At 56.0% G+C, this 141,043-nt stretch overlaps 1 protein-coding gene across 3 annotated transcripts; it reads right to left on the bottom strand.

The window, feature by feature from the left end:
• Positions 1-30,244: 30,244 nt before the first annotated feature.
• On the bottom strand, positions 30,245-131,162 carry PAX7 (paired box 7). Of its 3 annotated transcripts, XM_042952363.1 has the most exons (10): positions 131,078-131,162; positions 128,225-128,460; positions 127,508-127,634; positions 126,432-126,560; positions 124,854-124,859; positions 79,014-79,213; positions 72,680-72,845; positions 71,115-71,311; positions 42,909-43,155; positions 30,245-34,217 (listed from the first exon to the last, which is right to left on the bottom strand). In XM_042952363.1, exons 1-10 carry the CDS (start codon positions 131,160-131,162, stop codon positions 34,102-34,104), a joined length of 1,509 nt encoding a protein of 502 aa, XP_042808297.1. In that variant the 3' UTR covers positions 30,245-34,101. The 3 variants fall into 3 exon arrangements, with proteins under 3 accessions (XP_042808297.1, XP_042808294.1, XP_042808295.1); XM_042952360.1 differs by lacking the exon at positions 124,854-124,859 and having other exon boundaries at positions 126,432-126,566; positions 127,508-127,637; XM_042952361.1 differs by lacking the exon at positions 124,854-124,859 and having other exon boundaries at positions 127,508-127,637.
• Positions 131,163-141,043: the final 9,881 nt, after the last annotated feature.

Below are 141,043 nucleotides of genomic sequence, written 5' to 3'. Positions count from 1 at the left end.
GTCCTCACCTGCACCACCCTCAAGGTCACCCCCCACCCCCATCATTGTATTCTCTGTCCAGTCCCCAGGAAGCATAGACCTGGGACCCGATGCAGGGGCCTGGAATACCTACAGCCCCATCTGGCCGAGGCCATGGCCCATGCCTGCCTTGGATGTGCCGACCCCACTCCATGCCACCAGGAATGTCGAGCTGTGCGGGACTCAGGCTGGCTGGGGTCACCCACAGAGTTACATGCTCAATGGGGTCAGTCCCCAGGCGCTAACCTGATGATTATTGAACACCTACCATGTGCCAAGTCCCGGGGCTAAGTACTTGGCATTTATTGCCTCATGTAATGCTTGCAAAAACCCTGAGAGGAAGGCCTCATTAGTCCTGATAATATAGGCGAGGAAACTGGGGCCCAGAGAAGATAAGTAATTTGTCCAAGGTCACACAGCAGGTAGGAGGAGAGCCTGGACCCAAACCTGGGTCTGTCTGACCCCAAAGCCCATGATCTTAACCCCTGCCTTCCCTCCACCCGCCCACCACTGCCTCCTGCTTCTGGACTTCCACTGCAGCCAGGAAGCCTTCCGAGATTGAAGGACAGAGGAGGAATGAATGTTCCTTGTCCAGTGGTTTGTGGTCCAAGGCCTGTCTTACATAGACGAGGTGCAAGGCTTATCCAGAGCCAACCCCTCTCGGGGATGTGCCTGGAGGGCGGGTGGGAGCTGAGTGTCAGCGCCTCCGTGTCCAGCCCCGCCCCCTGAGGCGCCAGCACCCTTGGCCTAGAACTCACCACCCCTGGCTTTGCAGTCTGCACGGCGTGCTTTGGGGGAAGAGGCGTGATCCAGGGAAAGTGCACCCTTGAGGGAACAAAAAGGCCCTGATCCCAGCCCCCGCTCGGCCGCTTATTAGCTCTGCGACCTTCTGCGACTCGGTTTCCTCGTTTGTGAAATGGGCGTAATAATGCTGTTTCCCGTGCTCAAAACCGTGCCGGACCCTGGAAAGTTCTCAGGAAGCATCAAGCTGGAAGTCTAATAAGGCTGATGGCATTCCCTTCTCCTCACGCCGTTGTCGGTCCTGTAGTCCATTCCCTCTGGGCCCTGCCAATATCGTCCTTGCTGCCTGCCTCGCTGTGTGTGCCCTTTTGTCTCTCTAGCCCGTTTGATGAGAGCCGCCCCGACGTTTCCTCTGATGGCACATCTCTGATCGTGTCGATGCTATCCCCAGGGACCTTCAATAGCTCCCTACTGCCTCCCAGACAAAGACCGAACCACTTGCCCTGGCATTCGAAGCCCTTCACAAACAGTCCTCAACCTCCCTGTGCGGTCTGGTTGGTCCGTGGCCCTCCCCGCAAACCCTCCGCTCCCCTGCAGGCCCCCACGCCCACACGAGGGTGGGCCTGCCTGCTGGGTTTGCCCTTGCTTCTCCCCTGCCTGGAGTGCCCTCTCGACCTTTCTCAGCCTCACTTGTCTTCTAGTGTGAGTTTTGTCTCCTCCAGGAAGCGGGCCCTTTGTCTTCCCTCTCTGAGCCTCCGTTTCCTCATCTGTTTAGTGGACATTCACTGTGTCAGCTTTGTGGAGCCTCCAGGAGAAAAGAATGTTCTCCGAGCACTTACGGGGGTCACCGTGGGATCTCTGCTCTCGGCCCGGCCCTCCCCCAATGCCCCGGCACACAGCAGGGTCTGCCGGCAGTGACGCCCCCGTGCGGAGAACCCCCACCCATGCCCTGCACAACCCCACCGGCCTCGCTGTTGAATTTGGCACTCGGCCCTCACCTGGGCTGCCGTGACCGGCCTGGAATTTCAAGCTGAATTTGATTTGACCTGTTCCGCGGGGCTGGCCCCTAAACCAAACCATATTCCCCGCCGAGCCCTCGGTGCCCAGTATCCCCCTGAGACGAGGGGACGGAGCCTGGCTGGGCCACCGCCTGGGGCCACCTTCGCCAACCCCTGGCCAGCGCTGCCTCCTGAACTAATTCCCTAATCCCGCCTCCTGCCTGGCCCCCCCGGCGGCTCAGGAAGGGTTCTCAGGCCTGCTCTGATCCCACCTTCCTGCTGAGCGGGGACCTGCAGCCCCTCGGCCCCTCACCTCACCCCCCCCCCCCCACGCCAGGGCCCTGCTGAGGCTCTGAAACTCATTTAGGCCCTGTGCTGGGCTGCCTCGGCACCCCCCGCCCCCAGACCCCCAGCTAGGCCGTGTAACAGCATCCAGATGTTCCGTCCCTTGTCCCCAGGCGCCCTGGGATAATCCGTGACAGTTGGGGGGCCAGAGGGAGCAAAAGAGCTACAGGCACTGTGGGGGTAGAGGACGGGGAAGGGGCACGAGGCCCGGCGTCCAGGGTCAGTGGAGGGACGCCCGAACACGCTCCGGGGCGGGCTTCCCTGTCCGGGCAGCTCCATCCTCCCCCAGAGAGTCTCCCCAGGTGAGGGTGGCAGTTCCCGGGCCTGCTGGCTGTGTGACCTTGGGTGGACTGCGGGCCTCTCTGTGCTCATCTTCCTCCCCCGCTGAATCAGCTATAACCCCCTGGCATTTGCTCCAAGGCCACGTAGGTGAAGGGCCGATTTGGCACAGGAGCCCGGCACGTAGTAGGAGTTCACCAAAGAGTCTTGGATGAGTCATCCCATCCCCTGGACCGACCAAATGGGGATAGGAGAGCCTACCTTTCAGGGTTTCAGGGAGAAGGGGCACATAGTAGGAGTTCAACTCCTGGCAGGTGCTTTTCTCCTGCCTTCCAGCGTCTCTGCCTGCACTTATGTGGCCGAAGGAGGGGTGATGAGCCTCCCGGACGGAGCGTGCTTTGGAAGGCCTGGACTGGCTCAGGGAGCCCCTCAGCCCCTGGGGAACTCAGGACAGACACCGGGTGCACATCTAGGCCCGTCCCTTCTGCTGCTGGGCACCAGGTTTCAGTCTGAAACGTAAATCTCTTCCAACCCGAAACACAGTGGATGCTCAATAAATACCTGCTAAATGACACTCAGAGAGCCACCCCCCCTCCTGCCACCGTCTTCTTCCTTCCTCCCTTCCACTTCACTGGCCTCCTCCTTCCCCTTGCTCCTCCCCTGGTGCTCCTCCCCCCACCCCAGATGGCGGAGGGCCCCTTGGGCTGACTCCTTCTCTCACGGGCACCCCCTTCAGTGCCGACACTCGGCAGAGGAGGGACTGAGGACCAGGTGATGGCAGGAGGGAGGCCCCAAAAGAGCCGCCTGGCCTCCTGGGGGCCCTGCAGGTGTCGCTGGGGACACAGTGGAAGATGGTGAGCCTTGGTGTGGTGGGGGTCTCAAAAAGTCACCCAGCCTCTCTGCGTCTTAAATTCCTCCCTGGAAATAGGCTGAGTAGCTACCAAGTGCTGGAAGCTTCACGGGGCATCAGGCTCCGGGTTAAGGTCTTTACTACAGCTTTCCTCCCTTAACCCCATCAGGGAATCTCAAAGCGGTCCCCGGGCGGCAGCTTGTTAGAAATGCAAATTATCCTGCTCCATCCGGGCCCTGCTGAAGCCGAAACTCTGGGGTCTGGGTCCAGGGTCTGCGTGGCCAGCCCTCCTGGTGATGTTGGGAACTCGAGCGTGAGAACCACAGATCCTCATCCTCTTGACCCCAGGCCGCCGGAGACGGGCCCTGAGTGGGTCCCTTCCCCTCCCCCACGGGCCCCAGGGGGCTCCCCACCCCCACCCCCCGCCGCTTCCCAGTGTCCCCTTCCCTGGTCTGGAAGCAGCAGCTTTCTGCCAAACACCTGTGATGCCTGCCTGTCCCCTAGCTCGTCACCGGGCCACGTGGACCCCAGTCCCTGTGACGCGTCAGGTGCCAGCCCAGCTCCTTCGTAAGTGGAGGAGCGCCTGGCAGCCATCCAGGACACTGTCCCGTGCCACCCTCTACTTAGTGACTGGGCGAAATGAGGTGACTTCAAGCACTGATAGCCTGGGTTCGAGTCCTGAGTCTTCTACTTCCTGGCTGTGTGCCCTCAGATACGTTTCTTAACCTCTCTGTGCCTGTTTCTCATCTTTAGCACAGAGATAATAATTCTGTTCTGCACACAAATACTCCGATCCGTCCCCCAAGCCTTCAGTCTCGGGGTGCTCAAATGCCCGGTTGGACGTCTGCCTCCTCTCCGAGGGTGTAAGCTCCCTGAAAGCAGGGTCTGACTCTTATCTCCGTATCTTGGGTCTGGCTTTTGGTGGGTGCTTAGTAAAGGTTCACAGAGTTGAAATGAGGAGTGGATTATAAAAAACAAAGGAATTAAAGCGACAGGGGCTGACAAAGATCTAGATACAGTGAGTAAAGCTTCGAAATGGCAGGAAAAATACACACGGTATGGTCCCAGGTACTCACCTCCCGTAAACTGCATCTCTGTATACGTGTTGAACACGTGGAAAGGAGTCTGGACGTGTAAATGGCAAAGTGCTAGCAGGCATGGTCTTGGGTGGGGAGACTAATTTCAGTGGTAGCTGAGGACAGCCCTGTCACCTCGTTGAATTCTTACAAAGAGAGTGAATCGAAGCGTTAGCTGTGTGTTAAAAACAAGTAAAATGGTTCTCGTCCTCCTGTTAAAGGTTTGATGTGGAACCCTTTCCTCCCTTCTCCAGACTCACATAGAAAGTGTGTGTCCACCACAGGGCCTTTGCACTGACTGTTCTCCGTGTCCGAGTGCACAGAATTCCCCAGTTTCTAGGTGGCTGCTTCCTCCGCACCGTTCAGGTTTCTACGTCAAGATAGCCTCCCGGAGGCACCTAACTTCAGCGCCATCACCCCGTGGCAGAGCCTCACTCCTGCTTAGCCCAACTGCCTTATTATTTTCAGTCTTTCTTTGTTCAGTTGCTTGCTCTGTCTCCCCTTCCCAGAGTGAGAGCACTCTGAGGTCAGGAACTGTGGCCATGTGGTTCCCTGCTGCACCCCAGTGCCCAACACAGCTCCGGGATCAGTAAGTGCTCATGTAATATTTGTTGAATGAATAAATTCCTATTTAACAGCCTTTTTTCCTTGTTCTTTTTTGGCCCAGTGTTCCTGAGCTTCTCTCTCTCTCTTTCTCTCTTTAGCTTCTCTAGTTTAAATCTTAAAAAAAATTTTTTTTTTAATGTTTATTTATTTTTTGAGAGAGAGAGAGAGCACGAGCAGGGGAGAAACAGAGAGAGAGAGGGAGACACAGAATCGGAAGCAGGCTCCAGGCTCCCAGCCGTCAGCACAGAGCCCGACGCGGGGCTCGAACTCCCAGACCGTGAGATCATGACCTGAGCCGAAGTCGGACGTTCAACCGACCGAGCCCCCCGGGGCTCTCCTGTAGTTTAGATCTTAGCCATCAAATACACCCCTGCCCTTGGAACCCTGTAGCTCTCCCTAACCCAGGCTCCCTTAAAAGAATTGTCTGATGGTGCAAAAGAGCTTCTCAGACAACGACAGACAAGAAATGCAAGTCAAACCCTGTGAAACCCAAAAGCTACTCAGGAGAGGTGGCTCGGAGCTCGTGGCTGGGGATGGCCGCCTGCCTGCGCATGCTTTCAAGAGCAGTGTGTTCTTTGTTTTCCCTTACATTTCAAAAGATGCAAAGTTTTATTTATTTAACATCATAATCCATGTGATTCAGAATTCCAAGGACAAAGGCGGCTCTCTCTGCCCCGCTCTCCGGAGGTAACCAATGTAACCGGCTTCTCATACAGTCTGCAAAGGTTTTTCATGCCTGGACAAGCAAATGCACGGCGTGTATCTTTTCCTCTTTAATACACAAATGTGGCCCACCATGCCCACAGTTCTGCACTTTATTGCTATTTGTGTCACCTCCCTGGATATCTTGGAGATCTTTCTATGCTTTCTTTCCGCGCTTTCTTCCATGGAGTGCCTAGTGAGCTGTCCTTGGTGGTGGTGAAGGTCAGAGAAACCCAGGCTTGGATCCCCGGTTCCGCACTGGCCCCCGAGGGAGCCACTTAACCGGAAGAACCTCAGAGTGCACGCCTCCAAAGGGGGACAGTCCCAGCCCCTGCCTCGTGAGCTGTCGCCAGGGTTAAATAACGTGACGCATGTAGGAGTCTCAGCTCTTTACATATGAGGCGCTCGATAAATGGTGGCCGCCATGGCGAGTATTATAAATGATAAAAATAGGCATTATCGCTCAGTCCCTATGGCTCAGCCAGGTGAGGGTTGTGGGAGGCTATGACGCTAAATGTCCCGTTGACACTGGACCCTCTGTTTAGAATTAGCGGTAGTGATGGCTCGTCAATGGTGGGCTTGGCACGTTTGTGCAGAGAGGGGTAGGGGAGGCGGGGGTCGCCGAATGAGCCCATGCACCCTCCCTGCGCACCGTGGGGACAGACGCAGGGAGAGCTTTCCTCTGCTGTGTGTGTCACTAGCTCTTAGTCACTGGGCGCACTCAGGCTCGAAGCTTTGGGGATTTTGTTAAATTCCTCGCGTCCCTTTCCTTTCTCTGGCCTGGGGCCATTTCCGCTTTCCTTGGACAGCCGTCATTAATAGAGGTGACGGCCAGCCCTGGCCATTTTCCGTCTCGTCTTCCTGCTCACGCTTATTCCTTGTCTGCCTCTACTGCCTGTGTTGGTTTTATGAATGGCTACTTATCGGAGTAATAGAGGGTCCTCTTGGAGCCTTAAAGGAGAGTCGGGACAATGCCCTTCTCAATGGTGGGCCCTTGAACGTTCACCCTGCCCCTTCCCAGCTACCTTCTGGGAATGCTAACGCGCTTGAGATCATATCACAAAGTCAGTTTTCCGTCCTAAGTTATTCGGGTCATTACTGGAGTATCAGCCTTCCCCTAGGTACTGAAAGATGTTGTAAATGTCCATTAAAACGGCTGCAAAGCAGCTTATCAAGTGGAGATAATATGTTCTCCTTGACCATCCCTCTGTCGTTGGACTTTGACTTGTTCTCATTTTATCTCACTCTCTGGGCATCCTCGTGGAGAGAGCTCTGCCCCCGTCAGAGGCTTTTCCCCTGAGGCTTGGATTCCTCGGACTAGAGAGCCTTGGCCAACAACTATGAAGAAGATGTTTAAGGATCTCTATCCCCGCCACCTGCCCCCATCACCTCCACTCAGCTTTGTTTTAATATGTGGCTTAGCAAATCTCCCCCTTCTGACAGCGTTCTGACACAATTTCATTAAAAAAAAATTTTTTTTAACATTTATTCAGTCCTGAGAGACAGAGAGAGACAGGGCATGAGCAGGGGAGGGGCGGAGAGAGAGAGGGAGACACAGAATCCGAAGCAGGCTCCAGGCTCTGAGGTGTCAGCACAGAGTCTGACGTGGGGCTCGAACTCACAAACCGTGAGATCGTGACCTGAGCCGAAGTCGGCTGCTCAACCGACTGTGCCACCCAAGCGCCCCTGACACAAATTTCACATTCCCCCTCCCCACCCCCCAAAGCATCTCTGAGGTTCCTGAAACCAAGGCCATCAGGACCTGGAACGAGTGACTTTCCAAGGCATCCAGGGTGGCCCTGCGAGGCTGTTGAAACGGCACCGCGGAGCCCGGAGAACCCTGCCACGTGCCACAGACCTGCTCTCAGCCGTTCCCATCCACCACTCTGTCCCTGTCGCTTTGTAGCTCTGTGACCTTTCAGAATATCTTAGGTGCTCTGAGCATCGGTGAGCTTTAAAAATAGGGCTAACCCTGCACTCATCTGAATGTTGGCTGATGGTTTCCGAAGCCTGGGACAGTAGACTATCCATTCACTCCCTCGTTTACAATAAGCATTTAATTAACGCAGTGTCCGGCTCTGGGTCCGATTCTTCCCTCTCTGTGGTTCCATCCATACTCACTAGTGCAACAGAGCGAAGAGCTGGGGCCAGACAGTCATGGGCTAGAGCCCTGCCTCTCTCAGTCACGAGCAGTGGGAACTGGGCACGTCCCTTGGGGATGTCAGCACATCTATCCGAGCCTCTGTTTTCTCTTCTGTAGTTTAGGAACACGAACAGCAGCCCATAGGGTACTTTGTGAAGCTTGAACCACATGCTGCACGTAGAATACTTAGTAAGCACTCAGCAAATGTTAGCTGTAATAATAATTCCATTACCTACAACGTCTTTATTTTTTTAAATTGTTTTTAACCTTTATTTATTTTTAAGAGTGAGAGAGTCACAGTGCAAGCAGGGGAGGGGCAGAGAGAGAGGGAGACACAGAATCGGAAGCAGGCTCCAGGCTCCGAGCTGTCAGCACAGACCCCCCCCGACACGGGGCTCCGACCCACGAACCACGAGATCATGACCTGAGCCCGAGTTGGATGCTTAACCGACTGAGCCCCCCAGGCGCCCCACATTACATACGACTTCTAAGAGGATCATTTTGCCCCCACTACCAGGATGACCAAATACGTTCATTGCATTAAATTGCAACGGCTGTGAAGGTAGGGGACAGGCTGATCTGCGTGCCTGCAGGAAGTTTCACGGGGCCCACTTGCGCTCCCAGGGGCAAGGAGGCCACCGGGGTCTGAGCACCTTTCTGCCCATGACTCAGAACCAGACAGTGGGAACAGATGAACCGAACACTCGTGGTCCTCGAATGTTGGAGCGAGGCAGTGCCCAAGCGTTAGGATAATGTCATAATCAAGAGTGACGATGTCATACCGTTATGATGTTAAAATGATTCAGTGTTGGAATGTCTGGCTATTATAATAATAGAATGTGATACCAGAAGAACTTTGGCTTTGGGAGGGCAATTAAAGAGGATGTGGTCTTGTGCTGAATTGGCAGGCATGCAAGGCCACGGGAACAAAAACGCAGTAGAACATTCCTGGGGGTTGGCGATGGTGGTTTTCGATAGGATTCTAAGAGGGAAGATTCAGAGCCGAGCTGGCACCATTTTTATAAATCTATAAATATGTTACAGATATGTAAATAGGTATATATTATGTAATTATGGTTTTTATAGGATAGCATGCACTTGGGAGCAGAATGTAAATTTAGGACGCATTTTGGAGACAAGGCGACGAAAGTCTGACGGTTTCAACAAATGTTGGTTTGGGGTGGGCCATTTGGGGTCATTTGCCCACCCCGAGAGCCCCTGGGCATCGGCTCTCACAGGCCCCTTTGTCCTTCCTTGGGAGCCTCGTGGAAACATGTGCAGACTTCTGATTTCAGATAAGTCCCTTCATTCGATAGGTGAAGATGCTCAGGCCGGGGACAGCAAGTGATCTAACCAAGCCACGTGGGGGGCGTTGCGGAACCATGAGTGGGATCAGACCTCCTGACTATGCCTTCCCCATCCCCTCTCCCACTAGAATCCATCAGTGAGTTCTGTTTGGGAGTAAAGCTAATTGTGTGCACATCATACTCAACCCATTAGCCATTGACACGCCTTTGGTTCCAAGGTTCTAGCTTATTTATGTCTTTTCACTGAGAAAATAAATAGTTGGGGGCAACCGAGTGGCTCAGTCGGTTGAGCATCTGACTTCAGCTCAGGCCATGATCTCACGGTTCCTGAGTTCAAGCCCCGACTCAGGCTCCCTGCTGTTAGCACGGAGCCCACTTTGGATCCTCTGTCGCCTCCTTCTCTCTGTTCCTCCCCTGCCCACTCTCTCCCCAAAATAAATAAACATTAAAAAAGAAAAGAAAAGAAATACTTAGGAAAAGGTGGTCCTCTGGTCTGCCTTGGACACTTAGCACAGTTTTTAAGGGCCAAGAAGCTTGGGTTCAAATCCCAGCTGTGTGATCTTGGGCCAATGACATAACTTCTCTGTGACTGGGTTCTTCCATTTGTTAAGGGGGGTTAATAGTAACCTCGTAATATTGTTGTGGAGATTACATGAGATAAAGACCCTTAGCACAATGCCTGTAACTGAGTAGGTGCTCATCAACATGATGTTTACAAGAGTACTTACTCTGTAGCAATAAACTCTGCCTTCCTGCCTCCACTCCACTCTCTCCCTGGTTCCTCACACACGAATCTTTCAATACCCTGGGGTCTATGCCAGGCACAAAACTTGACTCACCCCCAAGTACCAACGATTTTCTTTTTTCCTTCTTTTTTTTTTTTTTTTAACATTTATTCATTTATTTTTGAGAAAGAGGGGGGTGGGGGAAAGAAACCCAAGCAGACTCCATATTGTCAGCACAGAGCCTGATGTGGGCTCAAACTCACAAACTTTGAGATCAAGACCTGAGCCAAAATCACGAGCCAGGCACTGGGGCACCTGGGTGGCTCAGTCAGTTAAGCGTCCGACTTTGGCTCAGGTCCTGATCTCACGGTTTGTGGGTTCGAGACGCACGTCGGGGTCTGTGCTGATGGCTCAGAGCCTGGAGCCTGCTTTGGATTCTGTGTCTCCTTCTCTCTCTGCCCCTCCGCCAACTTGTGCTCTGTCTCTCTCTGTCTCTCAAAAATAAAAGTAGAAAAAAAATTTTTTTAATTAAAAAAAAAAAAAAAGAATCAGACGCTTAACCAACTGAGCCACCCAGGCCCCCCGCAACGATTTCCTAAGTGGTAGACATTTTGGAGCTTGGATTTTCTTGATGAACTAGAAAGATTTTTTTTTTTAATATCTCAAAATCCCTTAGCAAGTTGGAGCCACAGCACAAGAGGGGGAAGTTCATAGCTGCTGAAGGCCTGCCCTGTGCTCTCAAAGTTAACTCTCACGGCTTCCATGCAGAAGCATCCGTATTTCCATCTTCCAGATGAGAAATGAAGGCAGAGTCCAATCAGATTGGCCAAGGTCAGAGAACAAAAAGGGCGGAGATGAGATTCTGCAACACCAAATGGTTGATCTTAAAACCCATTCTCTTTCCACCAATGCATCCTGTTTTGCTTTCTGAGCTGAAGAATGACCCAGTCTTCACCTGGCCCTGCGGTCAGGAAGGGGGTGGGAGGGTAGCGCATAGGGTAGGAGTGGTTCAAGTCCACAAAGCCCCGTGAAGCACCTTCCGCTGGGTCTGGAATTGCTATGATGATGCCTTGCGTTGGTCTGGAATATCTGGTCACTTCCTCTGTAGAATGTTGAGTTTCTCCCTGGAGAGGGAGGTCCTCCGCCCAAGGCAGCAGCAAGATGGGACTGAGCCAAAGCAGGTGGGAATGCTTCGACCCAAAAGCCCACGGGCAAAGTATAAAGCAAGGGGCTCTGCGCTCTGCTTCTTATCATATATTTTCTCCTTAGGCTTGGGAACATCTCAGAAAGAGAGTTGGGAGGGTGATCCTGCCGAACGGAAGAGGGACCTCTCAGCTAACCCAGGCTGGGCTGAGGGAGAGAAGTGGGACCACACAACAGAGTGGAACCAAGTCCCAAGGGTGGCAGTTGGGGAGGGCGTGGGGTAGGGGCCGGGAGAGGTAAAACCCGCCCAGGAAGCTCAGAATCAAGACCAAGAACCAAGAGAGAGGTCAAAGCTGCTTTTAGGTGGTCTGGATGTAGATTTAATGGCTCAAGAGGTCCACCCAAAGCTCAGAGCAAAGGGACGGGTCATTCATGATGGCGGGCTTACAGACCCAGGGAAGAGACAGATTAGTCTAGGAATGACCTTCATCAAAGTCACCCAGCTCGGGCAGTGGGCAGAGACCCCCGCCCCGGGAGCTGAGACCCGCTGGCCGCCTCCCCGGTCCATTCCTGCCGAACCTCAAAGTTTCTTATCCAGCCCACGGGGCCGGAGCGGGCCCCAGGCAACGCCTGCTCATCCTTCCATCTCCAGCCATAAAGAGACAACAGAATGGAAAAATAATTAAAAAATAAGAGTGGAGGTGGGGGGGGGGGGCGCGTGTTGGTAGGGGGAGAGCTGGGGGCTGGGGAAGCGATTTCCAGAGAAGAGACGGGTGGAGGGTTGGAGTGGCTGCCGTTGAGATAACCAACAGATGTGATTCTTCAGATAAGCGTAGCAATTTAGATAAATCTCGGGCTTTGGAGCTGGTCGCCTGCGTCCCTCTCCTCCGTCTGCCTTTTTTCAATTTTATCTCTGAGCCAAGGGAGGGGGTGGGGGAGGGCAGGGAGCTCCTAGGGGTGAGGAGATGGGAGGAGGGGAGGGCAGGGAGGGGGGCCAACTTCATCTTCGGAGACTTTGGCTTTTCTTTTTAATGTGTTTTTCCCAGAAGGTGGGAAATGCCAACACACACTCGGAGACCTAGAAGGCGGCCTATGTTTTTTAAAAAGCGGCGGACAAAAATCAAAATATTTGAAAATGTATTTCATGGTAATTATGTCATATTTCATGGGCTGGTGCCACTACTGAAAGAGAGGCTGAATGCCTTAATTTGTATAGAAATTGTAATCATTTGTTCATTTCAAGGTGAAAATTGCATTTTTTAATTTAAATTGTATCCTGCATGATAGTCTATTATCTAGTAAAATTGTCTCCATGTCTGAATGCCTTATATGCAGCTGCAATGCTTGTTACAAATCCACTTATATTCATAAAAGCAGGTGGACATCTCAGGAAATGGAAGCCGTTGTGTGTGCGTGCGTGTGCGTGCGTGTGGATGCGATGACCCCCTCTTACTCCCGCCTGCCGCCCCCCGCCTCTGACTCTCATGTCAGCGTTCCAGACGTACTTAACAAATGATAATTAGTTGGAAGAAATGAGGAAGCTGTACAATGTGGAAGAGGAAGCCCCGGACTGGGTCCGGGGTCCGGGGTCCTGGGTCCGGGGTTCTGGGTCTGGGGTCCGGGGTCCTGGGTCCGGGGTCCGGGGTCCTGGGTCCTGGGTCCGGGGTTCTGGGTCCAGGGTCCGGGGTCCAGGGTCCGGGGTCCTGGGTCCTGGGTCCGGGGTCCGGGGTCCGGGGTCCTGGGTCCTGGGTCCGGGGTTCTGGGTCCGGGGTCTGGGGTCCTGGGTCCTGGGTCCTGGGTCCTGGGTCCGGGGTCTGGGGTCCGGGCAGGGCCGTGCCTCCCCCTTGCTGGGTGTCCTTTCGTGGACAGCTCGCCGCCTCCATCGCTACTGCTCGACTCTGAATCCTGGTTCTGCCCCTGCCTAGCTGTGGGACCTTACACAGATCCCTAAACTGCTCTGGGACTTGATTTCTTCATCTTTAAAACGGGGTAGCGACACAATCCACTTCTGGTTATCGTCAGCAAGCCACGGCCGGCGGGCCATATCCACCTGCCACTGTCTAAACAGTCTGCCGGCTGAGAGTGGCTTTTGCGTTTTTTAATGGTTGAAATATAAATCAAAAGAAATTGTATGAGGGGCGCCTGGGAGGCTCCGTCGGTTGAGCGGCCGACTTTGGCTCAGGTCGTGACCTCGAGGTTCGTGGGTTCGAGCCCCGCGTCGGGCTCTGTGCTGACGGCTCGGAGCCTGGAGCCTTCCTCGGATTCTGTGTGTCCCCCTCTCTCTGCTCCTCCCCTGCTCGTGCTCTGTCTCTCTCTGTCTCTCAAAAAATGAATAAACGTTAAAGAAAAAAGAAATTATATGAAATCACATGAAATTCAAATTTCAGTGTTTACAAATAAAGTTTTAGTGGAAGAGACAAGCTCGTGTCTGTATACGTGTCTGCTCTCACACCACATCAGAGCTGAGTAGTTGTGGCAGAGACCCTATGGCCCGCAAAGCAAAAAATGTGTCTTTATAGACAAAGTTTGCCCATTCTCAAAACAACGTAAGCGCTTAGCCCAGTGTCTGGCGTGCCATAGACCTTCATCCTCTTTAGCAGTCGCTGCAGGCGGGGGACTTCAGGACGTTGGAGCGTCCAGAAGAAAAGCATCCAAGGAGGGTTTGTGCGGCAACAGCTACTATCTGCCCAGCTTATACCTGTTATGTGCTGGTCACACATACAGAGTTTCTCCTTGCGGCAAAAACTAGAAATGGCGACCTTGCTTTTGCAGAGGAATTTCATCCAGAGTTTTCTCAAAACCTCGGTGACTTTTTAAAATTTTTATTTTTTTAACGTGTATTTATTTTTGAGAGAGAGAGACAGAGCGAGAGCAGGGGAGGGGCAGAGAGAAGGGGAGACACAGAATCCGAAGTGGGCTCCAGGCCCTGAGCCGTCAGCACAGAGCCCGAGGTGGGGCTCGAACTCACGGACCGCGAGATCGTGACCTGAGCCGAGTCAGACACTTAACCGACTGAGCCACCCAGGTGCCCCTCTATGGCTCTTCTTAAACCCTGGGGTGTCAGAAGGGGTTCTGGACCAACAGTTAGATACTCTATCCATCCACCTACTCTCGGGCTTAGTTTCTTCCCTGTAAAATGGGTCCCTTCCAGCGAAAGGGCCAGCTCTAAGCGACTCACGCCAGATGTAAAGGCCTAGCGTGTTCTTGGCTTATGGCAGCTGCCTGGATGATTCATTTCTTCCTCTCCTTTCACTGGGGTAGATTCCATAGTCCCTGCAGGACCCTGTTCAGGAGCACTGACTACACATGTTTTAGTCCGTCCGTCCATCCATCCATCCATCCATCTCTCTCGCTCTCAATTGCAGGCTCCCTAGGGCAAAGGAAAAAGGAAATCTGCCTTTAAACACAAGCTGGGTGTCATTTGGTGAGTGACTTCATCTCTGAGCCTCATTTCCCCAGTCAGAAAGTAGTTGCCCTCTACATCACAGGGGCATGGGGGAGTGTTCAGAGAGGGTGTCAGTCAAAATACCTCGGAAGCCGTAGAGAGCCATGCAGTTGTTACTTAACGATTTACCTTCCCCAGGAATCAGGTCGGGGACGACTTGCCCAAGGCCACACTGGAGAAGAAGGAACCCAGTTGAGTTGAAGGCCAGTGCTTGGTGTTACAGATCGTTTATGTCCTGCCCAGCCTCCCCCCCCCCCCCAGTTCTTATGTTGAAGCCCTAACCCCACTGTGATGGTATTTGGAGATGGAGACTTTGGGAGGTAATCGGGGTTAGATGGGGTTGTTAAGGGTGGGTCCCTCGTGATGGGATTAGTGCCCTTATAAGAAGTGAAAAGACACTGCCGAGTCCTCTGGCTCTCTCCATGCACACACTCCAGGGAAAGGCCACGTGAGCACAGAGCAGGAAATAGCCATCATCTGCAAGCCAGGCCAAGGTGTTTGCACCAGAACCCCAGCGGGCTGCCACCCCGATCTCGGTCTTCCAGCCTCCAGGACTGGGAGACAGAATCATTTATGCTTTAAGGTAAAATCTGTTACAGAGCCCAAGCTGACTAAGATGCCCAGGTTCTTAGCCACCCGTCTATTCCCTCCCAGGATGTATTTTACGAAGGGAAGAGAATGCCAGCCTTGTGGTAGCCCGGAGGAATCTGGGGTAGGAGAGAGTCAGGAATGAGGCTCTGGGGCCTCAGTTTCCCCACTGGTTGTCAATACCAGTTGTGTGACAGAATCAACCGGGGAGCTAAAATAATGTGACAATAAACGTGCCTGATGCCCTTCTCAGAGGTTCTCCTCTACGGGTCTGGGAGGGGCCTGGACCTCAGTGTGTTTAGTCCCGTGAGCCTGAGACCATCCCAGCCCTGCCTGTGAGCCCAAGGGTAGCGGACGGGAAGGGTTCACATGGTGTGTCCGCCCCTGCCTCATCCCCCGCCAGAATTCCTGCAGGGCTCCCAACGTTCTACGTCAGCTCCGGAGAGAGTCTGAGAACATGGGGCTCATTCAGCCGGAATGGATCCTGGGGCTGGGGAGCTGGAACCCCCGGGGCCCCGAGTTTACAGGTCTTCCCTAGGAGCATTTGCACTGTTCCAGAACAGTCTGCAGGTGGGGAGCTTTCCTGGCAACCTTCCAGGCACGGTTCAGCCTTCATAGTGACATTTACCACTTTCCGTGGACCTACTATGTTCTAGACGCTTGCTTCTGTCCCCTCACTGTCCCACCAGCCCCCACCCCACCCCCCCAGTCGCTCCCTCTTCCTGGCTTCCAGTGCTTGCCCAAGGCCACACTGGAGAAGAAGGAACCCAGTTGAGTTGAAGGCCGGTGCTTGTTCCCTCCTGACTTCCGGTGCCATGTTCCCTGCTTTCCTCTCGTCCCCTCCACTCCTTTGCATGTTCCTTCACTGGGTTCCCTTTAAACTCTGAAGCCCGGAGTGCCTGCGTGGCCCAGTCCTGGCTTGCTTTTTTTCTTCTGTCTCTACCTCACTTGCTCCCTAAGTGGTCCTCTCCTCCACGCTCCTCGGTCTCCAGGCGGTGCAGTCTCCACACGGGGCCCCGAGGGAGTTCTCAGCTCCCACATGGCTGAACACACCTGCAGAACCCCTGCCCTGCCCTTGACTGGCTCCCCCCCGCCCAGCCTCCCCATCTCCTACCCCAAATGAATGACTGATTGGCTGCCTGAATGAGAAAACGGATGAATGAATATCCTGAGAAGAACCTGGGCCGAGCACTGAGAGGCATGAACACAAGCCACGGGTTCCTTCTGGAACTTTGGACAGTTCCCCCTGTCCTCTCTGGGCCTCGCTCTCAATATTTGTTGCAATAAATTCTGCGAAGTGGGGTCTGTTACACCCATTTCATAGATGGAAAAGAGGGGTCTTGGAGGGGTTCAGTCCCACGCCACGGTCACCCGCTGGTAACTGAGAGGGGTAGGATTGGAACATGGGTCCCTGTGGTTCCAAAGCCCACACGCCTCCCGCTGTGCTTCTGCTGATTGTGTCCATCGTCGCCCCCCGCCCCCGGCAGACTCCTCCCCTTGTCTCCAGGTTGGGGCCAGAGCCACGTCCTGCTGCTGCTGGCCCTGCATTCTGCCTGGGCAGGGGAGCCCCTCACTGGGCACAACCGTGCATCCCCCAGGACCTGGCCACTCCCAGGCCTGCTGCACAGGCGCGGAGAGGACACTTCATAAACCACATCCAGCTGTCTTCTGGAAAGACCAGCTCAACTGCGACTCTGGTGAAGGTGAAAAAAGTCCTGCTAACTTGGCGAGTCTGGACGCAGCGGAGGCTGGCCGAGGCCTCTGTGCAACGGAGCTGAGCCCTCCTGATTATTTTCCAACCCAGAGTCGACCTCGGCACTGTTGACATTTCGGGTCAGATACCTCTTCGTCGGGGGCGGCCCTGTGCACTGTAGGAGTTTAGCAGCATCCCTGGCCCCTACTCACTAGGTGCCCGGAGCCAGCCACTCATCCAGTTGTGACAACCACAGCGATCGCCAGCCTGCCAAACCTCCTGGGGCACCAAACCGCCCCTGGTAGGGAAACACCGCTCTAATCTTAGACGTAGCCTGGCCCGTCTCTGTGCCGGCTTGCAGGATAGTACCCATTATCCTGGCTGGTACTTTGCCACGCGGCAGGCGTTTCACGCTGAGTGACTCATATCGAGCCCCTGCTCAGTGCCAGGCGTGAAACACCAACACAGACGAACTCACTTACCCCTCACGGCAGCCCTCTGGGGTAAATGCTATTATGATCCCATTTTACAGATGAAGAGCCGTAGGCACAGAGACACTGGCTGAGTCACCGACCGAGCTCTGATCCTGCAGACGGCGGGGGCCCACAACCACGTTCTCGCTCCATCCTGGCGCCCTGGCGACTCACGGTGTTTCTGTCGCTCAAATTCCAGAGGAGAAAACCACAGGTCGTGTGGCTGCGCCCCACGAGCTCACCTGGCGCCCCACAGCCATGGCATTTGGCTGAGTCGGAGCTTGGCCCCCAACCTTATGGTAAAGCCCACTGTCTTCCCACGGCTCCTGGCTGCCTTCTAGACTCCTAAACGTGCTTCCAGCTTGACAGGCGCTGGGAGATCGTTCATTTATTCAACAGATACTTATTTGTTCCTTTTTTAAAATAGCTTATTTATTTATTTCGAGAGAGGGAGAAAGAGCGCGAGCATGACGGAGGGAGGGGGAGAGAGAGAGTGGGAGAGAGAGAATCCCAAGAAGGCTCTCTGCTGTCCGCACAGAGTCCAACACGGGGCTTGAACCCACGAACCGTGAGATCGTGACCTGAGCTGAAATCAAGAGTCGGACACTCACTGGACTGAGCCAGCCAGACGCCCCTCAACGTGTATTGACATTGACTCCACACCAGGCCCGGTGGCTAAGAATGTGGGTTCTTCCTTATCCTTTAGAGACACGTGCTGAAATTGCTAAGGATGAAATGATGTGGATCTGGAATTTTCTCCAAAGTAGCCCAGGATGTGCTGGGGAGGTTGCTGAGGGTATGGATGAAATGAGCTGGGCGGGGAGCTGATGATTACTGCAGTGGGGGATGGCCGTGTCTTGTGATCGGCTCTCATGGAATTTTCCATCCTATAATGCCTTTGGCAGTGTGGACGCTGATTCCTTCTTTGGGTTCAAATCCCAGTCTCACTACCTATGGGATAATCTTGGGTAATTCTTTTTGCCTCTCAAGACCTCGGTTTCCTCACCTGTGAAGCGAGGGGACAATAATTTGGGGCTTGCAGGGTCTTGGTGAGGATTTTAAATGAGGTAACACAGGGGTGCCCGGGTGGCTCAGTTGGTTAAGCATCTGACTCTTGATTTCGGCTCAGGTCATGATCTCACAGTTCGTGGGATCGAGCCCTGAGTTGGGCTCCATGCTGACAGCATGGAACCTGCTTGGGGTTCTCTCTCTCCCTCTCTCTCTCTTCCCCTCCCCAGATCACGCTCTAAATAAATAAACATTAAAAAAACCCCAAACCCACGAGGTAACACAGAGCCTGCCTGCCAGCTTCTGCCTTGAGCAGGGACCTAGTCAATAGCAGGGATCCCTGGGAGCCCCCCACTCACTGTCTTCAAGGGGACAGTGGAGAGCCAGTCCCATCACAGAGCTCATCCTAGTGGTGTCCTTGTCCCCCCGCCAGCCTGGGTCACCAGGGAAGCCCCAAGCTCTGTGATGGCCCTGGAAGGACCGTACCCCCAGAGTTACCCAGAGAGTGAGGCAAAGACAAAGCTCCTAATCCCCTTGAAGAACGCTGACTCTGTGTAAGTCTGTCTCCTTTGGTCCCAGCACGAGGAAGCCTCATCTGGAATTCTGGCTGGGGCTGGGGCACGGGCAGGCACACCACGTGAATTGCTCCCCTCGGGGCCCGCCTGCCTCCCCTGCGGCCGGCCCATGCTTGTGGCGCTGCTGCTTGGGAAACGAGGCCCTCACCCAGCAAGTATTCCATGAATTGCCTTACGTTTCCCAGAAGGCCTTGCACTAGTAAGTTGGAGCCCTGTGGCCAATTCCGTGCGAGAAAATGACAGTGCAACCTCTGTTTTTTTTAAGTGTCTTTTTTTTTAAGTGTTTATTTATTTATTTTGAGAGATGTGGGGAGAGGCAGAGAGAGAGGAGCGAGAGAATCCAGAGCAGCCTCTTGCTGTCAGCGTGGAGTCGATGTGGGGCTCAAACCCACCAACTGTGAGATCGTGACCTGAGCCGAAATCAAGAGTCGGACGCTTAACCGACTGAACCACTCAGGCGCCCCTATTTTTTAATTTTAGAAAACTTTTTATTTATTTAAAAAAGCTTATTTATTTATTTGTGAGAGAGAGGGAGCAAGGGAGGGGATAAGAGAGAGGAGAGAGAGAATCCCAAGCAGGCTCTGCACTGTCAGCGCAGAGCCTGATGCGGGGCTCGATCTCGTGAAATCCAAGATTATGACCTGAGCCGAAATCAAGAGTGGGATGCTTAACCAATGGAGTCACCCAGGTGCCCCGGAAATGACCGTGTGACTTCTGAGCCCAGGCAGCTAAGACCAGTGTGCCCCAGCCACCCTTCTCTTCCCCAGCCATGCATTCCAAATCGTGTAGGAGCACAAAGGAGAAACCAAAACTTTACTGTGCCAGCCCACCGAGATTCGGGGTTTGTCTGTCTCTGCAGTAGAGCCAAACCTCACCTAACACAACAGGGCCTTTAAAAGGGTCAGCGTCAGGGGCACCTGGGTGGGTCAGTCTGTTGAGCGTCCAATTTCAGCTCAGGTCACGATCTCACAGTTCGTGGTTTCAAGCACAACATCGGGCCCTGTGCTGACAGCTCAGAGGCTGGAGCCTGATTCCAATTCTGTGTCTTCCTCTCTCTCTCTGCCCTTCCCCCTGCTTGCGGCCTGCCTCTCTCTCTCTCTCTCTCTCTTTCAAAAATAAATAAATATTAAAAAAAATTTAAAGGGGTCAGACCCACCTCCAGAGACTAAAAGTGAGCCACGTGGACAACTGGACATGTCTCCCCAATAAAATCTGTGCACACCGAGGTTCAGATGAGCTTTTCTGGCCAGCGATATTCTGTGTGCATTGGCACACCTCGTTGCCAACAGGAGTTATCGCTGGCTTTGACGCCACAGGGCCAGGAGCTCTGTGTTTGGAGCCTCCCAAGATTCTGCCATACATGTCTTCCCGGGGTGGATTTCCTTCTGCCTCTTTGTGCTGCCCTAAACCATTGCCCTGGGTATGACAGCTTTCAGTGAGCTCTGTGAGTCCTTCTAGCAAAGCAGCAGACCTGAGGGTAATCTTGGGGACTGCCCCTCCCCCCCCCCCGACGTCACACTGCCTTTGCCTTCTTCTGTCATCAAAGAACTACACCCGAATGTGGCACCAGGCAAATGGACCTGTGTACCCCGGAGACGTGATTCACGGGCCAGTCTGTCTTCTGGGGACACAATCACAGATGAGGAAAGTGGTGATGGGGGTCACCCCTCGGGAGCATGGTGTCATCCACCAGGGCCTGATGCCCTCACCGATGTCCCGCCCGTTATGGGAGTGGAGACAGAGGCGACATCTGATGGAATGGTACATGGCGCACAGAGGTGATGCTCAAATATAGTCACATGGAGGAAGTTCAGCGCCACCTGAACACGAGAAGGAGCAGAAGCAAATCTACAGCACCAAGCTTTTTATGGAAGTTCATCGTGCGCACAGAGGTATTTTTCAGGAATCTGAGGATGTACGTTCAACATGGAGGATGCTAATAGATAAAGATGATACACAAAGTAAGACCATGACAATTGCATTTTATTAGAGGTTACAGAGCTGTGGGAGGGCATCAGAGATTATAAAATTACTCGCAGAACTGGGCCCCCCTTGTCTTGTCTCTTTTGGGAGGCCTTTGCCTCGTGCTGTCCCCTTTTCTGGCCTTCACTTGGAGACAGTTTACCTGCCAGCATTGATTTTGATGAACTTCCTTTTGTTTCTTGTGCCTCATGTCTCCCACCTGCCTTCAGTACCCCACAAGCCCAGGCGGATGGGCAGATAGATCTTGACGCCTCCTTCCAGAGAGCCCAGGAGTCTCAGCCCTCATTGCAGCTTAGAATCACTTGGGATGCTTAAAAGATTACCCACACCCCCTGCGCCATGATGCTGGTTCCGTCAGCCGGGGTGGGGTCTGGCGTTGGCCTTTTAAGTGGCCCCGGATTGCGCCCATGGATAGGAACCACTGGGGCGGATGTCCCTCGTGCAAGCTTCCCTCTGTCCGAGCCTGCTCACGTGCCACTGACATCATCCGCCTGACTCTTCCCAACTCAGCTCTTTCTAAAATACCTCGAACAGGACTGGGCACAGACTGGCCTCTCAGGAGAATGTTTCTTTGAGATGAAGTGGTTTCAAACTGTTCAAACAGATGAGTCACACACGTCTTATTCCGTTCAGCCTGGTGCTGCAATCATAGGATGTTTTTCAGCTGCTCCTCGGTTCAGCCCCTAATTCCTACCTGGATCCTAGAACTCTCACAGAGGAAAACATGGTCTTCTTTTTTTTTACTTTTAAAGTTTTAAACAGCTGGGATCACCCCTTCCCAGTGGGCTCACTGCTTTGGAGCCCATGGGTTTGAGGCAGGAAGCCCAGCAAGTAAGGACAGGCTCTGGGGTCATTTGGGCCTGGGCTTGGTGCTGATCTACTATTCCCCTGGCGTGAGATCCAGAGCAGGATACCAACTGCTCGTCATAAAATGGGCTGACTTGAGAGTGGAGAGAGATTGTATATGCAGAATGCTTAGTGCACTGCCTAGCACCCATAAGATGTATCATTAATAGAAAACTATTCTTAGCATTTGCTTTGGGTGATGTTAGACACCTCTAAGCATTAAGGCCACCTGCAGAACCAGGGGCCCAAGAAGTCACAGAAGCTTGGGGCCAGTAGGCAGAGAGTTTATGGGTAACTTCAAGAGCCAGTGGTCATATGGAACCCATTTACCTGCCGGTGGGACAGATCCAAAACCTTGTCTTTCTGGCGACAGGATCAGGGGGAAAGGTTCCTGTGAGCCAGAGAGTGTCGGAAATCTCTGGGATTTTAAAAATTGCTTTTTTAACCTCTGCCCTGCCCCCCAAGACCAAGCACTATGGTGGAGCTGCACTGAGATGATGGCACTGGTGGTCACCGGGCATCTAGGAACCAGAGAAAAAACCTGTCCATCTGGATAGAAGAAGGGGCCCCATGCTTTGAAGAGTGTGGAAGAAGTTCCACAGTTGTTGTTTTTTTTAAAATATTTATTTCCTATGTCTTCTCCCTGAAGGCGGGTCCAGTCACATGCAGCTGTGACAGTCTGGGAACCTAAACACTAATAGAACCTTATCTTTCTGGTCAGAAGGACCAGAAGCAGGGGCCCCTGGGAGCCAGGGGATATAGGGGAAATCTCCAAGAGGAAAGAGAGGGAGAAGAGGAATCCCTAGTTCTTTCTTTGAATGGACACAAGTACTTATCTTCAGCCTGCGAGGCACAGAACACACATTAAAACACAGAATAAGACGTAGCAAAGGTTTTGAGGGCTGAAAGATACTCTAAACCACTGCCCGAGTCCCAGACCAACACTTAAGTGGCAGATGAGTGCCACAGACCCAAACACCAGAGCAAAGTCTTTGAAAACTGGACTGAAGTTGAAATTCTTGTTCCCGAAGGCAAGACAGACCTTGAGATCTGAACTCAAATGGGTTGATTGTCTGCTAAATTTAAACAACAGCAGAATAAACAAAACCCCATTCTCCAAAGGATTTTAACAGGATCCAGAGTCTAACAACATGATGTTTTAAAAGCCCCAAGTTACTTGGTGTATCGAGAACAAGCAAACTCAACCAATTCTCAAGGGAAAAAGCAATCAATAGATGCTAACCCTGAAATGACCCCTGTATTGGAATTACTAAAGATTTTAATGTGGCTTTTAGAACTAGACTCCATGAGGTAGGTTGAACAGCCTTGAGATAAATGGAATTATACATTCACGACAGTGAAATAGAAACTACAAAAAAGAACTAAATAAACATTTTATAAGTGAAGCATACAGTATCAGAAAAATTATAAACATCATGGGTGTGTTTAATAGCAAGATGGGGATAACAGAGAAAATAGTCATTGAATTTGAGAACAGAGCAATAAAAATTATTCAATTTGAAGAACAGAGAAAAAAAAGATTGAAAAAACATGAACAGAGCTTCAGAGACTGTGGGACAATAATAAAAGATCTAACATTTCTATCATTGAAATCCCTGAATAAGGGGAGTAAGAGATAGATACATGAAAAAAACATTAAATAAAAAATGATGGCTGAAGATGTCCCACATGTAAGTGAAGAAAACCATAAATGAACAGATTCAAGAGGTCAGTGAGTCCCAAAGAGGATAAGCTCAAAGAAAACTATGCCTAAACGTAATCTAGTCAAACTTCTGCAAATAAAAGATAAAGAAAAGGCTTTAAAGCAGTCAGATAGAAACTACATGTACACAAAAGAGAGCAACAGTTCAAGTAACTGTGGACGTTTCATCAGCAACCTTTGGGGCCAGAAGACACTGAAAACGTCTCTTGTGGAAGAAAATAAACCATAGACTCAGAATTCCATACCTAGCAAAAAAAAAAAAAAAAAATCCTTTGGAAGGCTAAGAGAATTCTTAACCAGCAGACATCTCTAAAAGAAAGGGTAAACGAAGTTCTGGCTGAAGGTATCAGCTCTGAACTGATACCAGAGGCAACTTTGGAAGTTCAGGAATAGAGAAAAGGCAACAGAAGTGAGAGATATCTGGGAAAATATAATAGATGATTTTTCTCCCCTTAAGATCTTTAAAATATATGATTGTTCAAAGGAAAAAATATAATATTATTTGGGACTGTTCAATGTATGTACATGTATACATATGTCAGCTATAATATCAAGGTTTTTAAGCTTTTTATATTTTATTTGAAACTGTAAAATATGAACTTACGTAGAATGGTAGGTATATAATAATCTCTAGACCAATCACAGAAAAATAATATAAAAATATATGCCAAAAGGCCAACAGATAAACTAGAATGAAATAGATTAAAACAATCCAAAAGAAGGCAACAAGAAAGAAAAGAGAAATTTAAAAAGGAGGTTACAAAGAAATAATGATACAGTAGACCTAAATCCAATTACATCAATCATTATATTAAATGTAAAAGGTCTAAACATAGATCTTAAGGACAGAGATTGTCAGACTCTCACAATGCCATCTATAAGAAACGTGATTCAGCATCTATATAATCATACTCTGAAAATTCTCCAGGATGTTTATTGCCCAGTTATTTTCCATTTAATATTTATCAAAAGTTCCATTGGGAAAAAAGTCATGTGAAGTGTGATTTTTTTTTGATAGGCTTACTCTTCCTCTTTAGATATTCCAAAAATGATCCTTGGATCAAGTGCAGTCATCAGGGAACCCAGTATCTAGATCATACCCTGTTCTTATCTCTCCCCACCTCCCACCAGGGTTATTTTTACTGAATTACTAACAACCTGTATTGAAGAACTTTATAAGAATTATCTCTTGCAGCACATCTTTATATATTTCAGGAGTTTATTCTTGAGTTTGTATATATTACATCATATGGTCCTATTCAGGAAGACACCAGGGAGAACCATCCTTTAGCAAGTTTCTTATTTTCTCATTGACATAAGTACTCGGTAACTCATTGGTTTTCTTATTTTCCATTGGCTGCTAGGAAACTCCAGGCATCTCTCTATAATGTTAATAAGGATTCTTACAACAAAAGACCTGGGGCACCTAGGTGGCTATGTCAGTTAAGTGTCCAACTCTTGATTTAGGCTTTGGTCATGATCTCATGATTCATGGGATTGAGCCCTGCATAAGGCTTTGTGCTGATAGCATGGAGCCTGCTTGAGATTCTCTCTCTCCCTCTCTCTCTCTCAAAACAAATAAACTTAAAAAAATTAAAAAAAAATAGCTCCCACTCCCCCAAATTATTCCCTGCTTAAAAAAATCCAATAGTCACATAAGTTTGTGAAACAGGGCTAAAGAAAGTGACATTGGTTTCTTTATTATGTGATCTCATGCAATCTTCACAATTGCCTTGGAGGTTGGTACTATCATTATGCCAGTTTTATAGATGATGAGAAAACTGGGTCCTCAGAGACTACTTGCCCAAGGTTAGCTAGTAGTGGTGTTAGGATTGGAACATAGGCTGTTTGACTTCAATATGCTCTCTTAAAACCATAGACAAGTCATAAAATACTTGGCACCAAGGACGTGTGCATCCCTATGACATGGGCAGCTAATGGGCTGGCCTTAATGGCTAGCTTCACAAGCAGATGGAGTTCTGTAGGGTCAGGTGGGTGTGATCCAGCTCAAAGAATCAAGGAATCCTGCTACCCATACCACAATGCTTACCTAAGCCCATCTGCCTGGGAGTGGTCCTGTTCATGTCAGTTTTACTGAAAGCTCCTCCTGTAACCCACAAACCTCACAGTGGTACCTGCTCTTCACCCTGACTTCTGGTTCCCACTTTCCTCTCTTAGAAGCCTACTCTCTATGGATCAATTTGACAGGGCTAGGGAAGGGGGTTTCATGGACTTCAAATATACCATGGAGGTAAATGCTTATTGGTCAGCTGTGTACTGATGGGCATGGAGGGAGGTAGAACCAGATGGAGGTTTGTTTGTTTTTTGCTAAATTTCCTGAGTAATGTATCCTAATTCTTAAACTCCCCTGTAACAGACATCCAAAATTTTTCCATGCTTCAAGGTGGGTGGAATGGACTTCCTTATACCTTGATCTTGGGCTTGACCATGAGACTTGCCTTGGCCAATGGGATGTTAGTGGATCTGACAAGACAAGAAACTTGAAATGGGGCTTGAAATGGAAAATGCCCTTTGAACACTGGTGATCTGTACTCATGGTCCTGTAGCTGCCTTCTTCATAGACCCCCCCCACCCCCCGGAATAAATATCATCAGACCTAGAGACTGAAGTCTTCCTGCCCATCTGTATTAGTTTTCTATTGCTGCATAACCATTTACTACAAACTTGGTGGCTTAACACAACCCCCCTCCCTTTATTATCTCACAGTTTCTGTAGGTCAAGAGTCTGGACACAGCATAACTGAGCCTTCTGCTCAGGATTTCATCAGGCTGAAATCAAGGTGTCAGCAAGGGCTGTGATCTCATCAGAAGGCTCAACTGTGGAAGAATCTATTCCCAAACCCATTTAGAGTGTTGGTAGAATTCAGTTCCTTGGGTAGGACTGAAGTCTCCACTTTTTTGCTGGCTGTTGCATAGATTACTCTCAGCTCCTGAAGGGTGGCCTAATCTCCTAGCAATAGCCTTCTCATGACATAGCAGCTGACTTCTTAAAAACCACAGGAGAACCTCACTCCAGTCTGCTGTGATGGAGCCTTGTGTAATGTAATGTAATCACAAGAGTGACTGTATTCCCACCTTTGCCAGACAGTGTAACCATGTTGAGGTTGTGACCATCCCACCATATTCACAGACCCCTCCCACACTCAAGAACATGTATACCAGGTGGCCTGGTATACCAGGTATACATCTTGGTGGCCATCCTACAAGTGGTCTGCCTACCATACTTTAACCCAAGCCTAGATTAGCCAAACCAGAGAAACCATGCGTGACCTACAAACCTGGTTAAGTGAGAATTCATATTTGTTGTAAGCCAGAGCTTTCATGTGGCTTATTATGCAGCATTACTCTGGCAACAACTGACTGATACACTCCAAAACGCATTGTCCTCCTAGTTCACGCAATGTCCTATCTGCACTTAGGGAGCAGCCTGCTATGATGGACAGGACACTGGGACGAGTCATGGGTTTGAATCTCTACTCTTCCACCTTGTGGTTGGGGGCCTGGAACCAGCTGCCTCACTTCTCTGGGTCCATTTCCTCATCTGTATACGAGGGCCTGCAATGCTTGCCATATGCAAATGTTGGGAGCGTTAACTAAAACAATGGATGGGGATCACCTGGCACATAGTAGGAAGCATACATGCTAGGGTCTATTCTGTCTAAAGCTCATATTTCTATCCAACATGCCCTTGTCTTCCAAGAATGAATGTGGTACGAATTCTGGGAGGGGTCACTGCAGTGCTGATACCTGTGGACTATCTGATGGTATCTCCTCATCAGATGATGGCAGTGACCTATAGGGCTCTCTGCCCCTGAGCCAGACTGTGGAAGACAGCCATGCTTGGTCTCTATGGGGTAGAGACCATCGGCATCCACCCTCAGACAAGGCCCCTCCTCCACGTCTCTGGCGCTCCAATATTGGAACGTGACACTGAAGTCTTCTTTTAAAAAAAAAATTTTTTTTAACGTTTATTTATTTTTGAGACAGAGACAGAGCATGAACGGGGGAGGGGCAGAGAGAGAGAGACACAGAATCGGAAGCAGGCTCCAGGCTCCGAGCCGTCAGCCCAGAGCCCGACGCGGGGCTCGAACTCGCGGGCCGCGAGATTGCGACCTGAGCTGAAGTCGGACGCTTAACCGACTGAGCCACCCAGGCGCCCCAAGGAAGTCTTCTTTTGAAGAGCTCAGTCCCTATCAGTAACTAGCCGTGTGAGAGCGGGCAAGTGACTCTAACTTTCTGACTCTTGGCTTCCTTTCCTATATATTGATGGTGAAATTCCCACCTCACAATGTTGTTATGCGCATAAGACAAAAAGTGCACGCATGGGCACATTGCAGGAGCCTCGTAGTTAGTGTTGCCTCTCCCTCAGAGAAGAGACCATCTTTGTGGTTCTTTTAGTGTCACTCCCTGCCCAGCCTCACCTCCCACGGCAGGGCCCACCATGGCAGGGAGCATAGAGCAGGTCCTTAAAGAGATGCTTGCTTTCACATCAGTTTTTCTCACTTGGTCCTCATGAAATTCCCTTGCATAGGTGGGTGTGGCAGCCCCAAGTGCTGTTCCCGATAGCCCAGCCTCCCATCTCCCAGGCACAAATGGATTATGTTTCCTTTGAAGGTCAGTGTGGCCATATGAATTGCTTTGGCCACTGGAACCTGAGCAGAAATGTCCCACACCAGCCACTTCAGGTGGATGCTTTAAGAACCAGTGTGCAATTTACATCTCTCTTTCCTTCTGGTACCAGCGGCCAGCAGTGCTCGAGATGATGCCCATTCTCTATCAAGATGACCATGATGGGCCGCAGTCACAAATATGAGCAAGAAAAAAATTAAACCTTTCGTGTTTTAAGCCAGGAGATTTGAAGTTGTTGGTTATTGTTTTCCAGCCTGATATAATGGGACAGACTTTATTCTCATTTGAAGGATTGGGGGAAGTGGCTTTTCTACAGTCACACAGAGGGTACCTGGGACCAAATACAAGGCTTGACATGAGGGAGCATTTTGATTCTTTCCAGGGGAGAGAGCAGAGGTGCCTGGAGCCCTGAACGTACCCTCCCTGGTGCCTCTGAGAAGTGAGTCCCTGATCCTTGCAACAGGTATTTACATCATTAGAGCCAGGAGAATGAATTCTCTGCTCAGAGCAAGTCAGTGGCAATCTGGGGAAGGGAAGGAGTGGGGTTCTAGAAACTGTGCTCTCAGGAGGACCAGGTATTCATAGACTCAACTCCACAACGGATGAAATTATACAGAAGCCTCATCTCTCTGTCCTGTGTGTCCCTCCCCATCTCGGGGCTCTTGTGTCTTCTTTCCTTCACTAGTAAATTTTACTCCAGGAAAGATTGTGAAACTTATTCATATGAGATGTGCATGAGCAATGAAACCAGAAAAAGAGGCTACTATGTTACAAAGCATTATGGTGGCAAAAGCTGACTGATACACTCTTCCATCCAATAGCCATTCTTCCTTTTTCCTTTAGACAGAAACCTGGTTTCATTCTGGGCAGTAGTGTGCCTGGGCAGAAGATTAAATTTCTCAGCTTTCCTTGGTCTGTAAACAAAGATTGTTGGATGGGACTCTTAGGAAAGCTCCCTTAGAGGGGGTCAGAGAGCTCTCTGAGGGCCCCCAAGGGCAGATCTGTGTCTGGGAGCAGCTTGGCATCACTCAGCACCCAGCACTGAGTGTTGCTTTCTCAGCACTGGTAGCGGACAGCTCTGAGCCATCGGGGCACTCTCTGGGCCACCTTCCAGAAGAGCTACTGGCTCAGTTTATTGTCAGGGTAACCTAGAAGATTCTTAGGGATTATCTAGGCTGCTTTTTAAAGAATATATAGAAATAGGGTCTGAGAAGGGAAGAAAATTATCTCAGGACCCACACAGAGTCACATGCGAAGCTAAGAGCAGAACTTGACCAGTTCTTGATTCTCCCCCATGTCTTCCTGACTTACTGAACACTAAGCGGGGGAGGGAAGATCCAATCTCCTGTAGTCCTAACCTGGAACACTTGGCTGGGTTAGATGGGCTCAGGTCCATAAAACACCTTACCGATCCTCCATATACAGTATCTCTCAGCAACCCCTTCATCTCGCCCCCCTCCTGTGCAGATCATCCCAGTAAACCCATACACTGGAATGACACAGGTAACCCAATTTAGAGCCAGGGGAACATATGTGGAGTAGAAGCTGCTGTTCCTTGCCCAGATCCCTTTCACTGAGCCAGTGCCCCTGTACCCTAACGGACGTGTTGTCGCTGCTATGGGTGCATCCTTGCACCTTTCTCTGGAGAACTGCCCCCAGCCCACAGGACGCACTTGGGCCAGAGTTGTTTGGGTACATTAGCCTTTACCCACATATCCACATACCCACATTCCCTAGGAACAGCCAGCAGCCAATGAATGACTGACAGTTTAGCACAAGAGGCCAGTCTTCTAGTCTCAAGATGAGACTAGCTCTGTGCTACTCGTGCTCGAGAGTCCCCGGCACTGTCAGGTTGAAACTAGACTCCGGTTAAAAGCTCCATCTGCTTAGCTCCCTCCCTGTCCTGTGTTGCTTCCTTCACTCGTTTATGCATTTCTCTTGAGGGCTCCCCCTCCATAAATCCACCTGCCCATGAATCCCCATATCAGGTTCTGCTCCTTAAGGAAACATGGACGTTTCTGAGCTCTCTCCTACCTTCCAAATTCTATGTCCTAGGAAAGGGACACTGAGGGCTCTAAGCTTAGCAGCAGGAAGTCTGTCCTGGTGAAGAGAACTGAAATTTCATCAGAGAGATGCTTAAAACAACAGCATTCCATTGGTCAAATACTGATTAAGCATCCACTACCTGTCTAACAGCTGCTTGGCACTGAGGGGCCCGGTGGTCCTATTCTGACCCTCTAAATTAGGTCAAAGAGCTTCTCAGTCACCCCTCGGTCCCTTTTAGGGCAGCTGCCTAATGACAGTCAATTAAGGACACAGAACCTTGGAAATGCTTTAATTTCTTTTAATGTATAACAGTTACGCCTGAGTTACAGAGGAAGCGCTCACAAGCAGGTAGTTAAAGCAAATGCCAGTTTCTCTTTCTAATCTACTACTCCATATAGCTGAATAAATTATGGTGCGATTATATTTAAACACACACCCTTGCACCCACAAGCCCACTCACACGCCCCACTCACACTCTCATGCACACACACTCACTTCCACATGGAGGCATATGGCTGTGAGTCAAACACGAAAGCAACCGAGTTGCAATTACTAGGAAGAGGGAATGATCTAGAGTGCTATGTGGATACGTCCCAGGTGGGGGATTGGCCGTGTTAGAGCTGACAGAAAGAGTCCCCAGTACACAGCTGCCTCTGAGCATTTCAAGATGGCGGCCGGAGTACCCCCATTTTGGTCTCGGTTCGGTGCCTTTGCAGGAGAGAGCGGACAACCTCAAGAAGCATCTAGTAGTGAAGGGAACATCGGGAGCTGGGCGAGAACATCAACCTGAGAGAGGCCCCAGAGAATGTCTTTTTCGGGCAATCATGGAATTTCACCAAGTTCCAGGATCCAAATCTCAGCATGCTTCACCAGCCCCATCTGAAACAACGTTGGATCTCCGTGGAGTCGGGGCCAAGTCTCGGACCTGCTCTGCTCTCAAGCCATAGTCAGATTGGAAATCTGACCTTCTCATTTGTCTTCTGGGCAAACCCCCCTCTTCATCCTTCTTTCCTTCTGTCTCATTCCTCTATCTCTCTTCTTCATGTTCTTCTGGCAAAAGAATGGCAAAGGTAAATCAAGTAAAAAATAAGAGTATGAAGCATAGCTTGGTTCTTACACATCACTTCTTTCTTTTTTCATAGCAAGAGAGAAACAGCAAATGAAAAAAACAAAGCAATAAAAATGAAAGAACCCAACAGAGCCTGGAATGTATAATTTGAAACACACAATATGCAAATATATCCCTACAGATGGTCTCTGCCCACTAGCACAACACACACTGTGGGGGTTTTCTTTCCTTTTTTAGTATATATATATATATATATTTATATAAAAGTCGACTTCCTATAAACGAACAGCACATCACCACATTTCCAACTAATGTACAATGCGCTCAGAAGAGGGACCTCCCCCCCATAGGTAGGACCAACAGCTACTTGTGGTAAGTTGGAGGAAACATCTCTTATTTGGCTATGGATTCTATTTACAGGAATGGATGGGGATTGCTTCTGGGCTGACCTGGCCACGGGGATTCAGGCCTTCTTTCTTAGGCTGTGGTCAACCCTCAAGAGTTTGAAGCCTTGTACCTCTTGTCCCACATCATCTCTCCGGTGAGGTTGTGAGCTGCCAGCCCAAGATGGAGTTTTATGGACTGAGTTGGCTAGACACATTAATACACAGGATTTTAGGGAAATTTTGCCAGGTGGGGGTGGGGCTCCAGGGAGAATAAGTCCCATTTTCTACCAAGATGGTGGCTTGGGAGAACTCCAGAGAAATTGGACATAAAGAGAAATCACTTGGTTTATTCCCATTTCATCACGGTGGGGGGGAGGGGGGGCGGGGGGAGATTTGAGATTGGTCCTAGCATGGGAATGTCACCTCCTGGGAGTGAGGCTGGGTGGTTTTGATGTCACCTGCCTGAGAGCTCTGCTCCTGGGTATGTAAGGGGACTCAAGATGATTTCTGAGCCAGGCCTCCAGGGGGGAGGACTGACCATTCAAGGAATGTGGATGAAGACTGTGGTTGACCTTAAGAGCTGCTTCCTGGCTGTGATGGTTACAAACACGGGGACTGGGTCACCAAGGGACAACACAGTCTTCCTTTCTGTCCAGAGCTTGAAGAACCAAAAGTCTCCCGCAGTAGATGCCCCAGTTGAAAACTGGGCTGATCTCCATGGGCCACACATGTCCAGGTATCTGCTGCTACCAAAGAGTCTGTTTCTCTCCGTGTATCCATAGGTTCCTCTAAACCAGAGATACGAGCCACCCTGGCCGTGGTCCAGGACAGGCTTGATGTTACCAAGTCTAAAGACGAGAAAACAGGTGAGCATTTGTCACAGAAGCGGCATCCACGCAGGAAAGTGTCCTAGCATCTTGCCAGCCCAGTTCCCCAGGAGGGAGGTACTCGGGTTCAGTGAATCCCAAAGCAGCAGCCCTTCCCTCTGGGAATGTCTTGTTGGCTGAGAGCAAGCGGCATGGGTTGAGCAAAGAGGTGGCCTCACGTGCCCAGCTGTCACAAGTGCCTCTAACCTAGCAGCACTTGATAAAGGTGATCCAAGTATAGATGATAACAATGGTGACGGTGGAGACGAATATAATTTTGATAAATAGGTGAAGGTAGTAAAAAGTTCCAAGGGAGGCAAAGTGAGGGGCTTGAACCATTCCCCAAAGATTTCAACTTTTAAAGAGAAGGGATATGAAGAAGCCACTGGCGTGGCCAAGGAAGGTGCCTTTCCCCTAGTCTCTGGAACCTTGGACATCCCCCACCTGTCTAGGAGCGGTGGCCTGAACACTGGCCACATCTGCCCCCACCTAGCTGTGCTGGATGAGTAGACAGGGCCCTCTCGACCTAGAGTGGATCAACACTGAAAGGTGCCACTGTCAGTGGGCCAATGACATGCCCCCTCCACTGCCCCCCCCCCGCCCCCCGCCACCAAATGTTAAGGGGAGTCTGTGGTTTTGCCTGTGGACAAGCAGTCCCTGCTGGTCCCATAACCCTCCTCCAGAGCTCCAAGGGAAGCCCTCTGCTCCCCAGCAGCTTAAAGGGCAGATGAAGGTGCCCTTACCAGAGGGTCAGGCATGGAGGGGACAGGCTCAGGTCTCCAAGGGAGGCTCTGTGAGAAATCGCAGCTCCAGGGGTCGTGGGCTTGAAGGCACAGCACTAAAGCCTCTGGCAACAAAGGGCTGCTGTCCACAAGCATAGGAACCCCAGCTAAGCAACGCCCTTCTGAGCCTGCCCTCTGCCCTCTGCCTCTCGACACACGACTTGCTCCCTTCCCCCTCCCGCCTGATTCAGAGAATGGGAAACTGAAGAGCCCGTGGGCTCCCTAGGCCCTGCACGGGGTGAGAAAGGCTGGAACCCGGACTTCCGTCTAGGAGCCTGCTGCCTTGGGGTGCCTGGGTTGGGTCTTTGGCTGCTGGCCGCCCACTGCTGATGAGCCCCTCTCCCTGGGTAAGCCTCTGCCTGGTCCTTCTGGAGCCCCCACCTGGGCTAGATTCCCACCCCCTACACCCAGCAGAGGTGTGTGGGGAGGGTCCTGAAGTCCTCAGAATTCCTGGGTGATTCCCCTGGGAAGACCCCAGGACTAGGGTCCCCTCTCTGCTGGCGTCCCAGCATCCAGAGGAGGAATGGGCTGTGGCTCGGGCCCTGGGCCAGAGATCCACCTGGGAGGAGAGGGCTGGCTCCCAGCACTTCCAGCTGGGAGGGACCCTGTGAGCTCCACCCCCACCTCTGGCCGGGGTACTCACTGGAGTGGGGTCCAAAGGGCTCCAGTACCTCATCCCAGATACCATCCTCCTTTGGGTGCCCAGGTTGCTCTATTCAGGGTGAGCTTCCACCTCTGTGCCTGAGACAGCACAGAGGCCACGACAGGATTTGACTGGGGGAATGGTTGCAGGCTGACAGAAACCCTCCTGGAGAGAGAGTGGAGGGGCAGACTCCAAGGGGGTTGCTCTGGGTTCCTAAACATAGGTGAACGGTAGACTGGCTGCACATCTCCAGAGGGCTGGCTATGAGAAGGGAATGGGCTCCTTTCCTGGCCTCCTGAGACCCCAGGGTAATGAAAGGGCTGAGGCTGGGAGGCTCAGGGATCAGTAAGGATTGGGCTGGGACTTGGTCTGGGGCAAGTCGCCCCAGGGTCCCTAGTAGGCCTGGCCAGTTTCCACAGGCAGGAGTCCCAGCACAGCAGAATGTTCCCCAAGCTTCATGCGACGCTGTGTGGAGAGGCTCACGTTTTTGGCCAGGTAATCAACAGCAGCTGGAAAAAAAAAGAGAAGCTCCTAGAAATTAAGGTCCTTTTGCCTATTCTTCCATCTGCCCCATATCCATCATCCATCCATCCATCCATCCACACTTCTGTCCATCTATCCACCTGTTCTTCCATCCAACCAACCATCCATCCATCCATCCATCCATCCAACCAACCACACTTCTGTCCATCTATCCACCTGTTCTTCCATCCATCCATCCATCCATCCATCCATCCATCCATCCATCCGTTCAGGCTTCTGTCCATCTATCCACCTGTTCTTCCATCCATCCATCCATCCATCCATCATCCATCCTTCCATCCATCCACCCATCCACCCTTCTGTCCATCTATCCACCTGTTTTTCCATCCATCCATCCATCCATCCATCCATCCATCCACCCTTCTGTCCATCTATCCACCTGTTCTTCCATCCATCCATCCATCCATCCATCCATCCATCCATCCTTCTGTCCATCTATCCACCTGTTCTTCCATCCATCCATCTATCCATCCATCCATCCATCCATCCATCCATCCTTCTATCATCCACCCATCTACCCTTCTGTCCATCTATCCACCTGTTTTTCCATCCATCCTTCCATCCATCCTTCCATCCATCCATCCATCCATCCATCTGTTCAGCCTTCTGTCCATCTATCCACCTGTTCTTCCATCCATCCATCCATCCATCATCCATCCTTCCATCCATCCACCCATCCACCCTTCTGTCCATCTATCCACCTGTTTTTCCATCCATCCATCCATCCATCCATCCATCCATCCATCCACCCTTCTGTCCATCTATCCACCTGTTCTTCCATCCATCCATCCATCCATCCATCCATCCATCTATCCATCCATCCATCCATCCATCCATCCATCCACCCTTCTGTCCATCTATCCACCTGTTCTTCCATCCATCCATCTATCCATCCATCCATCCATCCATCCATCCATCCATCCTTCTATCATCCACCCATCTACCCTTCTGTCCATCTATCCACCTGTTTTTCCATCCATCCATCCATCCATCCATCCATCCATCCATCCATTCTTCCATCTATCCTTCCATCCATCCACCCATCCACCCTTCTGTCCATCTATCCACCTGTTTTTCCATCCATCCATCCATCCATCCATCCATCCATCCATCCATTCTTCCATCAATCCTTCCATCATCCACCCATCCACCCTTCTGTCCATCTATCCACCTGTTTTTCCATCCATCCATCCATCCTTCCATCCATCCACCCATCCATCCATCCACCCTTCTGTCCATCTATCCACCTGTTCTTCCATCCATCCACCCATCCATCCATCTGTCCACCCTTCTGTCCATCTATACACCTGCTCATCCATCCATCCATCCATCCATCCATCCATCCATCCATCCATCCTTCTGTCCATCTATCCACCTGTTCTTCCATCCATCCATCCATCCATCCATCCATCCATCCATCCATCCTTCTACCCATCCATCCATCTCTTCATGAAGCTCATTCTCTTACCTCCTCTCTAACCATTAAGCAAATATTTACTTAACACTTTTATTTGCCCAGTTCTCTCACAGGTTCTGTAGGAAAGTACAAAAGATTCCACATTGTTGAGAGAAGAATTAGTTCCCTTTCCAATACACCTGTACATATGCCTGCTATGGGGGATGTCCGGTGAATCCCACAGAGCCTGGGTAGTAATGAGGAAAAGATCCTTCTTTTTTTTCTGGAGCCTGAGCCCAGCTCATGGGTGAGACACAGCAACATCCCTTACATCCCTTACTCAAAGTTGAGCCAAGAGATCCATGCAGAACAAGAAGCCAGAACCTTGATATGCTGGCATCTGAGACCTTTAGCCTTGAAGTTCTAGCCACCCAGAGGGATGAGTGTCAGAGGGGGTGTGCTTGTGTGTGTGTGTGTGAACAGCGGAAACAACAATCTCTGCATAGTAACAGGCACTAACATGAATGTTCACCCATGAACAATGCTCACGCATGTACATGCGGACAGATGTGGATGAGCTGTATGTACCTGTGTGAGTAGAGCAGGGGGAATGCCCACGCATGCCCAGGTAACCGTGTCCAGGTGGGTTGCACCTAAGCCAGGTACGCGTGTCGGTGTACGTGTGTGCGCAGGCGTGACTGCTAGGTCTGTGTGTGCACGCGTTCTGTCTCGACGCTGCTGTGTCCGCCTGAGGCTACAGCAGAGATCAGCTCTGACCAAATGATGTGACTGGCAGGGGACCGAGGCCTCTTGAGGCACAGAGATGCTACCTCCCAACCTGGAATCCATGGCCGAGGCCAAGGCGAGAGGAAATGTAACGACTACTGCCCTGGACTCACGAGGCCTGACCCGATATTCTCCTTGTCACCTGCCCGCTGAGGGGCCCTATAGCGCTCCACATGCCTCCCCAAAGTCGAGGGTCCCTGCCTACGGCAGGTGGGTAGAGCCAGGTGTGGGCACAGCCAGAGACAAGGCCCAGGGAGCTGAGTTGGGAAGTATCAATAACTGAGACCATATTCTTTAGGGGTTCAAATCCTGCACCTGCCAACTTTTAGTGTATGATCTGGGGCGTACCAACCATCTCACCTATACAAGCCTCAGTTTCCTTGTCTGTAAAGATGGGGATAACGACAGCGCCTTGGTGGAAGAATTGCGGGGAGAAAGTGAGAAAATGCATACAAAGAGGTTAGCACTGTGCCTGGTACATGGTGAGCTCAGAGGCCTTGGGCTCTCACAGGACTGGGATTTAGGGAGCAGGTGTGACCTTTGATAGAGGCAAGAAGGAAAGGAACAGTGAATGGGGCAATCTGGAGTCCCAACTATCTCCGGTGCATGTGGCTTTGGGCAAATCATGTTGCCTCTCCAGGCCTGTCTCGCGGTCTGTAAAATTGGGAGAGCAGATCCCAGCCTCCTCAAGGGCTGTTATGAAGATCAAATGAGATGATGTGCTTTGAGATGCTGGGCACAGAAGGCTCAGGGTCTGTACCGATTCCTAAAGGATATGCAAATGTCCTGGGGTTTCTGGAGTGTCTGGGCTCTGTGTTCCTTAGCTTCCAGGCTCTAGGGCTTGAACTGAGGCCCTGGGTGCTGCCCCTGACGTCACTCAGCCTCCAGGCTCCCAGCTGGTAACACAGAAGGGATGGTGGCCTGTCTTACCCCTCACTCCACAGTGGGGGCAAGGGGCAGGTAGAAGAAACTTCAATCTCTGGATCTCTGGCCTCAGGGGCAGCCTGCAACTCAGGCATCTCGTCTCTGCTCCTTGGAGCAAGTCTTATCTGGGCCCCAGGGCCTGACTGACCTTGAGGAAGCTCGTCTGTAGAGCCACAGCAGGAAGAGGGGGAGGAGCTACAGGAAGAGAGGGAGGAGCTACCCACCGACCGAGCTCATTCTCCGCCCACCGTGCTCTATGCCCCTCACGCATGCGCGATCTCGCTTCACGCTCACCACTGCCAGGCTGCTAGTTCCGCTGTCCCATTTTACAGGCGGTGGAGCCAAGGCCCTGCCCTAAGAGACTGTGTAACTGGGAAGGTCACATGGCCCTCAGGCTGTGGACCCAGGCGGTCTGTTGCCAGCTCCGAACGACCCCCACGCGCTTCGCCCGCAGCGTCCTGGGTGTGTGCGCTTTAGAGGGTACGGAGCACTCGACACCCCAAATCCTGCGTGGGCCCCAGTTTCGACTCCAGGAAGTGTGGGTGGCTTCCCAGGGCACACGGCCGAGTCAGGCGACCTCTCCTGACTCACCGAACGCCTCTGCCTGTTCCCCCTTATTCCACCTGACGTCACACTCTGTGCCAGCCGGTGCGGCTGTCCCCGGGGGGTGGGGTGGGAAGGCCCGGCTCTGGAGAACAGTCAGAACAACGATGCTCGATCCCTCACATACGGAACGCTTACCACGGGGCGAGGCGGACACGGTGTCCTTTAATTTCTCACCAGCCCCATGGTTTAGGCACAGCTGTTCCCATTTTACAAAGGTGGAGACTGAGGCACAGAAAGATTGCTGACTCACGGTCAGGCACTGCATGTGAGACGGAGGAACCCGAATTTGTCCTGCTTGTGCCTCTGGTCACTCTGTGTCCTCCTTTTTCGCCTCTCCTGGCTGCCAGCCAGGGTTCAGCCCACAGGACTTTCCCCAGGCCCTGCCAAGGTGGGCGATTTGACCCCAAGAAGCCCAACTTTACTCATGACCAGCCAACTTCAAGGGCACCCTCCGTGCGCAGAGCCCGCCTCTCCCTGGGGTCGAACGAGGGGCTGGCGAGGGCGGGGCTGTGACATTTCTCATTACAGCCTCTGTCAGCGGCCCTCCCTGTCCCTCTGTCTCTCCGCGTCCCCTCTCCTCTGCCTTGTGCCCGCGCCTGGGCTCTAAACGTCTCAAATTAGATTAATCGGGAGTTGGCAGGAGATGCCAACCAGTAAACAAATCTCAGCCGTCAGCGCGTCAGCCCGCGGCCCCAGAGGAGGACCCTTCTAGACACAAATTCTTATTAGACTTGTCAGATCTATTAAAATTCTTTTCACACTTCTGCGTCCTATCAGCCCCATCATTAGTACGGCCCTGGCCTCTGGGAACACCAGGGCCATATTAATCTGCCGTGTGCCCCGTCCCTGCCCCCTGCCCCCACCCCCTCCAGGGACAGGAGAGACAGACAGATGGACAGATAATGGCTGGGAACGAGAAAAAGTGTGGAGGTGTCCCTGGGAAGACAAGAGGCCCAGGGAGAGGAGTGGACTCTCTGGCTGAAGAGTTTAGCCACGTGCACCCTGCACGCACACCTACACCTTCAAGGGAGGCTCTCTGAGGTCAGGGCCGTAGGTGTGGCGGTGTTCGCATCGATGCCGGATCTCAGGCAAATACCCTCTCTGGGATCCATTTCCTCGCCTGTCTGCACGCCATACAAAGCAGCCGTGAGTGCCAGACCCCATAGTAGATGCTCACTAAAGGGTTATCTATCCTTCCTTTACACGCGTCTATTTTGCGTAATTATACCTCGAAGCCAGGTACATATAAAGTCACAAACGTGAATCTACACAAAGGCGGGTCGAGGGGTGGTGTCACTACTGATAACACAAGTTTGCGGTCTGGCCAAAAGAGAACCGGGTTGGAAGTTCAGGGGACCTGGAGTTCGCCATTCACCTACTGTGTGACCTTGGGAAAGTCCTTGGCTCTTGCGTCTATAGCCTGAGGACACATAACACCTACTCTGGGTAGGGTTTTGAACACGGCAGGAAATGAAAACGCGATCTGCCCAGTGCCTGGTGGGCTAAACTCCTGCGTGGGACAGATGTGAGCAGGTGACAGGTGGACCTGGGCATACACAGGGGCTGTTTGGGACGTGCACACTCTTGCACGTGGACTGGGAGCCCCGCCATAGGCGTATTCAGTCACCCGTAAACACGGGGCAGGCGGTCAGTGGGAACACGACGGGTCCCTGTCCCTGACTGTCCCAGAATGTCAAAGCTGAGGGAGACGGCACAATGGAAAAACGTTGGGGGTCTAATCCCTGGACTCCCATTTCCCGGATGGCAAAACTGAGGCAGGGTGACTTGGTGGCAGACTTAGTGATGGTGGGGCCAACACTCCCCCAGGCCCCTCCCAGCCCAGACCTGGAATCTTGGTGGGGTGGGGTGGGGTCTGCCCTGGGATTCCCTCTGGGTAGGGCTGGAAAATACGGCTCGGCTCGGGAGGATCTGGGGTTGGGAGGGGAGGGGGGCAGGGGCTGGAGCTAGATGGGGCGAGTGGGGAGAGTGGAGGGGAGGGGAAATCGCTCTGGCCGGCCTCTTCCCTTCTCGCCTCCTGGGCCCTTTCCCTTTTGATCCCCCCTCCCCGGTGGCCCCCATGCTGACTCTGGGGTTAATTTTATTTCCGACTTGGGCAGGCCCCCTGCAGCAGGGCACGGGGCTCCGGGGGTGACTAACGCCTGCCCCAGGCCGGGGCTGCTGCCTCCGCGGAGCGGCTCTAAACTCTTTATCAAGAGCATGTGTGTCCGCTCTGCCTGGGAACGCGGGCCGGGGCCGGGGCTCGCCTCGGGCCCCTCTGGAAACACTCGCACGCATGTGCGCGCCCCGCTCTCCGCCGTCCCTGCGCACGGGTTCCACCCCCTCTCGCACTCCCTCCTCGTGCACACAAACCCACACGGGCGCAGCTGCACACGCAGGCCACACGCGTACCCGCCCGGATGCACAGGGACACACAGCCACACCTTAGCGTGCACGCACCCGTGTTTACACACTGCACACACAGTGTACGTGTCCGTGCTCCAAATATACACACACCCACGGACACATTCAAGCCTCCGTGCACGTCTGGATGCACACGCGTTGCACGCACGGATAACCACACACCCCTGCACACTCTCGCACACGTCTATACACGTGAGCACCTGTTTGGTGCACATGCCATGAGGTGACACAGCATCACATGTGCAAATACACAGACAGACACGTGGACGCTCGGTCACACGGACACACCTGAATGTGCACTGAAACCCATGTGTGCGTCTTACGGACACACATAGCCACGTGACCAAATGTGTGCACCTGTGCACTCACACACAAAGTCACACGCACACCGTGCGGACACAATATGCTCACTGAAAGTCAGATATGCGAGGGGCGCCTGGTGGCTCGGTTGGTTAAGCGGCCGACTTCGGCTCAGGTCACGATCCCACAGTCCGTGAGTTCGAGCCCCACGTCGGGCTCTGTGCTGACAGCTCAGAGCCTGGAGCCTGTTTCAGATTCTGTGTCTCCCTCTCTCTCTGACCCTCCCCCGTTCATGCTCTGTCTCTCTCTGTCTCAAAAATAAATAAACGTTAAAAAAAATTTTTTTTAAAGAAAAATAAACATTAAACCATTTTTATTTAAAAAGCAGGGTGGCGCCTGGGTGCTCAGTCGGTTAAGCGCCTGGCTTCTGCTCAGGTCATGATCTCATGGTTCGTGAGTTTGAGCCCTGCATGGGGCTCTGTGCTGACAGCTCAGAGCCTGGAGCCTGCTTTGGATTCTGTGTCTCCTTCTCTATCTGCCCTGCCCCAACTTGCTCTCTTTCTCTCTCTCTCTATCTCAAAAAATAAACATTAAAAGTTGAGCCATCGGGGCGCCTGAGTGGCTCAGTGGGCTGAGCGTCCAACTTCAACTTAGGTCATGATCTCGCGGTCCGTGGGTTCGAGCCCCGCGTCGGGCTCCGTGCTGACCGCTCAGAGCCTGGAGACTGCTTCGGATTCTGTGTCTCCCTCTCTCTCTGACCCTCCCCCGTTCATGCTCTGTCTCTCTCTGTCTCAAAAATAAACAGTAAAAAAAATTAAAAAAAAATTCAGATATGCGAAGAGTCACGTATACATACACTCACACATTCACACACACAAACGCACATCTACACACAGAAAGATGCCTGCACGAACACACGTATGCTGAAATACACGATACACACACGCACACATCACACGTATCTATGAGGCGTGTTTTCACGCTCACACGCATACATACATGCACATACACATATCGAACACACACGTACGTGGGGCAGGGGCCCTGAACACAGCCAGGAGGTGGAGACGGGCACAGCTGGCCCTCATTTAGCTGTGGAGGCCAAGGCCGTGTGGGGAGGAAGCAGAGGTCAGTGAGGCCGGGCGGGGTGCCCTCGGGCTGGGACCTCAGCCTCTCACCACACGCCCTTCTGATTAGTTTGACACCAGCAGGTGAGGCCTTGGCCGGGAGGGGGGCAGGAGGGGAACCCGGTGACCTCGGCTCTCTGTCCTCTCCGCTTGCCCTGCCACTGCCCCATCTGGCAGCTGGGGGCGGCGACCGGGCCTGCCTTCTGCAGCCTTCGGTCCGAGGGTCTGGTGCCCACCGCCTCCGGGCAAGATGCCGGCGGGGGGGGGGGGGGGGGACGGTGGCTGGGGCGGGCATGTGAGACCAGCTCCGAGTAGGGGGGCAGTCGAGGCTGAGGACGGGGTGGGGGGTACAGGAGACAGATCAAAATACAGCTGTCCCCCCTACCCAGGGGGCAGAAAGGGGCAGGGTCTCTAGCATCACACCAGCTTCATGTGGCCATCGAGCCCCTGAAATGTGGCCACAGGCAACTGAGGGACCGAATTTTACACCGTAATTTAATTTGATCTAACGTAAACGTTAAAACTGCAATGTGATTTAGCCTCGTGGTTGGGAAACTTTATAGCATACTTGGAACAATCTGCTTCTCCGTTGTGATTTTATGAAATTTAAAGACAGACCAAACAGTTTTCCAATGAAAACTTGGTGTCTGAATTCACACGGGCTGGATTTCAAAGACGCAGCGTGAAGAAAAAGAACGTGAAACATCCCATTCATAACTCTGTACGGCTTATGTGGCAAAATGGTCATCACTTCAGATGTGCTGGGTCAGACAAAATATGCCGGGAGGAACAGCCGCGCTCGTTTCTTCTGACGTTTTAATCTGCGGCTACTGGGAAATTTTAAACGCCACGTGTGGCTCCTATTAACGTTTCTACGGGGCGACACTGCTCGAAGGCCACGAAAGTCGCGTGAGTGCAGGGGCCTGGCTCAGCGTCACCTGAGGACAACGGTCCATCCCGTCCGGACCTCAATTTCCTCACCTGTGGAATGGGCGCCCCCACCCCAACACCACCCTGCAGCTCTCTGCAAATAAACAGAACGGCCTCGGAGCGGGGCAGGGAGGGGGAAGAGGAGGTCTAGGGCGCCGGGCACTCACTCTGGCCGTACTGGCCGTACTGGTAGCCAGCCACGGGGTCCACGCTGTAGCCGGTGGTGCTGTAGGTGGGCGGGCAGTAGGACTGGGAGGTGGGCAGGCTGTCTCCCGGCTTGATAGAGTCGGCCCGCTGGCTGCAGCTGGCCGAGATGGAGGTGGCCGAGTCCAGACCGCCGTGCAGCGGGGAGATGGAGAAGTCGGCCTGCGGCTGCGGTGGCACGGCGCTGGGGTTGCTCAGAATGCTCATCACCTGCAGGGGAGAGACCATCAGTGCGGCCCGAGCAGCAGGCGTGGCGGGTGGGGGGGTTGCTCGGAGGACGGACCCCGCAGACACGTGTGTCTGTGTGTGGGGAGGGGGGGGCGGGGGTGGGACGATGCCAGGCGGGCCCCAGACAGGCCTTTGCTCCCTTAAGATCCCCGCAAGGCACCGAGATCTTCAGTTTACTCGGTCTGCTTGCCCTTGTGGGTAAGACGGTTGGTGATTTCTCCTGGTTAGGTTCTGACCTACGGGATCTCCCCTGGCTGAGAGCTCCAGGCAGCTGGGCAGGGCTTCGTTTGCCTCTGGGATATCCCCATGGCCTGGCTCTAAGGGACACCTTGTGCCTGTCCGATGAATGAATGAATGAATGAATGAACGAATGAACGAATGAATGAATGAACGAACTAGCTATGTCTCTCCCATCCGACGGGGGCTTCCCTCGGACGGGAAAGTGCGCATCCCATCAGATGGGGATGCCCCCATCTTCTGACACAAAGGTTAGAGAAGGACTCTGGGTCTGTCCGGCTTCCCCATGGCAGGCCTGCTATGCTCCTGACTTGGAGACCCTTGGAGATCCTACGACACCAACACCCATGGCCAATGCTTCCAGATAGCGTCGCAGGCAACCTTCTTTGACTCTGGTAGCTCTCAGCTGTCTGTGACCATCCCCCCTTCCCTGCTTGGCCCATACAGCAAACGGGAAGTCACCATCGGTGCTGGCAACCCAGACAGGCAGGGGTGAGGCTCATCTCTGTAAACTCAGCTTAAAGAACTTGGTGCTGGCTCCCTGGTGTGTCCACTTACTCATTCAACAAACATGCATGGATGGTGACTGCGGCCCCAGGATTTCAGAGGAGGAAGAGCCATGGTCCCTGTCCTCGGCAGGAGGGTGTCTGGGGCTGGTGGGGGGAGGCAGCTGAGAGCACAGCATCTCTGCTATGACGTGGTGAGGGGCATGACAGAGGCAGCTCTCAGGGGGCTCTGGGAGCCCAGGGGAGGGGACTCAGCCAGTGTGGTAGTCCAGGAAAGCTTCTGGGGGAGGGGACAGTGGCTGTCCGGCTCTCCAGGAGAGAGAGTGGGGAAAGGCAGGGCAGACAGCTGGGTGGGGGCACGGGGGCACGGGTGTCCCGCTCAGTCCAGGGAGACGATGACAAGGCGGGTCCTTGTGAGCTGACCTGCAGGGCCCAGGCCCCTGGTGGTGACACCCCTTATAGGAATGAGGCCGCCGGGCCAGGAGGGGAGCCTTGCTGGTGGAGGGTGGCAGGGGGGATAAAGTGGGGTCTGTGTGCAGAGGGCTTTGCACCCACCCAGCACTCCCGGCTCCCCTAAGCCTCGTCTTCCCTTTCTCCTTCTTTTCCTTCCTCCTGGCATGAACTCAGGTGACTCTCCCAATCCAGAGCCCTGCAGAGATGTGTAAGGTGAGCTATGAGGCCCCTCCCCAGACGAAGTAACCGAGGCCTTCAAAAGCCTGTGGCTTCTTGAGACCTCATGGCAACTCTTTGGAGAGCAGTTTGGAGTCCAGAGGCCAGAACCCACCCGCCCGACAGGGTCAGAACTGACTGTCAAGGATGAGAGTGGGCGTCTGACCTCTTCAGAGATAGGTCCTCACCCCAGGGGCTGGCAGCCTCTGGTGGGGGCGAGTGGGGCTGGGGTCCCAGGGGCTGGGGCATGAGCACAGCCTCTCCGTGACCCTTCCCTCCATGCTCCCAACACAATCCCCTCACCCTGGGCTCACTCTCCTCAGTCTTTTCGATGCCCACCCCCTGAGCCCGAGTCAAGGGCACTGGGCCTCGGGGGCGGGTCTTGGCCTTCTCCGCAGCCGGCAGGGCTCAGATGGGACTTAATGGTTCATCAGCCCCATCGACCTGGCGAACACACGGTGACGGGAGCGGGAGAAGGGGGGAGTCTAGGCGGGTGCCCGTGGACTCTCCCAAACTCACCCTCTTTCAGGGGAGGGTCCACATAGGGTACAGGGGTGATGGCAAGAGGGACCCCGTGAAGGGGGTGGTGTGTGAGGACGGTTGCTTTCTGACTGTAGAGACAGGTTCTCCCGGGTCGAGGAGGTTGTGGATGCAGGGCATCTGGGACCCTCCAGGGAATTAGGAGACCCGATTCTCTTCAGGTTGCCTGTCAGGTTCCCACTCGAGACCTTACCTTCCATCTAAGAAAATTAGGAAACTCGCCACCCATCCCATCGCCCCCATATAAACATTAGCCTCGCTATCCCTTCCAAGGAGGCCTGGACTCCGAGAATAGACTCAGGGGCTCATGGAAAACACACAGGCCTCGTTTCCCTTCCTTCAGGAGGATAATTGTAGGGGGCGGGGAGACTCTCGGGAGGGTTTGTCAGCTCTGGTGAGACCCCGGTTTAATCCTCCCCTCCCTCCCACACACCACCAAGATGCCAAGCTCACAAGAGACAATGGACTGGGGGAGGGGAGGGCTGGGCGAGGGGAGGAATGGGGGAGGGGAGGGAAAGGGGGAGGGGTTAGGAAGAGGACAGGCATGTTTTGGGATGGGCCACACACACAGACAGTACTCATCCTGCAAGACAGAGACCGGCAGAGAACTACCTCGAGTCTGACCACAGCACTCAAGAATTATCAGTGGCTCCCCATTACCTCCCAGATAAATAGGACAAAGTCTTCTTGTGATCAGACCGCTGCCTGCCTGTCCCAGCTTCTCCCCCTCTTCCTGCCTGACACGTCATATCCCCGATACACCAAATAATCCGGTGTCTCCCAAAGACATCTGCCGTTCATTCATTTATTCATTCAGCAAACATCACAGAGTGCTACCAGGTGCCAGGCCGCAAAGAGGGCTGGGCTGTGAGCTCTTTGAGGACAGGATAGAACCATGGCTCATCTACCTTTGCAGCCCCAGCACCTACATTGTGCCTGCTACATACTAGAAAAACCCTGTTGAATTCATGGATATCACTTAACAAATACTTAGTGAGCCAGACACTGAGCTGGGCCCCGAGCATCAGCGACTCAATGCCCTCCTGGGGCCACCAGTCTAACGAAGGAGACAGACAACAAATTATATAAACTCCTGATACCGAGAAGTGCTATAGAGGAAAAATAAAGGGGGGATGTGGAATAGGCAGGCAAGAGCTCCCCAAAGAGGTGATATCCAGCAAGACCTAAAAGGGCCAGCCATGGGAGGGTATAGCAGAAGAGCCTTCCGGGCAGACCAGTCAGCAAGTGCAAAGGCCCTGAGGTGGGAACACACCCAGCAGGTTTAAGAAAGAGCAAGGAGGTCAATGCTGAGTGAAATCCCGAGAGTTGCAAGGCCTCCTGGGGCCTCTGTCAGAAAGGGCTTGCGTGGTGCCCAGTGGCTTGGGAGGCCTTGGACCCTGGGCCATTAACAGACAGCTCAGAATCAGCTCAGGCCCAGGGAGATTTTCCCGTAATGGGATTTGTTCAATGGGATTTGCCCTGGAACATCAAATCAAATCCACATCTGGGATAGGTGTGAATAGGGATGTGCTTACTCTCTCCCAGAGTCCCTGGCGGCCTCTCTCCATTTCATCTAACCCCCTGACTCTAGGCATGGCAGTTTCCAAGCTATTATCTCCCCTATTTTGCGGATGGGGAAACTGAGGCACAGAGAGGCGAAATCACAGAGATCACACAGCCAGTAAGTGGCAGCGCTGTGATTTGAACCCGGGTCTCCCTGCCCTCTAGCTGTGTTCCTTCCCAACAGGCTGTGCTGGAGACCGTGGGGGAGGAGTGGCCCTTGGCGACCCTGACGAGCGGGTCCTGTGGACCCAAATGGCCCTCCATGCCCCCCAGTTGGCCCGGGGACCCCTGGGAGCAGAAGCAGGGCCCGCAGAAGCAGGAAGCGTTTGCCCAGGGTTAGGGGCCCAGCTGAGAGGTCTGGGGCCTGCAAACTTTTGAACTTGAGGAAGTCCCAGTCTGATGCGGTAATCCACCCCCCTCAAGAATGCTAAGGCCTCTCCCCCGGTGGGTTTTACTTTTTTCCCGGTGACCTTGCTTTCGCTAATGTATTACTTCTTGGTACGTTACCGTTACTAACTCAAAATCAATACCGACCTCCACATCTGTAAGGTTTTATCTGAAGGCAAAGCTCCGGGCTGTCCGTCAGGCTGAGTGACAGCCATCCCTTCCTCTGCCCCCACCCGCCGTGGCCCCCGCCCGCCCCCAGCCCCTTCCTCTCCCTCAGCTCTAAATCAGTCCCAGCCTCCACCAGACTAAATCAATAAGGGGCAGCCTCAGCCCCCTTCCGCCCGCTGGGGAGAGGCTGGCTCGCCGGTTTGGGGGTGGGGGCTGCGGGAGCCCCGCGCCAGCCCTCCTTCCACATCCTCCGCTCGCCACCCCCCCCCCCCCCACCCCCCGGGATGCGGTGGCGCGCTCCGGTCCTTTAAAAGAAGGGGATGGGAAAAATGTAATTAATTCCCTCCGCTCCTGAGCTGGCCCCAGGGCCTGGGACCGAGGAGGCAGAGCGGTGGGATCTGCACCCTCTGTGATAACCGAGCGCGCTTCGGGAGCGAGGCTGCAATTAGAAAGGGATCGCCATCACTCGGGCTCCGTGGCAGGGTGCGGGGTGGGCGGAGGGGGCCGCGGAGGGACACACGGGGGGGGGGGGGGGCGGGGATCAAGCCTGGAGAGGTCAAGGCAGTGGGACCCAGAGATGGGACCGGGGCTGGAAGGAGGCCAAGGACCACCTGGACCCGTGGGCGGGTCAGGGAGCCCCACCCTGGCACTGACAGAGGGGACCCCGAGCCCCCGGAGGGACAGCCGTTTCACACACACACACACACACACACACACACACACACACACCCCACTCGGCCATCCAGGGCTCCCAGGAGCTTCCCTGCAGCACCGGGGACCAGAATATCTGCACTAACATTCATGCTCAGCCCGGGGTGAGCTGTGACCCTGGGCAGTTTCTTTAGCCTTCTATGTCTCAGTTTTCTCATCTGTATAATGGGAACGGCAATAACTGTAGCTACCGATAGGGTCCCTTTAAGAATTAAACGGTTCGTGCACGCTGAATGCTTAAGACAGTGCCAGGCACACGGTCTGTTCTCCGCGCACGCTAGCTGCCCCTCCCCTTCCACCTGGATCAGAAGGGACTGAGCTTGAAAGCCACCCTTAAGGGCGGACTCAGGGAGCTCCTCCCTGTGTCTTTTTCACCCCCTCCTCCCCATGGGGCCTGGCACACAGTGGGCGCTTTCCGAGTGGAGAATCTCTGCTCCCCCCCGCCCCCGCCCCACAGAAGCTGGGGCCTGCACCCTGACAAGGGAGCCGGGTGTGAGTCAGCGGGCCAAGGCACACCTTCACGAGGACACCCCACCTGAGTCCAGGGAGGCGAGGCGGCCCCCAAAGCCTCTGTCTGGATCACCCAATAGCTTCCGGGACACTTGCCCCCACGCCCGCTTACACGGAAGCCCACATAAATACATACAAACCCGGGAGACTGCCACGTGTTCACAGGTGGGGAAACTGAGGCCCAAAGGGGACAGTGACTTCCACTCCAGGAGAGTGGCACCACAAACTGATGGGAGTATAGCCCATCCCTGGGCTTACGGCCGCTCCCGCCTACCCTCAGCCTCGGGTTTGGCTCCAAAAGGACCGGCTGGTGGGGCCCACTGAACCCTTTTATCTCCCACGACAGCCCTGGTCCCCGGTCTCACTAATTCATTTTCCCGACTCCCAGAAGAGGTGAGGGGGGCACGTTTTGGGGGGAGGGCTGCCGATTGCCCACTGTCAGGAGAGAAGGCAAGGGTATGGAACACAATGCTTGAACTTTGTGACATCTGTCTCTGGGGACTGAGGGACTACCGGGGGGGCAGCCCCGCTCATGACTTGCCCTGGTCCCTAAGGGTCTGGGGCCTGGAGTCCCTCACCGGGTCCAGATAGAGCTCCTGGGGGCATGCCCGGCTGAGGGTCAAGGCTGCTCCACTGGGGTCTGTCTGCTCAGCTCTGTGTCTCCGCCTTGGTCGCCCACTGGAATCAGCGGGGGAGTCTCGTGAAATGCTGGTCCCAGGATCTCACACCCCCGCAGGCTCCCAGGAGTCGGTCTGAGGCTCTGGGCATCAGGAGGGTTTAAAGCCCGCTCCCCCGGTGACTCTAACGTGCGGCCAAGTTGGCAAACCGCGGCGCCCAAGTCACTGCCGTTGTTCTACCCGCGCATAATAACCGGCGCCAATCCGCACCCACGCGGATGGGCACGCGGGCACGCACACAAAACACGCCGACGCGCGTGCTGACTGCACGCGGCGTTATGCAGACAGGCCAACGCGAACACGCACAGAATGATACGCACGGAAAAGTGCACATACGCACGCGGCCAGGCCGCGCCCCGTCACACGCTTCGCGGATGCACACGCAGGCAGACACGCTTACACAGTCACGGACACCGCAGTCTCACAACCCCACGGTCGCCGGCTCCCGACGGATACGCAGACACACTTCACGCAAACACCCCCCCCCCCCGCCCCCCGCCCCCCGCCCGTCCCACTGCCTGTCCCCCAGCTGCACACTGGGATTACCGCAAGCGAGAAATCACCCACCCAGGCAGCCGAGCACCCCCCGCTCCCCCTCTCTCCTGCTCGCGTCTTGCTAAGAGGATCGGGGCCCCCTCCCCTCTCCCTGCCCCCTGTGGACAGCGGTAATGGGCTTCGGGTGCTGACTTTGAGGTTCCAAACAAGATTTCCTGCACGTCTCCCTGTCCCTGCCCCCCCCCCCCCCCCTCCTTCGCCATCCATCTCTCTGCTCACGGGCCTCACCCTCCACATCTCAACCAGGAGAGCCGGTGCTCAGCCTGGCCGGCAAGGTCCCCTCCCTCCTCCGCCCCCCCACCCCCACCCCAGCCCCTCTCAGATCCTTTTCTAAGCCCGGCTACTGCCATTCTCTTGCCCAGCACAACCCCTGACGGTTTCCACAGCATTTCCCTTCAAGCCTCACACCTCTTCTACGAAGCAGTCACCCCACTTTCCAGTTGAGGCACAGGCTTAGGGGCTCACCCAGAGTCACCTGGTGAATGAGTGGCAATCCTCTACCCCCGACTCCTAGTCCAGTGCGCTTGTCCTGCCCCTGACTGTGGTCTTCGTGTACCATATACAGCCCTGGGTCATTCTCAGGTTGATGTGTGCGTGCGTGCGTAATGTGTGGGTGCAGGTGGGAGGACCACACGTGGGAATACTGCATGTGTGTGCACGTTCGTGAGTCTGCATGCACATGCCAGTGTGGCTTATGTGTGGGTCTGTGTCCCGTCTGCCCCTCTAGCTGACCTCCCCAAGGGCACACCCTGGGGCCGGGGGGCCATCTGGTCACTGACTGCTCTCTCTGACCGGAGGGGGATTCGCCATCCCCAGACTCCTTCGGATTTTCTCTCCCTTCCACGTCCAACACAGCAGACCTCAAAAGACTCAGGGGGGCAGGCTCTGTCTGGTTGGGGAAGAAGGCAGGCAGGATAATTTCTGCAGAGAACGGCTTCAGCCTAGATGGGGAAGAAGACTCGGGAAGGCTAAGCCGCAATGAGGCCTTGGGCTCGGGCCTCACCCAGAGGACGCTTTCAGCCTTTCTGTGGCCCTGCCTTCTGCCCTGGGCACAGCCTGACCCTGAGCCTGGATTTGGCCAGGAGCTGCTGGGGGCAGGCTTGCTGTCCTATTCCCAGTGCCTGGCACATAGCAGGTGTCCAACAAATATTAGTTGAGTGAATGAATGAATGAATGAATGAATGAATGAATTTATCTGTTATCCCCAGCACAGGGCCTGGCATAGGGGAGGGTGAATGAAAAGAATAAACGGAGGGGTCTGTGGCATACTCACACCAGCCCCTCAACTCAACAGAGCCCCCTCCCCACCCCAGGGGTCCTTGGAGGCCTAGCTAAAGACGGCCCGGGGGAGTGGGGGAGCTGGACAGAATGACTCCCCACTGGTTGTCTAAGAAGTCAAAGATATTCTCTCTCTCTCACAAACACACACACACACGCACACACCCATTTCCAATGTTTGCTCCGTGAGATGCCAGGCTCCAAAATCCGGAAACATCTAGAAATATCTGGAAGCACCGGAGGGGGGCTGGCCTTGGCGTCCCCTCCCTGGGTGGTTCCCGGGTTCGATGGTGTCCAGGCCAGGACAAGCCCCAGGACTCCCGGCCCCCGTGAGGGGCTGGAGCTAGCGGGGTGCGGTGGGATTCAGGGACCATCTCTGATGGCGCGATAATGGCAGAGGGGGATTAGAGCGAGCGATCTGAGCGGCGGCCGGGTTGGAGAAGGAAGGGGCCGATCGCCGGGAAAGATATGACTATTTAAAGATAATGATTGCATAAATTTAATTAGCACACTTTCACGCGGCAAATGGCCGTTTTGTAATTAATGTATCTGGCCTTACTAAGCATGAAAGATCCCATCTCCTCCCCCTCCCCTCCCGCTCCCCCTCCTCTGCGGCCCTAATGAAAGACAGAGAGCAAGTGACAGAAACAGTTTGTCAGTGGCTCCAGGTGTCAGGGGCCTAATTGGCTGAGCTGAGGGGAGGGAAGGGGTGGGAGGGCTGAGAGGGGGGCGGAGGGGGGCCTCCTGGACTTTGGGCCCAGGTTGGGAGAACAGGAGGGTGGGGAGGCCTAGGCTCTCAGCCTCCCTGGCGTGGGGGGTGCTCCCCCTCGGTAATTGCCGGAGACGAGGACGCAGAATGGCAGTGACAGGGAGTGAGTGGGGGCAGGGAGGCCTCGTTAGTACCTGGGCAGACAAGCTGGCTCATATCACAATGCGTTAAGGGCTCACAGCCATGATAGCTCAGGCCCGCTTCCCCTCTCTAAGCAGCCGAGTCCCTCAAGCAGGCAGAATGCGTGAAGGAATGAATGGGCCTCAGTTTCCTTTCCTAGAAAATGGCCCTCGGCTATGGAGAGTCTCAAAAGGAAAAGTGATCAAAGGTGTCATTATTAAGCACCTACTGTGCATGCCAAGGACCTACTATGGGCAGGCAGCACTGCCCTTCACGCCTTAGAACGGCGGTCCGAAGGGCGGGTGCTTTAGTCTCCCCGAGATCGGAACGCATTTTACCGTCATCCATGACGCCTGGCTGCGGCTGCGGCTGCGGCCAGATAGCATCAAAGTCGGGCAGCAGTGGTGACAGAGCCGTGTGTGGTGCTTTTGTTGACCTCTTCCGGTAAGGTCAAGGGTGGGCCAGCATCAAACCGTCTTAGATTCGAGGAAATATGGGTATTGGCTGTTCCACGTTACAGGTCGGGAAACTGAGGCTCGGGGAAGCTAAGTGATTCGCCCCAGTCTACACAGTAAGTGGGGGGCTGGGATCTGAACTCAGAAGGTCTAATCCCAGAGACGATTCTCCCTCCAGCATTTACCTAAGGGACCCACTGCAGGGCCAGCTCAGCACCTTTCCTGCCCCCAGGGTGCCATGCCCTGCCATCCCGGGTAAGACGCTTGACTGACTCCAGAGAGGAAAGCCTCTTTGTTAGGTGGGGACAGCTGTCCTGCAAAGGACAGCGATGTCCTGCGAAGTCAGAGCGGCCTGGTTTTCCCATAGGATTATCAGGTAGCAGAAGCGAGAGGGTGGGCAACAGCGATGCCCAACCTTTGCGCCCTGGCCGCCTTGGGGCGTGTGCACACCCGCCTCTCCGACAGTGCCCGTCCATCGTCTTCACCAGCTGCCCTCTGCCGGCCCCTGCCCGGCCCCTGCCCGGTTTTCTCCGAGGGAGGCGGGGCAGGGAGGCCTGGAGCCAGCCTAGGCCCGGTGGAGCAGGGCCCAGCCAGCCCTCTCCTGGACCAAATTCAATTTCAAAGCTTAATGAGTTTGCACAGGAGCCGGGTGAGCTCGCTGACGCTACTCCTTGCCGGCTGGGTGGTTCCCGGCCGGGCCACCGAGCGCTCAGCGGCCCGAGCAGGGAGAGCCCTGGGCTCCACCGAGAGCGGTGGGGGCACCGAGCGAGTGAAAAATGTCAGAGCAAATTGCTCTTGACAGCGTTAATATCTGCACCTCATAGCAATAATTACATGTAAATAAATAGCAAAATCACACTCAGCTGGAGGCAGCTTGGGGAGGACAGACGCTGCTAAGGACCAGCTGGGGACCCAAATGCTTCGCTCCATCCTTTTCTTTCCTTCTTAGAGTCTCTGCTCCCCCCTCGCCCTCAACCAGATTCTTCTTGCTGCACAGGACAGGGACCTCGAGCTTCCGGCCGCTCATGGTAAACGTGGGAGGGAAGACGAAAACATTTGAGTACCCCCCAACCCCGCTCTCATCCAGCTGTGGGGCAACAGCTGGAACGAGCATCCGCCCGCCTCTGTCTCCTCCCTCCTTGAGCATAATATTCCACCTGCGGGTCTTACAGAAACCCACATCTCGGCCCTGCCCTCCATCCTGGGCACCCTCCCGGCTGCCTCCTGGCCTTGACCTCCGTCCGCACGGCCACCCCCTGATCCAGGTGGCCGGGCCAGCATCCTCTCAGTCGCCCAGGCCCCGGGCAGCCCGGTCATCTTCACCCCTCCCCCCCGATTGGGTCCCAACACCCACAGTGCCGTGCAACATCACGTGCTGGGGCAGAGTCGCCGGCCGAACGTGGCGCAACTTCCCGGGGAGCCAACCTGACACGAGGCTCCTCGATTGTGTTACCGTGAGCGACAAATACGGCTGCACCGTGCCCAAGAATACAAAATGCGCGTGCGTGTTTGTGGGGAAAAGTTTGAGAGGCCCAGTGTGCAACCAGAGTCCCCTCTTGCTACATGTTCGGGGGGCCCATGGGTTTGCTTTTGTTTTCTGTCTGCAAGAGCGAGGACCATGTCCTGCCCACGTCTGGATTCACAGGACTTAGGCAAAAGGCCTCTGGGGGTGTTTGAGGGAGGAAGAGAGGAAAAGGCAGCGGAAGGTTAGAAGGAGAGAGGAGGAAGGAAGGGGAAGGTGTAGGGAAGGAGGAGGCGGGGAGAAGGCAGCTGCTGTCCAGGCAGGCGAGAGTCTTCAAATGGGCCCAGGTGTCCTGAAGTGGCTGGATTGAATCCAAGGCTCCGTTCATTCCCCTCTGCCCAGAGGGACCCAGGGGCCCTGTCTTCCGGGGACCCAGCCTCCCTCCCACTTCCTGTCTGCACGGTGCAGAGTTCCCACGAGTCGGGGCTCCGCTGCCCCAGGAGGAGTGTGGAGGGCCCTCTAGCTACTTCGCTGCCCGGCCTGCCTTGCCTGCACAGGGCAGGGAACGCAGACTCCATTCTTCGCGAAACAAATATCTTCTCCAGAGCAGCCCCCGCGTCCCACACCGTCTTATTTAGTTCACCGACTAATCCACTTATCGAGGATAAAGCGCCTGTGAATCCCCATTTGATAAAGGCAGTCACAAAATTAGCAAAAATGTGCCCACGGCTCCCGCGTACCAAACAAACAAGAGGCTGGGGACGGCTGCGGAGAGATGTTGTCTCTCTCTAGTCCCCGGGGCCCCCGAGAGATTCGGGAAGAGATACAGCAGCTCTCTCACTGGCGCTGAGGGCTGGGAAGGCGGTGCCGGGGGTTATTCGGGGAAGGGGGTTGGGCAAGGTGGGGAAAGGAGCCGGAAAGGAGTCCCTGCCTCATCCCACACGGCACGCACCCCAGCGCCAGCCCGGGTCCCTGGCTCCCGTCACGACCCAGCTCCACAGCCCTGTGCCTGTGACACCTCCACGCGTTCATCCACGACATTCATCATCCTTCAGTGCTTGCTCCGTGCCAGGCAGCGTTCCAAGCAAACTCGTCTGCTGCTCATGACAACCCTGTGAACTAGCCACCGCTGTCATCCACGGGTTATAGGAACAGAGAGGTCGAGTCACTTGCTGAAGATCTCACAGCTGGTAGCCACTGCCCCCAACTGGAGGGTTATTATCGACAACTCTCCCGTTCAACCCTGGCCGATTCAAACTCCACCTGCGCGTCTCCAACCACGGTCCCCAACCCTGACAGCAGTCCCCCAGCCCCCTGCTCTACCCTCCACTACTCGCGGCCCCTCCTCTGCCACCGCACAGAGCCTTCAGGTTGCCGAAGCCTGTACGCCCCCTCCACAATCTCACGACGGTCAAGTTCACACCTTCCGGTGCTCCTGTCAGAGCCAAAGTTATTCTCCTGTGCCCCACCTCCACCATTAGGGGCTGTGGTATCAGGGCTGGGGGGCGTCCTCCTCGCAGAGCCCAGAGGTCTCCCTATTTTACCCCAAAGGGCTCCGGGCACCTGGCCGACACCTTGTCCTGATCATGGCGGCAGGGCTATTAATGCCATCACACAGATGGGAAGACACAGACTGGAATAAAAACTCAGCCAGAGTCAACCGGCTCATCCGGAGGGTGGTTCTGAGGAAGAGGGAAGGACCAGGAGGGGATTCTGGAAGGCTCGGTCCCTGTGCTGCCCACACGGCCACCAGCTTGGCTTGGGAAGGAGGGGCTGGTCTCAGGCCTCGGGGGTGGGGACATTAATCACAGGGAGCACCTGTCAGGGTGGCATCTGGAACTAAAGGGAAACACTCGTCAGAAGGGCAGCACTTCTCACCCCGGGCTCCCGGGTCTCTGAGACTAACCACTGCCCCTCCAGGAGGCCATGGCTGGGAGCAGGGCATCTGGGGTTCAGGCCCGGGCAGCCCCCTTGGCTTGGGAAAAGGCCCTCCACGGACACCTGGACCGTAGGTGGGAGGAAGGAGCAGGGAGTAGCAGAGGGAAGGAACCAAGGGCAGGAGCCGGGGGAGGGGTGGGTCCAGCTTTGGGGCCGCCCTCCTGTCTCAGCCCCCTGTCCCCGCCTCATTTCTATAAGTTCACGTCCCTGAGTCCCCAGCACACCTTGATCCCTGCTGGCCTCCTGTGTTTGCCCTTTGTCTTCCCCTTCCTGTCCCCGTCCCTGCCTGTGCACCCCTCTCTGTCTCACTCCGTCTCTCGTTCTTTCCTTCTCTCTCTTCCTGTTTCTATCCCTCCGAGTGCTTCGCCCCCCAGACTCTCCTTCTCTCCCCCTGTCTCTCTCCCTCTCTCCCCCTGCCCCTGCTGCTTCCTCTCCCTGACCTTCTCTCCGCCGGCATCTTAACACCCTGTTTCTCTCTACGGTCTGTCCGTCTGTCCGGGCACTTCCCCGCCTTTCTGCCCATCACTCCCGCATACCTCCAGCAGGAGGCGCCTCTGGAATCACTCTGGACCTTCTCGCACCAGAGCTGAGCCCGCCAGGCCGGGTGCCAGGCTCACGCCCTGGTCCAGCTGGGGGCCACCATAGCATGGGACCGCAGGACCGGGGTAACCCTCAGCCTACCTCCCCTGCTCCCCCTCTGGGCCTTCCCTCCAAGGCCCCTTCCGTTCTCCGCCCTCTGCCTTCAAGGGTGGTCTACCGAGTCACTGCAGGGAGCTTCGGGGGCATCTGAAAACTGGGCGGTCAGAAAGGACCCCTCACCCAGTGCTTCTCAGACTCTCCCGAACACGTGAATCCCCTGGGAACTTCAAGTGCAGACCAGACCCGGAGCCGCCAGGGTCCAGGCCAGCCTCTGTCTGATCTGGCAGCCCAGCACGGAGGAGAGTTGAATCTCTGCCAGCGGGCAGACCTGGGTTGTGGATTCCGACGCTGTCCCTTGCCGCTGACCTTGAGCTTTGCCTCTCTGAGTCTGCAAAAGGGGCATGACGATCCTAGGCCCTCAGGACGTGGCGACGATCAGATCGTGGACAGGGCAAAAGTGCCTCATGGACCCCCACGTTCTAGACAAATCAAGGAGGTCACTGCCATTATTATGGACCGTATCGGTGCTCAAGGAACAACTCTGCTCCTTTTCCTTTACTCCTGTTCCTTCGGGGGCTGAAGCAGGGCAGGACCCCAGCTGGGACAGCTGCTTCCTCCTCACGGGGGCAACATGGAATCAGCTGCGGTTGAGGTCAGCACCCAGGGGGCTCGGGGAAGAACATGGGGAGCTGGGGGGTGGGGGGGGGGGGTGCATTCTCTGTGGTGGGGAAAGGAAGGCAGGCCCCGTGGGAGGCTCAGGAACTTCTACCCTGGGCATCACCTCCCAGGTTCAGGCTGGGTGTGCCCTTTGTGTAAGACACCTGACAGGGCCCCCACAGGACCTTAATCCTGTGATGCTCTCTGCAGGGGGGGAGAGGGGAGGCAAGAGACCAGCAGGGTGCCAGGTTAGGGGCAGGAGTGGGGCTTCCTCATGCATTCCATCCGGGGCCCCCTCTTCTGCTGGATGCTTGACAAGATTCCCAGGGGCTTTGCTGGCAAAGCGGGGACTGCCCACACCACTGCGGGCAGAGGCGGAGATGAAGGTAAAGGCCGCTGCCATACCCACTCGTGCCCTCGGCAAAGCCCTGCTAATCCCGGAGTCCTTCTCGGCGGTGGAAAGCATGCAGGGCCATTGTGGGTGTCTTTCTTAGCAAAAGGAGGCAATGGGTTAAATGAACTATTCCTAGGATGAACTATTTCTGGCTTGGACATTGCTGGAAAAGGGATCTCAGTTCAATTCAAACAGACCCTCCTCACTGGGTATTGTATGGAAACCAATTTGACAGTAAATTTCATATATTAAAAAATAAAACAAAACAAAACAAAACAAAACAAAAACAAACAGACCCTCCTCTGAGGCCTCCCCTGAGGTCACTTCCTAAAGAAAGCGGAGGTCAAGGTGCTCATGTGAGGCTGACAAGGTGAAAGCTTGCTAATCCAGCGCTTTGATAATCCCAGGTCGCCTCACACGGGCGTCTTCTTTAAAATATGGATTCTCCTCGTCCCGATGCAGACCTAAGGGACCGGCCAGTCAGGGTGGAGCCTGGGATTTAGATCTTTAATAGGCATTCCAGATCATTCTGATGCACAGGTTTGGGAGCCACAGTCTCTCCTGAAGCCTCCACACTGCAAAGAACCCACTCTCCAACAGTCCTGACAAAACCAGATTCTGCTTGCATGCCCCCCCCCCCCCGGAAACAAGATGCTCAGTGCTTTACAAGGCCACCCCTTCCCTGTACAGACGGCCTGGACGTGGACAGCCCTTCCCCTTCACGTCCTGAGCTGAATTCTGCCGCCTCCCCGTGACTGCCACACCCTGCCTCCAATGGGACCACCCTGGCGGTCTCTGTGCCCCCGACAGACAGCTCTGAGGTTTCTGGGGGGGATTGCAAAGGTCTCCTTTTGACCTTACTTTACAATATCTGACCTCCCGAACCCCCAAATCGCAGTATTGCTTGCCAAGGGAGATGGTTACCACGTACAGTGGGACTTCCCAGTGGTCCGTCCAGCCCAGCCAGGCCAGCCCCAGGGAAGGTGTTTCCTTCCTCATAGGAGGATTCTGGGGGTCACGGGTACCCCCCTGCCCCCATCCCTCCCCTTGTCTGGGATATCGCCTCTTCTCTGGAGGCTTTTGGCTCCTGGTTTGGTTGCTTGTCTCTGACGGAACTGGAAGGAAGGTCCTCGAAGGCAGGTGCATGGGGCTGGGCAGAGAATGAATGTTCACGGTGTCCAGCTGTGCCCACGGCAGTTTACTGGCTCCCTACTGTGTGCTAGGCTTTGCGGCGGAGTCATGGGCCACTAGGGTAACCTAGCCCTTGCTTTAGGGGGAGACAGCGGTATCCAGAAAGTTAGAATTCAGAGCCCCAACTGCTACCCTGGGAGGCAGTGTGCCCACCCAGACTGGACGGTTGGTCTGGGAAGGCTTCTCGGAGGAAGTGGCCTCTGAGCTGACACCAGAGAGATGAATGGGGCTTGGCTAAGTGAAGAGAGGGAGGACGCCAATGTTTCAGGCTCAGGGATGGGCATTTGCATTGGTGGAGGGGGAGGGAATGAAGGGGAGTGGGGGTGGAGCCCTGACACTGCCCCGGAAGTGAGTTCCTGCCGGCTTCCCAGCCTGGCCGGATGGCTCGCCCTGGTCCTCGCCCTGGTCCCATCCGCCCCTCCACCAGGCCACCACCTTGCGTGCATCGGCGGGCCGGCTGGGCTGGCAGGGCGGGCAGGGCGGGCAGGGCGGGCAGCGTGTTCCGGGGGCCGCCGGGCTCGCGCTGCTCCCCGATCCCGGGCCCGGGCAGCAGGAATTAAGCAGGCCGCCGAGCCCAAGCGCGTCCTTATCTCGGGGAGACAGTTGTTGGGAATCACTTTGACTGAGTGGTTTTGTCTCCCCGCATTTTCCACTGTCAGGCGGCCTCGGGCCATGGATCAAAGGCGCGCTGAGGAGCGCAGGGAGGGGCGGGAGTGGGGATCCGGTCCCCTCCCCTGGTCCCCTCCCCCCCAACGCCACCCCCGCCCCCGCCCCGACCCAGCTCTCCCACCCCCCACCCAGAACCGCGCCCAGCCCCCGCCCTGAGAGTGGGCAGATTGCGAGGGGGGGGGGGGACGGCGGGGGGCGGGGGGCTGGAGAAATCGGGAAATGAGAGAAGGAGTGGAGAAGAATGAGAGATTAGGGGAGAGAGTGGGGAGGAGGGCTGGGTTTGCGGAGAGAAGGAGGGAGGGCAGAAAGGGGTCTGAGAGCAGATTGGGTGCAAATGGGGTGAGGGACAAGGGGCGGGGAGAACTGGGGCACTTGGAGGGGAGGGCGTGGGTTAAGGAGAGAAGCGGGAAGCAGAGGAGGGAAGCAGAGGAGGGTGCGGGGAAGAAATCACAGCTGGGACCCAGAGAAAGTTCTGGGCTGAGGGACAGGACATGGAGGCAAGGCAGGCCGAGGAGAAGGAAGGTGGGGGGCATGCCTGGCTGGGCTGGGGGGTGCCAGAGAGTCTGTCCTCCCTCTGAAGAAAGTGCTGGCCTTCATCACTCTGGAGGAAACAGGTGCCGGGTGGAAGTGACTGGCCAAGGCCACACGGGAGCGGGGGAGGCCCTCAGGCCTGACCTTCCAGAACAACGGCCCTGGAGACACGGGGAGGAAGGTCCTCTGCCTGTTTCCTCCCCATCAGCTGTTATCCTGCAGCGGCACTCCCTGGGGTGGCTCAGAACACCTGTCCCCACTCCCAAAGGTGTTGCAGAAACGTTCACAGCTGGGGAGAGGGCCAGGAGAGAGGAGGGGCTGGAGAGAGGACAGCCCCGGGGCTGAGGCGGGGGCAGGGCAGACACCTAGACCAGGAGGTGGGAAGGAGCAGGGGAACTCAGGGACCCTGGGGAAAATTAATTCTGCAACAGGAGGTCTGGGGCCTGGCCCTGCCCCCAACTCACGTGTGGCCTTGGAGCCCCTGTCTGCAAACAGCTCCCCTGAAGTGTGCCGGAGGCCAACATGCCTCGCGTATCTCAACATGCTTGTTCCTCAGCTTACTCTAGGAGACGGAACCTATTGCTAGCCCCACTTTACGGAGGGGTAAACTGAGGCAGAGAAGAACCTCTCTGGAATCGCACAGGCAGGACGTGACAGTACTGGTGATTGGAACCAGGCGCAGGGACCCCGGAGCCCACGTCTTGGTACCCCTTGCTCTGTTGCCCCTGAGGGCACTGGGAGTAGCCGAGATCAGAGTCACGTGTGGGGCCCCCCACATCCTACCAGCAAGTGGGCCACAGACCATTCTCGCGACAGATGCTGGGTGAGAGCATGGGATCTGGGAGCAGGCAGGCTGCTCAAGTCCAGGGCCGGCCACTTGTTAGCGATTTATCTCAGGCCAGTTATGTACACTGCTTGGTTCCTCTGTCCCCCCATTTGCGAGACAGAAATAATTGAGGTCCTCCCCTTCCAAGGGGGATCGTGTGAAGATTAAATGAGATCATCCATGTGATGGGCTTAGCACAGCATCTGGCCTGTGATAAGTGCTCAAAAAAAGAGAACGTTATTCTTAGGTAATATCTGCCTAGTAATACAAGTACTTTTAACACACTGATACGATGTGATAAACGCACAGGGAAAGCACAACTAACCCACCAGGAGGGGGTGAGCGAAGGCTTCCCGGAAGGCGGCCAAGTCCTAAGGAGTAAGCAGGAGTGGTTTTGAGATGGGGACAGGGTGGCGGAGAAGGAGTCCCAGCAGAGAGAGCAGCAGGCACAACACCTTGGAGGCAGGGAAGAGCGTGACTCTTTGGGGTCCCTCAAAGTCACCCTCCCTCTCCTACCCGGGGTGCCACCGGCCTCCCAGGTCCTGTGGCTGGCCATCCCGGCGGCCTCCCTCCCGCTGGGGACCCCAGGGACCAGCCTGTGCCGCTCTGAGTCTGCCCGCCGTATTAATTGCTAATCTCCCTCATTTTCTTCCCCTCTATCTGCGGGGACTGTCTCATTCCAAGCCCCCGTACTAATCAGAAAGAAGGACAAATCCGCTATTTGCATTCTTTCCCACCAAACCAGGCAGCTCTGGAAGGCTAAACCCCTGGCCTGCTGGGAAGCCCAGAAGGCCCAGGCTGGGGCCCACGAGCCTGAAGGGGGGGGGGGGGCAGGCTGGAGGGGAGGGCCAGTCCCTGCCCACAGATCTAGAGGCTGTGACTCATGTGCTGGTACAAAGAACCCACAGAAATCTCAGACTCTGAGCAGGAAGGTGCCTTACGAACAGACTGATTCATCTCTTTCATTGCACAGATAGGGAAACTGAGGCCCAGGGGGAGGCATCTACCAAGGTCACACAGAGGGTGAGAAGCGGAGCGGAGAGGGAGCTCAGATGTCCTGCCTTTCCAGTCGGTGACCAGGCATGGCCTGGGCTAAGCCAGACCTCCAGTCCCAAAAAGGAAATGGCCAGAGAAAGGACATCACTCATTCAATTTCTAATCAGGGCAAGGAGAAGCAGAGACCGGAAGACTGTCACTTATTAAGCACTTGCTATATGCCCAGCCTGGTACTACATGTTTCACATGAACAAAGTCTCATTATTTGTCATAATTCTGCACGACGAGTAGTATCGGTCCCGTCTTCCAGCTGAGGAAACTGAGGCTCAGAGAGCTCATGTGACTGGCCTGTGACCACACAGCAAGTAAGTAGAGAACCCAGTATCCGAACTCCCGTCCGTATGATCATTCCACTTGTCCCTGATGTATCTGCATTAGACACCGTTTTAGTATTCGCTTGATGATTTGCTGCTGTCCTGTGTGCACCAACCTCCTAGCCCTTCCCTGATTGTCCCCTGAGCAAACCCCACCTCCCCGCTGAGACTCCTCCAGGGAGCCTTCCGTGACCATCCCCTTCCTTCCCCAGACCCCTCTGCACTTCCTATCCTCGCCAACCGGAAATCCCACTAAATTATCCACGACACTTTTGGTGGGGAGGCGGCCCCTGAAATATGCGAGGTTAGAGAGGGACAGCCAAGTACATGTCTTTTTCGAGTCTCCCTAGACGCTGTGTGAATAACAGAAGTTAGGTAAATGGAGGGCATTGTAGGTAATGACATTCAAATACAGACTGAACGATCGGCTGCCTCCAACACCTGTTGGGAACAGAGCGTCGCTGCAAACGCAGGGGGCTCACCACCCGTGGCTGATGGCCTACTGCGTGCCAGACGCCGGGTTCCGTGTGGTACCAACACGAGTCATCAGGCCCTGGGTACTGCCTGTGGTCCCACTGAGGAGCGCGGGGGTGCATGGAGCATCCGGGCCCCCCCTCCCCACCTTACTCTGCCCCATGGGAAGCTCCCGCCCACACCTCTTCAAGGTGTGCCGTCCAGATTCCTGCACACGATTTGGTGGTGGGCAAAAAAAGTCCCAGAGCGGCCCACGTCTCTTGTCCAGACTCAGGGATGTGGACTTAAGATGCTATCTTCCCAGAATCCTACCTAGTCCTCTAAGAAAGGAGAACGGGTCAGGGTCACCTTCCTACTTCTCTCTCTCGAAGATAAAAAAAAGAGCCTAAAGTCACCCAGAAGCAATAAACCGCACCCCCCCACCCCAGTTCCTGTACACAGGCATGACCTGCCTCTCTCAACAGCAATCTGGAAAGTTCCTGATCCCAGTCTTGCCTTCCCACACGCCCGGCCCAGCCCTGGCCCCTCCACCCAGGAAAAGGGGGTGAGAAAGGCAGAGAAATAAACAAGGGTCTGTGTTCACGGGAGGCGGGGCTCTGTCCAGGCCTCTCCCTGTGGGCTGGAGCTGAGCCCTTGACTGACGGGAGCAGGTGGTTTTGTTTGGCCCTTCCAGGGGGGAAATAGCTCAGCTTTTCCCACTGAGGTAGGTTCACTGTGGACAAAGGCAAAGCTGGATGTGAGGCGGGATCTTGGCAGCGTGCGTCCCTCCGGGGGATGGCGGGGTTCGCAGATGCCCGGGGCCCCGTTGCTGATTCTCTGAGCCTGGTAGCTCGTCCCTGCCCCAGGGCTGGGCTGGCCAGGAGTCAGGGGGAGAGGGCACTTGGGGCGTGGGGTTGCCTGATGAACTGAGAAGACAGTACCCGCGGCCCCCCGCCTGGTACGCCTGACAGAGGCGGGCAGACGTGGCTTGTGGCAGAGGGTCTCTGGGAGCTGGGCTGTCCTGGGTATGGAGGAAGCCAGCCGGGGAGGCCAGATGCTGCCACATGGCCTTTGGCTTCGGGGCCGAGAAAATCTGGCCACAGACTGTGGCCCTTCCCACCAGCTGACCCCTGACCCCCCCCCCCCCATCATCGTTGGTCACGGTGAGAAATGGGTACGTGGGTGGGTGGGGTGACTCAGCTCTTCCCTAACCCTGGGGAAAACCACTCAGGATCAGAGCCGTGTCCTTCCAACCTGAGCCGGTCACTTGTTCTGTCCTTGCTCATCCTTTCCCAAGGCCTGAGCGGAGCGGGGAGAGCATCCTGTGTGTTCAGCAGAAAAGGGTGCTTCCCGCACCCGGCATTCTTTCCCCCCCAGGACTGGGCTCAGGGGAACACACACACCATGTGGTCCTGGACTGGAGCCCAACTCGGGCATTTTCCAACCAATGGAAGGGAGGGTAGGCGAGAGGGGAGGGAGGGGAAGGGGGTAAGGCAGAGCAGGAGGCCAGGGCGTGGATGCAGGGCAGAGGGAGGCAGAGAAGTAAAGAATGGATTAGAATTTATTAAGCACCTATTATGTGCCAGGCACTTTCCTCGAATTCTCGATTTATCCTCACAGCGCCCCCGGAGAGGCAGAGATTATCACTTCCCGTTTTCAGATGAGAAAAAATGAAGCCCAGAGAGGTTAAGCAAGCTGCCCCAGGGCCACACAGCAGCTCAGTAAATGGCAGAACCAGAACTCCAGCCCAGAGCTGTTTCTCTAGCCCCTGAGCTTCCTCCTACTCGGGGGTGGGGTGGGGTGCGGGGGCTTGTGGCAGAGACCCCTGGGAGAGCGAAAGCCTGGAGAAGATCCTGAGAAGGCAAAGGGAAGGAAGCCGGAGGCAGAAGAGGCGCCCAGAAAGGAGAAGAAGGAAGGGCTGGGCGGGGCACAGAGGAGCGCGCTCACTCGGCTGGGGGCTGGGGTTAAAGCCCCCGTGTTCCTACAACCCACTAAGCCGGAGAAATGAATTCTGATCCCTCCAAAACCCAACCTTGGAAAATGTGCGAGAGAAGGGTCTCCTTTCAGGGGAGCAAGAAATCCTCTGCACTCCTCCCGATGCCCCGGTAATGCCAGGATGTCCCCAATCTGCTTTGAGGAATGGAGAGATTAAGAATAATAAAAAAATTGCAATAAAATACGTGTGAAGGAGGGGGTAATTGTGGACAAACGCAGCATTCAAATTCATTTTTCAGCTCTTTTACACACCATTTCAATCTTATTTTCTGCTTGTTAATGAGATCTTGTTGCCTGGGCTAGGCAAAACCTTCCAATATCAGGACGTAATTGCACATAATTTTCTCTCCTACCAGTGATTTGCATCAGTTTTTAAAAAATTCTGGGCTATTTAACACCCCGCCATCCCCCTCCCCGTCTTCCTGCCTACAAATCTCCCACTCCCTCCTCCTTCCTCGTCCCTGGTCCAGCAAGACTCATTTTAAATGCTTATTATAAACGCAGTGTCGCCAATAAAGAGAAAAAAAAAAACACAAGGAGGAAGTGAGAGGAGAAAGCAGCACACGGAGTTTCCAGGGCTCATCGCACGAGGGGCACAGTGGACTGATCCTGCTGAGGGGCACCGCGAGGCACGGCTCGTGGGTCAGGCAGATCGGTGTCAGTGTCCCATCTCGGCCGCTCAGCTGCTCTGTGGCCTTCAGCAAGTCACTTAACCTCTCTGAGCCTGTTTCCCCAAGTAGAGCGTTTCTGCGACGCTTGAATGACTTCACAGAGCCCACACGCTTCCGTGGGATCTGGCCCTCGGCAGGTATTCAGCGGATGGAGTGCCTTTCCTTGCTGGGTTGGGTCCCCTGAGGCCCTCAAGTGATGCCAGGAGCGAAGTCTGCTGTGGCAAATCACTCAGGAGACCCCTTTTCATCAAGAAATTAAGTAAAAGCCTTGAGATTTATTCCTGCCGGTTTTAGGAGGAAGGGGACGCTTCGCACTGGATGATTTGGACCCTGAGCCTGACTATGCCCCGTGGCTGCAAACTTCAGCTTCACCAGATGGACCACAGGACGGACCTTGGGGGTGGGGCTGGGGTGGGGGCGGGGGGCAGCCAGAGACCACAGAATAGCACAGAGGGCTCTGGAGGCAGACCGTTCCAATCCCAGCTCTGCCACTTTCCAGAACCTATCGCAGAGCCTGGCACATGGCAGGCACACGGATGGATGGAGAGGTAGTTGACCCTGGACAAGTCAGTTTCCTCATCTGTGAAACGAAGGTCACAAGATAATGGCCAGGGTTCGGTGAGTGAAAGCAGCCGAAGCATTTGGCCCCGTCCGTGACGGCCCTCCGGAAGCATCCACCCCACCTTGGCCGTCACAGGTAATTCTTAACGGGCCAAAGAGGGAAAGGAGAAGAGAACATCAAGGAGCCCAAAAGGACAAAAAGGCTTGTTTTACTGTGACTGCGGCCGTGTGATGAACCGCACACTCAGAGAATATTTTTCATTAGTTCAGTTGGGGGAAATCGTAAATATGTAAATCCCTTTTACAGGTTCCTTCCTGTTAAGCTCCAGCGAGGAGCAAAGGACACAATGAATGTGGGACATTACGAAGGAGCAAAATGAGCCACGGTGGCAAAAAAGAAACACCCCCTTCCTGTGAAGCAGTGGCAGGAGCCCTCCGCTGGGGGTCTGGGGCTCTAGGGACTGGCCCTGCTGCTAAGCTAACTACGGTTTGGGGCAATTTTCTCCCCTGTCTGGGCTTTCCAGAAGTTTCCACTTCCAGCTCTGCTAGAATCTGCACTGAAAAAGTTTGGGGGAGAAGGAAGCTCAGGCCCAGGGCGCCCCACCCCCACCCCAGGGACACGCCCACAAGGGCCCTAAAGAAGCTGCCAGCACCAGATGCCCTGCCCGGAGCCTTTGGCCAGACGGGACTGTGTTCCTGATTCTTGGCTCAGGACTTCAGACTGCTCAGTGGCCATGAGTGACTTTCTGAGCCTGTCTCCCCTCACACCGGGAGCCCCCGGGGACAGCGCTGGCTTCTGCCATCACACAAGGGCATCTAAGGACGGGGGTTTTCCTCTTCTGTCTGACTGTGGGCTCCTCAGGATGGGCGAAGTCCTTCCTCGGCCAGACCAGGAGCCTCTCAAGGCAGTGGCTGCGTCTCCCCCATCAGACCGGGGAATTCTTAAGGGCAAGCATCCTATAAGGGCAGGCATCCTAAGGGACCTACATATAGGTGTCCCCTTTATCTCCCTGCCCACTACCCCTGCCTCCCAGCCTGCCCTGTGTGCGATTCCTAGCCACGGCGGGCATCAGATTACTCACTGTAATTCATAACCACGAAAGGTTCCTCTTGTCCTAAGCTGTCCTGAGTTGTTTTCTAAGAGCTGTGTCCAAGGACCTCAGCCTGGGCTAAAGGGGCGAGAGCGGGCTGGGCGGGAGGGTCTGCAACAAGTCCCCAACAAGCCATCAGGGACGAGATCGCACGGGCAGTACACTGACCCTTGAAGAGCACAGGTTTGAACGGCGTGGGTCCAGTTATACATGGAGGTTTTCAATAAATATAGCACAGCACTGCAAGTGTATTTTCTCTTCCGTAGGCTTTTCTTCATAACGTTTCCTTTCCTCTAGCTTGCTTTATTGTAAGGACACAGGGTCGAAGAAACAGAACGTATAAAATAAGCAGTTAATGGACTGCGTATGTTCTCAGTAAGGCTTTGGATCAACAGGAAGTAGGCTGTTAGTAACATTTTAGGGGGAGTCAAAAGTTATATGTGAGTTTTCAATTGTGGGGTGGGGGGGGCTCAGCACCCCTAATCCTCACATGGTCGAAGGGTCAAACTGTATTTGTTTTCCTGGTACCTCTTCACGGGGACCCCGTGCACAAAGCTGGGGGTATCTTACCGAGTGCTGAGCCCCCGATCTTGCAAAGCTGAGCTTTGCACATGGCTGAGGCGCTGGGCTCATTATTGTCTAAACCTCTCAGGAGGCCTCTGCCCGTGTGACTCAACTCTGCCCACTGGCCCCTAACCTGAGGTCCTGGCCTCAGTTTTCTCATCCATGACATGGGCTGAATGAGCTTTCCCCTCTGCGGAGCTAAAGGGGACAGGATTTTTTTTTTACTGCCAGCCAATCTCCAAAAAAAAAAGAAAAAGAGAGAGAGAGAGAGAGACAGAGAGAGAGAGAGAGGGCATCTCTGAGACAGAGGGCAGTGTTAGTTACGTTCTCAGGCTCTAGAGATGAGGGCTGAAGCCTGGCTTTGCTACCAAGTATTTACCATATAAGAAACTCTCAGGACAGAGTCTGAGTCATAGGGGCTGGCAAGTTAAGCTGCCCTTGTCAACAGCATATCAGATACACCGCATGGCCTGCCGTTCTATTATGTATTGTCTGTCTGTCCTGTTACACTGTCACCTCCGCACGGTGACATCCTTGATGCTCACTGATTCATCCGCAGTGCCTAGAACGGTGCCTGGCACGTAGTAGGCCCTCTGTAAGTATCTGTTAGCCTGAGAGCCATCTGCATAGATGGATTTCCCAGGGGATTTCGGCTAGGCAGTCTCTCCGTGGAGTCTCTGAGCCTTGACAAGCCCCCCTTCCCGGGATGGCTCGGAGACAAGGACCCGGCTCAGGCCCCGGGAGGGGGCACTTCTCCAGCCAGCAGCAAACTGACCAGTGCAAGGAGCAGGTGCTCCGCAGAGCCCCAACTTCACCCCCACCCCCACAACACAATAATCGCCTTGGGCTTTTGTGAGAACAAAGGCCAAGGCTCCTGGGGGGGGGGTGTGGTAAGGACCTGCAGTCTCCGGTGAGGGGTGACGTCCCCAGCCCAGACAGACCCCATCTCATCCCTCTCACCCAGGGGAGCTCCGGAGAACCTCCCTGCCGGTGGGGAGGCAGGGCCTGGGAAGCGGGTCTGTCCTGGTGGGGCGTGTACCCCCCCCACCCCTCCCAAGACCACGGAGGTGTGTGGTTGGCCTGCCCAGAGGGCAGAGGGAGCATACGGGGAGTCACAAATACCAGCAGCTTTGGTACAGACCCAGACACCCGCCCTGGCTGTCCCCTTCCGCAGGACGTGTTCGAAGCTTAACCCCGGCAGCTCACACGGACAGAAGCGCACCCGGACTGCCCTCCCACCCACCCTGCGCACGGCCCCCTCTCCCCTGCCAGCAGCTGTTCACCTCCTGGTCCCCTCTGCCCCTGTCAGACCCTCCATCTGTCTTCACACCTTTGGTGGGAACCTCTGGGCAAGTCTCCGGAGTCAGCCTAATCCATCACATCCTGACAGCCTCTCTGCCTGAGGAGTGGAGGAAAGCCTCCCGAGGGTCTCTGGGAGGAGAGGTGAGCGTCCAGCTCGGGCAGGGAGAAGGGTGGGCTACTGGCTGCTTACAGTAATGGCTGGGTTTTTTTTCTCGTCTTCGCTCCCTCCCCGAGGCTGGCCTCTGGGCCCAAACGGTGCATGAAACATCCTTGCTCTGTATCCCTCTCATCGCTGAATCGTGCTCCAGAAGCCAAGCGCCCCCTATTTGCTCGTCTCTCGTCTGCCCTGTGACAAAACTGCCACTTTGGGGAGAAACTTCAGCCCCGTGGGCCGCAAGGAGCAGTGGTCAGCCCCGGACTCCGGGCCCTGGCCCGGCCAACGCCTCCCGGGCCCTGTTGAGATGAATCGAGAAGACTGGCCTGCATAATCTCAACATCCCTCTTCAGATTTCCAAGCGAGGCTCCTCCAGACTGTTTCATACCGCGGGGCCAGGCCTGGACCACATCCTCAGACCTCGGGTCTCTGCAGCCACGGCCGCCCAGCCAGCTCTGGGATCCTGTCTGCCTCTTGACTCTGGAAGGTCAGCTCAGCCGCTTCATCCTCCGCACTAATGGCATGGAAGTCATGGCCTTGAGCGCCAAAGAGGCCCACGAGCTTCCACCGGGAAAGCATTCTGGTCTGCGGGCTGCATCGCCCCGGCCCCTAATGTGGGCTCCAAGAGGACCTCGGGCATCACTGTTAGGAGCTCTGCATTCAGCGGCTCGCTCAACTCTGCCCCGGACTGGGGAAGACTTGGTGCACGTCAGCTCATCCCATCCTCAACAACCCTACCAGACAGAGGCTTAGTACCATCCCCATTTCACGGATGGGGAAAATCGAGGCACAGAGAGGGGAAGGGATCTTACCCATAAGTAAATGAGGAGACTAAAATGCACTTAGCTCTCCACCACACTCACTTAATGGAGGCACACGGCGACGGACCCAAAACCATGCAGAAAATTAAAACCTCGGGAAGGTTTTAGACCAGGGGTTGGCAATTTTTTTTTTTTTCCCTATCAGGGCCACGTAGCAAATATTTTTCACTTTGTGGGCCACGTGATCTGTTTTGAAACTTCTCAGCTCTGGCGTTACAGCCCCAAAGCAGCCAGACATCTGTAAAGAAGCGGGCGTGGCTATGTTCCAATAAAGCTTTATTGACAACAGCAGGAAGCTAGATGGACGTGGCCTGGGGCTGTAGTGGACCTTCCCTTTGGCCCCCTTTTTTCTTCAAGTAACAGGGTTCTCATACTGATTGTATCGTCCTGGCAATTGTGGGGGGCGGGGGGTTGACACGAGGACTAACGTTTATTCGGCCCCTATGTTGTGCCAGCCTCTGCGCTAAGGTTTCGGCCAGTTAGCAAGCTGAGCACAAACACCCTCCTTAGGAGGTTAGCAGCACCCGGTTTAATCACTTTTTAGATCAACGCGGGCTAAAGCGGGGCTCAGAGATGCTAACTTCCCCGACGCCCTGAGCCGCGGAGCTGGGGTGTAACCCTCTTCCTGCCTTCACCCTTCCTACCGAACCAGAGCCGTTCAGGAAAGCTTGCGTCACACTCAGAAGGTGGGAGGCAGGGCAAAACCAGCCTTGGATTTCCGCCTTTCCTCCGTGGATATTTGAGAACCCGCTGTGGCTACAGAAGGGAGCCCATCAGCTCCTCAAAGCCACCAGGACTGCCAGCATCCCCGCGTCCTGCTCCCCAAACCACCAGCCAGCACCATCAGCCTCAGCGATGCCTTGTGCACTGGATCGCAGGGTGGCCCCAACGACTTCCAACAGCCCCGGCAACGAGTGACGCAGCCAGCAACCAATCACACACGAGGGAACGAGCTCCAAGACCCAATGGGAGCAGAGCCCCCAGTCTAGAACCCCAGCCGCGTTTCTCTCTACCAACAGGAGGCGGTCCTGCCTCTCATTCGGTGGTCACGCCTGGGGAAAGGCAAGAGATGGGTGGAGCACAGGATGGAATCCAGGAAGGACTCCTGGTTCGAGAACCAAGCCCCAAAACCACAGTCAGCATCCCACAGGAAACGGTACAAGGCTTCTGCCAACACGCTGCCTGAAAATGCCTGACTTTCGTGAACCGAACAGCCATGAGGTGGGTGGGGGGCCGGACTCACAAGCTCTGGGGGGCCAGGAACAGCTTTTTGTTTCTGGTGGCCAGGAGCAGGGAAACCCATTCTCCGTACCTGCCCGCAGGGTCACCCGGGCCTGTGGCTCGGAGATATAGCCCAGGCAAAGGATCCCAGGGTCCTGACCAGCAAGGGTGGCGGGGGCATCCCGGCTTCCCACTTTAACTCTCTCTCTCTCTCTCTCTCTCTCTCTCTCTCTCGGTGCCCCGGAGCCCGCGGCTTCCCAGGGACCAGACTGGTGAGGCCACCTACCTGGGGAGACAGGCCGTTGCTGACGGGGTTCATGTGGTTGGAGGACGCCGCCGGGTTCATGAAGCTGTCTGAGTAGCTGGAGAAGCTGTGGCGGGCTCCGTAGGCAGAACCGGTGTCGGCGGCCGCGGCGGCCAGCCCCCCCTGGTGCATGGTGGACGGCGGGAGGGGCTGGGGCCGGTGCACGGTGCTGCCCCCGTCTGCGGAGAGACCCAGGAGAGGGCCTGAGCCAGTGGCCCCGGCCCAGATGGCGGGCGTCCCAGGGCAGGGAAAGAACCGTCCGCGTGGAAGGCGAGCCACGAGCCTCTTCCTCCTCGTCGCCATCCAGCGGACGGAGGGGACCTCCCCTCGCTACTCAGGATGGGACCAGCTGGCTTCTGGACAGGACGCCGGGGACTAGCCAAGGCTCGACTGACAGCTAACCGACGTTCCAGACAACCTCCAGGCATCTGCACCGGCCACACCGCACAGCGTTTGGCACACGGTGCTCAATCAAAGTCTTCTAGACTGAAAGTCAGACCTCACTGGGGACTCTCTTAATCTACCCAGGCCTGCCCCGACAGCATTTGGGGGGCACCGACCACCGGCCAGGTGCTTCTGCAAATACTGTCTAAGGGTGTGAAGCGGGCACAGGATTCCCATTTTACAGATGAGGAAACCGAGGCTCGGAGGGGCCGGGCACTCGTGCAAGGCGAAAAGGCCACTGAGTGATGGGGCCAGGGTCCGAGCTGCCATTTCTCTTCCTGGCTGCTGGGCTGCTGTTCTGCTCTGTCAGGGCCCCTCCACGCAGCCTTCCGGGGGATGAGACCATCATCGTCAATTTCTCATCAAGAATTATAGGGAGGGGAGAAAAAGAATCATAGGGAGGATCCCCTGCCTCTCTCCTCAGTTTCCAGAACTCCAGCCTGCCGGCCCTTTAAGAGGGAGCCCCAGGGGCGTCATGAGTCAGATGTCGGGTAGTGGGGCTCCCAATGTGTGCCCCGGGGCGGGGGGGGGGTGGAGAGAGGAGGGGGAAGACAGGATGGAGGGAGGGGTCCAGGGAGGGATAGTAGCCTTGTCTGTCACTTCTGCGTTTTAATAAGACCGCAGCAGACGCATGTGACTTCACGGTTTGAGAAGCTCCGTTCTGAACGTGTGCGGGAAGGCTACCTGTTAACCCTCACCTGGATGCTCTGTGGCCTGTTGGCAAAACCAAGAAGTTCAAAGGCAGGAACTCACTGTTCCCGTGGTAATCGTCTGTCCACGTGCAAACAAATAGCCATTAAAAAGAAAATGGCCCTTGGGGGCGGCTGGGTGGCTCGGTCGGCTGAGCATCCGACTTCGGCTCAGGTCATGATCTCACGGTCCGTGAGTTCGAGCCCCGCGTCGGGCTCTGTGCTGACAGCTCGGGGAGCCCGCTTCAGATCCTGCGTCCCCCTCCCTCCCTGTCCCTCCCCTGCTTGTGCTTGTTCTCGACGATAAATAAACGTTAGAGAAATAAATAGCCCTTATTGTTCCTTGTAAGTTAAGGAAGGGAGGAATGGGGGGCAGGGCGCGGCTGAGGTGCCAGGACAATCTCGTGCGCTCACCTTGGGAGATGGTGGTGGTGGGGTAGGTGGAGTCCGGCAGCTGGTAGGGGGGCAGCGTGGGCATGCCGGTGGGCGGGAAGCCCCCTGGCAGAAGGTGGTTGAACGCTGCCAGCTGGTTGGCTCCTGCCTGCTTCCGCCAACGGGCGCGGCGATTACTGAACCAGACCTGGGCGGGTGGAGAGCAGAGAGCGGGGATCCCTCAGCCTGGCTCCTGGCGGAGAGCTGAGGCACGGCTACCACTGGTCCCCGAGCCGTCACCCTGTGTCCAGCCCGCGTCCAATCCCCGCCTTCCCGCGGCCGGGGACGGAGTGCAGCGCACTTGCGTGGGTGTGAGCCCATCGTGGCCTCACCACCACCCAGCGAAGGGATTATTATGGGATTATTATTGTTCTCCCCATTTTACGGATGAGCAAACTGAGGGGCAGAGGTAGTGAGTGACCTGTCCACGTAACGGGGCGGGTCGGAGACACAGCCACGTCTGGGCGACTCCGTGCAACGTTCTCTCCACCGCAGCTGCTCGGGGGGCGACCATCCTTGTCTTAACACACGCTCCCTCCCACCCTCTGCGCCAGGCCCCCCCCCCACCCCATGCTGGTGCCTCACGTCAGCCCAGTAGACCCAGGAGACGTGTACTCCTATTCCCATTTCACAGAAGGGGAAACTGAAGCTCACAGAGGTCAAAGAACTTGCCCGAGGCCACACAGCTATAGCTGAAACGAATCTGAGGTTCAAACTTCAATCAGTCTGACTTTCTAGAAGTCACTTGTCTGGATTTTGCAACGAGCTCTGGTCCAGAAAAGGAGGAAAAGGCTTATGGGAAAGCATATGGGCTTTGCATATGCCATTCCCTCTAAGCCAGACCTCTTCCTGCAGCCAACTCCTGCATCTACACGGAATACTTGTTGAATGAATGAAGGAAGGAATGAACGGATGAACGAGAGAACGAGGAAATACAGAGCTTGCTCTGGTGTATCTTTGCCAGGGCCGATGCGACAAAGCTCAGATGGGAGCCCCTCCTGGTGGGGTCCCCTCCAACCTTCAGCAGCACAGGATCACTTAAGATCCTCCCCCCACCTGTCCAGCCTCCGCTGAGTGGAGGGGTGCTTCTGTGCCCCTGGTGTCTTTTGTCTTCCAGATCCTTCTGGAGGAGAGAAGCCGCATTTAGCTTTCTGAGCTGGACGAACAGCGCAGCCGGCTCTGACTCGTTTAGGGTGCACAGAGCAAGGAGACAAGGCAGTCCGGTCAGGAGCGACAACTGGCTCTGGAATGAAATTGTGGCCCCCGCTTCTCCCCACTCCCCAGGGCACGGAGGGCTTCCCCAGGGGTGTCCTGACCGAGGGGCTTCTGAACTGGCGGGGAATGGGCAGTGTTTCCTCGCTCCCCGCTTCTGGGAGAGGGTGTGGGGCACATTTTTGTTCCCATTCAACGTTTCCTCCTTCTACAAGGGAGGGACATCCCAGATGGCAGTGACACAGACATTCAGTAACCCTGAGCCCTTCCACTCCTCCTCCGGGCCTTCTGGGCATGTGGAAGACAAGGTCCGGGCTTGGTGCTAACTTATCCTCGGTGCCTCACTGACACCCGTGCTGAGCTTCCTCTTGAACACACAGAAAAGCGCTTCCGCAGCTGATGTTTTCCAGCAAGTCCCCCATCAATGTTGTTTAGTCTTCCCTGATGTGTGTTTCCAGCTGCCTGCTTATGTGACAGTGAGAGACACTTTTATTTTAAAATATATTGATTTGGGGGCGCCGGGGTGGCTCAGTCAGTTAAGCGTCCGACTTCCGCTCAGGTCATGATCTCGCGGTTCGTGGGTTCGAGCCCCGCGTCGGGCTCTGTGCTGACAGCTCAGGGCCTGGAGCCTGCTTCTGATTCTGTGTCTCCCTCCCCTCAGCTCCTCTCCTGCTCACATTCTGTCTCTCTCTCAAAAATAAATAAAGATGAAAAAAATAAAATAAATAAAATAAAAACAAATAGCGATTCGGATGATACATATATGTAGCAAAAACCTTGAAGTCAGAGCCATTCCCGATTGGCACATCGCAGCTGCCTGTGGGTCATCCTTCCCTCGGATAAAGAATACCAAAGAGAGGGGTGCCTGGGTGGCTCAGTCGGTTGGGCGGCGGACTTCAGCTCAGGTCATGATCTCGAGGTTCGTGAGTTTGAGCCCCACGTCGGGCTCTGTGCTGACAGCTCAGAGCCTGGAGCCTGCTTCCGATTCTGTGTCTCCCTCTCTCTGACCCTCCCCCGTTCATGCTCTGTCTCTCTCCGTCTCAAAAATAAAGAAACATTAAAAATTAAAAAAAAAAAAGAATACCAAAGAGAGTTGGAAAAGTTCTTCCCCTTTCGTCCTTCCCTATCCTTTCCTTCTCTTTCCCTCCTTCCTTACTTCCCTCCTTCTCATCACGAACCTTTACTGGGACTGTGCTCTATGCCAAGCGAGATGTGAAGGATAGAGAGATGGACGGGACTGTCCTAGCCCTCAAGCTGCCCTGTGCCCCGGGCACACAACAGACAAGGCAGAGAACCACTGCCTCCCGGGACCTCAAGTGACTTAACACAGGCCAAGCGCTTAGAACAACATCTACAACCATCATTCTGGTGGGGACTCTCTGATGGCCGAGCTCTTAGCTGGCATCCAGTGTAAGCTGCCCATTCACAGAGGGGGGCCTGGAGGCTCCAGGAGGGACAGGGGTAAGCCCCATCACCCCCTCCGCCCTCACCCCCCCCCCACACACACAGACACACCCCTGCACCAGAACCCCTGATCAGGGCTGAGTTCTTTGAAAGCAGACGCTGAGTTTTATTATCCACTTTTGATCCTTCCCACAACACCCAGCACTGGGAACACGATGCCATAGGAAGCAGCTGTTTACGGGGCTGAACATTCCATCTGGTCCTTCTCTCCACGGAGCACAGAAGAAAAGAACATGACGGGCAGACTTGGGTTCAAGTCCCGGCACTGCTGATTAACTGTCTAGGAAATTTCTTCCCTCAGGTTTTCTCAGCTGGAAATGGAGAGACTGATCATACCTGCCTCCTAAGGTCGTGGGGAGGATGACAGTGACCGTGTATGTGGAACACTGAGCATCGTGCCCCGCAAATGAGAAGTGTCCCGTAAGCGTTATCTACTGTGAGGGAAAGGTCCAGTCCAAGTTGTTAATTAGTGATGAGTCCCTCCACTGCTTCTCAAATGGGATTCCTCTCAGGGAGGCTTCTGCTTCTGGGGGAAACACACAGGCTCAGAGATCTCGGTACTTGGGACACAGCGGATCTGTCCACCTCCGAGGAAGACGGATACAAGGTCGGGCTTGGCCCCTCGCTATTCAGGAGTGAAGGCTCCCCCAGAGAAAGGTTACTGGTCCCCAGGCACGCGTCCTCCTGCCTGATGCCCCCTCTCCCACCCTTCCTGGTGGCTTCCCGCCAGCTGAGACACGGTGTCTCCCCCGGACACTAGGGATGCCAAGTATCACCCTGCAGGCTTCAAAAGCAGGGCTGGAGCAGAGCCAGAGGGAGGCAACGCATTTGAGTTACTGGAACCCCGCCTGACACGTTTACCTGTGTCCTTGTTCATGCGCGTGTCAGCTCCGTGACAGCGGTTTCTGTCTGCTGACTCCCCGGGGCCCGCTACAGCGTCGGCACACAGTAGGTGCTCAATAAATGAGTGCCAGCTGAACGAACTGGGGGTTTCCAGGGTGGCCAGGATTGGAAAGAGCAGGTGGAGTTTTACTAAGAATGTACCCTACTTCTGGAGCTCCTGTGTGCCAGGCACCTCCTAATGCGGAGCGTGTGGTTAAAAAACCACAGGTAAGCATTTGTCCTTAGAACAGGGTAGACTCTTCCTGTCCCCTCCACTTTGCAGATAAGGAAACTGAGGCTGCAGGTGTAAGTGCTGGGGCTGGGATTCACACCTCAGCGTCTGGCTCTGAGCCCACTCGGGACCCCTTCACCATCTCCCCGGGCCACTGACACGAGACGTCTCAGGACTGCGGAATCCCAGCATCACGGACTTTTAGAATCCGACACCCGAGACCTCAGATCCATTGCTCGGGAGGCTTGGAGGTCTCTGCCCTACCGTCCACGGCAGGAACCCTAGCAGAAGAAACTAGGGTTTCTGGTTGATGGCACACTGTATTTTGCCTTACACACTTCCAGGAATGGGGATCTCATCACCTCACAAGGCAGCTCTGATTGTCAATAAACAAAATTCCTAGGGGCGCCTGGGTGGCTCAGTCGGTCAAGGGTCCGACTTCGGCTCAAGTCACGACCTCACGGTTCGTGAGTTCAAGCCCCGCGTGCTGACAGCTCGGAGCCTGGAGCCTGCTTCGGAATCTGTGTCTCCCTCTGTCTCTGCTCCTCCCGCCTGCACCCTGTCTCTCTCGCTCTCTCTCAAAAATTAACAAAACATCAAAAGAAAATGAAAAAAAAATAAGTGAGGATCCTAGAACTTTAAGGAGCCGCAGTGACCATTTAGTTCCATTCCTTTACTTATAGATGAGAAGCTAAGTCTCAAGAAAGGAAACAGATCTATTGAAGGTGATACAGAGACCAAGGGAAACCTAGGCCTGTGGTTCCCAGTCCCTGCAGACCTTTGTGTAGGCCTGGGGACGTTCCCCGACTGGCCCTGGTCCCACCCTCCGGGGCCTCTTAGAGCAGCCCCGTCCTCCAAATCGCTTCTCTGGGCCAAATGTTCTATCATCCTGGTCTTGATGTCTTTGGTCAGCTTTGGTCATTTGTTAAAAGCCCAACGTATAATCGATCCCTCCTCTGCTGGGATCACGCTAAGTTCTCAGGCCAAGGTTGGGCACCCTCACCACCCTGGAGGAGCCCACAGGATGTTACGGGAGTCAGCATGTGCAGGAGGCTGCCTGGGCCCCCACACTGTGGGTCTGCCCGGCCTCTGGCTGCTCCCCCTGTTCCCAGCCCCCCTCCCTCCTTGGACCTTGAGTGACACCTGTTTCTGGGTCCCCTGGGCCAATAAAAGCACTGCCCTGACAGCCAGGAAATTTTACAAGGAGCGGTCAGGCTTCAAGGTGATGGGAAGCAGCCGCGGCCGCCAGACGTGGGAATGAGAAAGCACCCAGGAATGTGCCCAGGAGAACAGCTGCAGGACGATCAGAGCGGGGGGGAGGGAGGCCCGGAGCCCAGGCCAGGCTCAGATATCACCCTGGAGAGGAGGGGAGAGAATGAGACAAGCTGGCTGCTGCCGCCTGCCCCCTTCCCCTCGGGGTCTCCCTCAAAGGCAGCCAAGGACCCCCCGCTCCAGCAGTGGGGGTGGGGAGGGCGGAGGGAGGTACACCGGTTCCTGGAGCGTTTAAGTGCCAGTTGCCACGGCTTTCAGGTCCCCGGCTCTGAGGCAGCTTCTTCCTTCCGCATGGAAAGACCTTGGCTTTGGTACCTGCCAGGCCCGAGTTCCGGCCCAGCTCAGCCCCAGCCGAGCTCTGCCGCTTCTCTAGGCCTGTTGCTTCTGCACCTGCGGCCTGCCTAGAGGTGACCTGCCTGACAAGGTGGCCTGACGTTCCGCCGGGCCACGCGTGAGGAGGGCTGGGGCAAGGTGGGCGCCTAGCAAAGCCGGGGTCCCCGCTGGAAGTGCCCAGTGAGCAGTCTGGGGTGGCCCCTCCCGCAGACCCGCCTCCCCCGTTTATGAGGAAGACAGGCCGGAAACGCATTCCCCCAGGAGCTAGCCATCATGACCCTCTCTCACTTCCTCCCCGACCTGGGGAGAGGAGGCCATTCCCTCCCCCGCTGGGGCCAGGTGGCAGGTGAGGGCCTGTGAGCCCAGGCAGGTGCTGCTTTCGCCGCCCTCCCTTCCCCCCAGCCCCGCCGATGAGGACCCACCCCCTTGAGGGTGTGGATGGGGGCATCCGAGGTCTGCCCATCCTTCCTCTGATGCTTCCAACCCATCAGGAACAAGCCTGCCCAGTGTGCTCACATGCTTCCTGTGATGGGAAACTCATTACCTGTCCTAAGAAGCCGGGCCCTTCAGAAAATTTCCTCCTAATCACTTCCTCCCCTCATCGGAGATTTGGAGACTTTTGTGCTTCCTGAGCCCTGTCCTCTGGCTCATCTCGGAAGGGATGACTGCTCTCCAGCAGGACCTCCCTGCAGCTCCTGGCCGCCCAGGGCTGCCCACCGCTGGCCCAGCCGGTCAACCGACGCTTGCTGCCTGCTTAGTCTGCATCAAGCGCCAGGGGCATTCCTCGTCTACAAGGTCCCCGGACCACCTGCTGCAGAACCCCCTGGGGGCCCCCTAAACCCTGGGACCCCGGCCACACCTCCAACCCCCTCCGTTCCCGCCTCTTCGATATGCCCGCCAACACCCGAGGCGCCGCCTCACCTGGACACGCGCCTCCGTCAGCTTGGTCCTCTGCGCCAGCTCCTCGCGGGTGTAGATGTCCGGGTAGTGAGTCCTCTCGAAGGCCTTCTCCAGCTCTTCGAGCTGCTCGGCCGTGAATGTGGTCCGACTTCGACGCTGCTTGCGCTTCAGAGGGAGGTCAGGTTCCGACTCCACGTCCGAGCCCTCGTCCAGCCGGTTCCCTGCAGGCAGGCGAGAGGGAGGGAGAGGGTGAGGGCCTAGGGAGACGGAGTAGCGCCACGTGCCCGCCTTCCGACCCCTGCCGCGCGGACAGCCAGACCCCTCCTGAGCACGAGGGCAAGTATGTTCCCCGCAGCTCTGCTCATCACGGTGAAGCGGGGGAAGCAACCTCCGTGCCCAACCCGAGGGGATTGGTTAAACACTTCCTGGCACAACTAAATTTTTTTTTTTTTTTTTAATCCCCTACCGTTGGGTATTTAGGTTAGTTCCACTGACAGAGAAGGATGTCTATGACCAAAGACTCAGGGTAGTTTCGTGACGAAATACCTTTGCTGAAATTCCTAGAACGATATTCTCCAAAATGGGAGAAGTTGGCTGCGCGTTAGCGATACCTCCATACACCTGACTCTAAGGAAAAGGCGAGGCACCAACCGGCGTGCAAAGACGGATCCCGCTTTCGGAAAAAGCACGCATGACACATTCCGGAACACCGTGCTCAAAAGATTAACAAACGTTAACCTTCAGGGTGACAGAGCTTTTGTTTGTTTGTCTGGTTTTTTTTTCTTTACACTTGTTTATAGTTAGTATTTTTAAAATGATGACCATTTAGGGGCGCCCGAGTGGCTCCATCGGTGGAGCATCTGACTTCGGCTCAGGTCATTATCTCACAGCTCGTGAGTTCGAGCCCCTCGTCGGGCTCTGGGCTGACGGCTCGGAGCCTGGAGCCTGCTTCGGATTCTGTGGCTCCCTCTCTCTGCCCCTAACCCATTCGCATTCTGTCTCTGTCTCTCTCAAAAATAAATAAAATCTAAATAAATAAATAAATAAAATAATGACCATTTAAGCAGCAATGCTATTGTTTTCAAGGAAAATACAGCAAAAATGAAAGGAGGAGGGCCAGGAGAAAGGGAGGGAGGGAGACAGAGCAAATGCACGTGCTTAGGGCTGGCAGTCAGGCAGCTTAGATTCCATACCTGGTTCTGCCCCTAAACGCCCAGAACCGTGACCCTAAGAAGGCTACCTTCCCTCCTTGGGCTTCAGTTTCCCCCATTTATAACATGAAGCGTTTGGACTATGTGACTTGTGTACACAGGCCCTTCCTGGGTTGCTTCAGGATCTCTGAGTAACCCTTCAGGCTGGAAGAGACCTTACCTGATGACCTTGGTTGTGACCATGGCCCCTACCTGAGAGTCCCCACTGATTTCCACCCAGGAGCCTGGGGATGGAGAAAAGCCTTTGCTTCCTGTGCAGAGAGAGCCCAGGAGTCTGCGGCCAGCTTACTTCTCATCCCTGGACGGGGCCATCAGGCCAGCAATCTGCCTACCCCAGGTCCAGGCTAGAGAGGTTGCAGGAAGGGCTTGGTCGAGCTCCTTGGCCTCTGAGCTGAAGACACCCTGGGGACTGAATTGGCTTCCCGACTCCATCAGTCCTGTGCCTCTTACCCATCTTGGTCCAGCAGAGGGAATGCCAGCAAGGAGTGGCCTGGCCGGGGCTCTGGATCTGCACCCTCCGTGGACCCTGGGGGACTACGGGGAGCACAGAGGAGGGCCGGGAGAAGAGGAGACCAAGGAAGGGAGAGGGAAAGAGGAAGTAGGCGGTCAGTGTGACCTTCCTCCCACTCCTGCTTTCTCTCTCTTTCCTCTTTTGCCTTCAGTTCTCCCTCCCCCTCGCCTAGCATCCCATTTTGGGAATTTCTGGAAGCACTTCATGGTTCGTCGTCCACGCGGTCACCGGAGCGACAGTGCTGCGCCCGGGCTGGGGACACTGTGCTCACGGCGTTCAGCCGGAGTCAAGCAGGAAGAGCCTCAGAGATCATGTGAGCCCACTGCAGATGGGGGAAACTGAGTCACCGACAAGCAGCGTGACCTGCCCAGAGTCTCTCAGGAAAGGGGCACACCGGCCTCCTGCTCTCCTGTTGCCTGCCCCCACGCCGTCCTTGCTCAACTGCTTTAAACGTCTGTTATCCGAATAGGGGTAGGCCTCGCCCACAAGGGACACCCTCCTTCCCCCAAACACCGCATATGGCCTCTTAGATGTTAGGTGAGGGGACAGGCATCCCAGGCTGCGGGAAGAGCATGTACAAAAGCCTGGCACGGCAAAGTGCACGATGGGCAACGTTGTCATGGGGCTCCATCCACAGCTGGGACGTCATCCGGTCTTGAGCAACGCTCCTCTGCCCCAGGTCCCCTCCCTTCCATCCTGCTCTCTTGGCCATTGGGCAGTCGTCTGTGCTTTTGATTGGTCACTACCAGGTTGCCTTTGATCGTGACGCCACAGGACAAGGGAACCAGTGGCAGGGAAGCCCTCCCTTCATTACTCATCCCTAAAGGCAGAGACCTGGGGTCAGATCTAACCCCTTCCTCTCTCCTTTCCCGGCTGCCCAGCTTCCCGTCACTGAGAGGAGGCTGTGGGGGCACAGTAGGCATCCTGGGGCGCCTTCCCCAGCACAGCTGGGGCTCAGAGCCAAATACATCCAGTCCCAGGGATTCAATCCCGAAATGCACTGCATAACCCAGAGGGGCACCGGGAAGGGGGCCACGTGGGCAGAGTGGACGTGAAGCACGTTCATTAGACACAGGCTGGATTTGGGGTGGGGGTGGGGGGGCAGCCTCCTGGCCAGCAGCAGCTCCTGCCCTCCCCCCACACAGCTGTGAGATGGAAAGGTCCCGAAGGGGGTGGGACAGAGCCCATACAGGTGTGGGGATAGCCCCAAGACAGAGGGATATGGCGACGGACCTTCTCTCTGGGTTCCTGGTTTCTGCTTAGGGACGTGGGGAGTCCAATCCTGAGCAGGGAAGAAACAGCCCCACCTCCCAATCTTCTGGGGGAAAAACAGCCTCTGTTTTAGGAAGTTCCCAATCTGATGGAGGAGGTACCATCCCCATTCTGGGGATTTCCCAGTCTACTGAAGGAAACCCTGCTTCCTTAGGAACTGGGGCCAGGACAGGCACAGAACACAAGACAGCGACAGGACTTGAAAGAGCCTCAGAGCCCCCTGAGAACAGAATGAATGAGGGACAGGAAGGGTGACAGGAGCCATCTGGTTTGTCAAAGCTTAAGGGTGGGCAGGACTGAGGTCCGCTCAGGACAGAGGCCAGCCTAGGCGAGGTGGATGGACGTGGGTAGAGAGTCACCGGGGAGCATCTTCCACGGCTTCTCCTTCAGCCTCTTCCTCTCCTTCCAAGCTTGCCATCTCCCACAGAGGATGACTCCGGAAGCCTCAGCAAGGCCAGTGAGGCGCCCCCCCCCCAAACCCCCCACTGTCAGCCCTGCCCACGTGCTCAGGCCCACCCTGTCACTCCACGAGGTTCCCTGGCCAGCTCCTGGCACCCTTAAACGGCCAAGCCGGGGCTGTCTCAGACCTCCATGCCTTTGACTTTGACCATGAGCTTCCTCTACCTGGAACACCACACCCCCTTCCACTGGGCTCGCTCCCGCTTACCCAGCACAACGCAATTCATGTCCAGGCCGGTCTGCACGCCCACTCTCGGGCTCTCAAAGCTCATCGGGGGACACCCAACCTGCCTGTCTATGGGTCTCTCGGTCCGACTGGACTGGGAGATCCCTGCACGGAGCAGAGCCTACGCCTGGGACACAGCAGGTGCTCAATAAGGGCGTCTTAGACGAACAGGGCCTGGCAGTACAATTACAAAGTTCCTTTGGCCCCCGACACACGGCAGCGGTCACCACCCTACGCGCGTGTGCCACACCCTACGGTTTCCAAGCTCTGTCACTGTCCCCACTCCAGACTCTCCCAATAACCGTGGAGGGCCCAGCAGGCAGTATCAGCCCCATTTTCAGATGGTCAGCGGAGCCCAGGGGCAGGGAGGCTGCGAAGAAAACCCAGGACTCGGGACTCACAGCCTAGCGAGAGCCAGCTTTGCAACAGAGAACTCCCAGGCGATGGAGAATTCCATTTCTGGGCGCGAAAGCCAACGCGGCTTGCTCTCTGCCCTCACCCCCAAACATTCCCTGCTGTCCCTTCTGCCAGAGGAAAAGACGGGAAATGAGATGGTCACAACTGCTACACCTACCGACTTTCTCAGGAGGCAGGAGGGGAGCTGACCGTCTGCAGGTCCCTGTCATCTAGATTCGAGGAAGCCAGCAGTGGCCTTGAGGTCGGGGGTCCTTCTCTCAGCTCCCCCCGACCCCCTCCCCCGACCCAGAGACGCCCTCCCACCCCTGCTCCTTCGCCCCCCCCCCCCCCCCCCCCCCGCTGCCTCCAAACTCAGCCTTTATTACAGTTTTAACAGAGGCCCGGCTCGAGCTGCGGCAGAGAAACGAATCACATAATAGTTGATATGCGTTTTAATCAAGTAATTCGGGCAGAGCTGAGAGCTGGCGAGTGTGGGCCCGGCGTCCCTGAATACCAAACAGGCCTGGGCGCAGGTCTCGGAAAATGGAAAAGTCATTTACAGCTCAGCTGGGGGCCCGGCGAGCCAGGGCCATGGTGGGAGCCCTCCCGGCCCCTTCGCAGAACCGCTCAGCTGTAACCGGCGTGCCGTGCGGTGCGTGAGGCTGGGAACGTCTGCGGGAGCCCGGCCGCACACAAGGGCCGGGCAACCCGGCTGGGCCGAGGGGCAGGGCTCGCTCGGACCCCGCGTGAAAGCTCCCCGGAAGTGAGCCCCTCCTGTCCACCACGAGTGCCCCAACTTGTCTTAGGCGCCCATCCAGCACTGCCGCCCAGGTGTCCGGATCGAAGGCCCGGCCCTCTTCCTCCACACCCTCTTCCTCTGTCGGCAACGCCTCCCATGCAACCAGCCCAGCACCAGGGCCGGGGCCATCAGAATCCCTGTTGGCTCCGAACCCACCCTGCCCCGCCCCTGTATGCCCTCTTCCTCATTCCCTGGACTCCAGCAACCACAGGCCTTTGCATAGGCTGTGCCCTCTGCTTGCAGCACCCTCCCCATGCCCCCCCCCCTGCAGTGAGCAGGTGACCAGGCCAATGTAGAGCGGGCTATTTAAGAGCACAGGCTCCTGGTGCAGTTTGCCCAGATTCTGTGGATTCTGCACATGTAAAATACGGATGATGTTAGGGACGCCCTCCCCCCTTCCTTGCTTTGTATTTTTCCACCACACCTATCACAATTAGATAGGCTAACTCTTCTATTTTATGGCCCTCCCCGCATTGTCCTGGCCGTAATTAGAGCTCCATGAGGCTGGGCGGTTTCATCTTTTTTTGTTCAGTGATAAATACCCAGTGCTTGGCACAAAGTGGCCACCCAAATATCTGTTGCATGAACGAACGAACGAGTAAATAAATGAGCATACGAAGGCACAGGAAACCGTGTCAGGGACAGCAGCGCTCAGCCAATGCTAGCTTTCACTGCTCCTCGGCCTTTCTGATCAGCTTGGAAAGCCTTCCGAGCTCGCTCTCCGCCATCTGGCTCTGACACAGCCATCTCTGTGCGCTCATTGCTGGGGCTCAGCAAAACCGTCCACGCTTCAGTCCTGCTTTCTGGGAGGCCCCCTCGGTGGTGGGCGGGGGGGGGGCTGGGAGGCACCGGAGAGGTGGGGGGGTTTCCGTCTGACTCCACGTCCTACGCTATTTCTCACCAACGAGTCAACGGGCCCGACTTCACTCTCCCAACTCTCACTGTATTAGTGAGAGTTTAGGTTCACCACCTAAACCTGACAAAACGTTTCTTTCTCCAGGAGCGTCCCTATCCGACCCCATCAGGCTGCTTTTTTTTTTTTAACTTGAAACTGCAGGTATATAATTTGCATTTACAAAATGTGGGGCCCCCGCGGGGTGTTCTCTGATCACCGCTTCTCTGCTAACGGCCTGGTACTGTTCTCAGGCACTAGAGGGCACTCTTCCTACATCCCTGCTAAGAAGGGGCCTATCAAGGAAAAAGGAAATAGTAACTGTTTGAAACGGTACTGTGTAGTTAAACTGCCAGAATTCAGAGCCACATTTTCTCATGATGCAACCACAACTCTTTCTGCATGGAACCGTGAACCAAGCACAAGTCACATGTGAGAGAGAAGGGAGGGTTTCTGGAGGGCTGCAACTATCTGGGTGCAGAGAATTCAAAACTAAGGTGTCCCTGTTAAGGCAGGAGGTTGAAACTAACGACGTCACAAGGGTCCTTTCAACTCGGTCTCTTTAACCTGTTGGCGTCATATGAAGCAAATGGGGAGTTCTGGAAGGGGACAGCAGCTGTGGAGTAGGGGAGGGGAGAAGGCAGGACATTTTAAGACACTTAGGAGGGGGGCGCCTGGGTGGCTCAGTCGGTTAAGCGGCCGACTTCGGCTCAGGTCATGATCTCACGGTCCGTGAGTTCGAGCCCCGTGTCGGGCTCTGTGCTGACAGCTCAGAGCCTGGAGCCTGTTTCAGATTCTGTGTCTCCCTGTCTCTGACCCTCCCCTGTTCATGCTCTGCCTCTCCCTGTCTCAAAAGTAAATAAAGCGTCAAAAAAAAATTGAAAAAAAAAAAAAAAGACACTTAGGAGGGTCTCAGCTCACCATCCCCTTTAACTCTCTTCCTGGGATTTGAAGACAATCTTGAAAATAATCACAGTTTTCCTGTATCTCTTTGCTGGGCTATTTCTGTCGTTTACTCACCAGCCTCCTGTAAGGCCAGGAAAAGCAATGCTTGGTGCTGAGCAGAGAACAGAGCTCACTAGGTCAGAACCTTAAAGGAAGCCTAACAACTGGGTCCCATCTCTTTTTTTTTAATGTTTATTCATTTTTGAGAGAGAGAGAGACACAGAGAGAGAGCATGAGTGGGAGAGGGATAGAGAGAGGGAGACACAGAATCCGAAGCAGGCTCCAGGCTCCGAGCTGCTAGCACAGAGCCCGACGAGGGGCTCGCACTCACAAACCGAGAGATCATGACCTGGGCCAAAGTCGGACGCTCAACCGACTGAGCCACCCAGGTGCCCCAACTGGGTCCCATCTTACAGAGTGTGGCCAGGCAGCCACGGGCAGACACTGGCGGGCAGCCGGGACAGAAGCTGGGAGGTCGGATGGGCCTGAGCTTGCGTTCGGGATCTGCCTCCAACAAGCTACAGGTGCTGGGCGCGTTGTTGAACATCGGAGCCTCACTTTCGTCATTGCTAAAATGCGACAGTGGTGGGATGCAGGGGCACCCGTCTGAGCAGCTGTACCTCCAGGCCCGGTCTCTCTTCTCATTCGGAGAGCCTGGGGCCCGGGGGCGGGGGGTGGGGTGGGGGTGGGCCTGGCCCTCCAGACTCACGCCTTGACCTGCTGTGTGACCCTGAGCATGTCACGTGTCCCCTTGGAATCTCCATCTCCCCGTCCAGCCCCAGGAATAAGAACTCCGTGCGCCTCTGCTTCTCAGGGTGCTGGTGCGGCTGCCCGCGTGGGAGCCTCAAAACATACCACACGGTGCCTTTGTCCCAAGGATCAACTGAGGAAGGCCACGCCCCCTCCTCTGGGCCAGTTTCCTCATCTGTAAAGCGAGGAAAGTAGGAACAGAGGCGTCGGGCGTGAAGGTTACATGACTTGCCCCAAGACAAGGGTTTAAAATGGTGCCAGGTATACAGTAAGCGCTCAATGTACGCGAGCTGTTATTGTCGCTATCACGGCTGTCACCACGGGTGTCTGCAAACGACGAGAACTTCATCTACCTCCGTACCCTCCAGAGGCAAGCACGTTTGCGTGGCACGAAACACAAAGGCAAGGAAGGAATGCGTGTATGAACCAACGACTGCGTGAACGGCGGTCCCTCCCTTGTTCTCCTATGGCGAGCGCTCCGCACAAACCCCAGCACGCCCACAGACCGCCCGCACCCTCTTTCCCCAGGGGAGGCCGTCCCAGATGCCGGTGGTGCCCGCAGAGGAGAGGGGTGCAGCGGGCTCGGATACAAGGGCTGGCAGGCACGAAGGGCCAGCGAAGGAGACAGGCCCTCAGGAAGCTGGGCCCGGGGAGGCCCGGCTTGAGGGCTCAAGGTCAGCGAAGAGGAAACAGCAGCTGGGGCCGCGGCGAGGAAAAGGCAGGCAGGCCACCCGTCGGCGCCCCACAAAGCCGCTGTGAAAGGGCCATATGCCTGAGAAGTCAAGCCTGCCCCACCAGCCTTCTCTCCCCGCCACCCCCTCACCCCTCCTCACTGCTGGAACTCTGGGAGGCACAGAGGGGTTGCAGACAGTTGCAAAGTCATCAAAGGAGGCAGAGAGGGTAAATGGCTCAGGACCCCCGGCCCCTGCCCCCCTTCATCCATCGAACCACCCCCCGCCCGCCTCCAGATTCAGCCGTGAGGAAGGGCTTCAACCTGGGGCTCGCTGGACCCTAAGACGGGGCTCTGTGGTCACACAAAGTCTCCTGCCACAGGACGGGGGACGAAGGAGGCAGGAGAATTAACCTACACATGGCTGATGTGTTTCGGGCACACTATGTGCCTTTAGCGCCTCGAATCACAGGGTAAGGGGCTGTCATCAGCCCCGTTTTATAGGCGAGGAAAATGAGGCTCAAACAGGGTAGACCAGCCCATGGCACAGCGACAGTGAAACCCAGGCAGCTGGCCCCGGAGGCCCATCGGAGCCTGGCATCCGAGGTCCTTGCCCTGACCTGGGCACGCCTTGCCCTGTGGGCTCCTTCCAGACCTTTGTACCTCGCTGCCGCCCGGGATGATGCTCTAAACCACTTCCTAGTCCCCCCATCCTGCAAAGCCGCACCCAAAGTCCCCCTAGACCACGAAGCTCTCTGTGACCGCTACACCCAGTCGGCTCTCCCTGAATGCCCGTGCTATCTGCTGCCCACGCCACCCTCCCGGCACCTGGCATCGACTCCTGCCAGAGACCAACCATTAACTTGTAATGCACATGTTCTGTTTACCAGATACACCATATCAAAGGGCTTGTAAGAGGGTTATCTGAACTTCTTGAGTGCGACAGCTGGGCCTCCCCCCATCAAACTGGGGACACCCTCAGAGAGACTGGGCCTTCGCTAGGAGTATCTTGAGGGTAGAAACTCTGTTTCTCTGTTATAACTGGGTGTTACCCTGCCCTGTGGTTCCTATCATTCTAGAATGTTCTTTTTTTTTTTTAAGTGTATTTATCTATTTTGAGAGGGGGGAGGGGCAGGGAGACAGAGGGAGACAGAGAATCCCAAGCTGATAGCAGAGACCCTGACGTGGGGCTCAATCCCACGAACCCGTGAGATCATGACCTGAGCTGAAATCAAGAGTCGGATGCTTAACCGACTGAGCCACCCAGGAGCCCCATCATTCTAGAGTGTTCTTTTTTAATTTTCTAGAATGTTCTTAATGACAGTCTTTGGTAGGAACTGCAGCCAAGAAACCATGCGCCTTGTCATCCCAGGCACAATCGGAAGCTGTGATTCAAGCTTCCCCAGAGTCACAGATTCTCTCTCAGGACCCTGTGCTGAGTCATTTCTATCCACCCAACTCCCGACTCTTCCCACCTCCACCTTTCTTTAAATAGGCCTCCCAGAAAATTCTATAAAACCCAATGTTCTGTTGCACGTCAAGGAGCACAGAGGAGCGTGGGCCCAGCAGGTATTTATCAGTCCCCTCCTGGGCGCCCCACAGACCCACACTGATAAAAGCGACAGCAGTGAATGTTCACCACAACGGAAACCAGCAGACATGTCGGAACCCTGCTTTTAGAGAGAGAACCACTCTCTTAAAGGTGGGCAGTGGCGTGGGCTGAGCCTAGAACACAAATATGAAGGAAGAACGGGGTCACTGGAAATGCAAGCCAGGACTGCGGGGTCACTGGGGCGAGTCACCCTAAGGGAGGCCAGCCTCGCTCCTTAAAAAGGAAAAGCTTCACCTGGGAGGCTCCCCTAATAGAACAGACTTCCCCTCTGTGGCCCAACAGGAAAGCCATCAGCCTGAGTTACTTCTCCACCAGAAATGCCAGGTTCGGATGCAAAATGTTCATGCAGAAGTGCCCTCCACCCCGGCCACAGGCACCCAGTGCCCCGGACAGATGAGGCAATGGTCACCTGGCCCAGAGACGGCTCCCCAGGGAGGCCATGGGCTGGCTGGAGAGACTGGGGGCTCTGGATTGCAGCCCTGAAGTTTGTTCCTGGCTTTGCCTTCAACTTCCTGTGTGGCCTCTGGCAAGTCTAAACCCCTCTCTGAGCACCATTTGCCCTATCCCTAAAAACCAGAGGTCCTCCTGGATCTTTAAGAACAGCCTTGAGAAGGGGACGTGGGGTCTGATTTATTCACCACTTTCTACTCCCAGAGCTTAATACAGTTGCTGGTGCACAGTAGGGCTTTCAGTAAATGCCTGTCGCTGGATAAAGAATGATCAATCGATGGCGGTAGGGGCGAGGTCCAGAGGGACTGGGGTTCTAAGATGGGGGTGCAGTGTGGGGTACAGGACACCCTGAGATCCTCTGATTCTTGTGGGGGCAGGGAAGGACAGATTTCATGACCCTTATATTCTGTTTCTCAATAGTCCTCAGGCCCTTCTTCTTCTCTTAGGGGAAGGGGTTAGGGAAGGTTTATCCCTCCCCTCCCCTCCCCTCCCCTCCCCAGGCCAGTCCTGGGCCCCTTGTGTCTCAGGCTGGGCTGGTCGCTGGGCAGCCAGAGGCCTTTCATGGCGCATTCTCGCATTCTCGGCTGCCCCTCCCCACCCTCTCTCCCCAGCAACCCCACCCTGTCATGCTCCCATCAATCTGCGGCAGCCCAGCCTCTCCAGCTGGCCTGGCTGGGCTGTTCCCAGGCGGAGCAGGTCCACAGTGGAAGGTGGTGGAAAAATGTGGACAAATTTCTGATTTGCAACACTCTGGGAAAGAGTTTATTGCCATTGTTTGAGGACGAATGTATAAATAAAGCAAGGCGAAGATTGCAGGGGGAGGCTGATGAAAGGCAGAAAACGAGAAATTTTATGGCCATAAGGAGCGTACTCTAATGGTGATTTTTGAGGCACTGGACCATGGTAGTTACTTAGCCAAATGATCGCTGTGAGGCTGGGCAAGGCGGCTTATTTCTTAATTACTGTTACGTATTATGGCAGGCAGATACCCCAACCCTGGAAAACTTGGTCCCGGAGCGGACACCAGCTCAGAGTCAGGTCCCAGTGCTGGACTGATGGCAGGCTGATGGGAGGCACCCACCGAGAGCAGGGGGCCCCCTGGGCCTGCTGCCCTCTCTCCCTGCCCAGGTTCCCGCCTCCAGATGTTAATCGGTCCACTTCAACCTAGGTGTTGGGCACGTGCAGGTTGCGGCTGATAATGGCACAGAGTCTGGCTTCCAAAGATAGTTGCAAAAAGCAGCCAGGGGCTCATCTGGGACTCTTCGCTGTGAGTCTCTGCGCAAGATAACTCGGGACGGGACAGAAGGTGGAAGGAGACGGGCCGGGTGGTCAGAAGCGGGCCGGGGTGGGGAGGAGGGCGGCTGTGACACGTGCCCGCCCTCTGTTTCTTCACCTGTAAACAAAGGGGCGGAACCAAATCACCCCCTTTTGGGTCGTGATGCCAAGATGCTATGATTCTCTTGATCTCAGAGTTGCTGAGGCTGAATTTTCAAAGGTGACCAGCACCTGCCCCACGGAATGTTTTTCTCTTACTGGTTCACCCCTGTCGAGTAACGCACACAAGGATCAAGGGGGTTACGGTTTACCGAGGGGGTCCTGTGTGCCAGGAGCTCAGCGTGCGTTACGTCCTCTCATGGAATCCTCTCGGCCATCTCAGGGGCCAGCGCTCCTGGGTAAACGCTTCCGGAAGGGGTGGAGACTTTCTCAGATGCGAAGTGGTAAAGCCTCCTTTCGACCCAGATGGGTGCCCAGAGTCACCAAATACATTTTCAAGGAAATCAAGCCGCCTCCCTAGCATCTTCTAAACCAACCATTCCCAAGCTCGGGGCATCAGGACCCCCTGGAGGGCTCGTTGGAACCCAGACTCTGCTGGGCCCTCGGTGGGAGTTTCTGATTCAGCAGATGAAGCCGGAAGATAGATTTCCACCGACTTTTTCCGTGGCGCTCATGCTGCTGGTGGGGGCCGTGCTCTGAGAAGCACTGTTCTCCAGAAATTCACAGAAAAATAGCAAACAAACCCAAACCATGCTGCTCTGGGCAAAGGGAGAACCATGCGACTTCTTACCTATCTATTATCGGAATGGAAATGGAGGCACCGAAACAGCCTGCCTCTCGGTCCCCCCCTCCCCCGGCCCCCGAAGCCCGCACGTTCTTCACGCATGGCGTTGGTGGGGAGGAGACACTCGGCCCAAGGTGAGCCCAGCCCAGGGGGCACACTTGGCAGGTGGACTTTCTTCTCTGTGGTCCCTGCTTCTGCCACTTGCCATGGCGTCTGGGTTATCAGATTCTTGACAGGCCACAGCCCGGGGTGCCTGAAGCCCTAACCAGGGCCGAGCCTGTCCCAGCCCACCTCAGCCTCCGGATGCACCTGTTTCCACCCCTTCTCTCCGCCCTGGTTCCATACTTAGGTCCTCTTTTCCCTTCCCCCACCGCGTCTACCAATCAGATTCCGTCACTTGTATTAACAAGGGGAAAGAGTTGTCACAGCATCAGGGGACCGAGCTTTACAAGGCTCACCTCAGGGACTACACCTGACCCCTGCTTCCTCTGTGACCCACCTTCCAGCCTTCTAGTTTGAACGGTTGGCAGGGGCAGTATGTCTGCTCCGGAAGGATGATGCTTTTTCTCTTTTAATCTGTTTTGTTCATTGCTTTATTCCCAGCGCCCAGGAGAGGGCCTGGCCCACGGAGACGGCTCAACACACGTTTGTCGAACGGATGAACGAATGAGTGAGAGGGGGAAGGAATGCATGGCCTCCTCCTACATGCCCAGATCCATGCAATAACTTGCAATGTTCCCACAGACGCCTGTGACAGTTTGCTCTTCAAGCTAACGTGATTACCGGTGAGTATGTTAGGGTCACCCTGCACAACCGTCTCATTAGAGATGTATTTATGCAACATCAGACACCTGGCCCCACGCTGAGAGCCCCAGCTAGCCAGCTGAACCGTTCCAAGAGGTCTGGGGGATTGACGCTCTGTAAACCAACACACGGGTACCCCGCTGGATTCCCCGCCCCCCCATCCACACCCAGATGTTTGGTCCACTCAGAGGTGGCCCAGATGCAAATGTGGCACCTTAACGGAGGCTGCAAAACAGCCCCCACTGCCGTGGGAATGATCCCCCAGCCACTCTGGACCGCAAGCATCTCGCTGCAGAGTCAGACGGCTCTGGAAGCAGGTGAGCCAGTTTTTAGAGGAGTTAAAATCCAATTTGATCCCGCTGCTTACGCCTTTTCTAGCTTGATGTGTTTTTGATAAAAAAAAAATTTTTTTTCTTTTGATCAATAAAAATAAAATCTGTTACTCGCACCCTGGGGCAATTATCGCCTCAGGCCCCGTTTGCTGAATCTTGACAGAATAAATGATGTTATTTTTTTTCCAAAATGGGGCTGGCCATAGGTTAGTTACGTTAACCTGCAACGATCTGGTTAATCTGCCAACGATCTGGTTCTCAGCGGGGGCAAGAGGGGTGAGGGATGGGGCTCCCCGGTTCTGAAGAATGAGAGGTCCACCCCACAGGGCTAAAACAGGGATAAAGGGCGTCCATGATGCTCTCACCCGGTGCCAGGTACTGCGCTCGGCACACATAAGTGGCATCACCCCACAACACTCAGCCCCGGGCACTGATCATCAGAGCAGTTCCACGGAGAAGCCTCAGAGAAGGGCGATGATTCACCCAAGGCCACACGGCTGTATGCGGCCACGTCAGGACTGGAATTCAGGTCCATCAGGAGGCTGAGGTCATGTGCAGACCCCCTGCCTTTCATTTCTCTGAGTGAGGGCAGTGAAGAGGCCTTGGGAACCGGAGAACATCCCCACTCCAACGCTTCTCTCCGACCGTCCCTTGCGTCCCTCCCTTCTCGCCGAGTGCCATCCCGCCCCCGATCGGGACAGCTGGAAAGACCGGCACCCTCCGGCCCGGGGCTGCATGTGCTGGGAGACGACGCAGCATTTGAGATACGGACGTGGTCATCACGGGAGGGTGCCGGGTCCGGCGCTTTCGCGAATGCACGCGGAAGGACACAGGTCTACGGTCAGCCGTGGTCCTGTTGTGTGCACGCGCGTGTGCACACGTGCTTCCGATTCCCGGCACTTCTGCCTTCTGTTATAGATTTCGGAACAACGGCGACGACGACAAAATAGTATCGCTCATTGGAAGAATCCTCTGGATCCCGCAAGAGGCCGGGTGGGGTGGGGTGCGGTGGGGGTGGGGGTGGGGGGGTGGCTGGATGATCTCACAGGCTGCACCAGATGTGCGATACGAGGCTAGGGGACCCGGTGACTAGATTCGGAGGGTCGGGGCTGAAAGAGGGGGAGATTCTGAGCCAGGGGAATGCTGAAGGGGGCCTGGGGATGAGGGAGGGGTTCATGTTGGAAGCATGGAGCGTGGTAACCATTGTGGCGGCCGCAGGACAGGAACAAGCAAACGCCGAGCGCCCAGTGTGTGTCGGGCCCTATTTATACACTCCCTCGTTCCCGCCCCCACCCCCTCCCCCCCGACGACGGCAGCGTGAAGGAGTCACATTCTTCCCGTTCTAAAATTCAGAAGCAGAGCCTCCCGTTAGGCCACCAACTCGAAGGCACACAGCAGAGCGGAGACGCAGGATTCGAACCCAAGCCAGCGGAACCTCCCGTGAGGCGGGGAGGGGACATGCCCCCCCCAAGCCCAGGGTTTGCCCTCCCAGCCCCCTCCCACGCAGCCACGGGGGCCCCCCGGCCCAACCTCCAGCTTCTAGCGCTCTCAGGCTCGGCTGCCTGCCCGCTAATTAGATTCCCCTGGAAATAAGAGTGCATTGTACAGTTCCGCTAAAGGCAAACTGATTTCACAATTTCTTTTCTTTCCTTCTCTTAATAACTCGCAATGTCTCAAGGAGGTTTTACTTACAGCCTGCACACTGGAAAATTATTCTGTCTCTCATGCACTCATTTTTCTCTTAAGGAAAATTGAAAACTGGATTTCTCCGGCATCACCGCCGCCCCCCCACCCCCCACCCCGCCTGTCTTGCGCCCAGACTGTTCTAGTCCTTGGCCCCTCTCTACCTCGAAAGCAAGGCCCCCTGCCTTCCTGCCCCACAGCCTGGAAAGGCTGGCAGGCCCAACTGATCTTGGGAACAGCAAAGACTCTTTCAAAAGTTGAGAGGGGGGCCTGGGGTGGGGGGGACGGAGGCCTGCGGTAGGGGGGGGATGCAGAGGGGTCCCCTCCACTGCGGGATGCATTTGCCTTCAGAGAACTGAACTGGCTCCAGCACTTTTCAGGGAGGAGCTGGGTGATGAGGGGCCTTCATTGGTCCCATCGGGTTCCCGTTAAGTGTCAGGGAGTAAATTATAAACAAATGGGTCCCATTTCCATTTCTGAGGGCATCTCCAGCCCTGCCTTCGCCCTCCGCATTTAAGGGTACATCCCCTTAAGTGGTGCCTGATGGGGCAAGGAGCCAGGTGGAGGGTGGCACGCAGGCGGGGCTTGTCCCCACACCCCGCAGCCCCTGCCGGCCGCCTGGCACCCACTCCCTGGGCCCTGGGGCCAGACCAGTGAGTGACGTGAGACGGACAGCCGGATGGACAGAGGGACGGACATGCCGGGGCGGGGACTGTGGATCTGGGCCGTAAGTCAGTTAGGGTTTACGAAACGGGTCTGAGAGCCCCCAAGGGGAAGCAAGAGGGTGACGAGGGTGCTTGCTGGAGAACGAGGCCGGGGCCAGAGCGGCCACAGCCACGGGCTGGAGCCTGGGAGGGACGCCAAACATGTCCCACCCAAAGCCACCCACCCTGCCACTTCTGCCCGCTTCCCGGCTTCTGCTGCCTCTGGTCCCAGGATGACAGCTGGAAGTAGGAGAAAGATCCAGCCACACCCATGCAAACAACAAGGCAACAGTAACGGGGATCATCTGCCAGGCACCAAGGCCCTGGGGCACTTAGGAGCTCATTGAATCCTGGCAACAGCGTCCCCACAAGGGCTCTGGAGTGCAGACCTCATCACCAGGGCTCACCATAGCTCACAGGAAGCACGTCCTATGTGCTCTTGTTCCATTTACAGATCAGGAATCCGAGGCTCAGAGAGGGAGAGGGCGAGGTTGATCTCAGGTCGGGTGCGGAGGCACCCGCCTCCCTGTTCAGGATGGCTTCTCCGGACGGACTTGGTCTCTAGTGTTCGAGACCTCCTTTCTATGTCAGCAGAGTCCAGAGGCTCAAACTAGAAGCAACCTGAAAGGTACTTCAGCCCCAATTCATTGTCCTACAGATGAGAAAACTGGGCCCAGAGAGGGCATGCGACTTGCCAGAGGTCACACAGCAGGTCAGTGAAAGAGTTCATACTGCTGTCAGGTGTGAGGCCACCTCTCTCGTCCCAGAGACCCACAGACACTCTCAGGGTATCTCAGCAAAGGGTGGAGGGGTGGCCAGCAGCAGGCTGCCCCATCTAGGGGTGCCGATAACTCCGTTTTGCCAAGTCCTGGGGCCACTGACTCAGGACAGGCTCTGGAGCTCTAAACAGGTTCTGGATTCCTCCTGGCCTCCCCTGCCAGGCCAGAAGCAATGCCATGAACTGCCAGCCCCAGTCTGGGGTGGCTCCAGACCTGAGAGGAGAACCAAGGAGAAGGCAGAGTGAGGCCAAGTGCTAGGAACTGAGTCACGTCCGGCCAGGCTGGGGATCCAGAAACATCATTCCTTTGCTCCCGAAGGGGAACTCTCGGCTGCCAGCGGCACAGTGGGGCTTTGGAGGCCAAGCACTGGGTGGGGGGAGTCTGAATCCTGGGTGACCTCAAGCTGGACACTTAGCCTGTCTGAGCCCTAAGCATCTAGGAGGCGGGAGGGTGCTCGGGTAAATCAAGTATCTGAAGAAGGGAAGGCAAAAAAGAGGCCCCTATCCTGTGGCCCCTGATCCCTCCCAAGGGCCCCAAAGAAAACCGGCATGGTTACTTGCTATATCCTCGTGGGCCCTGACCTGCTGCAGGAAGAAACCTGAAGACGGGCCTGGCCTGGGAAGGGACTTGGCTGAGGCTGAGTCACTGTTTGCCGAAGGTTACCCAAGATGTGTCCACACAAGAACCAGCCAGGGTCCTCCTCCAGGGCCTCCAGACACACCAGCCTGCCCAAAACCAGGGCAGAAGCAACCCTCCTTCTGGGGAAAGACTTGCCAAGCCAGGAATCAACAGGGAGGCAAGCTGATGTAAATGAATGCAACATACCCGGCGTGGAGCAGGTGCTCCCAGAATGGCAACCGTTATTTACTCTAACAAGCATTTAATGAGCACCTACTAGGTACCAGGTGCTTTCTCACACACGGTGGCCCTTCTATCCGCCTCACTGCTCTCTGAGAGGGTTCTGTGGTTCTTGGTGTTTGTAGGCGAGGACATCGAAGCTGGGAGGGTGTGGCTCAGGGATCCCCGTGGCTGCAACACCCACAGCTCTGACTCTGGGCGAGGGGTTCTCAACCAGGGCTGTTCATTGGAATCACGGAATAATGGTCTGGGGTGCAGCTTGGGCACTGGAATATTTTTAAAAAAAACTTTTTTTTAATGTTTATTCATTTTTTTTTTAAATTTTTTTTTTCAACGTTTTTTATTTATTTTTGGGACAGAGAGAGACAGAGCATGAACGGGGGAGGGGCAGAGAGAGAGGGAGACACAGAATCTGAAACAGGCTCCAGGCTCCGAGCCATCAGCCCAGAGCCTGACGCGGGGCTCGAACTCACAGACCGCGAGATCGTGACCTGGCTGAAGTCGGACGCTTAACCGACTGCGCCACCCAGGCGCCCCAATGTTTATTCATTTTTGAGAGACAGAGCACGAGCGGAGGAGGGACAGAGAGAGAGGGAGACAGAGAATCCAAAGCAGGCTCCGAGCTGTCGGCACAGAGCCGGACACGGGGCTCGATCCCACGAACCGAGAGATCACGACCTGAGCCGAAATCAAGAGACAGACGTTCAACCGACCGAGCCACCCAGGCGCCCCGGCTTCTACCATATTCTTAGAGCAAATTCCACCCCTGCCCCCCGCCACTGCCGATCTCCCCCCTCACTCCGTGACTCATGACTCGCGGAGACTATAGGTACGTATTTCCTTAAATCTACCCTCAGACGACTGCACATCTTCCAGAACACATCTGCTGGGGTTCGTCTGCCTTGTGCGGCCTCGTCGTGGGAGGATGTGGCTTCTTGGGACAAGGTCTCCCTTTACGGGGCTGTTGCAAAGCCAGGGCTGTGTGCGGACTGAAGCATCCCTCCTCCCCCTGCGGCTCTCTGACGGATGCAGGCAAAGCCCAGCCACAGGACAAACCCCCCCGACGCTTTCCCTCTCTGTAGGATTTCACACTTGACCAAGAACCTCAGAATGTTATTAACCTCCCCATTTTACAGATGGGGAACAGGCATACGGCGGTAAAGCGGCTGGCCCGACGGCACGCACACCTAGCCGTGGCAGGGTCAGGCCTCGAACCCGGCGCCTCCTCGAACCCGGCCAGGGGCAAGCCGCTGAGGTCACACCATCTTCCGACCAGCAGCAGGAGGGAAGGAAGTCAGATTAAAGGAAGGACTGCTCGCCCTCAGGTGTCTGAGCCCTAGAGCCAGCTGCTTGGGGGAAGCCACAGGATGTCTCAGGGGCCTCTCCCGATGACCCCAGAGGACCCCTGCCCCCTTAAGCGACTGCTACAGTCAAGCTCCCAGATGCCCCCACCACCAAGCAGTCTGAATTTTTCCCCAGGTGAGTGGGAAGGGAAATTCAATCCTGTTTCCTTTTCTTCAAACGTGCCAAAAGCTTGTTTGCTCTGAGAGGCCCGTGAGGCCTTGGCTTCCCTGGTTTCAAATAATTGACTTTCAAAGCCTGTCTTCAGGTGGAACGCAGCCACACAGCACCTGGGCGAAGGGCTGAACCCCCCCCCCCGAGGACCTGGCCGGGGAGTGAATGGGGAGGTGTCTGGGCTCCAGGAGTGGCCAGGCGCCTTCAGTCACCTCTGCTCCCACCGACCCCTTCCCCCATCCCACAGCCTGTCCCACAGTCACCGGCTGGCGCTGGGGGCTCTTACTGGGCGGCTATTAGAGAGAATGCGGTACGGGCAGGTCCGTTCACCTGGGCCACTTCTGGGGCTTGAGGCACAGAGCAAGCCCCCCTCCGCCCCTTCTTCTGCCCCCCAACAGCTTCTTCCCTGGAGAGCCCATGAGGTCCCCACGGGCCAGAGCACTCAGGGTCTCCCCTAGATCCCAACTGGGCCACTGTGCACAGAAGGGGGGTGGGGAGAGGCTTGAGGTTTGGGGTGCAGAGCTGGGTGCTTCCCCCCCCACCCCCCACACACACACCGAGTTATTTTGAAATAGGATGAGTTGACTTGGCATCGTCTCGTTCCTCGGCCGGAGACAATGAAGGACGCACAGTACAGGGTGTCGTCAAGGCCACCGGGGTCGAGAGCCGGGTCAGTCTCAACCCCTCTCAGTCTGCCCTGACCGCAAACACGATAAGCCTCCACGTTTATCGAGCACCCATGGTAACGAGGCTGTCGTTCTATCGTCTCACAGCCACTCTGTATGGAGCCCCATTTGCACCTGAGGAAGCCGAGGCCCAGAGAGGGGAGGTGGTTTTCCCGGGGACACACAGCAGAGTCAGCATGGGGGTCCGGGTCTAGCTGACTCGGGCACCTGGGAGCTTAGCTGCCTTCCTGCCCTGCTGTGTTTAGACACTAGAACCAGAGGGTGGTGTCTCTGGCCAGGCCTCATCAAATGCTCCCTGGGAAAGGGACTGCATTATCCTGCTTCTCCACAGGAGCAGGGGTTCACCAGACATGTGTCTATGGGGACAGCATGTGTCGGGGGAACAGATCCCAGAATAGGGAGCCCTTGGCTCCCCCCTCCTCTGGGCCTCGCCTTCCTCATCTATACAATGGGGACGTCGAACTAGACAGTCCAGAGCTCTCCCCTCCTCCAGGTCTGACACTGTGTGCCTCTGAGCTACTGGTGTCACCCTTTGGGCCTCAGTTTCCCCATGACTCAAACGGGAGTGACAAGGCTACTTTGCAGAGACACTGTGGGGATCACAGTCTTGGGAGGGCTTCGTAAGCTGTAGGGTGCTGGCCAAGCGGGACGGCTGTGATAACTTTGTGAACGGACTTCCAGCCCGGCTGCCTCAACCTCACCCCCGGGGCAGCCCCTCTCCCCTGCCCAGAGCCGCCCCCGTCGCCCCATCCCAGGCTTTGTCTTCCTTCTACCAGGTCACCAGCTCCCCATTTGTTATGCCTCCTGGCCTCCTCCGGGTTCAGAAGATTCTCAACAGTTGGGAAGGAAAAACCCAGATGTGGCTATAGGCAGCGTGGGGGCCAGAAGAGAGGTCACCACTGCCTCAGAGGAATAAGATCATCTTTCCAGCAGGATGGAATCTGTCTAGGCCCTGCCACTAATTAGCTGTGTGACCTTGGGCAAGTCACTTAACCTTTCTGGGGCCCCTGCCCCTCCCTCTGTGAAAGCGAGAGGGTCAGACTAGATGCTTCCAGAGCTGACACTGGAGGAGGCTCTGATGGAGGAGGAGCTTTTTTTCTGCTCCAAATCCCAGCCCTCGGACAGCGACTGGGGGGAGCTATGAGTTTCCAGACCCCCAGATCAGGAGAGAGAATTACACCCCGTGTTCTTGCTGCCCGTGGGTGAGGCGCAGGCTTTCCAAGTCTCCCTGTCTCTCTGTTCTCTCTCGGGAGTCGGGGTGGGGGGAGGGACCCGTCCCGGATGGGCTGGTAACCGCTGGCCTGCGCTTCAAGTTCACGTGAAAGCCACCTGCTTAATGGCTCCTGGCCTGTCGGGAGAATGTCAGTGCTGCTGATTTCTCACCTCAAGGCCAGGCTGCCGATCTTACCCGAAGTCCGTCCTCTGTGGTTGTATCTTAGGATAGAGCCAACTCCTCCACACTCCCCAGAATATTCCAGAGTTAGAATCAGAATTCTAACTCAGATTCAACTTCCAGCTCAGCTATGTTCTAGCAGGAGGCCTGAGGTGACCATTCCAATCCCCTGAGCCCCAGTCTCATCCTCTATAAAACAGGTACAACGGGGCGCCTGGGTGACTTATGGGTTAAGCACCCGACTCTTGGTGTCGGCTCAGGTCACCATCTCATGGTTCGAGAGATTGAGTCCCGCGTCGGGCTCTGTGCTGACAGCTCGGGGCCAGCTTTGAATTGTCTCTCTTCCTCCCTTTCTCTCTGCCCCTCCCCTGCTCGCCCTGTCTCTATCTGTCTCAAAATAAATAAATAAACATTTTTTAAAAATAGCATTAAAAAAAACAGGACAGCAACGGCTCCTTGAATTAACAGGTGAACCTGACAGGCACAAGTCAGCCACACCTGTCCTCACGTGTCAGACTGACAGCGACTAAAACAACTGATAAAACCCATTGCCGGTGAGGCATCAGGAAGAGGCCGCCTCTTGCCCCAGCCTCCGGAAAACAACGTCCCTGACGTGTCATCAACTATGTGGGTCCAGAAGAGTGTGTGTTGCAAAGCCCGTTTTGCCAAAATAAACAATGCGTGTGTGCGCGTGCATTTCCCCGCGGAGAAATACCTAGACGATCAGATTCCTAAATGATTCACAATATTTAACACTGGGGGCAGGGTGGGGGGCGGTGGGGGCTTGACAAACTTTTTGCTCTCTATACCCTTCCAGCATTTGACTTTTTTCCCCCACAATAAGCACGCCCTTCTTGTATAGTAAAGAACGAATGTTAGAAACCAGCTTTCTTTTTTTCGAATTCCGAGCAGAAGCCTGACCCGAAGCTGCGGTCTCTCTCACAGGGCAAGAGCCTAAGCGATCGCGTGAATGAATGAATGAATGAACGAACGAACGAACGAACGAACTAAAGAAGGAACAAAGGAGCAAATGCCACGGCTTCCCAGAGGTTACCCAGTGTTACCACAGCACTGGACGTCACTTAGCACATCCCTCGAGGTTGTGGGGCAGAGGTCATCATCCTCGGGCCCCTCTGGAAGACAAGATCACCGACGCTCAGAGAGAGGAGGCGAGCCGTGACTTGGCCGGGGCCCGGTCACAGGCTTCGTGCCTTGGGAAGCCAGAGTCCCCTCCCCCCGCCCCAATTCAGAGTCCTCCCCACCCGCCTGCCAGAAGCTCATGGAAGGCCAGTCCTCCCCCCCACCCCCACCCCCACCCCGGCCCCTGAACGCCGGCCCTGTCCCTGGCAAAGCGCCAACCCCTGTTGTCCAGCCCCGGAGCAGACCTGTGAGGACCAGTCTGTGCTCAACCAGGGACCAAAAAATAAATAACACCTCTGCTCTCTGGGCTCCAGGAGGCTGGCTTCCACCCCCTCCTTGGAAACGTTCTTTGATTTCAAAACAGGCTGGAGTGTAAAACCAATAAAGCTTCCTGGGCCCATAAACAAACAGGCAGCCGCTTAACCTCCCTCCTCCCGGTGCCCTCCGCCCACCCCGGCCCACCCCCTGCCACTCGAAGGCGAGGACAGAGGGCAGGGCTGAGCACCATTGTCCCGGGGTAATTAATTGCGGTAATAAGGAGCTGTACTAAGCTTCAAAGGCCAGGCCCGGCAGCAGGAGCTGGAGCCCTGGTTCCCGTGTTGCAGCCAGAAGCCAGCCCGGGCTCCAGGCCCACCTCTGGCACCCACACCCATGCTCTGAGGACCTACTGTGTGCGGACCCGGCATCAGGCGCTTGGTTTTTTACAGCACTGAGCTGAGTGTCATTCGCCCTGTTTTCTCGACGAGGAGAGCGAGGCTCAGAGGGGTCGTCTCTTTTGCCCGAATTACAGAGCAAGGGCAGGAGCTCAGTGGACATGGAACCCAGGCCCACGTGGGAGAGCCGGGACCGACCATGACCCTTCCCCAGCCCCTGCCTTCCCATCAGGAAGACTGGGGGAGAACGACAGGCTCGCCAGGAGATGTGCACACGTCACGCCAGGTTTGGGGTGGGCAAGAGCGGTAGGTGGGAGCAGAGGTCAGAAAGTTTCTGGAAAGATGCACAGGAAACGTGAGCTTGAAGAAATAAAGACAGATGCATTTTCATCCCATGAACCCCAAAGCCCGAATCTCCCACGGCCTCTGGGCCCCACCCTAAGCTCCCCTCACAATGAATATGGGGGGGCTATATATTTCCTGTCTGCTTCCCCCACCAAACGGGGGGCCCCCAAGGGCAAGGACGTTCCCAGGCCGCTGCCCACCTCGGCCAGTGCCTGGCATGTAGTTACTGCTCAAAAAAGACGGACTGATGTCAACCTACCGAAATCCTCAAGTGCCCCCCTAGGGTGTGGCCCCCGCTGATCACATTTTTCCTGTCACCTTTCCCCCCCCCGGGCACTGCTGAGCCCCTGGCACACTCCGGGCTTTAGGGGAGTGGCGGTCACCCACATCAATTCACCAAATCCTTGCAAAAACCCTATGGGGACAGTCTCTCTGGCTCCATTTTACAGGTGAGAAAACAGGGTCAGAGAGAGGAAACCCACCCCTATCTGGGGGGTAGGCTGCCCCTTCTCCCCCAACCCCTTCCACCTCCCTGATCGTCCTCCCGCCCGCGCCCACCCCCTCCTCGGCCATGTGCTCACAGGCCAGGCCAGGCCCCATCTCTGGCTCCCTTCTGGTTTTTCGCTCAGGATTCCTGAGCCCAAGGAGCCCCACTTGTTTATAGCCCTGCCTGCCTGGTTGCCTTGGTCCCAGCTCAGGTCAGCTCTCTGGGGCTAGTAGGGGCTTTTGAACGTGCTAAATACAGGTTACAGGGGTCAGGGGTCATAGCCCTTCCTTGGGGGAAGTTCGACTTGAATCATCCATGAAACAGCAACTCTTATCTGGGGGAGGGGAGGAGAGGCAGATTTCTTAAATTATGGTGATTCTTAAGCAGCCTCCCCACCCCATGCCTCACTCACCGCCCCCCCCCCCCCCCCCGCCCCGCTTTGGTCTCTCTGGATAGATTCCGCATCTGGATTTCCCGTTTCCTTCCCTCTAATTCTGTCCACAAGCCAGAAAAAAATAAGGGGTCTGGGGGATGAGCAGAGTAGGAGCGAAGGGAGGGGTGTAGTATCTGCTAGAGACCCACTTGGTCCCGAGCAGAGCCAGATCTGGGTGGCATCACTTTCCTGTCCCAGGCCAGGGAACAACTGTGCCTAAACTGCCTGGCCAGCAAGTGGCAGATGCAAACCTGGAGCTCGGTTAGCCAAGCTCCCTCTGCCCTTCCCCTGCCAGGCTCCCCTGGGCTCCAGCCCAGGCTCCCGCTTCCAGCCACACAGGACCCCCCCACCCCCACCCCGCAGCCGCCCCGGCTGCCCAGTACAAGGCTTCCCTCCTCGAGAGAAACCCTCCAAGCACCCGGCACCCCCCTGCTTCTCAAAGTCCCTCTGCCGGCCCTTCTCCCTGCCCACCCAGCCTTTTAACAAAGCTGGGACGAGGCTGGGATGCCCCCAACTCGGAGGTGACAGACCTGAGCCTCGAGGTCAAAGGGCCTGTCTTCGCACACCAGAGCAGAGAATGATCAACCACCCAGTTTGCCCAGGACCGAGGGGATCCCAGGACACGGCGCTCTCAGTGCTAAAACCGGGACAGTCCCAGGTAGGCGGGGACACTGGGCCACCCCGCTGGAGCGGCCAAGGCCAGGCTCCCACCTCTGGGGCAGAAGCGGATTTTCCTTCTACCTGCTACTTGCCTGAGCCCCCTCCGCTTTCTCTCCATCCCTTTCCCCAGGGAGAAGCCACCGGGGAGGACAACACCCTCTGGGCATTGCTGTGAGGCAAGCTGTTCAGAAGGTGAAGGTAAATGAAGGCAAGTGGGGCATCCAGTTCTCCAACAGAGGTCATTAGGGACACTGCCTTTTCAGGCCTCCCCCAAGCGCAAATTCAGACAGGTGTGGGGGTGGGGGGGGGAGGGGAAGGGGAGGCGAGGGAGGGGCTAGGCCTCACGCCTCACAGAGGCCTGGTTGTCCCTCTCCCCTCCGCTGCTCATGTGTCTCGGGAAAGTTCTGGATTTACGGAGTGCTCACGGAGCACCTCCTCTGCTTACGGTATCGTGCCGGGCAGAACGCCCCCAAAGAACATGCCAGTCTGCCACTCGAGATGCAAGCACCGAGCTAACCTCGCTGGGACAGGGCACCTGCCGTGCACGCACACACACACACGCGCACCTACTCTATGCACACATTCACACGTGCTTGCAAACACAGGTGCACACACTCACGGGCACACACTCACGGGCACACATGTGCATGCACACACATACATTGCTCATCTACTCTACACACACTTTCACACGTGCTTGCAAACACAGGTGCACACACTCATGGGCGTGCACACACACACGCACACTAGACACCTATACACACTCACACGTGCTTGCACACACGTGCACACGCACGTGCACACACTACACACCTACTCTCTACGCGCATTCACAAATGCTTGCCCACACGTGCACGCACACTCACGTGCACGCACACATACGTGCACACACATCACAACCTACTCTCTACGCGCATTCACAAATGCTCGCACACATATGTACGCGCTCGCATGCAGGCACACATACATGCACACACATTTACACACGCTTGCACACATTTGCACGCACACACACACGGGCACGCACACTCTCCATCTCAGTTAGAAGGCAGGCACGGGGGCTTACTGGAGCCACAGCGCGTGCCTTCTCCTTCAGCTGTGATCGACAAGAAAGGACCGTCCCAGGGACACTTCAGATCTCTCTTGACCTCGCGCGCTCAGCATGCTGGGGGCCAGGCCCCTCCCGGACAACCTCCCTCTCGGAACAGAACGCATGGATCCTCCCTGAGCCCACCGAGCCACAGCCAGCCCGTCCGGAAGCCTCCATACAACCAGGGCTGACACATATGTCCTGCCTCAACCTGTTCTGAACGGAGCCGCTGACGCACAGGGGGAGGCCTCAAGAGTGAGTTGAGCCCATCGTCACTCCCCAACTCAGGCACGCTCGCCCCACCTTGCTGTCCCATCATAACTTGCTGGGAAATCACACCCACCTTGCTGGAAAAGCCCACATGGGCGATGACACACATATGGCCCTCCTCCAGCCCCGGGACACAGTGAGTGCTCAGTAAGCGTGCTTCTTACTAAGAGGACAGACGGGAAGGGCCAGAGGCTCGAGAACCCCATTCTCTGCTCTTCTCCAGAAACACCCACCCCGGGGTCCCTCAAAGACACAGCAGGCTGCGCTCACAACATATGGCTGCAGGGCCTCTGGGTGAGGGGGCGGGGCGGGAAGGGGGGGAGGGAGGGGCAGGTGGGGGCAGGGAAGAGGAGGAGGAAGGGTGTATTTAGGAAAAAAGAAAAACCCACACAAAACCGACAGAATTCCAGCCGATTATTCCTCCCGCTGCTGCAGATGTACATTAATGCAGGAGGAGTGGGGGACGGAGCTCCGGGCTGGGGAGAGAGAAACAGCTCGAAGTTCCTTTTAACAAGCCCTTGTCTGGCTTGATCTTGTCACTCTAAAGAGGGCCATTGAGAGGTATTCATGCGTCGGCCCTGGGGGGACAAAAGGGCCCAGTATATATACTGACTGTTCAGTTGCCGGCAGGCCTTGGGGCTTTTGTCTAACCTTCCCTTAATAAACTTTTGGGAAGAGTTCATCAATCCGCTTCAATAGCTGATGTTCTCATTTTCAGAGAGAGAAGGAAAATAGCAGAAGGCCGGCGTGGGTTTTTTTTTTTTTTCTTTTTTTCTTTTTCTTTTTCTTTTCTCTTTTTTTAAGGAGGCATTCTCAATAAGAAGGTGAATGGGAGAGAGAAAGGGAGAAAGCCTGTGGACACCCCACTTTAAAGGCAAAAAGAACACATCACAAGTACAGCCACAAATCCTAAATGGGGGCCCAGACAAAACCGCTATTCATCGGGGCCCTGGAGCAGGCCTCCGGCCGGCCGAGCAACAATCTCTGGGCCCTCTGGAGCCCCGTCCCCTCGGCAGAGGTGGGGAAGACTCAGTCCCAGCTGTAGGGAGCGGGAGACAGAAGGAATTTCTTAGAAGGAAAGTGTGTATTAGAACCAGCAGCAGGCAGGAGCCTGCCCTCCAGCTTCTGCTTTAGATCTGGGGTCACCTGGTTGCCTTCCCATCAGGTTTTTTTGTTGTTTGTTTGTTTTAACCGGTAGTGTTTTTCTTTATTGAGGGCAAGGTGGGTGTGGTTTTTGCTTCTGCTTCTAAGGCCACGGGGACCTCTACCCTCAGGTGGGGTGGGCTTACATCCCTGGCCTCTCCTGGAAGCCTGTATCTCCTCCCGCTCCCCCCCCCCCGGGCCCCACACACACCCGGGCTTTGCTTTGGGTGATAGGAAAGTGCTCCCATGGTCCTCACCAAAGGAGGGAGCTCTGAAATGCCCCCCACGTTCTTCGCTGCATGGTAGGGGGCGGGGCATGTGGGGTGAACGGGGGAGTCCCTACCCCAGGGAAGGAAGGGCGTCCCTCACATCCCTACAATGCCAGGCACCGCACTAGCTCTGACTCTGGATGTCACTTGTCACCATAAGCGCATGTTCTAACACACCTTTTCCTCAGCGATCCCTTACATTTGAAGGGATTCTTAATAATAATAGCTAAAAAGACTCCTGCGACTACTACCAATAATAACAGCCACCAGCGGGAGTGCTCCTAGCAGGTGCCAGACATTGCTACGAGCCCTGTGAGGTGGGGCCTAATTAAAACGCCCATTTTCCAGAAGGGGGAGACTGAGGCACAGAGGATAAGGGACTGGCCCACGTCGGACAGGCAGGAGGGGACAAGGCAGATCCCAACTGACTCCAGGCTGAGTCTGGAACCGTGCCTTGACCCCCACACCGTTCCCCCTTGGATGAAAGGAACCCGCGGGAGGAAGGAAGTGGATGAACAAATGAATGACTTCTGCCCCTGCCAAGCCTCGGAGGTGGGTCTCCCAGGGCCCAGTTCGGCTTTGCAGTGCGTGCTCTCAGGCGCTCACACACTCACTCACACACACACACACACACACACACACACACACCCTCTGCAAGTCTCCCCAGCGGCTCTAGTTCAATGTTTTACAGGCTTAATGAGTGTTGACAAGTTTAATGAGTTTGTTTTAAAGAGGGGAGGGGGAACCTGGTCAATTTGAGATTTCCGAGTCAAATGAATTAGTGGAGACCGCCAGACTTCAGCTGACAGGTCTGGAAACCCTCCCGCCGATAGCAGCCTTGGGCCACGGACCCTGGCTCCCCTCGCTGGGAGCCGGGCCCCACGCCAGATACCGGGGGCTCCGGGGGCCTCTGAGCGGCCCTCGGGTGCCCAGGTCCCAGCCGAAGCCCAGCTCCTCATCCTGCAGCCCCCTCCCCTGCCAGCCCACCCCTGATGGCCCCCCCCCCATCTGCTGGACTCTCCTCCCCCCCCCCGGGTCCCCAATGAGAAATTTGATTCAAACCCAGTTTGGCACTTGTTTGCATATTGATTGCGTGGTAATTAAGTGGCTTCATCTGCGGAGGGGATGCGCCACCTGCATTTCTAAGCTTCCCAGGCTTGGGCTGGGACCGGCCGCAGCCCTTGCCTCTAACCGTGGAAACCGGAATCCAGGGAGACCAGCTTCTGGCCGCAGGAAGGGAGTACGTCGTCTTTGTTTAACACAGTATTTGGTTTTTGCAGAGAGATGAACTACGGGGGCGTTTGCACACACCCGACCAGCTCCCGATGAAATAGCGGAGTGAAAATTAAATCACACAAGTTATGCCAAAGCTAAAGGGATACCTATGCGCTTCTGGCCTAGGAGCTGATGGCGCTTTGGCACGGTAGGCACCTGCAAAGCTAGATGAGTTCTCACCTTGACTGGCCCCTCCTGAGCCCCCCGGGGGGCTGCCATGAGTCCTGGACCCAAAGCAGGAGGGGCCCGGTTCAAACTCCTTCTGCCTCTTTCTCCAGTCCCGACCTTGGGAACCCTGAGCCTCAGTTCCCTCATCTGTAAAATGGGATTAGCAAGATCTGTGACTGTGGGGCTTACGGGGGACGTGCTCCTCCCACGGTAAGTCCTCCACAATCCCGAGGTGGCTTTCCAGAGCTGCCTCCCAGCTGAAAGTGAGCGCGATCTCTTCATCTCTAATGATCACAGCCTTGCAAATGAGCCCCCCCCCCATGTTGGCTGGTGTTTTCCCCCCTCCGCTAGCCCGGAGAAGCCAGTGACGTTCTCAGGCGCCTTGCCACTCACCAGGAGGAAGCGGGTGAGTGGAGACTCGGGAAGGAAAAAGGCACTGCGTCCCCGTGCCTTGGTTTTACTTATTTGGTCGTGTCGTGTCATCCGTTCAGGAGAACAGAGTCGGAGGCGACGCATCTCAGGCTGGGTCGCGGCGTCTGAGTAGGATTCCAGCTGCACCCCCTCCAGCTTTCTCGCTCGCTCTCACGCACACACACGTGTGACTGTTTATTGGCTATTTCCCCCTGGGATCGGGCACCCCTTTCCTTCTTTAAGTTTCCCCTAACCTCTGGTCCGAGGTGGTGGACCTGTAAGAAGTGATCTTTCCAGGACGAATTTCTTTACAGACTCTGTCTTCCCTTTGCAGCTGGGCGCACGGGGCTGGGGTGGGGCGAGGGGTCACTCCAAGTCAAGTGGGCAGACCCTGTGAGCCGCCCCTCTGGACAGGGCTGTCGTGCCTCTCCGGCTATTTCTCCACTTCCTGGCTCTCGCCATTGTTCAAGGCTGCAGCCAGCTGCAGTGTTAATCTTTGACGTATTTGCAATCCCAGGAAAGAAAGGCCCGCGTGCGACAGGGCTGGGCTGGGGGCCCGGGGAACAGGCAGAGGCCGAGAGACACCAGAAGGAGGAGGGGGACGTGCGTGTGACTACCCATGCGTCCGCCCGGCTCACCCTGGCATTTAAACCTTTTTGTCTGCCACTTAAACCTTTCCTGGGGAGCAGCGGAAAAAGGCTGGACTGAGAAGGCAGTCCTGGTGTCCCTTCCTGGCTCAGACACTTACTGCCTGGCGACTTCTGCCTTCCCCAAGCCTCAGTTTCCCATCTGCAAAATGGGGGCAGATGCATTGAAAACACACTGACCTGCACCTGTTCCTGGTGGAACCGACACAGCCCCATGAGAACACCGATTCTTTAGTTTCCAGTGACAGCCCCGGGGACATTCCACCGCACAGCACCGACAGAGGCACACCCGTATCGACGCAAACCACACACCCCTGAACACGGTCACCCCCAGCCGTCACACTTCAAGTCACAAGGACCTACCCACACGCGCCATCAAATGAAGACAAAGCCCCCCCCGCCCCGACCCCATCTATCCAAGACCCACTCTCTTCCTTCCCGACTCCTAAAATAGTGCCCACCAGCAGCCATGCATATACAGTAAACAACAAAATACACACACAGGCAAGAACACTCCCTCAACAGAGTCCCAGCGTTTACCTTCCGACACATCCACCCCCAAGGCCAACTGGGATTTCTCAGTTCAGAATCCCAAACACAAGTCATGTATGTGGGCAGGGCCCTCGCGAGTGAAAACGCGTCAGCAAGCCCTCCTGCTGAATCTTCTGTTAATGACAAGCCCTCTGCTCCAGAGATAGGGAAGCCACTTCCCAGGGACACAGGATGCTGTGAATTAGTGGAGGGCAGCCCAAGGTCAGATGCCTGCCAAGAAGCTGGGGTGTGACAGCAGGAAGCGTTTGTGGCACCCTAATTCAGGGCCTGGTTCTGCCACTTGCCGACCCTAGGGAACTGGGCAAACCTCTCTGAATTCTTACTTTCATCGGCAAAATTGGGATACTAGGTCCCTGTGGGGCAGGGCTGGGGTTGAGGCGGGCAGTGACAGGAGGGGAACAGAGCGCCTGGCCGGGCTCCTGACCTATAGTAGCAGGAGGTGAGCAGGTTGAGAGCACAGGCTACCAGTGAGATGCACCCGCCCATCTGGGCTCACGGAGCCTAGGCACCTCCTTCTGTCTATAAATGGGCATCTTAATAAATAAGCCCTTCCTTAAGGTACTCTTGGCAGGATATCACGGATGCACAAAGGTGCCTAACCCAGGGCGTGGCACACAGTCAGCGGCCGGCCCGGACTATTCTCCTAAGTAGTAGATGTTCAATAAACGGCTGTTGCTTTCCAGCCCGCCAGGTCTCCCATCAAATATCACCTCCCTGGGGCGGGGCTCCGTGATCACCCATCACCTCCCCAGGCAGCTACTTCCTACTGCTCTGCTTTATATTCTCTGAGTCCCTGTCCACCTTCCCAAAGTCTTCCCCGATTCGTGGACCTGTTCATTGCCTCCCTGCCCCCAGGGCGAAAGCTCCAGGACCTTGTGCATCTCGAGGCTGTACTTCCAGCCCCTAGAACAGCGCCTGGTGCCTGGCACGTAGTGGGCACGTTGCTGCTGTGGGAATAAACAGTGTTGTATCTCCACCTTCCCGGGGCACTAGGGGTGGGGGGGGGGGGAAGATGGTGGAGGGGGCCTCCCGTCTCCTCCCACTCCCTGCCCTTCCTGTGCGAGCACACACACACACACACACACACACACACACACACTCTGTCTGTCGCCTCCCTTGGGAATGTGATTCCCAGCTGCTGGCCCAGCCTTTCCACTGCGGGCGGGATTCCCTTGCTGCCTCCTGCCAAGGGGCCCGGTGAGCCTTGATGGGTTTACCTGGGTGTTAATCCCCCCCAGCAATCCCCTCTGGCCTGACCAGACAGCCAGCCTCTATTCTTGTCCTGGGTCTAATTAAGTGCCTGAAATGCCACTTCCCCTTTCAGAGATGAGGCAGGTAAAGCCTAGCCTGCCTGGAGCTCTGCTTTGAAGCAGAGGAGGCCGGAAGCCAGGGCAGGTGCACAAGAGGAAGGAGGAGGCGAGAGGCACTGAGGGGGCCAAGGGGAGCGGTGTGGGGGGGGACTTCTGCTGCCCCTCCTTAAAGAGGACAGACACCTGCAAATCTCCTACCTCAAGACGCTTAACCTTTTGGGGACCCCGAGCCCTAGAGACCCAGGAAAACGAAGGATCCCTCACTGGGGAAACGTACACGTACCCACAACTGGGATTCAATTCTAGGGTCTCACGCTCACCTCCAAAGCCTCTAACAGTCCCCAGCTTAAGTTGCTACGATGCCATTTTAACTATATATATCTAGGTCTAGATGGACGGACGGAGGCATAGACACAGATACAGATGTAGAGACGTAAATCCCGATAGCTATACCCCCAAACTCAACAAGACCATCTCCGGAAGAGGAAAAGGATTCTCCGTTTTAATTGTATCTGCTTTTTCCATCATTTGAAATTGGGCAAGTACATACTACTTTTGTAATAAATCTTTATGAAAAAATACGCACATGTATTTTAGAGCCTTCCCCTCCCCATAAAACAACCTGCATTTGACTTGGGAAATTCTTATCCGAGAAATCTCCACGGGTCATCTGTCCTGCATGAATCGCTTTCAGGTTTTCCACCTCATTGGAACACACACTCCCTATGTGCTGGCCACGTTTTCTGTGTTTCGACCTGTGCTCCTGTTGTGGTTTCTAGCCCCACCGGACGGGTGAGAAGACCAAGGCTCAGAGATATGAGCATCTCATCCAGGGGACCCGCGGGGTGGAGGGGGGCTGAGATGAAGGGGGGGGGTGTCTGGGAGGCCACGCTCACGCTCGAGGTGTGGGCAGGAGGGCGGCACAGCAGGACAGGCAGGGGGCTTGTCCTGACAGTCCCCTTCTTCCTAGCCTGGTGCCCTTACCGATCAAGACCCTCAGCAGGGGCAGGTGACAGTAATAAAAAGTGAGGGACCCAGCGGCTTTGGATGAATGTTCCATTCATGGTGCCTGGTTTGAAAGCCTGGAGATCGGGGTCCCTGTTCTGATTCTGTTCCTGATTTGCTGTGCAATAAGGAACAAGTGTCTTCCCCTCCCTGGGCCTCAGTTTCTCCATCTATAAAACACAGTGCGGCAGCAGACCAGTGACTCTCAACTGGGGTGGCCAGCAGACCGACCAGAGCCCCTTACCCAAAAAGCCACGCCCCTCGGATGTCCCAAACCAAGGAAGTGCCCCTGTGTGCACACTTTGCAAAAGCCCCCCGGTGGCTCTGCCACACAGCCCTCCGCCTTCCTGCCTCATCGGATCTTTCCGTCTCCCACACTCTGCACTGAATCCTCCCTCCAGGGCCACGCCAGGACAGCACTGCAGTCTGGCCCCGCCACGGGTACCCCTCCCCAGTGAAGCACAGAGAGGGCAACTGCCCCCCCTGGTCACACAGCAAGCTGGGCAAGCACTCAAAAGGTAGACCCCCGTGTCTGGAGACCGGCCATGCCTGTTCTCCCAAAGAGACCTCCCGGCCAGGAGAGAAAGTTCCCTAATCACGGGAATAGAAGAGGAGTGAAATCATTTGTCACCAGATAAGCAATATCAGCTTATCTCTGAAGACCAATAACCACAGCCCCGGGCTCTGATTCCAGGCGTAAACACAGCTTCTCTCGCCCTCCCCCTCCTCCAGAGTAGCCTCCATTGGAGGTGGGCCCCCCCGCTCCCCGCCCTGGGACAAAGCCCTGCCTCATCAGAGTTTCCTCCTTCAATGAGGAACACACTGGTTTTTTACTTCCTCCCCTCCAGTGCCTATGTGCTCAGAGTATCAGAGCTCAAAGGGTCCCCGCCGGCCGTATCACCCCTGAAGCTCTTGCTAGGAACCCCAAGTCTCCACAGAACTCACTTTGAAAACCACTAGGCTGATCCTGCCTTGCCATTGTTCAGACAAAGGAGGAAGGACCAGAGAAATTAAGTGGCTCCTTCAGGGTTACGTGGCAGTTAGTGCCAAAGCCCGGGCCTGTCCGTGGGGGCCATTCACATGGGATTTGAGTTCCAACCCTAGCCGCCATATTGCAGTTACTTTCTTTCTCCAAGTCATTTATTTGTCCTTGCTAATCAAGGGACTCTTCCCAAGGAAGATGGCCAAGTCTGTGACATCTGTCAAGTCTCAAGATCCCAGTAGGTGCTCATGGGTGCTGGGACTGTGGGGGGTGGGGGGGGGTACTGGCTGGAGCCATAGTCTCCCCTGGGCCAGCCTCCCCTGGGCCCGGCTCCTGAAGAATGGAAGGGAGGGGCTGGGGGCTTGCAATTATCCCAATGGGACAAGAGTAGCCAGACTTGTGCCCTTCAGGCGTCTGGAGGTAACGGTCTCAAGGTCCTATAGACCGTACTAGGAGAACGGCCTTCCTTTCCCTCCTTCCTTGAGCTAATCTCTCGGAGCCTCAGTGTCTCCCTCTGTGAAATGGAGCTTAAAAAAAAAAAAAAAACAGTATCACACATTAAACACAAAGGGTAGGGGCGCCTGGGTGGCTCAGTCGGTTAAGCGTTCGACTTCGGCTCAGGTCGCGATCTCGCGGTCCGTGAGTTCGAGCCCCGCGTCGGGCTCTGTGCTGACAGCTCAGCGCCTGGAGCCTGTTTCAGATTCTGTGTCTCCCTCTTTCTCTGACCCTCCCCCGTTCGTGCTCTGTCTCTCCCTGTCTCAAAAATTAAAAAAAAAAAAAATTAAAATAAATAAAAAATAAACACAAAGGGTGACGAACTGCAGGGATGGAAAAGGGCCAGATTCCCCAGGCCCTCACCCCTGGCCTTCCTGGAAGCAAGACTTCAACCCGCTTCTTTGGCCGTTCTGCGGGTGAAGCTGCCAGAAAACAAGCGTTCCCTTCCCCTCCTTTGGCCTCAACTCATGCCACGCTCTCTGGACCTCAGCTTTTCCATCTAGAAAATGACCAGATGAGCCCTAAGGCCTGTTCAACTCCAGCTCACCCTTTGGGATCCCAGCCCCGTCCCTGTCATTGTCCTGGGAGCCAGCCACAGGCTCAGCACTCCCTGCTGAAGTCCCTTCCTTGGCTCCCCACTGCTCTTGGAACAAGTCCCAGCTTCTTAGCTCAGCCTGGAGAAGCCCCACCACCTGGGCTGGGCTGGGGGGGTATAACCCCCCAGGCCAGCCCACAGGAAGTAAGGCTTAACAGACCGTCGTGATGAATGGATGAAGAGTCTAGATGCCTTCGGGCCACTTCCAAGTCAGTGTACAGACCTCCCCTATTTCAAGAGAACTGGGGGGGGGGCAGCTATTCTCGGGGAGAAGGTGTGATTGGGGGACTGAGTCATATACCCTCACCTGCTTCCTCTACGCCTGCCTGCCGGGAGGATGTTTCTACTATCTCCTTCAGTCACCAAATAGGGCTCACCTTGACTCTCCCAACCCTGCCCACCAAAGCTGGGAGGTCCCGGTTTGTTTGTTTCTGCCTTCTTCACCCCCCACCCCCCGCCTTCTGTTGAATGAGCTGCCTCCAAGCCCCACTTATTTCTTCTAGATCAGGGAGGATGCCACTCATTTGCACATGGCTCAGCACCTGCCCGGTCAAACGCGGTGATCACTTACAGATTTACAGTCCCTCTTCTTTCTCAGGTCATAGGGGAGTGGCCTTGGAGCACAGGAGGAGGTGGAAGGGACTGGAGAGTACTGTTCATCTGGTCTCCTAATCTGCCCTGCAGTCTCTGTAATTATATCACCGACTCTTCTGCAGTTGACATCCATGGGACAGTTTTGCAGAGGGGGAACCTGAGGCTCCAGGGGCACCTCACTCAAAGTTACCCAGATCTTTCGGTCAGGGGACGGGGCTTTTCTTTGTCCTTCATCCCCCTCCTCGCTGACGCCCCAGCTCAGGCACCTTTCCTAGAGCATCTCAGGAGTGGCCTCTGCCCACCAGATGTCCCTGATCACAGAACCACAGGTGGCCACAGCAGGGGACGACTTTTGGAGACCTCTGGACCCAGCTCCCCAGGTTCGTGGAGCAACGGAAGGGCTGCGAGCCAGAGCCTGGAGCCCAAGCCACCGCAGCCCTTAGCGACAGACACACCAGCCTCGCGGGGGGGAACTTTCTCCTCTCCGCCAGCATCCCCTCCCAAGAAAGCCACCGACCACCTTGCAGCCGGGCCTTAACTCCTTTGCCCCGCACCCCGCTCCGTGGGTCGCCCGCCCGGGGCAGCTGACCCAGCAGAAGCCCAGGGACCAAGCCCTCCACCGCCAGCTTCCCTCGCCCGAAGCTTAGTTTTTGTTGTGGGGTTTTGTGCGTCCTGTTTTGTTCCGTCTCCCCGCCCCTTCCCCCGCGCGGGGCCGATCCCCTCGCTCCCCTCCCCCCTCCCCCTCCCCCTCCCCCCCAGGGCTCCCAGCGTGCCCGCTCTTGACTTCATCCACTAAGTCAATAGCCCGGGCGCGGGCAGCCCGCTCCCCCAGCTCCCCCTGCCCCGCGCCGCCCCCGGTTTTCTTCTCGGGATAATGGGGGCTCTTTGTGGCCTAATCAGCCTCCTGAGGGGCCGGGAGGCCCGGAGCGCTTCCCCCGCGGCCGTCGGTGAAAATGAAAGCGGGATTAGGCCGGGGCCTCGGCCCACACCATAGTAAAGCGCCACCAGGCATTCGCCCCTTCAAAGCCCCTTTCGGGGGTTTGGTTACTTTATTTCTAAAGTTGTTTGTATTTCTAAAGTGGCCATTGAGGCGCGAGCGGGGACTGCGCCGAGTGGGGGGGGCGGGGGGCGGGCGGTCAGCCCGGGGAAGGAGAAACCCCTGGAGCCTGCCCCTCCCCCTCCTCGGACCCGCTGACCAGTTTCTGAGGCGCTTTCCCGGCCCTTATTTCCTCCTGCCCCAGGGGGTGGAGACGGGCTGACAAGCCCACTAATCAGATGGGGAAACTGAGGCTGGCCACTGCAAGTCACTGAGGCAGGGCTCCGCAACAGAAGAGCTACCAGCATTCAAACCTACCACCAGCCAGGAGGGGAGAAGGGTGTGTGTGTGTGTGTGTGTGTGTGTGTGTGTGTGTGTGTGTGTTTGGGAGACGCAAGGGTGCAATTAGGGGGGTAATCGCCCCTGCGGCGCTCAGCCCTGAGGGCACCAGCTACACCTCCGTGGTGTCAGCTGTACCAGCTATGGAAGGGAAAGTCCCAATCCAGAAACCGTCCGACCCTCAAGGGAGGAAAGGAGGTTCCAGAGCCTCTTTGCTTAGGGTTCACTCCCAGCACCTCCAGTAAATCCTAAAAATGCCAGCACAATCAACAATTCAGAGCCTTCCCCATCACCCAAGATGGGAGGGGCGGCATTTGCAGGCGGCTGGAGGGACCATAATAGAAGAAGAGAACGGAGGGGCAAAAAGCAGTAGAAGAAAGCAGACGGGCATCTCCTAGCTTTTTCTCGCGGGGGCATGCACGTGCACACACACATACACACACACACACACACACTGGAATTTCTTTTTTTCTGTCGGACTTCTCATTCTCCCGAGAGTGAATCTAAGACCCAGAAGACCAGGTGTGGAGAAAAACTTGCAAAGAGGAGGAACGGGGGTGGGGGTGGGGAGGGGATTAGTACAAAATCAGTCCCGAAAGTCCTGGGTTCCTCCTTCTGCCGCTGGACCAGCAGTTGGGGTTGGTTCTGTGGTTACAAGAGACTGCAGGAGACAGGAGGTCTTCTGCAGGCTTCCGCTGGGAATGACAGAGTTCCAGAAGGTTCCTTAGAACTCCCCCTGACCCCTACCAACCCCAAAGTTGATGCTCTGGAGATGAACTCTGAACCTGATTTGTGTGCAGCCCAGATAAATCTGATGCAGACCGTAGGACAAGTTTCCAGAGAACTGGAGCGCGTTTGATTCCAGACACACAATCTCTGTGCAAAAGTATACACAACACAGGACGTCCCACGAAACCTCCCCAAATGTTACCTTCTCTCCACTTTCCCCAGGCACCTACAGACCCACAACTGTAATTTGAACCCGCGTCCAAGAGTGGACCCTCTCCACCTGTTACCCCACAGAGGCTGGGGACCGGGGGAGGATCCTGCAGAAAGGCAGCTGCCCATTCCACTGGGGCCCCGCTGGGTCTGGGTCCCGTGAAAAGACCCCAGAAAAGTTCAGGCTGGAGTTTTCCAAGCTGCTTCTCCGGAGGACGCCCCACGCCTTTTTCTGTCCCGTCCTAGGGGCTGTTTGATCTTTTTTTTTCAGTGGCAAAGAGCACAGGGAAGGCGCTTGGGAGCCCAGGCCCCAGGCCGCCCCTCCCTCCTCCTCTTAGCTGGAACCCTGGGCGCTTCCCCATGCCCTGTCTTCCAGGCCTGTGACCCCCCCCCCCCCAAGTCAGGTTGGGGGCTGCCTGCCAAATCCAGCCCGGGCCCCAAACACATCCTGTTGTTGCGTGCAGTCATGCGCACACAGACATACAGACAACACTCACAAACACCAAAACACACAGGCAGCCTGGCAAGGGGGCGAGGCGCACTCAGAGATCCAGGTAAACACGCGCACAAACACATGCGCTGGGGCACATCTCTTCATCGTAGGCTTGTTTATTTTCTGTCTCAACCACCCGGCTCAAAAGTCTCTGAAGGCAGAGAGAGACCTTCTTGGTGTCTCAGGTGCTCCTGGGCACTTATCACAATGCCTGGCACAATGCATAGTAGGTGCTCAACAAAATTTTACAGGTTGAAGAAATTCACCCTCTGAAACAAGTCTTTCTTTTCTTTCCTTCCTTCCTCCCTTTCTCTCTTCTCTTTCTTTCTTTTTTCTCTTCTTTTCCTTCCTTCTTTCCCTTCCCTTCCCCCCTTCGTTCCTCTCTCTCTCTCCCTCCCCCCGTCTTTCTTTCTTTGACCAAAAAGGGGAACGCCACATTTGTGCTTATTTCAACCTCAGAAAGGACCCTTCCAACAACCAAATGGGGGTGACTGGGTGGATACTGCTGCATGCTTTGGAAAGGGGTGGAAGCAGCAAGGGCCAGATAGAGGGCAGGCTTCCAGCCTCAACACCCCTCCTCCAATTCCAGATCCTCATCCCGGGCTCTCTCATCCAGGAGTGTCTGGAAAGACACTCCCTCGAGAATATTGGAGTCACCAGGAAAACTGCCTGTGTGAAGTTCCCAATGGGGCATGGCCTCCAGAGGCCCAGAGACCCCTTTATACGCTCCCCGAAATTCTGTCTGTACGAACTTGTGTGGTTGGCCAGTTTGTTGGGTTTTATCCAATTCCCAAAGGGGTCTAAGGTCCCCCCAAGGAGGACAAGAATCTTTGACTTAGTCCAGGGCTCTGGCTTTCATAGGAGGAGACCGAGAGCCAGAGACACTGAGCAAGTTGTCCAAGATTACACTCTAGTGAGTTGGGGGACAGGACGGACACTGGCACCCTTCCTTCCCAGTCTCACCACGATGCCCTCTGCCCCTCCTGATTCCTCCTGCCTGGCGCAGCTGGGATCGTTTGGGGACAGGGCAAGCCGCAGGAGGGGGGAATCTGACCCTCCGGCCGCTGGTAACCTGTGGGTGTGAACTGGGCCCAGAGCAGCATGAAGCCTTCAGCTCTCCAGCCTTGTAACATCACCCTTACTCACCCTCTCACCCTCCAGTCTGCGGCGTGGGAAGCCAGGGAGTGGGGATGCCGGCCTGCGCCATTTCTTCCCCAAAGCCGAGAACTTAGAAGGGGCGGCTGCGAACATCCCGAAGGCAGAGAGCCTCACTCTCGTGGCAGTGAAACCCCGACAGGCCCGTTTAAGGAGCGGCGCTCCGAATGAGGGCCCCACCCCCACCCCCCGCCCTTGTTCCCGGTCCCGGCTGGACCAGGCTCTCGGGCCGGCCCCTGCTCAGCGCCTCAGGTCGGAGCGCGGCGCCCAGGCCCCCGCCTCGGGCTCGGCCTCCCTCCCGCTCCGCCGGCCGCGACTCGCTCGCCTCTAATTAAGCGGCGGGATCGCAGCGAGCCGCCGGGCCGCGCTGTAATATGATGAACTGCCTTTGTGCCAGTGTCACCGAAAGCGCTTCTGATAAGGGGAAGCCGCGGAGGATCAAAAGGACGACAGCGGCTCGCCCGCCTCCCGCCGCCGCCCGGCTCCGCGCGCTCGCCCTCTCCGCCCGCGCTCTCCCGCGGGCTGCCTCGGGGGCCTACGGCTTCTCCCGACCCGCCCGTCCCCGGCCAGCCTTTCGGGGACTCGGCGTCCCTTTGTCTTCCTTCCTGCCGCTCCGCGCCTCCCGCGGCCCCTCCGCATTTCCCGGCGCCCTCCAACGCTCCGGGCAGGTTCTCTACCCCCCGCGCTCGGTCTTTCTCGCTCCAGTTTTCCAGCGCGCAGCGTTCTCTCTCTCTTCCCCTCCCCCTGTTGCTGTTCTCCTCCGTCTGCCTCTCTCTCGTACCCCCTCTGTGCCTCTGTGTCTCCCCGGTCTCTGCTCACCCCTCCCTTGGGCTCGACCTGGGCGCAGGCCCAGCGCACAGCCAGGGCCCGGGCGACCAAATCTTGGACCATTTAGCTGACCCGCAGTCTCGGAGAAACCGTGCGGAGCTTGCGGGGCTCTGCGGCTCCCGGAGGTGCCCAACTGAGGGCCAGGCTGGAGCGCCCAGGCGCCTTGGGATGCCCTAGGGGCCTCATGGAAGCACGGCTTGGGGCGCACACAACCCCCCCCCCATCCCTCCCCAGGCTGCAGCGCCGCGAAGCCTTGCCTCTCCCCGGGGGGCTGAAGTTCCAAGTGCAGCCGACCCCCCTCTGGCATATCATATCCCCTTTCCTACACCCCTTCCTTTGGCCCCCACCTCCCCTCTGCCCTCGACCCTTTCTCTTCCTCCTCCGGGCCCCTCCCCTTCGCAGGCTCCCTGTCCCCCCTGAGCTGCCTGCGGACCCCTTCCCCGCCTGGCCTCTGCCTACCCAGCTTCACCGTTCCCTTCCCCCCACCCCCACCCCACTTTGTTTGAAGTTTTGGAGAGATCTATCTACTAATGGCGACGTTTCCCCCTTAGGTCACCGTTCTGCCTTGATTCGATTTGGGAAGGCAAGTTCCCTCCCTCCCCCTGCCCGACCCCAGCCGGGGCCAATCGCTCCAGAGCGGGTCAGAAAGCGCTGACCCCATTTCCACCTTTTCCTCTTTCAGGCAGAGTTGGGGGGAGGGGGGGTGAGGGAAGGCCTAGGACAGTAAAAACTGAGGGGGGCATCCCCACCTTCCAATCTCCTCTTATCCCCATCCCCAACCGGGTTTCCTAATTACCTCATTAGTCTGGGATGGGAGAAGGAGACGAGCTATTTTTCCTGGAATTCCTGGAATGTACCCCCCCCCCCTTAGTCATGGCCTTCAAGGCCCCAAAGCCCCTGGAGAATCTCCCCTTTGGGGTTTCTCTTCTGTGCTCTTAACAGTTGGAAGGCTTCTCCTCACCAGGCACTTCTGTGCCCCTTCTGTGGTGTGAACTCTGTCTGGCTTTAGCTGATTGTACATTTCATGTTTCTTTAGGTTCCCATTAGGAAGAGGCCTCATCAACGTTGCTGATGATGACAAACAGAAAGTCCCAAGAGGCAACCTGGAAGGAGATCTCCTTTGCTCAACTCTCTCTCGCTATGTATAAAAAATATATATGTTTTTATGTCGTATTATTTACATAAGATGTAATGTGTGACAACTATCATTTTCAGAAAGGCATTCTTTAAAAAAAAAAAAAAAAAAAGCCCAAATAATCACCTTACTGCTTTAAGGCTACTGTTATATGTGCTTTTAAATCCTTCCATGTAAATTCCAGTGAAAAATTTGGAAAGCTGTGAAAGGGGAGGGGGCGGCGGGGGTGGGGGGAGGTTAATCCGGGTTTAACGCTGCGATGCCGTCTTAGGACCAGGGTTACGGCCTGATTGCGTTATCTCTTCCCAACATTTGAGACGCCCATATTTCACCCAGCCAAATAGCTCCAAGAGCCGCGCAGATGGCTGCCGTGGTCGCGCCTCAGGAAAATGTGTTATTAATATCTAAATAACTTCCCAATACTGTCTGGTAAATCTCCCCTCCACCATTCCAAGTGATGAATTCGTTTGAAGTCTTCCCCCAGCCAGCCTCGTCTTTTCAATGTCTCTCTCTCTCTCTTCTCTCTTCTTCTTAGCCAGGCTTATTTCAACCTGGTAAATATCTAATTCCTTTCACGGCTGCGCCGCGCACACGAGTCTTTTAGGTACAAACGCCTCGAAACAGCCGGTGTGTGTGGCGGTGCGTGCCCGGAGGTGAACATAAAACCCGCACGCCTCCGCGGCGGGGGACCCCCACCCCGTGTAGAAATGCGTCCGGGAGGCTGGAGCCGCGCGGGAACCTCAATCTGGGAGCCGAGCCCTTCCCCTGCGCGCCCTGGGGACCCTGGCCCGGTTCCCCGTGGAGTCCCAAAGGCCTTCCCCCTGCGCGCCCTGGGGACCCTGGCCCGGTTCCCCGTGGAGTCCCAAAGGCCTTCCCCCTGCGCGCCCTGGGGACCCTGGCCCGGTTCCCCGTGGAGTCCCGAAGGCCTCTCGCCTCCCGGTCTCCCCAACACGCCCCACCCCCGCGGCTCCGGGCCCCCCCCCCCCGCCCCACCCCCGCACCCCCAGCCCTCCGAAGGCTTCCCTCGCTCTCTGGGGCGGATAATTACCCTCCGCTCCCCTGTTCTTGTTTCAAGTTTGTTTGCTGAATGTCTTCTATTAGATTATGCTCGTTCATTCCCCCTCCAACCTTATCTCCTTCTGTCTCGACTCTCCTTGCCCGTCACACTCGATTTAGGCACGAGTTTATCTGGCAAACAGTTTGCCGACTTTGTTTATTTACCGCGGGTTCCGGGGCTGCGAGCGCGCGCGCGAGCGCCAGTGTTTGCCTTTGTAATAGTTATATCTCATTGTTGTTCTCCGTTAGTCTCCGCTCCCTCCTTCCCCTCTCGCGGCTTCGGTTGGGGGGGATGGAGGGAAGAAAGGGGGAGTCTTGTCAGCCCAGTGTGGGCTCGCCCCCTCGCCGGGAGCCCCCCTCCTGCGGGATGTTCCCCCACCCCCGCCCCGCACGCCCCCTCTCCGCTCACCCCATCCCCCCACCACCCGGGCGCGGCGGAGGCCTCGCCCCCCTCCCTCTCTCCCTCTGGTCTCACTGAATATCCACCACCGAGCTCAGCCTAAAGCCGGGGAATTGCCTGACACCCTCCCATCTTCCTCCGAGCCCCCATTATGCGAAGCTGATCCCCACTCTGAACAGCCTCAAATCCCGCCTGGACTCTGTTTGATTAGATTGCCAACCCGGGGTAATCCTTTGATTTGGTAGAGTGTCAATTACCTTTCTCTAAACACACATTTACAGAGGAGGGAACTTGTTGGTTTAAATCAATGCAGATTGTTTCTTGATAAATGGACTATCTCCGTCCCCTCCCCGGCTCCCGCTCCCAAGGCCCCGCTCCCTCCGCGCCGCCTCCCTTTGCCTGGGCCGCTCTCGCCTATCCGGTAAACAATGCCCCTTCCAGGTGTGAAGCCGGGGGAAGGGAAAAAAGAAAAAAACAAGAAAAAAACAAAAAACGGTGTGGGCTGAGGGGAGCCGAGCCCCCCCCTTCCCCTATTCATGCGCTGCCCCGGAGCCTAATTAAATTTAGCAGGTCCTTGTACACACAATCAAAACAGCTTCCTCCAGTGTAGCGAACGACCGAAAACCGCATTAGCAGCTATCCGCGCTGCCAAATTAAATTGTTTCCCACCTCCTTTTACAAGTGTCTAAAGCCGACACTTCGGGGCTCTCCTCTCCCTTCCGATCCTCTTTCGTCATTTGCCACTCCACACCTGTACGTTCGCGGCTTTAAAAATGCATCAAGGAAAGAGGGAAAGAAACACAGATCTGCCTTACCCAGCACCCCCCTCGGCCCCCACCTCGGACGGTCTTTCCTACCCGGGGAAGTCAGCAAAGTCTCCGCCCGGCGGTGACCATGGCACTCTTCCCCACAGAGGCAAATGCACCCTCTTCTTTTTAGTTTGTGAGTCCCCCCTCTCCCTCCTTATTTCGTATTAATCGTGACCTCTCTGGGCGCCGGACCCCAAGGCCCAGATGGAGCCCCACGTCTGATCTGGTCAGTGTCAGCCTACGTTTGTGCAACGTCAGAGGCATGAGGTTTCGGGGTGCTGATTACTATTGATATTGCTGCCCCCCCCATTTCTTTACACTGGCCCCCTTAGTTCCCCCAGAGAGATGGCTTGACTTTTTGCAAACCCCTATCAAATTTCCCAGCGGAGTCTCTCTGGGCTCAGGCTAGGCAAATCTTTTTCTTCTCCGTCCCTCCTCCAATCCTTTCCCACTTGGGTCTCCGGCCTGTGTCTCCCCTGATCCTCGGAGCAGGGCTGAGGGGAAGAGGGTCCAAGTGGATGAGGGCAAGAACTGTCCATTTCCCTCTCCAGGTGAGCAGAGCATGGCCGGAGCCCCTCTCCGCAGCGGTCTGAAATTCTCACCACCAACAATCCTAATAACTCAGTCTTAACAAGGATAAGAGCAAAAAAAAAAAAAAATATGAACAGCCTCATGAATATCAGCCCAAGGGGAGCAGGAGTGAGCTGTTCAGAGATGAAAGTGCACAGAAATAAAAGCTCAATTTAATCTGCTTTAAAACCCTTCAACTTAACGTTTGTGCTTCAAACTCTGAGAGTGAGGACTGATTGCGGATAAATAGTTTCTTACCATGCCTGGAAGCTATTACACCCCTCTCCAACACAGTTTCCTATTCAGGAGTCCCAGTTTTCATTACCAGCTCTAATAAGTCTTAACATTATTAAATGCCAAGCGGACGATAGGGGAAAACGGACTCAGGGAGGGATCTCTCTTTAGCGCTTAAAGAGGAGAGCTCTTAAACCCCTTCTTCCAAGGCTCCCCGCCACGAGAGGGGCAACCCCCGGAGAAAGCGTTTGTCGAGAGCAAGAAACGAAAACAAAGTTTGTGGGCGCGCACCCCTCCCTTTGCTCTGCGCTTTGAGGGGTCTCTGCCTCTCCCCACCTGGCCGGCTTGGGTGGAGGTTAAGGGGTCTTTTCACCTCTAACTTGGCCTTGAAGCTGATGGCCGGGGCCTAGGAGGGAGAGGAGAGGTTCCCACTTGGAGGGGGGGGGGGGTCGCCTGGGATGCCTGCCCAGGTACTCAGGGGGCTGATGTGACTTGTCACCAGATGGACAGGCAACCCTCACTCATCCCCACGGTCGCTCTGCCCATTCACACCCACGTACAACCACCCTGCAGAGCCACACAGAACCGCGGTTGCACAGAATACAGCCCCACGGCACCACGATCCAGAGGGCCACGGGCAAAGAGCCACACGGAGAGTCACATGCGCTGACACAGCCACCCAGCCCACAGTCCCGGCGCCCGACATGCCCACTGTCACTCAGAAAACTGCTGGGCTTTCTGGATACCAGACCCACGGGTGCCATTTCATTTCTGCAACTCCTCTCCAGACTCAGCTCCTGTGCTCTCTGCCTCCTCCCCGCAAACCCCTGGAGAATTGGAGCTTCCTGGTTGTGCTGCAGGGAAATCCTCTCTGCAGCGAAGTTGCCTGTTAGCTGGTTTCGTAAGCCCTGACCAACACCAGAAGCGCAGGACCTCCCTGGAGGCGGAGGGCTCCCCAAAGCCCACCCTTTCTATCCCCTTCCCTTCCTTCTTTCTCAGGACAGATTTCTCTATGCTGCGTCCTTACAGACGGAACTGGACAAACCCCAGCCACACACACGCACACCTAAAGTCTCTCCAAATAAAACCAAACCTCCTTCCGCCTCTCCCCCGGTTACCTCCCAGAAACGGCGTCTGCCGTGTGGTAAGGCACCAGAAAAGAGCCCTTCAAGTTCAATGTGCCCTACCCCACAAAAAAAGGAAGTGCCCCTAAGCCCCTTTCTGCTACAAACTGAAGTAAGGAGTGGGTCCCCCCACAGGGGGTCGCAGGGCTCAGGGCCGCCTGGGCCAAGCCAGAGGCGCTCCTTAGCGGCACAGGACCCCTTCCCACTGCAGACCTGAGGCTGTGCGACAGGCCCGGCGCAGCGGGGTGCCAGGCGCGGCTCCCTCCCTTTCTTCCCTCGCCCTTTTGTCCCTGGCGGGACTGGGCTCCACTTGGGGCCCTGAATGTCAATAGCCCGCCCCTTCCCCAGCTCTAGGCTGCTCTCAAAGGGACTGCCCCTGCCCCTCCTCCCACCTTCCCCCTCCACCAGGCCAGTGGGGGCTGGGCCTCCCTGGGTGTTGTCTTTGGAAGCGGGCTTTGTCTCTGAAGTTCATCTTCAAGGTTGGGAGAGCCTGCTGAAAACTGGGGAGAGACCCGGGCTGGGAGTTCGCAGGAAGCAAGGAGGGAGGTACCTCGAGAAACCTCTGCAAAGAAATTCCAGCCAAATGTGCTCCTTCCAAGTTCCCAGGTTCGGGGCGCTTCCCCACTTTCCACAAAGCTACTGTTTTGCTGGTTCACAGGAGCACTGTCTTTGCTGTCTGCCTGCCTGCAGCCCCCCACCCCTGCCCCGGCCCGCATGCCTGCTGGGGGGCTTGCTTCTTCTCCCCAGCCAGCCTCCCCGGCTCTGGCTCTTGTCTGTCTGTCTCTCCTCCATGCCCCCACGGAAGACCCAGTCTCAGAGAGAACTCCGAGGGGAGGGGGTAATGAGAAAGACTTCCCCTTCTCCCGAAACTTCCCCCCCCCACCCCCCGTCAATAAACAAAAGCACGCCCCCCCTTTCCCGGGGCGTGCAGGCGCTTGAAAGATAAATGCCTTCCCTAGCAGATCCGGGGAAAAAGCCGGGCGCCAGGCTCAGACTCCCGGCAGCGGCCCAGCCGCGCTGAAAAGTGGGGAGAGTGCGAGGAGCGTCCGAATCTTTCTCCTCGCCCGAGACCTCCCCACCCCCGGCCTCTGGGAACTTGGCCTCGACTCCTGGCCCCACGGGGCAAGCCCCTGCCTCGTGCGCCCGTCTGCACCCACTCGGCGCTGGCTCGGTCCGCGCGCCCTGACAACGCGAGGCTGAGGGTTCGGCGGCGGCCCACGCGGCCCTCGCTAATTTTTATTGATTGCAGCGGTCAGTCAACTGTCAGGCAGGGTTTCAAGGGACCGTTTAGAGAGCGTGTGCGGGTCTGGTTAACAAATTCATTTAGGGAGCCGCGGGCCGGCTCCTCCTTCCTCGCCCCCCCCCCCCCGCCCTTGCCCAAGTTTCCTATAAATAATAGATCCACGCCGGGACCAGCCGCCAAAACGCCAGCGCCGAAGGACACACGCGCCGGAGGGCTCGGCGAGGCCCTGCGCGCGGGGCTCGCGCACTCGGCGGCGCGCAGTGCACCAACCTGCCGCCGGCTCCCCGGGGAGGCGGGGTCCGTCTGCGCCCCGGCTCCGCGCCCTGCCCTGGCCCCGGGCGCGCCGAGGGGGCGCTCTCGGCAAAGCCTCGAGGGGGCTCCCGGCTGCCCCCCCCCCCCGCCCCCACCTCCGGAGGCTGTGAGTCCTCCCGCTGAAGTCGCTCCCGCTGAAGTCGCCAGCCTTGGGCGGCGGAAGCGCAGCACCGGCCCGTACGCGGGCGGGTGGGGACGCGCGGCTCCGCCGTGGCGTCCCCGGGGAGGCTCCCTACCTTTGTCTCCCAGGATGCCGTCGATGCTGTGCTTGGCTTTCTTCTCGCCGTCCTCCTCCTTCTTGTCCGCTTCATCCTCCTCCTCTTTCTTCCCGAACTTGATTCTGAGCACGCGGCTAATCGAACTCACTAAACCTCAGAAATTCAAAGGCAAAAGACCAAGTATAAGTCGTTGGGGCAGCGGAGCCCGGCGCGACCTGGGCCCCTGGGAGAAAGCCGCGCAGCACCCCCCCCCCCCCCCCCGGCCCCCAACACGCCGCAATGAGATTCACACCCCCGCTGCCCCCCTCCCCGGTTAAGCGTCTCTACCTAAGGACAGTCACTCGCTAGGGAAGCTGACCCACCTGGGGCATCTCACGGTGGCTTTCCTATACGCATCCTTGCACACACTTGTGCCTTACACCTGCACATCCCCTAGATACACTCACACCCACACCCACTCCCCCAGGGCCTTCCCGGAGGCCCTCCAGCCCCTGTGCTTCGGTCTCCACACTCAGGTGTGCGGCCCAGCCCTGCGTGCCTGGCCGCCTGCACACACACGTGCTCCTGCACACGGACATCCCAGGCCCTTTCTGTCTCACAAGGCAGGATGCTGGAAGGCCCCCACATTTGGGACCCATTGCTGGCTGGTGGCACTAACGAAACAGAAATTGTGACTTGGGGAAAGGGGTCCAGGGAGCCCACCGGAGATCAACCCTCCTAGGATGGACCCATCTCTCTAGGCCACTTCCCGGAGAAAGTGCCCAGGGAGCTCCTGTTATCACCCAGCCTTATAGGATTAACTTTTTGCCCCTTCCGTCCCTCCTTCCGTTCTGTCCATCCATCCCTCCTTCTCTCCTTCCTCCTCCTCTTCTCTCTTTCTGAACTTGCTTCTCCTTCCTTCTTCCCTGGCTTCATCTTCCTTTCGGTTTTGAGTCCCTCCTGTGCCCCAACTCTCTCCATGCTCCTGTCCCCCTTGCTCCCCCCAACTTTCCTTCAAGCTCCGCGTCATTCAGTACCTCCTGTCCTCTTTCTTCCACCCCCAGCCCCGAACCCCAAGCCTGAACCAGACTCCGCCGGCTCAGCTGCCTTCTCACCTGAGGGCACCGTGCTGCGGTCACAGTGCCCATCCTTTAGCAGCCGGTCTCGGATCTCCCAGCTGAACATGCCTGGGTTTTCCCTCTTGTACTCCTCGATCTTTTTCTCCACATCCGGAGTCGCCACCTGCTTCAGAGGTGGAGGTGGGAGAGCAGGAGTGGAAAGATGGGGTGGGGGGAGGGAGATACTTTTAATATCAACCTCCCAAGAGCCCCAGGCCAGGCTGGTGTCTCTGGTTCCCATCCCCCCCCCCCCCACCACCGCCCCCTTCTGAGATTGGCTTTATCCCTTCACAAAACCTGAGCCTGGTTCCCAGGAAGGCAGCTGACTGAGGGCCCAGGGAAGTGATAGGTAATAAAATAAAAAGCTAATTAGGACTCCTAGGATCTCCTTTTCACTATTTCAGGCAAGACAGAGGGGAGATTTTTCCCTGGTCTGGGATGATGATAGGGGATGGGGCAGACATAGGGACGGCCCAGGGATGACTCATGGGCCTCCAAGTCTTGGGCAACCTGGAACCTCAGTTATCTCCATCCACTAGAAATTCAAGTAAGGAGGGAGCTATCCGGGGGTGAGGACACTCTCCTCCTGTACTTTCACAGGAAGCTTACGGAACCCCCAATGATACTGGATGATGGAGGGCATTGAGAGGGGCTACGGCCAGGATCCCCCAACCGTGGGAAGGACGACTGTCGGCTCGCAGCAAAGACACTCACTCTGGGCTTGCTGCCTCCGATGGCCCCAGGCCGGATGGACCCGGTCTCCTGGTAGCGGCAGAGAATCTTGGAGACACAGCCATGGGAGACACGCAGCTGGCGGGAGATGACACAGGGCCGGATGCCATGGTGGGCCATCTCCACTATCTTGTGGCGGATGTGGTTAGGCAGGGGTCGCCCGTTGATGAAGACCCCGCCAAGCTGATTGACCCGGCCTTGGCCAAGTGGTGTGGACACTGGAGAAGGGAGGGCAGATGGGGAAGGAGAGAGGCACAGGGTAAGGATGGGGAGGAGACACTGAGCACACCTCCCTGGCTGGTCTCATTTGAGCCCCAAGACCCCTGACAGAGGATCCCTGAACCCCCCCCCCCCCCCACACACACACACATTTGGAGCCCAGGCAGTATAGAGGTCAGGCGAAAACCGTCATAAAGCTCAGAGAAGGTCCTGCAAGGATGGAGGGGGGAGTCACGGCTGGCTGCTACAGTCCCCCAGACGCCGCGTGCCCCTGCTCCTGTCACACCATAGGGAATGAGGACGATGGATCTGATGCTTCTGAGGACGGGAGGGAGGGGACAGAGCCAAGAGGCTGATGGAGTCTTGGAGTCTCTGGGACCAATGTCCCCCAGGATGCAGTTTGGGCCACAGGTCTGCCTGCCTCTTAGAGAGGCCACTAGCGGGTGAGATGTGGCCCCTCTGGTCCGCTCCGTGCCCTAGGTGGTCAAGACTGATCCATTTTGGAGCGGGCCAGAAGGTGCTGGTTAATTACCAGTGTTTAGTGCTCTGGCCTGGGCTGGCAGAGCCGTCCAACTTCTAACTGAACAGTCGAGGGACTGGTGACATGACGCCGTTGGTCCCTGCCTCTGGGGTCACCTGGCTGTCCCTTGAGGGACTCTCCTTGCTTCCAACCCCTCTCAAAGCTCTAATTTCGTTTTGGGGAGATCTGGGGAGATGCTCCAAGCTTCCAAATCAAATACTAGTTGGCTTCAGAAATCCATGAACTGTCCCTGCGGGCTCTGAGAGGCTGGTACACAGATGGGCCAGAGTCCCCCCCCCCCCCGGGTGTGGGTGACTTTGGGAACCTGGGAGACAGACATCCCCCGCGGTCAGCCCCTGCTGTATGCTGGGGAGGGGAGAGCTCCTCAGAAGCCTTAATGCAAAGTCTACACAATTTCCTCCCAGAAGGTTGGGGGACACCCGGTGCACTAATCCGGCCTCGATCCCCCCAATTTGGGGACTCGGCGGCTGCGGAGATCTGGCAGATTAGAACGATTTCACAGCCCCCCGAGTGGAGGGAGCTGCCGGTATAATTGGAAGGGAGGAGGCGAGAAGAGGCTCGGCTGTTCCTACCGCCTCCTTCCTCGCGCTCCCGGCCCCCCCCCCCCACCTCTCTTTGCAAAAGTAGGAGTCTGAAGCCACCCTCGGATTTAATCAGAAATCGTGCGTCGCCAAGTCAGAGTCACTCGGTCTCCGTGGCGGGATATGCCATTAGCACTGGAGAGCTCTCGAGCGCCCAACTTTATATTCAAGAGCCTCTTTAGCGACCGGCGCTCGGCTCTCCTCAGTATTCTCCGTCATGTTGGGCAAATATTGTTCTAATCCGCTGCGCGTCCTCGGCCGCCTGTTTCACTTGCATTCGCTACAGGAGAGTGTTACGGCAAATCCCCGGGCTTGTGCGCTCTCCCGCCTGCGTGGCTGCTCGCGCGCACTTGATCACGGAGCCACTCTCTTCGCCTCTGTCTAATGCAGGGACCCGCGCCCGGCCCGCTGCCGGAGGGACCCCTCCCTCCCCAGATCGCAGGCTGCCTGCCCGTCCATCCCCTCCCCGCCTCCTTTCCCCTTCCTCGCGCACAAGGGGGCTCATACAATTACCAGAGGAGTAATTACAAAATGAAAGCGGTGTCCCGTGTGACACCGTGGCTACCTGCCCCCAGGAGCCCAGTGATCCCTCGGTTGACAGGTTGAAGGCCTTCCATCCGTTTAGAAAGAAAGCAACACAACACAAAACGAAGCCCCCCCCAAAAAAAACAAAAAACCCGCAGGAAAGGGTCTCGGCAGCCCGCTCGCACCCTTTCCTGGAGCCGGGAACCGTCCACGGTGCGTCCTTCCCTGCTCGCCCCGGCGCTGCATATTTCTTTAGGGAGGACGCATTACAGAATCGCGCACTTTCCCCGTCCCGGGGTCCTCTCCCAGGAGAGTTCCCGAGTTCCGAAGCCCAAGTGAAAAGTTGTGGGGGTGGGGCCGGGGGAAATCGTTGCTATCGATTATTTCGCATTAGTTTGTTTCCAGACCCCAAGAGTAGGAGTTTCTGACTGTTGCTTTGGACGAAGCGGAGAACCTTCCTGGTTTGGACACACGCTGTCCACATGCTGTCGGCATTTCGAAATAAAAGGGGTTTGGGAAGACCATCCCAGCAGTGGGGAAAACAAACACACAAAAAAGAACAATTCGGGACGAGGAGTAGGACGCGCTTGCAGGGGCGAACGCAGGAGAGCTGCGAGAAACTATGGGGGGGGGGAGGGAAGTATCTGAAAATAGTGGAACGAGCTGAAATTCACGGAGAGCTGGCGTTTCCCAGGGGCCGAAATCTGCCCCGGGTTCCGCCCGGCGGAGCAAGGCCGGGGCCCGCGCGACCTGTGAGGCCGGGCCGCCGGCCACCGAAAGCCGCGCAGAAACGGACAAGTGTCGGCCCCGGAAACTTCCGGGGTCCAGCGCCCGGACTCCGTCCCAGACGAGACGGGGAGCGCGCCCCCCTCCTCCCGCCCTGCTGCCGCTGGCGCCGCCGCCACCCCTGGAGATGGCCGCGTCTCCGCGGACCCCGGGCTCCCGGCGGAGGCGCGGAGGCGCTCTTACCTTCCAGAGGAAAGCCGGTGCGCGGGTAGTTCTGCCCGGGCGCCGGCCGCATCATCCTGGGGACCGTGCCGGGAAGGGCCGCCATTCTTGCGCACGCCGGGGACGAGTCCAGAGTCGGCACAAACCGCTGCCCGTCCGCTCCCTTCACCCCCGCTGCGCTCTCTTTCTTTCCTTCTTCTGCCACTTCGCTTTTTTTAACCTCTTCCCCCTCCTCCCCTCTCCGCACGCGCTCCCTGCCCCCACCCCCACCCCCGGCTGCAGCCGTTCGCGTCCAGAAGCTGGGGAGGGGGGCGAGGTGGGGGGCGGAGGTTGGTGGAGGGGGGCGGTCGGGAGGGGGGGGGGAAGGTGGCGACAGGGAAGTTCAAACAAACAAACACGCCAACCCCAAGTCCGCCTGTGCCCGCTCGGCTCGGCCAGAAGTTGTGCGGGCGGATGCGCCGGGCGGAACCGGGAGGCGAGGCCGGCGGCGGAGCGGGGCTGGGGTAGGGAGGGGGGAGCCGCGGCCGGAGGCAGGGCCCGGCCTCGGACGGGCGGCCGTGCGCGCTCGCGCGCTCCGGGCCAAAGTTTCTGAGCCGAGAGGCTGCCGAGTGGGTTCTCGCCCGTATTTAGTTATGTATTTACTCCCGCGCTCGCCCGCTCCCTCCCTGCGCGCCCCTCCACGCCTCGCTGCAGACCACACTCACGTCCCCCTCGCGCACCGGCTTTCGCCCCCGCCCCCCACAAGGCTCGGGGAGGGGACGAGGTGGCTCTGTCGGAGTTTCGGGGCTGGAGGGGAGGCGACTGGGGGCGACGGGGTTGGGAAGGCAAGAGGGGAAGCGAGGGGGCGAGCGATCCGCAGGGTAAGTTGTGCAAAAGTGCTCAGCTGGAGTACGAGGAGGAGTGGGGGGGACGGGGGTGGCGGCGGCGGGGGGGGGGGGGAGGCAGCGAACGAGATCTGATAGGTTCGGACTTTTCTTTTATTCATGAGATGGAAAAGGGGGCCAGGGCGGAAGGGAGGCGAGGACCAATAACGAAAAGAAATCGCCAACGAATATTTTTTTTTTTTTTCTCTTTTCTAATCCCCGGCTCGACCTGGTTTTTGGGGGAGAATTTGAACCGCCCGTTAACACAGAGGGAGCGAGGCCCCGGGGCTGGGGGAAGGGGGCAGAAGGGAAGGGGAGGGGGCTAACTTTGTGCAAGTGTCTTCTTTTGACGAATGGGCCACAGCGGCCGAGCGCCCAGCCCCCTGGTCGCCCACGGCCCCTCTCGGCGTCCCGGCTGCTTGGGAATGTCTGCTGCAGGGTTGGCGGCTCCGCTGAATTCTCGCCTTTTCTCTGGCCTCCCAGGGCCAGAGTGGGCTGATTGCGGATCTCCTTCATGTCTCTTACACGTTCTGAAATCTCCGCCAGCGGGGCCACTCGGGCGAGCGGCCTAGGGTGACTTCAGGAGAAGGGTTGATGACTTTCTCTGTGAAATAACGTCCGCGCCCCAGTGGCGGGTCCTCGCCCAGCCTTCCGCGGCTCCCAGCCGCCCAGAGTGCTTAGAAAACTGGGCGTGCCAAATATTAGGGACTGCGTCTTCTCCCCTCGTCTCCCCCTTCCCTTCCCCCAGCTGCAGCCGGGTTTAAACTTGCCTTCCTCTTCAGGCACCCTGGCCACGACCCAGCACCTCTTTTCCGAGGGCAGTCTGGTGCCCGGAGGCTGACAGCGAGCGTGGTGCCCCGGATCTGGGGGGGAGAGTCTCGGTGCCACGGGGAGCCCGTCAATTCTGAGCTCCCCCCACCCTCTGAATTTACAGGGGGGAAGTGCCCCAATTAAAGGGTCAGCAGTGGGGGTGGTGATTCCCCCCCCCCCCCCCCCATCCCCGGCCAGAGTGGCCAGACGCCCCTGCCCCGGGACACGAGTCCTGGGGGCGAACCGCCCTCCCAGCGGGGCAGGACGCCAGGACAGCAGGCCTTTTGTCTCCCTCGGGAAAGAGTGTCTCCGGCCCAGCGCTGGAGGCAAAATACAATAAAATAAACCCAGCCCTCCAACTCGGCCCCCGCCCCGCAGCCCGCCCCCTGCCCGCCCTCTCCGGGTCCCGGGGTCAGCCTCGTCTTGGCCTGGGGGGCTCTCCTCGGGCTGGCCCTAGTGTGCCCCCTTCCCCTCCCCTTTTCCTCACCTGTGACCTTTGCCCCTCTCAGCATGTGACAGACTCCCTCCTCTCCCGTCTGTCCCAGCCCTTGGGGGGGGTGGGGTGGGGAGGGCTCATCAGGCTCTTGGTGGGGAGGCACTCTGGGAATGGGGGCCTACAGAAAACCTGTTAAGCCCACACCTTCCAGCGGCTCCAGAATTGAGGAGGGGGAGGCCAGGTAGCTTTAGAATTGGAAAGGGGGAATTCAGGTTGCACTTGCCCAGGCCCGGGTACCAGGCTGGCCTGAGTTTTAGGGGCCCGACAAGGTTTTCTGGGCTCTTTTCTTCGTTAGAGGTGCTACCCCGCTATATCCATTGCCCCTGAGGAGAGGGACTGAGAGATGAAGTTTGAGGCCACCGTGTATGTGTCTGGGGAAGTCCAGGTACACTTGGGGTCCCTTTACATCTTGTCTTGCTGGGGGGTCTGGCCCGGGACCTGCAGAAGTGGCTGTATATTTTATGTGTACGCACGTATGCATGTGTGTATGGATATACACATACAGATATGCACACAATATACACTCCTTCGTAGAGATAATATAATGTACGTTTATTCATTCATTCATCAGTAATTTCCATCCTGGCGAGGAAGGATTTAAGGCACCGGTTCTCTCCGTCTGTGGGTGGACCGAGGGGTGTGTTTGTGTGTGAATTTAAGCCGCTGTGTGTCTCTAGGTGGAGGTCGGCTTGTGTGTAAGGCTCCTTGTAGGCTTGCGGGCCAGTCTGAGTACGCGAGGGCTTCTAAGTGAAGGTCTCTGTCTGTGTTTATGTTTTAGAGTCGCTTCCATGCTGTCTCAGCTGTCAAGAAGGTGTGAATGTGTGTTTGGGTCAGTTCCCTGGGCGAGGAGAGGCCTCTGGGGCGCGCTGGCGTGGAGGCTGGAAGAGTCGGTCCCTCCTTGCTGACTTTACCGCCGGGCCGCGCACACGTGCGTGCATCTCCTGGGGTCAGGGCCCACCAGCTGTGGCTGGAGACATCGAACTCGGGGTGCTCCATGGGGGGGCCACCTAACCTTTGGCACGGTCCCCACCGTGCCATGCAGAGGACTGAGCTGTGGGCCCAGTCGCGAGGGAGGCCCCGAGCAGACTCCCCGAAACCCCCCGTGCTAGCGGCACCAACCCTGAGTATTCGCAGCTTGGGGATTCCGTGGGCTCCCGCGGGGCAGGCGGAGGGGGAGGAAGGGGGGTGTCTGTCGGAATGAGCGTGGCCGTTCTCGCCTGTTGGAGACCAATTTCACAAATGATTTTTGCAACAATTAAGAAGTGTGGCGGGGTGAAATGGCAATTTCACATCCAGCAGGGGAAAGGGGGGTTCACCTGGGAACTGGGGCTGGCGGCTGCAGCTGGAGGTGGCGGGGGGGGGATCTTTCCCTCTCCTCTCAGTTCCCCTGGCTAACCCCCTTGCCCAAATTCACTCCCCACACAGACATTAATCAACTGCAAAGACCGCCAACCATTCTGCTGCTTCCAGCGCTGGGGGGCTCAGGTCTCCATTGTGTGTGTCAGGCTGGACTCTTGGCCTGGAAAGTTCCCGTCCAACCCCTCACCCTAATCTGTCTCTCTCCCTGCTCCTTTCTCCCTCCCTCTTCTTCTCTCTTGGTCTTGATCTGCCTGTCTCTCTCTGTCTCTCCCTGTCTCTTACACACACACACACACACACACACACACACACACACACACACAGACTTTTCTGTCTCATGGGCCCCCTCTATCTCTCTTTTGTCACCACCCCCTTTCCTCCTTGCCTTTCTGACTTCTCCCCAGTGGGTTTCCTCTCTCAGTCTGTTCATCCCGTCCCTGCCTCCCCCATCTCCATGGTGTGCTCAAGTACGTAGGGGCCTCCACTGTGCACCAGGCTATAACTCAGACCTGAATCCCTGGGGGACCCCTTTGGTCCACGTGGGGTTGGGCAAAGACCTTCCAGAAGGGTCCCTCCTCTGCTCTGCATCTACCTCAGGCTGTCTCAAAAGGGGCATCTCCAGGCTCAGCCCAACATGATTCCGGCACCCCCTCCCTCTAGAAATTCCTTGGGTCCTGGTGCTCTATGGCTTGGGTAAGTAACTGTCCCCCACCCCCATCTTCTCCCTGTCCGGTCTGAGTTCCTACCTGCCCCCCACCCCCGCTTTGCCCCCAGCACCTCCCTTCTAAGAGCGACCACAAGGCACATGGAATTCCTCCTCCCAATTTCCCCAGATGAGCCCTCCAAGTGGGAAAGAGGCCTAAGGCTTTGGAGCAAGACCTCAATGTGTCATCGGCCTGGGGAAGCTGGCCTTTCTCTGGCTGCTTCAGCCCCAGACTGTGAATTGATGGGTCCGACGCATGCGAGACTTAGGGCCACAACTGAGGCTTCCTTTTCACTGCCGGCAGTGGCCAGGGATCCCTCCCCACCAGCCCAAGGGAGAGGACACTCTTTTTATTTCAGATCCCTGTGTGATGAGCACTTTCTGAAAGCGATTACCCAAGGAATCTTCCTTTAAAGGGGGATAAATCCACCTTGAAAACCAGGGGTCCTGATTTCGGCGGGGCCTTTTGCATTTTCAGAAGCTCTGGCCAAAGACGTCAACAAATGGAATTATTCAGTCTTCAAATGTTTGATAATGAGAGAGGAGGGGGGTGGGCGTGGGGGTGGGGAGAGAAATAGAATATCCATGAACAAAGGACCTTCTGGAGGCTCGCTCCGGTTCCGGATGCCAGAATTCCTCAGTGCAGCTTGTGAAGGGGCACCCTTGAAAAAGAACACCTTTTCCCCCCACTCCCCCAACCTTCTGCTACTATTTTTCTCTCATAAGTAGTAGTAGCACTCTTAGAAGAGCGACCTTGAGATAGCTGCTCCAACCGGGATAGGAAGGAGAAGGAAACTAGGATATCTTCCTGCTTGGCGTTTTCTCTTTTCCGAGCGAAAGAAAATAGTGTGGTTGGATTCCAGTTCCCGAGGTAAATAACAGCAGTAATGGTAACAGTCAGACTTCTCCCAGGCAGACCGCTACATAGGATCTCAGTGATCCTTTTTCCTGGCCTTCCTCCACCCTCTCCCCTCCCCTCTCCACCTCCTCTCTCTGCCTCCTTTTCCACTTCCTTCTCTTTTCTCCTCTGGGCCTCTGCCTCTTGCTAACTGCTTTCCACTGGCTTCCAGAAAGGCAGCCAAGGCCATCTTTGCAGCGTGTTCCCCGACATGTGTAGAAGCCTCCCCTCTGCCCAGCAACCCCTCTCTCCTTTGCATTCCTGGTGTGGGGCAAAGGGGCCTCCGTGGGACGGAGAGAAGGTTTCTTTTTGGGGTGGCCTCCCGGGGACGGCGTGAGACGGAGGGGACCGTGCGCGTGAGTGCGCGTGCGGCCGTAGGTGAGGCTGAGAGCCTGTGTGTACCTGTGCAAGAGCCGAGGAGAGCAGGTGAGTGTGCGTGTCCGCAGGTGTGCACGCGGGAGTGCACCGCGTACCTGCAGACAGGCGGGGCTGGAGGTGTGTGAGCAGCCAGGATTTCTGTTCCCTGCAACCGCTGCACAGCCCGAGGACGGAGGTCTCCTCCCAAGCTCCCAGCTGCCCGAACAAAAGACCAAGTGCCCGATGGCTCTGGGCTGCCTGCGCTGGCCCCTTTAGATCACTACTCCAAGTTCAATTTGCAGGAGTCCAGCGTTAATGGGTTGTAGACTGCGCCCTTGCACAATTAGCTTATCGCAACCGAGCATCTATGGAACCGGCAAGGCATTTTCATTGAACAAATCAAAGGGGGGAGGTGCTGGCGCCCGGCTCCAGCTTGCCTGGAGCTCCTGGCTGGCCACGAGTTCCAGGGGAAGCCCACAAGCCCAGACTAACTTTCCCTGCAGGCCCCCGGGCTTTTGGGGGCGGGGTGGGATGAGACTGAGGAAGAAAAGATCAAACGCTGCCTGGTTCCCACCTCAGATGGCTCTTTGCTCAGGGGAGGCCGATGGGATGCTGCTCCTTTGGTCCCCAGGGCTCCTCCTGCCTTGTGTCCTTGGGAAGGCCCCTCCTCCATCATGGCCCACTCTGGGAGGGGTCTGTCCTTTCCTGGGTGCAGGATCATTCATTCTGTGCCTTCACTGTTGTAGCCTACATTCCTTAGGAGATGCTCAGAGGACTCGTTGGGTGAATGAATGAATGAATGAATGGTTCTAGTACAAGCAGGATATGTACACTTGGGGAAAGGTGGGGAGACCTGGGCTTGAATCTTGTGGGGATGGCGATCCACAGTGGTATTGGACCTTCGTGTGCCTTCTGCGTGCTGGGATTTCCTGGATCCCTCGGGGCATTGGGAGGGTGACCAGCCATAAGCACATGGTAGGAGATGCTCGGATGGAACTCGGGCACGGTCAGTCTGCACCGTCTTAGGGAGCGGTGATGAGAACTGGGTGAGCCTCTCAGGCTGCAGTGGGCACTCAGTACACACTGGCTTCCTCCCTTCCCGCTTCCTCTGTACTCCGTCGCTGGGACCTTTTCATATCCAGCTCTGCAATTCTAGGGTGAGCTCAGTGTGGAAAGGAGCACAGAGGGTGCTTGACAAAGAGCTAAGTTGAACGATCATATTACTTTTTGCTCTTGGGCACCGATATTAATAACCAGGGTTTTTGAATGCCTCGCCTGTGCCGGGTATGGATTGAACAGCAAGCGTGTGTAATCTCAAGGCCCCCGTAGGTGGCGGATCTCAGCCTCTCTGTTTTACAGAGGTGGGGGTGGGGGTGTGGGGGGGGGTGGAAACTGAGACTTGGGGATGTCCAAGGTCCAACTGAGAGTGGTCCAAGGTCAAAGAGTTGCGGGTGGCAAGGAAGGGATTTTTAACTCAGGCTTCCTTGACTCCAAAGTCTGGTCTCTCTCTTGCTCCCGTTTAGTCTCTTGCTGCCTCAGTTTCCCCTTTTGCAAACCAGATGATCCCCAGCACTGAGCGCAAAGACTGGAGCATGGCAGGTGCTCAGAGGTGCCGTGGAATGAACGAATGAAGCTGACACATTCTGGTGACCGTAGGGTCCTGCCTCGGGACTCCATGGAGGGGGGGATGGGAGACTGGAGGACCAGAAAATTGTAGCTCTATGAGGGAGACTTTGAGATGACCTTGTCCAAGGACTTTTCTGCTTCAGGAGCCCACCTCCCTCCTGCAAGCTCTGGGGAGGCCAGAGGGGCTTTTACCCCTGGCTAGAAAGTGCCTATAGCTCGAGGGAGGAGGTGGCCAGTCTGGGGGTGCCCCAGGTCCTCATTGAAATGTGTAGGTAGAAGGGAAGGGCCTGCACATTTGTCTAGGTGAATTAAAAGCACAATCCCCATCTCCCAGAGGGAGCAGTTGGTTCATATTTATACATTTAGTCTTACAGGTGTAAAATAGGTTTCCTTTATGCTCGTATAATAATTTTTCATTTGAATTTCAAGGCTTTATTCCCTTCTTTGGATTCAAGTCCTCCACCTGAACCCGATTCTCTCCATAACCATTAATTCCTTCATCATAAAAATGAATTCCATCTAATTCTCTATAGTGGCAGTTAGAGCAGATCAAAAAGTGCCTTTGCAAAGGGGCTCCCCCCCCCCCGCCCCTGAGTCTACCATGGTAGTTTTTAGCTCCCCTCTTCTCCCCACCCCCTGACAAAGCTGAGTTTCAGAAACCAGGGCTGGAAGCAGAAAAAGTTATTTCTCTCGCTCAGGAGGGTGCGTGTGTGTGTGTGTGTGTGTGCACACATACATGTGTGTGTGCGTATGCATGGATGTACTGTAGAAAATGCTCCTGGGTTTCGGGAAGACGGCGACCATAGCAATGGCCACAATAATGGCAAGTCTGTACTTATGATGAGCCAGACGCTCGCTAGGCACTTTGCATACGGTGTATTATTGAATTCTCGTACACACCCCTGAGATGGATGCCAGTAACTTCATAATATAGATGAGGAGACAAAAGTCCATAGATGTGAAATAAATTGCCCAGGGCCACACAGCAAGGAGCTGGCAGGGCTTAAGTTAAAAAAAAAAAAAACTTATTAAATATTTCACTTATATTATAATAGAATGGGTTCTTCCAGTGTCCTAATCCCTGGAGCCTGTAAATGTTACCTCACGATGTAAAGGGGACCCAGTTAAGGACTCTGAGATGGAGAGATTATCTTGGATTATTCTGGGTGGCCCGAGATGCCACGACACGTGTCCTTATAAGAGAGAAGAAAAGGGAGATTGGACACAGAGGAGAAGTTGCTGCGGCCGAGGAGGCAGAGATGGGAGGGATGTGGCCGTGAACCACGGAACGCTGGCATCCACCAGAGGCTGGAAGAAGGAATGGATCGTCCACAGAGCCTCCTGCAAGGGCGGGCCCTGTGACACCTTGATTCTGGCCAAGGGTTACAGTGATTTGGGACTCCAGAACCGGGAGAGATTATGTTTCTGCTGTTTTAAGTCACCAAGTTTGAGGTCGTTTGTTACGGCCGCCCCAGGAAATGAACACACGTGCTTTTAGGAGTTGATTCCATATTTACCTTAAAACCTATTGCCTTAACAGTTCATGTATTGATATGCCGTGAGCACCGTTCTGAAACGTCACACGATGTTTCTGAGATTTATCCGTGTTGATATCAGTAGTGTTGGGTTAGAGGCAGGGAAAAAAAAAAAAAAAGAACTAATTTGCAGGGAAGCTACAGCTGGATCTCGCCTGGCCTCCTTTAGCCTCGTAGAATGCTCTGCCCAGTAGAGAGGCTGGGGTGCCTCTGGCTGCCGTGTCCTAAACGGGCAGGGCCACTAGCCTTCTCTGCATCCCCAGGTATGGGGACTCCGCGTACACAGCATTCCATGTGTCGGGGCTCATTGGAGCAGGAGGGAGGCGTGGGGCCCGGGGTTCCGGTGAACTCAGGATTCCGTGTTGTTGAACGAATGGAAGAGTGTGGTGGTCAGAGTGGGAAAGGGGCTGGTGATCTCCTGTAAGCTGTCTGGCTTTGCATGATTGCTACAAGTTGATACAAGTTGGCACAAAGGGAAAGCTTTGCCAAATGCTTTTACGGTTCACAAGGCTGTCCACGTTAAAAATTTGATTCTCGACTCCATATTGTGTGGCACAGGGGCGGGTCGTGAGCATCCCCAGGTGAAGGAAAATGGGACCGGGTCTTCCTGGTGTCAAAGCCAGCCAGGGGCACAGCTGGGGTTAAAACCCAGGTGGGTCCAGTGAGTGGGGCTCCGAGATAGGGCGCAACCTTTGAAACCTGGTGAGATCCCTTTTGATCTTGGTTTCCATCCTCATGAGCTGGGTTTTCTGGGGGCAAGTGACCTAACCTCTCTGAACTTCCATTTCCTCATGTAGCAAACGGGCACAGGAACGCCCAGCTTGTGGAGGATCGCCGGAGAGGTCGTGTGTGTGCACAGCGGCTGGCACTTCGCAGGGCTCAGGAAGGGGCCGGTTTTGTGGCTCGTCCTCAGTTGCGTATTTTTCCTCTTGTCGTTCTGGGCTATAACTTACATTCTCCCAAAAATTTTCAGGGAAATTCAGGGAAGCAAGCAGCCGAACCAGTTGGCTGGCACCAACTGTTAGCACCACCTGGGGGCTTGATTTATCCCTTTTCGGGGGTCATTGGGGCGTGATGACCTGTGACCTGGGCTGCCAGCAGGGGTAGGAGCCCAGCCGATTTGGGGTCGTCTAGGACTTCTGGAAAGACCTGATAGACCACTTTCCAATTGGGTTTTTCATTATGTAGGGGGCAGTAAATCAAAGGGACTGCCCCAGGCTACAAACTTAAAAGGGCCCCAGGCTGATGGAACCGGGCAAGGAAGATACTGATGGGGGGAGAGCAATGGTACCTCTGGCTGGTTAACAAGTGGCTCTTGGGCGGAGGGGGGGAACGAAGTA

This window comes from Panthera leo, chromosome C1, assembly GCF_018350215.1.
Source record: "Panthera leo isolate Ple1 chromosome C1, P.leo_Ple1_pat1.1, whole genome shotgun sequence".
In the NCBI taxonomy this organism is placed as follows: Eukaryota; Metazoa; Chordata; class Mammalia; order Carnivora; family Felidae; genus Panthera; species Panthera leo.
The sequence above is the reverse complement of the archived record's forward strand: the minus strand, read 5'-3'. Positions and strand labels throughout refer to the sequence as shown.

Bases quoted from the DNA above. Each gene is read 5' to 3' on its own strand.
- PAX7 (XM_042952360.1), bottom strand. From the start codon at position 131,162: ATGGCGGCCCTTCCCGGCACGGTCCCCAGGATGATGCGGCCGGCGCCC. The intron at 79,214-126,431 runs GTAGGGAGCCTC...GCCTGCCTGCAG, and splicing joins CGGCATCCTGGGAGACAAAG to GGAACCGGCTGGACGAGGGC. The intron at 43,156-71,114 runs GTAGGTGGCCTC...TCTCCCCTGCAG, and splicing joins GCAACGGCCTGTCTCCCCAG to GTGATGAGCATTCTGAGCAA.